Raw genomic sequence first — 144,179 nt, 5'->3', positions numbered from 1 at the left:
GGAGGGGCGGAACACGTCGAGAGGTGTGGAGGGTATTGGGGTGTTTGTACAATAGGGGAGTGAGGGTGTATTGTAACAGTAGTGCTACGGTGGCTGCTTGTTGAAGTGGTTGGGTTAGATCCGTGGTTGTATGTGCAGGGGGGGGGGGGGGGATATGAAGAGGGTTCGGCTTTTATATTAGCGGGAGGGGTTATGAAGAGGGCTTGGCGCATGCTTTTATTTATATGGATAGTCATAGGAACACTGTGGACATATTGGGTGATGTCATAGAGAGAAAGTTTACGGAAATATGTGGGACGTGTGTACGGAAATATGTGGGTAGGGTGTACGGAAATATGTGGGTAGTCTGTACGGAAATATTTGGGTAGGGTGTACGGAAATATGTGGGTAGGGTTACGGAAATATGTGGGTAGGGTTTACGGAAATATGTGGGTAGTGTGTACGGAAATATGTGGGTAGGGTGTACGGAAATATGTGGGTAGTCTGTACGGAAATATTTGGGTAGGGTGTACGGAAATATGTGGGTAGGGTTACGGAAATATGTGGGTAGGGTTTACGGAAATATTTGGGTGGGGTGTACAGAAAAGGTTGTAGGGAAGAGTGTGTTCATTTTTGTGTGGGATACTTCGATAGCATAGCTGATACAGTTCACATGGTACAGTTCACATGGTACAGTTGACTTTGTACAGTGTTCTAGAGAAGTCGCAGCAGTTGTTTTGTACCCGGCACAATGCAGGCTGAGTAGATGTGACTGGTACAGTTGTTGTTGACGTCTAGTTCAAGTTAAAACTGGTACAGTTGTTGTTGACGTCTAGTTCAGGTTACAACGTTAGCACAGCTGCTGGTTACATATGTTGAGAAAATTTAGCCTCTGTTAAAACTGAACACACACACGGTGTAAGCTTAGAGTGGTATTGTATTTCCATTTATTCAAATTACAATCCATATTCCACCCTCCCCTCCCCCCCTCGTAATTTGGATGTGCCTACCAATATTACAGATGTAATCAGCTGTTGCGGCCTCAACGGTCGGGGCGTTGTTGATCCAGCACCTGTGGATTAAGTCTATTGATCCGTTTTGGTAAAGGCAGTTACAAGCCACTGGCTACATTCATATTTAGCTAATGTAAACGTGTGTAATTCCTGTATTGATGGTGCTACATTCATATTTAGCTAGTTTATACGCGTGTAATTCTTGTATTGATGGTGCTACATTCATATTTAGCTAGTTTATACGCGTGTAATTCTTGTATTGATGGTGCTACATTCATATTTAGCTAGTGTATACGTGTGTAATTCTGGTATAGATGGTGCTACATTCATACTTAGCTAGTGTAAATGTGTGTATATTGATGGTGCTACATTCATACTTAGCTAGTGTACATGTGTGTATATTGATGGTGCTACATTCATACTTAGCTAGTGTAAATGTGTGTATATTGATGGTGCTACATTCATACTTAGCTAGTGTAAATGTGTGTATATTGATGGTGCTACATTCATGTAAACATGTGTGGTTCTTATATTGTCGGAAGCGTACTACGACAATAGTCGGTTCACAATGTTACGGGTTTTTGACAATGTTACAGGTTTTTTTTGACAATGTTACAGGTTTTTTTTGACAATGTTACGGGTTTTTAACAACAGAAGCCGTTGTAGTAAGTTTTTAAAAATGTGTTTAAAAGTCAGTTAAAATAGATACCATCTTGATCTACTGGGTTCAGATATCGTTAAGATAATGAATGCATAGATCAATACTACACGCATCGATAGCTTAGAGTAATTAGCACTCATATTTTTTTCCAATAGCTTAGAGTAATTAGCACTCGTATTTTTTCCCAAAGATTTGTTTTTTAGCTTTATAATTAACATTTTAAAAAAGTAAAAAATATTTGTTACATGGGTGTAAAAGTTGTCTGTTTATAACATTGGATGTATAACGAAAACGATGTGGTTGTGGTTTCATGGTGATGTTGTAGCGAGATGCTTGCTACGTGATCTCAGTGAGGTACCATACACCTACACGTCGTATTGGCACTTTTTGTCGTGGCTACTGTGTCACCATCGCCAGTCTACTGGATCAGTAGTGGCTACTTGGTCACCAAGACGTGTCTACTGTGTCACCGTGTCTACTGTGTCACCAAGACGTGTCTACTGTGTCACCAAGACGTGTCTACTGTGTCACCAGCAGCATCATCACCACCACCAGCCACATGCTGCAAGTACTTGTACCGTATGCACCGCACTGCAGCAACCAGTGGTTGCACTAGTTGTGGCTAAACTAGCCAGTAGTTTTGTACCCCACACCCAACATACCCCCACACCCCCACACCAACCATACACCCCCACACCCTACATACACTCCACACACCACCCCCACACCAACCATACACCCCCACACACCACCCCCACACAACCTACCCGTGTGTATTGCGTGTTGTTTGTCTACACGCGTCACTTTGTTGACGCGGTCACGTGGGCTGTCAATGAATTATTCTGGTTCTAGTCCGGCCATCAAAGGCTCTCTAAGCTACTTATGTGCCCTGGCGAAAACCGACATCACGATGCTCTCCCCTTTCGTTACATGTGTGTTTCTCTCCCCTTTTATTACATGTTGTGTTTCTCGCCCCTTTCATTACATGTGTCTTTCCCTTTCATTACATGTGTTTCTCTCTCCTTTTATTACATGTTGTGTTTCTCGCCCCTTTCATTACATGTGTGATTCTCTCCCCTTTCGTTACATGTGTGATTCTCTCCCCTTTCGTTACATGTGTATTTCTCTCCCCTTACATCACATGTGTGTTGGTCTCCACTTTTGTTATAAATGTGTTACTCTCCCCTTGTGCTCATAAGCACATGTGCATGTTCACGGTGCTTGTTTTCATGACTCCTGCATTGACTCCTGTTTCGTGACGCGCGACTCGCACAGTGCTAATCATGTCGTAGGGGATAAGAAAAGGAAATTGAAGAATTTTACTTCAACAAAAAGTTCCGTGAAAAGCTACGCAATTCTCTGGAATTTAAAACTTCAGGAAATGCTGGTGTAAGACCTCACCCCTCCCATCCTTACCATGCCCATTTTGAAATTGTTGAAATACAAATTTGAAAATAAAATCCATTTTGAAAGCGAAATAAAACCGCCACGGAATTTTGAGTAGCACTAAAAAATGTTAAACTACCATTCTCTACTGGGTCGCTGTTTAGTTTTAACCTATGAAAACACATTTACGGCTATTTATAGAACTTGTATAATGTGTTCGCCGGCAATTTAGTATTGCCTGCCGTTCTTGTTACATTCATTACATTTCATCCGGTTGTAGCAAATTTGTAGCGCATGTATAGCACAGTTGTAGTACAGTTAAACCCGCGTCTGTATGTAGGCATATTATTCGCTATGTAAACAATACATCTTTACATTTTAGATTTTGGTTTTCAATTTTGTTGCACAATCTTGCAACGTGGGGTTAGATGTTTTTTAACTAACTAGTGCAACATGAAGAAGACGTGCATACATGTACAACATGACGATCACGGACGTTGTTGTACATAAAGATCACGGGCATATGTGTACAACAGGAAGATCACGAACGTGACACCACAAATGCCCCATAGATCAAACACCACTGTTGTTGACGTCAGACGATGATGACGAGCAAACAATCATTAATGAACTATGGGCGCTCCAACTGCCATCGTGACATACGGTGATGACATACATCGCTAGATGACATATGGGCATGCTATGACATATGGACATGATGTGACATATGCCCATACGTTAGGAGACTGGGGTCACACCGAGGTAATGAAGATCAAAAATAAATGAAGGCCAGTTTGTTTTGGACGGCATCGTAAGGGCGTCGGGTGAAACTGAGAGGGGGGGGGGGGAGGTGGTGGAGTACAGGGGGCAATGCGGGGGGGGGGGGGGGAGGTTGGAACTATTGCTTTGGTCGGGGTGGTGTGTAAAAAGCTAAACGTTCTTTTAGTGAGCATTATTCAAGGACGTCTAAGAAATGTAATCCCGAGTTGAGTCTGATGAGTAAAATTGTGAGTTGTTCCATTGGGGTAGCAGAGCTGTGAAATCATAAACCACATGGTGAGCAGACGTAACCGTATAGCTGGATTTAGAATCAATTATCTGCTCGTGAATTAATCATTCGATACAGTCAACAAGCCGGGTGGGATAGAAGACGACTATTATTTGTTGACCGGACAACATGAAGCTAAAAATAAACGTTGTCCGGGAGATTACTGTATTGCTCAACTTTTGTCTCAGAGGCTGGCTTTATTCAGCTTGGAATTTTTGTTGACATAACGGTATCGAATCTGTTGACTCGTTATCGATTACTGTAAGTCGGTTGTATGGTTCGATGCTGTATTTTGCCTTAAAGCGTGAGTCCCCATTGCTGTTGTCTTTATTTTATCCTAGCTACGGGTCTTTAAACTCGGGTATATTTTCTCCATTAGTCTTACAACGCGGGTATACTTCATACACGGGTCGTCCAACCCGTGTAGAAGCTGGTTGTCAGACAACCCATGTAGAAGCTGGTTGTCAGACAACCCGTTTAGAAGCTGGTACCCTAGTCAGACAACCCGTGTATAAGCTGCTAGTCAGACAACCCATGTAGAAGCAGGTTGTCAGACAACCATGCCACGGTTCCAATCAGCCAATAATTTGTGTGAGCCGACATGTGGCCTGTCAGATACGTCACACTGCTAGTGTTGTGGATTAAACGATGTCACGTGATAGGGGTAGTTACGTCAGAGCGGCGACACTAGGCTTAGAATGATAGAAAGGCACAAAGCTGTAGCGCTACTATGTGATATTATAGTAATACAGTGGTGAATGGACGTAGTGCTACTATGTGATATTAGAGTAATACAGTGGTAAATGGACGTAGCGCTACTACTTAACTCCCAGACTACGGTCTGTGATGTAAACATACGACGGTACAACTGTAGTGTGCTACATATAATCGGTGCTACCTAGTGTGCTACATGTAGGTGGTGCTACCTAGCTACAGAGCTACATTCTGTTCTAGATGCCTCTAGCACACCTATTAACCTTGGTTAGATACCTATTAGCACACCTTTTCACCTTGGCTAGGTTCCTCTATTAACACACCTATTCACCTTGGCTAGGTGCCTCTATTAGCACACCTTTTCACCTTGGCTAGGTTCCTCTATTAACACACCTATTCACCTTGGCTAGGTGCCTCTATTAGCACACCTTTTCACCTTGGCTAGGTGCCTCTATTAGCACACCTATTCACCTTGGCTAGGTGCCTCTATTAGCACACCTTTTCACCTTGGCTAGGTTCCTCTATTAACACACCTATTCACCTTGGCTAGGTGCCTCTATTAGCACACCTATTCACCTTGGCTAGGTGCCTCTATTAGCACACCTTTTCACCTTGGCTAGGTTCCTCTATTAACACACCTATTCACCTTGGCTAGGTGCCTCTATTAGCACACCTTTTCACCTTGGCTAGGAGCCTCTATTAGCACACCTTTTCACCTTGGCTAGGAGCCTCTATTAGCACACCTTTTCACCTTGGCTAGGAGCCTCTATTAGCACACCTTTTCACCTTGGCTAGGTTCCTCTATTAACACACCTATTCACCTTTGCTATACATCTATTAACACACCTTTTCTTCTTTGCTAGACGCCTCTATTAACACACCTATTCACCTTTGCTTGACACCTATTAGCACACATATTTACCTTGGCTAGGTGCCTCTATTAGCACCAGTTAGATTAAAAGTGAAACTTGAAACGACCACTGTGTTCTCGCTAGTTGTCTATGTGTGTGTGTGTCTGTGTGTGTCTATGTGAATGTGATGTGTGTGTGTGTGTGTGACTATGTGAATGTGTGTGTCTGTGTCTGTGTGTGTCTGTGTGTGTCTATGTGAATGTGTGTGTGTGTGTGTGTGTACACTCTCGCCTATCATATTTCCCTTTGAATATTAATATTTTCATTAACCCCCTCGCGCTATACATATGACGGACAGCCCTGTATCAACCGACAGCCCTGTATCAGCCAACACCGTAATACACCTGCATTCAACGACAGAACTGAATGCACCTTTCAGAACCAGCGAAGCGTCACCATAGAACAAAAAAACATCTCTAGAATCTGAAACACATGAGCCAAACGCCCGTACCTTACTGTAGCATTTCTTGACATACTGAGGCGGATATGTTTTCCTTGCCGTAAGTTTTGTAGCGAGCCACCGAGTGTATGTTGATTCTGCTATTTTTGTACATACATTTTTTTTATTATATCGCTTCACCTAACATAGCCAACAGTTTAAATAAAAAAAATGTTTCACCTGTCGATACACCTGTGTACGGTTAGTGTACCTATGTACCTATGTCAGTGTATATATACACGTCCATCAAACGACCAAACCCACCCCCACTTTGGGCGACCTGTGGACTGTATGTTGTTGTCGATATTGATCACGGTACATATTGGTATGTCGTAATTTGCCATATGAGATTTAGTGACTGTAAAGCTGATGTATCAGTCAAGTAATTTTAACGTTATTATAACATGGACACCTGTGACATTACAGATAAATAATTATATATATTTATTTATTCAATAACAGTAACAATAGTAGGCACGGATGTTTTTTTTTCACATTGGCCGTTTTAAAAAAACAACCAAAACAACAGCGTATAATATATATATATATATATATATATATATATATATATATATATATATATATATATATATATATATATATATATATGCAATGTAACAGTATCCGTTGTTTTAAGCCTCGCGGGGTTTAATATATATATATATATATATATATATATATATATATATATATATATATATATATATATATATATATATATATATATATATATATATATATATATATATATGCCGGAATTAAAACTGCAATTAAGCCTAGTGACCCCCCCCCTAGTCCCACCACACCCATTTAACCTGAGCACCCCACGCCCTTGCCCCTGTACACCCATAAAGTAGCATGACCCCGGGGACAGATGTAAGATTGGCTGTAATGTGCCAGTTACCGTTATCGTGATGAGCCCGTGGGTGACTGTACCCATCTGATGCCATCTTAATGTCTCCCTACAGGTAGGGCCGTGATACCCCCCACCCCCCACCCCCACGACTACCCTCGGGACAGACGCCATTTGAACTTTGGTTTCGCTGTGTGAAATACAATATTTGAAAACCTTGTGATAGGGATCGATTTTTTAAAAAGTTCAGCATCACGTGGTTCGGTCACGTTATGTCCAGGTAAAGTGACGTCACTGGGCAGACGTCACATCATTACAAATGATATCTATATCACGTGACATGTTTGTCCAATTGAATCACTGCTGGACAATTTTGTCTTTGACATTTTGATCCGCCATCTTGATAACAAACATGATCGATTTTATTCTTACATGCCAATATTCCTACCTACCAAATATTCCTACCTACCAAATATTCCTACCTGCCAAATACTCTTACCTGCCAAATATTCCTACCTGTCAAATATTCCTACCTGCCAAATATTTCTACCTGTCAAATGTTTTCAGACCTCAATGCCGTAAAAATGATAAATTAAGTTCGATCGTTCAATGCTTTGCTAATGCATGCAGAATGTTTATAAAATCTTTAATTAATCCTTAAAAAATTAATTAATTAATTAAATATTAACCATTTTATTTCAATTGTTGGATACAAAAGTTTTATTTTATTCGATGAAAGAATTAGATTTCTTGGTTCATTAATGTTTTAACAGCTCCTTACCCACCCCTGCCCATCTTACCCACCCCTGCCCACCTTTGCCAGCCCTATTCACACGATGTTTATACTAAACTGCAGCCGTCAAATAGCCAGGCTAAAGTGTTAAGGTTCCACGGGTAAAATAGCCAGGATAAAGTCACGGTCAAAGTTCAGGCTGTCAAATAGCCAGGCTAAAGTCACGGTCAAAGTTCAGACCGTCAAATAGCCAGGATAAAGTCACGACTGAAGCTATTGTTCGAAGTTCCAAACCCTACCCCACGTCCTCATCACATCAGCGGGTAGCCAGCACTGTAGGAGAGGGCTGGCAAAGGAGGGGTTCACCTGGTAATTAAGGGGGGGGGGTGAGTGGTGGGGTTCACCTGGTCGTTAAGATACAAAGGAACTGACATCACCTGAAGTAAAAGACAGCAAGGAGTAATTAGGTCAAGAAACCAACAATCCAATCAATAGGACTGTTTGAGTAATAAGATAAATACATCAATCACCCAATCAACATACTTGTTTGTTTGACTAATTAGACCAAGACACCAACCAACCAATCAAGAGACCTGACACATCCTACCAAGACACCAACCAACCAATCAAAAGACCTGACACATCAGACCAAGACACCAACCAACCAATCAACACACCTGGCACATCAGATCAAGAGACCAACCATCCAATCAATAGACCTGACACATCAGACCAAGACACCAAGACACCAACCAATCAACACACCTGTATGTTGGCCTCTGTAGTTTCCCGTTTGACCTTTACCTGTGTCAGGCCCGGGGATGACCTGCCACTCACGTGAGGGGTCAAGCCTCTGTGTGTCACGTGACGGGTAAACCATGGAGCTGTCGCGTGAAGTTTGTCGCGACACAAACCCTGGCGCGTGCTTGTCTGTTGGAGGCAGAGGGGGGGGGGGGTGCGGGTGGGGGTGGGGGTTCGGCATAATAACGATAATGGATTGGAATAAAATGCATTGCGTATCAATTTCCATGTATCAAAAGTACTAAACAACATCACACCAACTATAGCTCGTCGCTGTTTTTTAAAACAAACCACCAATATTTAAGCATTTGCTTGACCCAATTAGTTTTAAACTAATGTTAATATTAAGTAGGCCACTTGGAGCTTCAATTTATCCAAATAACGTTGAACTCTTGGGTTCTTGTTTTAAAAATTGTGATCACCTACTTTAAAAAAAACCGAAACGAATAGGTAATACAACCATGATCTGTGCACCATAAAATACCACTCGTCTTATTCACACATCGTCATTACACTTTTTATAACTGGTGTATTGTTTACCACATTCGTAACTCATCTTCAGTTACATAGTAGTCAAGTAACTATGTAATGGTTATCTGAATTTTATAACTGTTATAATTCTGTAAGGGTTACAGATGGGTGAGTTTTATAACTGTTATAGAACAAATATCCAGATGCTAGTCACCTAGTGTAGTTTGATACACTCAGCTTTAATCAGTACCTTGCATATGTTAGCACATGTAACCGTATTCCCAACACTCAACCGTTTCATATTCTCTCATTGAGATCTACTGTCACACAGCATATCGTCGGGTTCATTTAACACATATCAACCGTCGGGTACATTTAACACACATAAACCGTCGAGAACATTTAACACACATAAACCGTTGGGTTCATTTCACACACATAAACCGTCGGGTTCATAGAACACACATAAACCTTCGCTACACACATTCAAAAACCGATTTGCCCTTCCACCACACTCTACCTCCGCCCCCCCCCCCCCCCTCAAAAGAAGCTTTACCCCGGCCGCCGCCAGTAATTCACTGAGTCTGATGTTTATGAACAGGCCGACACTTAGGGCCGCGTGAAGTACCATCGTGTCAAGGATTCATCTAGACATTGGCACCTTCTCTTTATCTACTCTCTACAGCTGAATACCACCATCTTTATTTGGTCTCTACAGCTGAATACCACCATCTTTTTTATCTGCTCTCTACAGCTGAATACCACCTTTTTTTTATCCGGTCTCTACAGCTGAATACAGCTCTCACACAATGCGTGTGTATGTGTAAGTGTGTGTGTGTGTGCGTGTGTGTGTGTGTTTACAGGGAAGTTTGTTGATATGATGGAGGGGGGGGGGGGGGGCGAGACACGTGACATGTCTGCACCAAGACAGTCTTGAGAAACTCTAACCGCTGTTTTCGAACTGAGACCTTCACCCCTGTGAATGCAAGTAAGTCCCGTCCCGTTTAGTCTATAAAGGTTAGACCTTTGATATACGTACTCAACACAGGTCACATAATCGAACAGCTTTCATCGTCAATTTCCTCACCCACCGTTCTTTTATTACCAGCCACAGTAGGGAGGGAGGGAGGGAGGGAGGAGGCGGTGTGACAGAAATATCAGACTTCAGGTTATTCCAACGCCCGAACGAAACATGAGTGCCGTCGTACTCACGTTCAAGACAGAACAATGTCATTATCTCTCTGTCTTTGATTGCTAATGTCATTTAATGCTGACAATGTTTTTGTTATTAGGCTTTTTAAAAAAATCTCGGATCAAATACTTTAAGACATTTTGTCTGCCTTTTATTTTTAAGGGCAACATTTTTCTTAAAATCATTTTTTTTTTACAATTCACTGTCTTCTTCCTTATTGATTGTAATTGTAATATTGGAGGGGATTTCCCCACCACAGTAAAACAATGTATGCCAACAAAAACAATTTGCAAGCCCGTGGATGTTTGATTTTGGAGGTTTTAAAACAAATCTCAAATCGGTTGCTGTCCATGTAGGCTCAGTTGTCCGGGGATCCAAACTTGAAACTTTTGGAGTCAGAAATCATACGCTACCCCCCCTCCCCCCCCCCTTACCGATCACGTGGTTTCCTGTCCATCTATATATTAAGACATTTAGTCAGTCATTAAAGTTTACGGTCAAATGTTTCTTACAATCAAGTTTTTAACAACTGTGACGGCATTCAAAGACCGACGTTTAATATTGCAAATCCTAATATGTTTTTTTCTCTTCTGGTCAAGATCGCGTGCGCTGCTTGTGTTTTCACTTGCAGGTATAAATCACGTCCAGAATAATCTAAGACAAATCATTAGCCCGCCATCTTCCGTGTGTCAAAGCACGAGCGCCTTTTTTTGCAGGATAGATCTTCATAACTCTCCGTAGGAAGCCGACAGGATAGATCTTCATAACTCTCCCGTAGGAAGCCGACAGGATAGATCTTCATAACTCTCCCGTAGGAAGCCGACAGGATAGATCTTCATAACTCTCCCGTAGGAAGCCGACAGGATAGATCTTCATAACTCTCCTGTAGGAAGCCGACAGGATAGATCTTCATAACTCTCCTGTAGGAAGCCGACAGGATAGATCTTCATAACTCTCCTGTAGGAAGCCGACAGGATAGATCTTCATAACTCTCCCGTAGGAAGCCGACAGGATAGATCTTCATAACTCTCCCGTAGGAAGCCGACAGGATAGATCTTCTTAACTCTCCCGTAGGAAGCCGACAGGATAGATCTTCATAACTCTCTCGTAGGAAGCCTACACGACACTGATGGTCCGGTAATTAAAATGGCCGCCCGACCCAGGAGGGGGTCATAAAACCCGGGTGTCGTGTTTTACAGGGGTCAGAAGGAGGCTGGAGAGGTTGATACACAAGTCACGTCCGTGGTCATCAGGCTGACCTGGTTAGATTACGGAGCACGTCCCCGTGTAATCTATCACCCTGCGCATATTTGGACAGGGTCTCAATAGCTCTGTCAATATGCTCAGTCTAATGCTGGGGGATCGCCGTACAAGGGCGATAAGAGAAACTTTATAGTAGGATCACCGTGAACCGACAAAAGCTTGAGTTGTCTACACTTGACTACAAAGTTGCGGGGGCTAAGGGGAGATAATAAAAACGGAAACATTTGGCGGACGGCGGTTGCTACCGCTGCTCCCCCCCTTTTTGAAAAGGGCACGGAGTAACCAAATACCTTGAACTTGAAGCAGGATCTCCCAAGGATTTTACTCGCATTAGAACAAGATTAAATTACACGTCTGTTCGAAAATACGGGAGTGAATTCGACCTTTATGTCAAAGCAAGGTCACGGGAAGAAAAGAGTTTGTGGCCTTTGGAAGACGGGTACCTTCTGCGACTGGCTGGGTCTTGTTTGACCTGTCAACTCATGAACTCTGACCTCTCAGTCAGTTGACACGTGCCCTACTTTCAACGTATGATGAGTAATGAAGTAAGTCTTGTTGACTCACTGGTACATCATATGAAATATCTAAAATGTTAAAGATTGCGATGACCTCCCCCCCCCCCCCAGTGAGCTAGAGATGACGTAACTTGCCGCGAGAAAAAGCAGGTGAAGTAGAGTCAACGTGTTTCGTTATCGGCCTGAAAAAGCCTAACACAACAGCTACCAAAAGCCGGCATTCCGTGGCGAACAGCGACCCGTCACTGCTGCGCTGTGATTCGGACGTTTGAGACGGACGTTAAACTTTGGGTGCGTGACACTGGCTAGAGAGTCGGGTACTTGAGGTGAGACACTCATCCGGAAGTTGGGCAGTGACTCGGAACTGTAAACCGGAAGTTGACCAGGGACTCGGAACTGTAAACCGGAAGTTGGCCAGGGACTCGGAACTGTAAACCGGAAGTTGGGCAGTGACGCGGAACTGTAAACCGGAAGTTGGGCAGTGACGCGGAACTGTAAACCGGAAGTTGGGCAGTGACGCGGATCTGTAAACCGGAAGTTGAGCAGTGACTTGAAAGTGTGAAACGGAAGTGTGAGTGTGACTAGAAACGATGACACACTGAAGTTGAAGAGTGACTCAAACAAAAGGAAACAAACTTTAAGAATGTCTCAGAACTGTAAAACAGAATTCGGGCAATGACTCATAACTGTGACCCGGATGTTAGATCTCTGGCAGATATCTGTTCCCCGAAGATCTGTGACATTCCTCCCGTTGCCCAGACCCCCACCATTTCTTGTGTGTTCCCTCTTACGTCCGTGATCCGCCCCGACAGCCAGATCCCCACCCTAAGACAAAGCACCTGTACCCTCCATCTCCACCAAGAGAATTAGTGTCACTATTTTTTCCCCGACGTTCCGTCTTGTTTAGCCAGATAAAAACAATTCGATCACAACAAAAACATTCGGCAAGATATTCCAAGACATGCCATCATCAAATATCTCCCGGCTAAATTTTTATTAGGTTCATTTTTTTTTTCATTCACTGCGTGGAAAACTTTAAATTACTCAGCACAATAAATCACTGTCTTTAAAACCTCATTAACAGACTGAGATAATGAAGTGAGTTTTAAGTAATTCAAATCGGATCAAGTACCAAAGATAATCCAACGTTTTTATGAAAAATAATTATACAAGTCATTAAGATGCGATATATGACGTCATAACGTAAAGACCAATATGAGACGTCATAAAGATGTAGCAAACATACACGTCATAAAATGTTGCAGCAAACATACACGTCATAAAATGTTGCAGAACAGACGTCATAAAATGTTGCAGCAAATAACACACGCCCTAAACATCCGGTCCGACCGGCCATCGTATTTGTAAAACTCGATGGAAACGTCAATTATGTCTGGCCATTCCTCGCCCTCCCCCCCTCTCCCCCACCCCTTCCTCCTCTGCTAACCACCGCCGTCCGCTCAAAAGTCGATATCCTTTTTCACTTATCGCTCGTTCTACTTCCAGAAACCGGCATCCCGGAAAAGTGCCGGCCTCGTAGAAAAGTGCCGGCCTCGTAGAAAAGTGCCGGCTAGGAATTGACCTAAAAAGATACATAGAATTACGGAACCTAGCGATTCTTAGCTTCACTTATAATGTGGGGTGGGGAATGTGTGGTTGTGGTGTTAGTGGGTCAAATTGTGGCCCCGGTTGTCGGAGGGGGGGGGGGGTCACGGTATTGATAAACATCTCCCCGTGTTGTGTTCTCTCGCGACCAACCGATCGTTAATTATTAATTGCTTGACTTAAGCAAAAGTCGGGGGCAGGGAGTGATGTTTTATTTATGTACGCCATCGCCGACACAAAGGTCAGATTCCACTCACCCCGGGGACGGTTAATAGAATTGATCACAGGCCAGATGGGCATGTGGGTCGGGAGAGATATACGTTATGTTTTGTTGGGGGTGGGGGCGATAGTACTGACACATATCCGTGTGATTCATTACAAGTGTACAACTGATATCTTATACATAATTACATAGTTATATTTTTCAGCGCTTGACTTATGTGCAGGAAAGCGTATAGGGCGTGTGGAATATATATATATATATATATATATATATATATATATATATATATATATATATATATACATGTATAATATATTACATATCTATACCTATATATAAAGGTCTACTTCACGAATTCAAGTCGTTCGTGTCATTTTATGACCCCTCCCACCCCCTCCCCACCCAATTTGCCGTCATTAAGCAGTCATCATCTACCAGACTGTAGTAATAAAGCTAATCATACATCAGGGCGACCCCGCCATTAGGGGGACGATACCAGTTCGAGTTGGGTTACCTCACTCTACTACCCTGCACTGTACGCATCTCTTTCATTGATCAGATTTTTTTTACTGCTTCTGTCTGCACTCCTCATATTTGGTTCCCCTCGATATGTTCCCGGGTTCCCTTCGATATGTTCCCGGGTTCCCCTCGATATGTTCCCGGGTTCCCCTCGATATGTTCCCGGGTTCCCCTCGATATGTTCCTGGGTTCCCAGCGATATGTTCCCGGGTTCCCCTCGATATGTTCCCGGGTTCCCCTCGATATGTTCCCGGGATCCCCTCGATATGTTCCCGGGTTCCCCTCGATATGTTCCCGGGTTCCCCTCGATATGTTCCCGGGTTCCCCTCGATATGTTCCCGGGTTCCCAGCGATATGTTCCCGGGTTCCCCTCGATATGTTCCCGGGTTCCCAGCGATATGTTCCAAGCAACCAGCCGGCGATATATGGGATCTTGTCATGCCTTCATTAGCCTGGATAAAAATAGCTAATCGAATAAGGCCCACATTTTTTCCTTGCCTATGGTTTTAAAAAGTGCATCATCATTTCGAGATTTCATTTGCTGTTGGCAAATATCTTGGACGGGCGCGGGAAGATGTTGAAGACTTGGGCAGACGATGAGGGCTGGGCGTTAGGAATAAATGTAAACTTTGAGTAGGCGGAGTGGTAACACTCAGACTTAACTTATCGACTGTGTCAAACTTCACAGTCAGATCAGGCTGGGTTCTCAGTTTTCTGGTTTAAATATACTGGCTGCTTCAGTAAATGGTGCACTCTATATGTTGACTTGGGTTGCGAGTACACTTGCTTGAACTTTGACTATATGTTGATGTTAATCAGACCGCATTAGACTGGCACAATGGCTCGTTTCACAACAAGTTGGGAACCGTTAAAGGGCCGCTGAAATTAGTTTTGGAACCAAAGTTAAATGGCTAGTTAAAATATCGGAGACGTCAACTCAATGACACACAAACTTGGAATTAGAAACTCTGTACCCGCACGGGATTACAGAAGGCCTTGCAATTTGTACCAGAGATAGTTTTCACATCTCCACGGTTTTAGGTTCACTCTAGCGCTAGTGTCGTGAATACCAAGTGGCTAGTGAAACATCTGATATTGTAGTCGGTAGAATGACATTTAACAATAGTCAAATATTTTAACACTGCTGATATTGAAGTCAATGTGATCAAATTTAAAAGCTGGCACGATATTTTAACACTGCTGATATTAAGGAAGAATCATTTTTGTACCGTGTTATGTGTCGCTAGTAAACTAAAATGTCAATCGTATCAGATTCTGGATCAAATTTTGTATTTCTTTGAGGAAGGAATATTTTAGTGGATTGTGCTCGGGATAGTTCGCCTTGTAAGATAGATATCTGGGATAGGTTGGCTGTTGGGATAGAGATCTGGGATAGATTGACACTGTCAAGTCGATTACCTAACAGACGCACGCACGCATCACACACACGCACGCACGCACACTCATTTTCGCACATACACACACACACACACGCTATTCCCCGTTAATTTATGTACTTTGGCGTTTAATTTTTATTCATGAACTGGGGATTAAAGACCAGTTCACACCCCGCCCCTCCTCAGCGAAGTGTCTCCCTGTCATCAGTGTTGCCCAATCCTCTGTGAATTCCTTCAAGAAATTATTTAACACCGCGACCATCACCGAATCCCTAGAGATCGAATCGCGTGTTAAATACTGGTACATCAAGGGGAGCAATTACACAGCAATCATAGTTCTCGCCGGTTATCTCCCCGCATTCAAAACCATTGTTTTCACGAGTGTTCTTCCCTTTTTCACATGAACATTATTTGGACGCAGTAAGAAAAAAAACGGGAAAACTAAAGCTTGGACTCAACGTGTTTATATTGGATGGTGGCCCTTGATTGTTTAAACTAGATGGTGTCCTTTTACTCATGTTTAGACGGGATTACTTCCCTTTTGTTCATGTTGTTTTTTAATGACCCGGACGGTAAAACAAATCTTTATGGGCATTTTGTAGTGGCCTGTCTTGGTCGAGTCATGTAAATCTGATGTTCTATGCCGGGGCTAGAGAATTTGATGTTCTATGCCGGGGCTAGAGAATTTGATGTTCTATGCCGGGGCTAGAGAATTTGATGTTCTATGTCGGTCATGAGAATTTGATGTTCTATGCCGGGGCTAGAGAATTTGATGTTCTATGTCGGGCCAAGAGAATTTGATGTTCTGTGCCGACTCGAAGTCCTCGGTCGATAATTTGATTTCTATCAGGTTATTTAAACAGCACCATAAATGGAGCGGCTTGATCTTTAGATGACCGCATTCTGATGACCATTACTTGAGGTGGGGGTGGGGACAAGCAAGTGGGTAGCGGCTGGGGGTGAGGCGAGATGGGTGGGGGGGGTGTGGGAGGTAGTGGGGTGGGGAGGTTAGTTGGGTAGGGGGAGATTAGTGGGGTGTGTGGTTGATAATTACTGAAGGGAAGGGATGGTCCGTTGACATTGTGTTGTAATCACTTTTTCCCTCTATCACATGTTGCTGTAGTCACATGTTCCCTATAGTCATATGTTCCCTATAGTCACATGTTCCCTATAGTTACATGTTCCCTGTAGTCACATGTTCCCTGTAACCACATGTTCCCTGTAACCACATGTTCCCTGTAACCACATGTCCCCTGTAGTTACAGGTTCCCTGTAACCACATGTTCCATATAGTCACATGTTCCCTGTAACCACATTCCCTGTAGTCACATGTTCCCTGTAACCACATGTTCCCATTACCTGTTTAGCATTCAACCCACACGAAAACAATAACACCAAAGTCAACACCGGAGCCGTATACAATTATGTTGTAAAATCATATCGAGTCAGTTCCACCATTGGTCAAGTGAACAAAGGCCCATTGTCCGGGACATCCACTCCACCCCATGGACATCCAATATTCATGTTTCTAGAACAAAACACGTGCCCCCGGGGTTTAGGGAGGCCGTCTCACAATCTTGCCATCTTTGTTTACCCTGTGAATACCCTGCCATGGATAGTGTTCAAAACCCAACGACACTAACATACGCAAACACAGAAAACGCATTACAACCCCCATTTAGCCCCTCCCCCTCCCACCCCCAACCCGATAGAACTTTGACTTGAAGTACTCGTGTCCTATTCTCAAGTAGGAAGCCATTTTTTTTGTTCAACTTTAACGTCTCATCTCGAATTTGGTCGATTTTTTGTTCCCCACACGGCGACTTAACCAGGTTCTGGGGGAAAATAAAGTCATCGATTTCTTTCAAGGCCCGACTTTAAACTTAAGTCAGCTTGACTTCAAATTTCCATTTTAACTCTGAAATGTTTTCTACTTAAGAAACCGCCGGTAATGTTGTTTTAGGGCGAGAAATTACTCGTCGTTTGCTAAGGAGCTCAGTCCATGGACTGCAACACTACTTTCATAGTCGTAGAGCTTAAACATCAATTCTAAGGAGTCTTGGAGCTTAAACATTAATTGTATGGAATCTCAGAGCTTAAACAATCGATTTTATTTTGTCTGAGAGCTTAAGACTTTCATTTGGTTTTAAATAGTCTGGAAGCTTATAATATATTATTTTAGTGTATGAACGTAAAACATGGATTCTCTTCGTGAGCTTAAAACATCTCTAGAATACGGAAAGCTCTGAGAGTAGAGAAGTACTAAAGTGAGTGAACGAAAAGACGGCAGTAAGTTCCAGAAAAGAATTGTCTTAACCACAACATGTACGGTGGATACGGGAACAGGGCATTAGCCCCCACCCCCACCCCCACCGTCAATTACCCACCCCCACCGGACTACTAGACCCGTCCATACACATACTGAAGTTTATTAAAATAACATTGCAGTTCCAGGATAAAAAAAAATTCCCTTGTGATGTATTGATCTATAAATAAAAACACGACTGATAAGTCACGAGGATGAAAACAGTGATGCTTTTATTTGAAAAAAAAAAACATTTTTTGTTCATTTCATTTGTACTGTTCATTTCGCAATATGTTTAAAAGTGTGCTATAACCGTTTGAAAAGATTTACAACTACATTTAACATTTCCAAACATTTTAGAAAAAAAAATGTTCACAAAAAATAATTTTGTTAAACCAATTTCTAGACACACATTGAGTTTGAACACAGACTATAACTATATTATAATCGTTATATTCAGACCATACCTTTACTACTAACGATATATTCAGACCATACCTGTACTACTAACGATATATTCAGACCATACCTGTAGTACAAACGTTATATTCAGACCATACCTGTACTACAAACGTTATATTCAGATCATACCTTTACTACAAACGTTATATTCAGACCATACCTGTAGTACAAACGTTATATTCAAATCATACCTTTACTACAAACGTTATATTCAGATCATACCTTTACTACAAACGTTATATTCAGATCATACCTTTACTACAAACGTTATATTCCAATCATACCTTTACTAAAAACGTTATATTAAAATCATACCTGTACTATAAACATTATATTCAAATCATACCTTTACTACAAACGTTATATTCAAATCATACCTGTACTATAAACATTATATTCAAATCTTGCACGTAATGAAGAACTCCCGCAAGCGACTGCCAATCATTTGATTAAACGTCCACGACCCATCTCATTTGAACGCGCTCAGCCTGATTGGCATTTAATAGAACCTTTTTATTTCTGCTGTAGTGGCGACGTCCGCCCACTGCGATGCTGTGGTTTGTTGTCTAAAAAAATCAACATGCTATTTCGTGCTCACAGATGACATGAGGAATAAATTGCCGGGATTAAAAGAAAAAAAAAATCAGCTGGTTGAGAATAGTTTCAGCGTGTGTTGTGGGTTTATTGTTAGGTTATCGATCGGACAATGTCCACCCCCACAACCCCACACCCCCACACCCTCACACTCTACTTTCTTTGTTCCGACCCCTATCCCGACTATCTACATTTCGACCCCTATCTGTGTTCATTACAACCCCTGAAACGTTCCTTTCCTAACTGTATAGTCTGACCCCCTCCACCCCCATTCAGACTCTCTCATAATTTATTTCGAAAATTAATTTCTTAATTTCGGCCCCCTCCCCATCTTCCCACACCACCCTCCCCCATTTTACTACACCCTTTCTAGGAATACCCCCCCCCCTCCCCCACACCACAAATGATCAAATCATTTTTGATAAAGAAACTTTTTTAGCAACCATAACGCCACATTTTATATTGCACGTCGCTCGTGCTCTCCGCGCGTGGTCAACATCACGTGACTCAGACAGATCACGTGGGTTTTGTCCACAGACATTATCTGCAAACATCTGTCTCCCCTCAAGTCACGCCCTCCCCCGGGGGTCGGTTCCAGCCATTTACAATAGCCGGCCAAGGTGACGACCAGTTTTATTGGAGGTAGAGGAGAAACTGTGGGGGTGGGAGTGGGGGGTGGGGGGGGGGGGTCGTGATTATTAAAATAGTTAATGTTCCTGCAGACAGGGGTGGGGGTGGGGGTGTATGAAGAAACTCATTTCCCATTTCCCATGAGATATGAGTCAGGCGAGAATTGGGACTTGAAGGCACGACCTCGTGGTTGTGGTGACAGCGACAGAGTGACATGGTGACAGTAAGGCACGAAGTCCTATTGTGTTGTCAGTAACTTGTCAGTGACAGATAAAGACAGTCTGTGGTCAGCAAGATGACCATCCTGTCCTACTGCGCTACGTGTACGTACACCGCTCCTGACCAAACCTTCCAGGCCAGAACTCTCCCAGTCCAGCAACTGACCACTTCATCAGTCACGTGACCATATGTCCAATCTTGGACCCATACATCGACCACTCTAACCAATACACCACCACTAGGTCCCAACCACTAGTACACTACCACAACTTCTCACATCCCTATTTATTTTATTCGCGATAAAAAAAGACAGAAAAAGCAATCCACTGTCTAAACATGCAAGAGAACCGTCCAGTCGTTAATCTCTCTATCAGAGCTTAAATAGCCTCCAAGAAACCCCTGGAATCTAGCACGTGACCGTCATTACAGGGGGAGGGGGTGGGGGCCACAAGATGGCCAAAACAAACGGCTATTGATTAATTCATTATCACTGTGGTCTGTTGGTTCTGGCCACGACGGCCGGATCAGAAGGTCAGTTCAGGTGTCCAGTTGGCCGGCTAGTTGTGTTTATCGATCTCTACATCCGGGGATTTGGCTGGAGAAGACGGTAGGTTCTTCTGTAAGCTGGCGTTCTTGTGAAATACTATAGAAAACAAGTATATGAGATTTTCCAGTACCTGATTTAATGTTTAATTTTTGCACTACGAGCAAACTCGGGTTCGAAAGTTGGTCAATTGTAAGTAGTTTCCCTTTGAGTGATTTTAAGGTTAATGTCATGAACTATTTAAAAATTCCATTTACCGAAAATTAATGCTTATATAATTGAAAAAGGTTTCTATTGATTAAGGTTAAGATTTTGTTAATTAAAAATGTATTTTTATCACATGTTATGTAATTAAAATAATTAAATAATTACTTAAATACGTCTTGAAGAGTCTTCGCCCCTATTAGAAACTAGTGGACGTAGAATGTGCCATGAGGAACTGGTAGTGTAAGTTTTTGTTTTTTTGTGTGGTGGTCCCGATCTATCAATAATATGTGTGTTTGTGTGTGTGTGTGGGGAGGGGGGGGGGGGTGGGGGGTGGGGGAGGTAGGAACACCTTTATGGGGTGACGATAACGGTGTAGCGAAGCAAGGCACCAAATCAAGGGCGCATAACCGTTTGGGTGTAAACATTTATTACCTCCCTTCTGCCACTTGACCCCAAGGCGTGTGTTGCTGTGAAACGAGAGAGCAATCACAGGTCAAGTACTCAATATAGATGTCTATCTTGTCTAGATCTGCCCTTTGTTTAACATGAGATGCGTCTCTTGAGTATCTTCTTGATGACAACCTTATGATGGTTATTGTAGGGGGTGGCATGCAATGAGTTGTTGGGGTGATAGGCAGCACAATACCACCCCACCCCCACACTGCCTCACCCTACCTCACTCTACCCTACAAACCCCAGTCTACACCACTCTACCCCACATCAACTCACTCTACTCCACACTATGTCAACCTCAATGTACCCAACCTACCCCTCTCTACCTCACCCACTCTACCCCACACCACCTCACTCTACTCAACCCACCCCAACATTCCCCAGTCTACACCACCCCACCCCACACCACCTCACTCTACCCAACCCACCCCAACATTCCCCAGTCTACACCACCCCACCCCACACCACCTCACTCTACCCAACCCACCCCAACATTCCCCAGTCTACACCACCCCACCCCACACCACCTCACTCTACCCAACCCACCCGAACATTCCCCAGTCTACACCACTCTACCCCACACTGCCAAATTCCACCCCAATATACCCAACCTACCCCCACACTACTTCACACTTTTCCACACAACCACTAATCCACCTACACCGCACACCCCACACTAATCTTCCCCACATTTACCCACACTACTCCTGACAACAGCAACATACCCCACCCTACCACTTCCTCCTTTACATAAGATAACCAACAAAGCACAGCTAAAAATGTACTGATCCAGTTGCCGAACAAAATTACCTCCCCTTATATTACTTCTCTTTAAATTACCTCCCCATAACGCATTACAATTTTAATCTATACCAGCAGGTTTAATCCGGACACCCAACCCACAATGCAAGCCATTAGTAGTTTAAGCCTCTAATTAATCCGTCTTCCGCCGCCGCCTATTTTATTATCCTCCTTAATCCTCCGCCTGTAGACGTTTTATTGAATTAAAATGTCCGGCGAGTTTATTAACTTACATTATTTTCTAGTCTCTGCTTTCTTTTCATGTCATCCTTTCTCTCTATCCAATCAAACGATGAAAATAACGACCAACGCCGACATAAAAAGACACCAAAGCATTTCAAGTGCTTCCTCCGTTTTTTTGTCTTCTCAGTGCCCAGAGGCGAAGTTCACAAATCATGAACATTCTGGCTACTGGAGCTGAACACTTTCATGAACACAGAACATCATTTTATTTTTGTGTAATAGGCTAAAATAGTACGCTAGAAAATATGCTAGAATAATGTTAAAATAAAATACTGACACAATCTTTAAAAATATGTTAAATAAAATGTTAAATATTGTAAATTAATACGTATGCTAGAAAATATGCTTAAATAATGTTAAAATAATTTAATAACATTATTTTTAAAAATATGTTAAAATATTATACCGAATTTTTTTTCTAAAATGTGTTAAATATAATGTAAAATATTATAAAATAATTCGTCAAAAACCAATTTGCTATAACAATATAGTAATATAATATGCTAAAATAATATGCTAAAATAATATGCTAAAATAGTACTAAATAATGTTAAAATAATATGCCAACATATATATTATAATTTAATTCTTATAAAATAATGAGAGTGTGTGCATCTATATTCTTACTTTTACAAGAAAATTTTGTATTTCTTTGAGGAAGGAATATTTTAGTGGATTGTGCTCGGGATAGTTCGCCTTGTAAGATAGATATCTGGGATAGGTTGGCTGTTGGGATAGAGATCTGGGATAGATTGACACTGTCAAGTCGATTACCTAACAGACGCACGCACGCATCACACACACGCACGCACGCACACTCATTTTCGCACATACACACACACACACACGCTATTCCCCGTTAATTTATGTACTTTGGCGTTTAATTTTTATTCATGAACTGGGGATTAAAGACCAGTTCACACCCCGCCCCTCCTCAGCGAAGTGTCTCCCTGTCATCAGTGTTGCCCAATCCTCTGTGAATTCCTTCAAGAAATTATTTAACACCGCGACCATCACCGAATCCCTAGAGATCGAATCGCGTGTTAAATACTGGTACATCAAGGGGAGCAATTACACAGCAATCATAGTTCTCGCCGGTTATCTCCCCGCATTCAAAACCATTGTTTTCACGAGTGTTCTTCCCTTTTTCACATGAACATTATTTGGACGCAGTAAGAAAAAAAACGGGAAAACTAAAGCTTGGACTCAACGTGTTTATATTGGATGGTGGCCCTTGATTGTTTAAACTAGATGGTGTCCTTTTACTCATGTTTAGACGGGATTACTTCCCTTTTGTTCATGTTGTTTTTTAATGACCCGGACGGTAAAACAAATCTTTATGGGCATTTTGTAGTGGCCTGTCTTGGTCGAGTCATGTAAATCTGATGTTCTATGCCGGGGCTAGAGAATTTGATGTTCTATGCCGGGGCTAGAGAATTTGATGTTCTATGCCGGGGCTAGAGAATTTGATGTTCTATGTCGGTCATGAGAATTTGATGTTCTATGCCGGGGCTAGAGAATTTGATGTTCTATGTCGGGCCAAGAGAATTTGATGTTCTGTGCCGACTCGAAGTCCTCGGTCGATAATTTGATTTCTATCAGGTTATTTAAACAGCACCATAAATGGAGCGGCTTGATCTTTAGATGACCGCATTCTGATGACCATTACTTGAGGTGGGGGTGGGGACAAGCAAGTGGGTAGCGGCTGGGGGTGAGGCGAGATGGGTGGGGGGGGTGTGGGAGGTAGTGGGGTGGGGAGGTTAGTTGGGTAGGGGGAGATTAGTGGGGTGTGTGGTTGATAATTACTGAAGGGAAGGGATGGTCCGTTGACATTGTGTTGTAATCACTTTTTCCCTCTATCACATGTTGCTGTAGTCACATGTTCCCTATAGTCATATGTTCCCTATAGTCACATGTTCCCTATAGTTACATGTTCCCTGTAGTCACATGTTCCCTGTAACCACATGTTCCCTGTAACCACATGTTCCCTGTAACCACATGTCCCCTGTAGTTACAGGTTCCCTGTAACCACATGTTCCATATAGTCACATGTTCCCTGTAACCACATTCCCTGTAGTCACATGTTCCCTGTAACCACATGTTCCCATTACCTGTTTAGCATTCAACCCACACGAAAACAATAACACCAAAGTCAACACCGGAGCCGTATACAATTATGTTGTAAAATCATATCGAGTCAGTTCCACCATTGGTCAAGTGAACAAAGGCCCATTGTCCGGGACATCCACTCCACCCCATGGACATCCAATATTCATGTTTCTAGAACAAAACACGTGCCCCCGGGGTTTAGGGAGGCCGTCTCACAATCTTGCCATCTTTGTTTACCCTGTGAATACCCTGCCATGGATAGTGTTCAAAACCCAACGACACTAACATACGCAAACACAGAAAACGCATTACAACCCCCATTTAGCCCCTCCCCCTCCCACCCCCAACCCGATAGAACTTTGACTTGAAGTACTCGTGTCCTATTCTCAAGTAGGAAGCCATTTTTTTTGTTCAACTTTAACGTCTCATCTCGAATTTGGTCGATTTTTTGTTCCCCACACGGCGACTTAACCAGGTTCTGGGGGAAAATAAAGTCATCGATTTCTTTCAAGGCCCGACTTTAAACTTAAGTCAGCTTGACTTCAAATTTCCATTTTAACTCTGAAATGTTTTCTACTTAAGAAACCGCCGGTAATGTTGTTTTAGGGCGAGAAATTACTCGTCGTTTGCTAAGGAGCTCAGTCCATGGACTGCAACACTACTTTCATAGTCGTAGAGCTTAAACATCAATTCTAAGGAGTCTTGGAGCTTAAACATTAATTGTATGGAATCTCAGAGCTTAAACAATCGATTTTATTTTGTCTGAGAGCTTAAGACTTTCATTTGGTTTTAAATAGTCTGGAAGCTTATAATATATTATTTTAGTGTATGAACGTAAAACATGGATTCTCTTCGTGAGCTTAAAACATCTCTAGAATACGGAAAGCTCTGAGAGTAGAGAAGTACTAAAGTGAGTGAACGAAAAGACGGCAGTAAGTTCCAGAAAAGAATTGTCTTAACCACAACATGTACGGTGGATACGGGAACAGGGCATTAGCCCCCACCCCCACCCCCACCGTCAATTACCCACCCCCACCGGACTACTAGACCCGTCCATACACATACTGAAGTTTATTAAAATAACATTGCAGTTCCAGGATAAAAAAAAATTCCCTTGTGATGTATTGATCTATAAATAAAAACACGACTGATAAGTCACGAGGATGAAAACAGTGATGCTTTTATTTGAAAAAAAAAAACATTTTTTGTTCATTTCATTTGTACTGTTCATTTCGCAATATGTTTAAAAGTGTGCTATAACCGTTTGAAAAGATTTACAACTACATTTAACATTTCCAAACATTTTAGAAAAAAAAATGTTCACAAAAAATAATTTTGTTAAACCAATTTCTAGACACACATTGAGTTTGAACACAGACTATAACTATATTATAATCGTTATATTCAGACCATACCTTTACTACTAACGATATATTCAGACCATACCTGTACTACTAACGATATATTCAGACCATACCTGTAGTACAAACGTTATATTCAGACCATACCTGTACTACAAACGTTATATTCAGATCATACCTTTACTACAAACGTTATATTCAGACCATACCTGTAGTACAAACGTTATATTCAAATCATACCTTTACTACAAACGTTATATTCAGATCATACCTTTACTACAAACGTTATATTCAGATCATACCTTTACTACAAACGTTATATTCCAATCATACCTTTACTAAAAACGTTATATTAAAATCATACCTGTACTATAAACATTATATTCAAATCATACCTTTACTACAAACGTTATATTCAAATCATACCTGTACTATAAACATTATATTCAAATCTTGCACGTAATGAAGAACTCCCGCAAGCGACTGCCAATCATTTGATTAAACGTCCACGACCCATCTCATTTGAACGCGCTCAGCCTGATTGGCATTTAATAGAACCTTTTTATTTCTGCTGTAGTGGCGACGTCCGCCCACTGCGATGCTGTGGTTTGTTGTCTAAAAAAATCAACATGCTATTTCGTGCTCACAGATGACATGAGGAATAAATTGCCGGGATTAAAAGAAAAAAAAAATCAGCTGGTTGAGAATAGTTTCAGCGTGTGTTGTGGGTTTATTGTTAGGTTATCGATCGGACAATGTCCACCCCCACAACCCCACACCCCCACACCCTCACACTCTACTTTCTTTGTTCCGACCCCTATCCCGACTATCTACATTTCGACCCCTATCTGTGTTCATTACAACCCCTGAAACGTTCCTTTCCTAACTGTATAGTCTGACCCCCTCCACCCCCATTCAGACTCTCTCATAATTTATTTCGAAAATTAATTTCTTAATTTCGGCCCCCTCCCCATCTTCCCACACCACCCTCCCCCATTTTACTACACCCTTTCTAGGAATACCCCCCCCCCCTCCCCCACACCACAAATGATCAAATCATTTTTGATAAAGAAACTTTTTTAGCAACCATAACGCCACATTTTATATTGCACGTCGCTCGTGCTCTCCGCGCGTGGTCAACATCACGTGACTCAGACAGATCACGTGGGTTTTGTCCACAGACATTATCTGCAAACATCTGTCTCTCCTCAAGTCACGCCCTCCCCCGGGGGTCGGTTCCAGCCATTTACAATAGCCGGCCAAGGTGACGACCAGTTTTATTGGAGGTAGAGGAGAAACTGTGGGGGTGGGAGTGGGGGGTGGGGGGGGGGGGTCGTGATTATTAAAATAGTTAATGTTCCTGCAGACAGGGGTGGGGGTGGGGGTGTATGAAGAAACTCATTTCCCATTTCCCATGAGATATGAGTCAGGCGAGAATTGGGACTTGAAGGCACGACCTCGTGGTTGTGGTGACAGCGACAGAGTGACATGGTGACAGTAAGGCACGAAGTCCTATTGTGTTGTCAGTAACTTGTCAGTGACAGATAAAGACAGTCTGTGGTCAGCAAGATGACCATCCTGTCCTACTGCGCTACGTGTACGTACACCGCTCCTGACCAAACCTTCCAGGCCAGAACTCTCCCAGTCCAGCAACTGACCACTTCATCAGTCACGTGACCATATGTCCAATCTTGGACCCATACATCGACCACTCTAACCAATACACCACCACTAGGTCCCAACCACTAGTACACTACCACAACTTCTCACATCCCTATTTATTTTATTCGCGATAAAAAAAGACAGAAAAAGCAATCCACTGTCTAAACATGCAAGAGAACCGTCCAGTCGTTAATCTCTCTATCAGAGCTTAAATAGCCTCCAAGAAACCCCTGGAATCTAGCACGTGACCGTCATTACAGGGGGAGGGGGTGGGGGCCACAAGATGGCCAAAACAAACGGCTATTGATTAATTCATTATCACTGTGGTCTGTTGGTTCTGGCCACGACGGCCGGATCAGAAGGTCAGTTCAGGTGTCCAGTTGGCCGGCTAGTTGTGTTTATCGATCTCTACATCCGGGGATTTGGCTGGAGAAGACGGTAGGTTCTTCTGTAAGCTGGCGTTCTTGTGAAATACTATAGAAAACAAGTATATGAGATTTTCCAGTACCTGATTTAATGTTTAATTTTTGCACTACGAGCAAACTCGGGTTCGAAAGTTGGTCAATTGTAAGTAGTTTCCCTTTGAGTGATTTTAAGGTTAATGTCATGAACTATTTAAAAATTCCATTTACCGAAAATTAATGCTTATATAATTGAAAAAGGTTTCTATTGATTAAGGTTAAGATTTTGTTAATTAAAAATGTATTTTTATCACATGTTATGTAATTAAAATAATTAAATAATTACTTAAATACGTCTTGAAGAGTCTTCGCCCCTATTAGAAACTAGTGGACGTAGAATGTGCCATGAGGAACTGGTAGTGTAAGTTTTTGTTTTTTTGTGTGGTGGTCCCGATCTATCAATAATATGTGTGTTTGTGTGTGTGTGTGGGGAGGGGGGGGGGGGTGGGGGGTGGGGGAGGTAGGAACACCTTTATGGGGTGACGATAACGGTGTAGCGAAGCAAGGCACCAAATCAAGGGCGCATAACCGTTTGGGTGTAAACATTTATTACCTCCCTTCTGCCACTTGACCCCAAGGCGTGTGTTGCTGTGAAACGAGAGAGCAATCACAGGTCAAGTACTCAATATAGATGTCTATCTTGTCTAGATCTGCCCTTTGTTTAACATGAGATGCGTCTCTTGAGTATCTTCTTGATGACAACCTTATGATGGTTATTGTAGGGGGTGGCATGCAATGAGTTGTTGGGGTGATAGGCAGCACAATACCACCCCACCCCCACACTGCCTCACCCTACCTCACTCTACCCTACAAACCCCAGTCTACACCACTCTACCCCACATCAACTCACTCTACTCCACACTATGTCAACCTCAATGTACCCAACCTACCCCTCTCTACCTCACCCACTCTACCCCACACCACCTCACTCTACTCAACCCACCCCAACATTCCCCAGTCTACACCACCCCACCCCACACCACCTCACTCTACCCAACCCACCCCAACATTCCCCAGTCTACACCACCCCACCCCACACCACCTCACTCTACCCAACCCACCCGAACATTCCCCAGTCTACACCACTCTACCCCACACTGCCAAATTCCACCCCAATATACCCAACCTACCCCCACACTACTTCACACTTTTCCACACAACCACTAATCCACCTACACCGCACACCCCACACTAATCTTCCCCACATTTACCCACACTACTCCTGACAACAGCAACATACCCCACCCTACCACTTCCTCCTTTACATAAGATAACCAACAAAGCACAGCTAAAAATGTACTGATCCAGTTGCCGAACAAAATTACCTCCCCTTATATTACTTCTCTTTAAATTACCTCCCCATAACGCATTACAATTTTAATCTATACCAGCAGGTTTAATCCGGACACCCAACCCACAATGCAAGCCATTAGTAGTTTAAGCCTCTAATTAATCCGTCTTCCGCCGCCGCCTATTTTATTATCCTCCTTAATCCTCCGCCTGTAGACGTTTTATTGAATTAAAATGTCCGGCGAGTTTATTAACTTACATTATTTTCTAGTCTCTGCTTTCTTTTCATGTCATCCTTTCTCTCTATCCAATCAAACGATGAAAATAACGACCAACGCCGACATAAAAAGACACCAAAGCATTTCAAGTGCTTCCTCCGTTTTTTTGTCTTCTCAGTGCCCAGAGGCGAAGTTCACAAATCATGAACATTCTGGCTACTGGAGCTGAACACTTTCATGAACACAGAACATCATTTTATTTTTGTGTAATAGGCTAAAATAGTACGCTAGAAAATATGCTAGAATAATGTTAAAATAAAATACTGACACAATCTTTAAAAATATGTTAAATAAAATGTTAAATATTGTAAATTAATACGTATGCTAGAAAATATGCTTAAATAATGTTAAAATAATTTAATAACATTATTTTTAAAAATATGTTAAAATATTATACCGAATTTTTTTCTAAAATGTGTTAAATATAATGTAAAATATTATAAAATAATTCGTCAAAAACCAATTTGCTATAACAATATAGTAATATAATATGCTAAAATAATATGCTAAAATAATATGCTAAAATAGTACTAAATAATGTTAAAATAATATGCCAACATATATATTATAATTTAATTCTTATAAAATAATGAGAGTGTGTGCATCTATATTCTTACTTTTACAAGAAACCACCACCCAACCTAAGCTGTAGCTTACAGCATTAAAAAAGAAACAAAGTATAATTTTGTTGTGATATTTGTCGGACCTGTCACATTGTGATATTTTGTCACAATTCGCGGGTACAGCCAGACACACATCCTTCAGTATGTGATGAATTGCAGAATTCTTACTTTCGGTTGCTAAGACCACGCCCCCTCCCCTTATGTGACGCAGTAGCTAATGTGTTCATTAAAGATTGAAGGGTTTTGCGTTGGTTTATTTTCGGCACCCTACTACGTCACATATGTTTTTTATCCTAGGCGTCAGGAAACCCTTCGACTTCTATTTTTGTAAAGGCCGCAGGAAACCCTACTACGTCACATGTTCTATTTTTATCCAGTGCCCCACGAAACCCCTGTGTCGGCAGCTCTACTGTTTCAGACAGTCTCAGAGCTTCTGTTGATCACGTGACCTTTCAAGGACAGGACAGTCGCATTGCATTACGTAACGCCTGAGGAAGCGCGCCTGTTGCGTGGCGGTTAACAGCTAGGATTCGAACCCATAACTTTAAATTTCAGAGTACACGCACTTAAAAATAAAAATGTTTTCTTCTTATTTTTGTGTGTGTTAATTTTCGCACTCTATCTGAAAAACAAAATCACCTCAAACTTGAACCTTCTGTACCTTAATTTGATTTTTTAATTACAATATAAGCTAACACGAATTCGATGCCTTCACACCTCCCAATCTCCCCCACCCCCCGACCTCCACTGCTAGACCCCTGGACATGAAATAATAATTAACAAATCTTCCTTATTGTCTAATTAACGAGCAGACGACGCTTACCTCTTTCACACCTCCTCCCTCCCCACCTCCGTGGGAGAGGGTGTTCCTCAGGAGAGGGTGTTCCCCAGGAGAGGGTTTTCCGATTTTCCCCCAGAGAGTGACGAACGTGTTAAATCCATTAAGAAATCCAGATCCAATCCAGATCCAATCCAACCAGGTCCCGGATGATAATGCTTTTCGCGTCTGCGTGTTTTTATTTCCCGCAGACGCGAGACATACGTTTCGCGGGTGCGATAATTCTCTCCCCTTTATAATACACCAGAAACATAGAACCGACATTTTCTTTTAATTAACACTTAGAATTTTGGAATCAATTTTTTTTTATTTTAAAAAAAATGTGTTCAGATTTTGAATGTGATGTTTGTTGAAATAATTCGGGTTTAATAATTGAAAGGGGCTGAAGTGTAAACATTGGGTGGCGCGGTTTGGAGTTCGTTTCCATGGCAACAGAATATAGCGTAACGAAGCGTGTGTGTTGTCTACAGTGTGTGCGTGTGTGTGTTGGTGTATCTGTTTGTTGGGCTCGCGAGTAAATAAATTCGTTAATTACCCTCACCGAGGAGGATTAATAAGGGCGAAAATGTGAAAGGAGTCTTCCATTAATGACGTCACAATTCTGGAGTGTGGGGAGGTGGGAGTTGACATCTTTAAAAAAAGGATGTGACGTCACGTATGGACGGCCCAGAAGATGTACACGTTTGTCTATAACATGTTTCTTAGAACGATTTCTGAAACATTGATCGTTCTTTGCATTTTAAAATCAGCAGAGAAAACATAACCATTTCTTCTTCTATTTTAGGTACCTGAGTGATTCAGCACAATTCAGAACGAGGTTGTCCGGATGTCGAGAACATTGTGGATATCTAGTAGCGTAGTGTGGATATCTAGTAGCGTACACGATACCAAGGTCATACCGACATGCCTGTACCGGAAGTGCTTTGAGTGACTTGTGATTCTTGTCTGCATCTTGGAATAGTTTACATACGTGTGGTGGTAGGGAGACCATTCAGGATGGGGTACAGTTGCCACGGGCTGCTCACACAGCAGTCTGCCGTGCTGTTTGTCGCAGCGGTTCTCACGTTGTTGTCTGGGACCGACGCCCAGTCTCTGAAGATCACCCTCGGGCCGCTGAAGGAGGAGCAGAAGACCGGCACGTTCGTGGGCAACATTGCCGGCGAGACGGCAATTGCCAAGCAGGTGTCGCCGGCCGAGTTCAGCACGCTCCGGTTCGAGTTTCTCGACCCCTCCAACCGTGGCACGCACCTCTTCTCCATCAACGGTCGCTCGGGGACGCTCTACACCCAGACGACCATCGACCGGGAGTACATCTGTGACGATATGGTTGAGTGCCAGATCAAGTTTGACGTCACGGTCAACTCTGACGTCACGGACTTCCTGCGTCTGGTGGAGGTGACCATCAACATCATGGACATCAACGACAACACGCCCGCCTTCGAGAAGGAGGAGATCGTCCTTGACATTCCGGAGAACAACCCGGAAGGGCTGACCAAGCCCCTGCCGTCCGCCATTGACCGAGACATGGGCGAGAACTCCGTGCAACATTACACACTGCTGAACCCCACGGAACTGTAAGTAGTGATCTTTCTTTGTGTCATTGATTGCACAACCACTACAATAACATACTTAATGCTTTAAGTAGCCATACTTGATGTTGTAGTTCAATGAATGATATACTCGCTACATCATCAAAGTTAGTAGCTTGTATATCATGGATCTCTGATCCGTGTTTACCGTTATGTTTTTGTTTAGCTCAGTCGTTGTACAATCGTTAGACATGGCTATCTAAATACCCGGACCATCCGTGGATCTGATCAGAGACAGACATAGCAGTGTTGGTCTGTCATACTCAACTGTCATAGCAGTCTTGGTCTGTCATAATTAATTGACTGTAAAAATCTCTGAGTTAGCTAGTCAAATTTAACCCCTCCCTCCCCCTCCCCCACACACTTATAATCCAACAACGACACATTGAAATCACGTTCAATACTATGTCACTCACTTTAAAAACTTCTAGGTAGACTCAATCATTTTCTGCAACAAAAGTACCCAACTACACACATCAGTCGTGATGTGTAGCCTACAAAAACATAATGAGAAAATTGAAAACAGTGAAAACAGTAATTTCTCTCATCAAAATATTCCAGACAATTCAACCATTTAGGCTAATGGACGACATGTCGACATAATTACCGTGACAAAACAAATTGCTCCAGAAAAGGCACCGACCCTCTCAGTATTTTTAACCTGGTTTCAGTGCAACAAAAACGACGACCTTGACCTTCGACCTGTTACCTAGCTCTCTGTATAATCCAAGCCCTGAATAAATGACACATAAACAAACAAAACTCACGTAAAAAATCGCCTGGGGTAACTTCCTTCATACCTTAGATACGTGAGGTTAATCATAGTTCTGTCTATAGCCTTCTCATAGATCTTACAGCACACCCTAGATATAGAACGCTAATCACAGTTTACATCAGGCAGTCGTCTGACTATAGCATACCCTAGAAATGAGAAGCTAATCACAGTTTATATTAGACAGTTCTCTGTCAATAGCTTGCTCATAGATCTCACAAATTTCTACCTCGCTGATTATAAATTAGGTGTAGACACAAATAGCAACATTTGTTTTTCAGTGTATATCATCATGCTATTTATAACTCTAGGCAATATCGACCTTTGACCTACGGCGACTCTAGTCTTTCATCCCGTGAGCGGAGTGGCGTGTAGTGGGATTTCAGAAAAAAAATGGTTTTCCAATTGGCGGTTATTCTCGTTGTGTTGATCTCCATCGAGATGAATCTTCCAGTATTCGCCCTTTGTTTTTCATTATGAGTTACTTCCCTGTCTCAGATTCAGCAGTTCACAGTTTAAAACAACGTTTCGCAACTACATGGGGAAGTCATGTTTTTGTGAATATGGAATTTTGTGAACATGGGATTTTGTAAACATTGGATTTTGTGAATATGGAATTTTTGTAAACATGGAATTTTTGTGAACATGAAATGTTTTCGCAGGCTATAAACCTTTAGCTATGAATCAACTCGATGTTTCAAGCATGTGGTCATTTTTGGAGATTTTCTCCAAATCTCCTGTAATAAATCATTTTGCAGTTTTATAAATCTATTTTGATTTTTGCAGGTTTTCTGTAAACGTCCTGATGACTCAACTCAAAACTTTTATGCAATTGTAATTTATGCAGGTTTTCATTGAACCTCCATCACTCACCACACCTATAAACCTACCCCAAACTTTGCAGGTTTTCATAGAACCTCCATCACTCACCCCATCTATAAACCTACCCTAACTTTGCAGGTTTTCATTGAACCTCCACCTCTGACCCAACCTATAAACATACCCTAACTTTGCAGGTTTTCATTGAACCTCCATCACTCACCCCACCTATAAACCTACCCTAACTTTGCAGGTTTTCATTGAACCTCCGCCTCTGACCCAACCTATAAACCTACCCTAACTTTGCAGGTTTTCATTGAACCTCCATCACTTACCCCACCTATAAACCTACCCTAACTTTGCAGGTTTTCATTGAACCTCCATCACTCACCCCACCTATAAACCTACCCTAACTTTGCAGGTTTTCATTGAACCTCCGCCTCTGACCCAACCTATAAACCTACCCTAACTTTGCAGGTTTTCATTGAACCTCCATCACTCACCACACCTATAAACCTACCCCAAACTTTGCAGGTTTTCATAGAACCTCCATCACTCACCCCATCTATAAACCTACCCTAACTTTGCAGGTTTTCATTGAACCTCCACCTCTGACCCAACCTATAAACATACCCTAACTTTGCAGGTTTTCATTGAACCTCCATCACTCACCCCACCTATAAACCTACCCTAACTTTGCAGGTTTTCATTGAACCTCCGCCTCTGACCCAACCTATAAACCTACCCTAACTTTGCAGGTTTTCATTGAACCTCCATCACTTACCCCACCTATAAACCTACCCTAACTTTGCAGGTTTTCATTGAACCTCCATCACTCACCCCACCTATAAACCTACCCTAACTTTGCAGGTTTTCATTGAACCTCCGCCTCTGACCCAACCTATAAACCTACCCTAACTTTGCAGGTTTTCATTGAACCTCCATCACTTACCCCACCTATAAACCTACCCTAACTTTGCAGGTTTTCATTGAACCTCCATCACTGACCCAACCTATAAACCTACCCTAACTTTGCAGGTTTTCATTGAACCTCCATCACTGACCCAACCTATAAACCTACCCTAACTTTGCAGGTTTTCATTGAACCTCCATCACTGACCCAACCTATAAACCTACCCTAACTTTGCAGGTTTTCATTGAACCTCCATCACTGACCCAACCTATAAACCTACCCTAACTTTGCAGGTTTTCATTGAACCTATAGGTCTGATCCAACCTATAAACCTACTCTATCTTTCAGGTTTTTATTGAACCTCCATCGCTGACCCAACCTATAAATCTACCCTAACTTTGCAGGTTTTAATTAAACCTCCATCGCTGACCCAACCTATAAATCTACCCTAACTTTGCAGGTTTTAATTAAACCTCCATCACTGACCCAACCTATAAACCTACTCTAACGTTGCAGGTTTTCATTGAACCTCCATCACTGACCCAACCTATAAACCTACTCTAACTTTTCAAGGTTTCATTGAACCTCCATCACTGACCCAACCTATAAACCTACCCTAACTTAGCAGGTTTTCATTGAACCTCCATCACTGACCCAACCTATAAACCTACCCTTTGCAGGTTTTCCCTGAACGTAGAGCGCCGGCTCAACTCCAAGTTCCGTGTGTCGCTGGTGGTGAATGGCGTGCTGGACCGTGAGAAGATGGACCGTTACACCCTGTTGGTCGCCGCCACTGACGGGGGACCCCAGCCCATGACAGGTGAGTGACCTGATTCAACATGGCCGCCGTGGCGAAGGTCACGATGACCTCACAGTCGTTACGTCCCACGCAGCTTAGCCTAATGTTATTTAAATTGTTGGCTTTTTGTTTTTTCCAGACCTGTTGGCCATTTAAAAGTTTGATGCTTGACTTAATTAATTCGTGTTTCAATTAATCAAATCGAGCCCACGCTCTCGGGGCGAGTAAGGTGGTATCGTTATTTCGATATACAAACGATACCAGATAAAGTATTGTACATTTAAAACAACAGATGGAACTCAAATCTCTTTTATTAAACACGTGTTTAAACTTTCAGCTATCAAGTTAGGTAAAGGAAAAATACATTTCAGCAATGAAGTCTGTTTCTGGCAGAGCAAGTAGAGTTCATCTCTTCTTAAATATCGATTTTATGCTCAGCACATGACACCAAAGCTAGGTGGACTGTTGGTTATGACATCACAGTTAGGTGGATTGTGGGACATGACATCAGAGATATGTGGATTCTGGGAAATGACATCAGCTAAGGCTCATGTCATACCATAAGAATGGGAGGACTCTAAGACTTATATCGGTACCAATCGCGAGACAAACGGATTATCAACCGCGTGCTTTAGATATCGGCTATGTCATCGTACAGATATAACTTACATACACTAACATACACAATGAACATACTTCACAGAAATGTAGTGAAAATATTGTTCAATACGATTCTGTTTGGAAATTGTTTTGAATATCTCGATCAACAATTCCTTAACGAACCGCTTTTGGCATATCTACTGGGAATGTTGACATCATGGAGCGAATGCTGAGATGAATTCATGTGTGGATAAACTGACATGTATGGGCAGACATTTAAAAAACATAAATGGATTGATTTTTGTTGAATACAAAGCGTGGACATGAATACACTTGTCAAAGGATTTGTTAAGACAACCGTCTTATGTTAGCTGTCGCAAATACGTGAAAGATGTTTTGCTCTTAACCTGAATCTGTTTCCTTCCGATCGTTTCCGATTGGCTGAGTTGTTTTCCAGTCTTGTAGCGTTTCTTTTCTTGACGTGTTTTGTATAACGTTTGTGATACATTTCCTTGTTGCTTGTGACGTCTTGTTGTCGTGTTCCTGCTGCTATTTACAGTCATGTAGACATCTCACATTTAAGTGACCCCATTTGGAAGTCTCACATTAAAGTGACCGCATGTAGACATCTCACATTGAAGTGACCCCATTTAGAAGTCTCACATTGAAGTGACCCCATTTAGAAGTCTCACATTTAAGTGACTCCATTTAGAAGTCTCACATTGAAGTGACCCGATTTAGAAGTCTCACATTGAAGTGACTCCATTTAGAAGTCTCACATTTAAGTGACCCCACGTAGACATTTCACATTGAAGTGACCCCCATGTAGACGTCAAATATTAGTCTAACCCTTTCAAAAAAAAGTCACGCATTTATCAGTCTGAATGATGACAACACATAAGTCATTGACCCCCACCATGATGACGTCACGTATGTCTATGACCCCCCATGATTACATCACACATGTCTCTGCCCCCCCCCCCCCCCATTATTAAATGACCCATGTCCTTGGCCCCCAGGTACCCTGACCGTCCACATCAACGTGACCGACGTCAACGACAACACGCCCGTCTTCACCCAACAAGACTACTCCTACAGCGTCGTGGAGACCGCCGGCGTCGGCGACGTCGTGGGGAAGGTCACGGCCACCGATAAGGATTATGGGAAAAACAGCGAAATAAGGTACGTACTCACGAGCTGCCTGTTTGACGTACTCACATGGTAGGTGCTAACACACGTCTCTCACGTGATAGGTGCTAAAACACGTCTCTCACGTGTACGGTGCTAACACACGTCTCTCACGTGTACGGTGCTAACACACGTCTCTCACGTGTACGGTGCTAACACACGTCTCTCACGTGTAAGGTGAGCAGGCCTTGGCTGTTCGAACCAGTTGTCTGTCAACTACACGTCTAAAAAAAAATAGAAAGAAAAAAAACACAACCATAGAAATAGCACCATTAAAAACATGTCTGCTGCCATATTTGTTATCAATGTTTTGGCCACTAATGAACCCGGCGTCCATTAACCAATTTTGAACACATCATCACCGGACGAGAACACAAACAAACAAATGGAAACGGTTACAGCCGTTGGTGGGAACAGGTGTAAATATTTGCTCACACTTTTTAAAACCGTTTCCAGGTACACGATGATATTGGCCGCACGCGACTCACGCGCGCGTGAACTGTTCACCATCGACCCATTCACAGGTGAAATCACCATCAAGTCACCACTACAGGTAAGGTATTATGTCATCAGTTTTAGAGCAAGATTAGTTTGGTTCGTTTTGCCGTCAGTGAATAGAAAAAAAATCTGACAATTTTTTATAAATCGATAGTTCGATCGCTAAATGCTAATCTTCTTATCTGCTTTGTAGTCGTGTGCTTATCTGCTCCTATTCTAGTGCTAATCTGGTGTTAGTCTGGTGCTAGTCTGGTGTTAATTTGTCCTAATCTGGTCTTAATCTGGTGTTAATCTGGCGTTAATCTGGCGTTAATATGGTCCTAATCTAATCTGGTCCTAATCTAATATAAACTTGGTATTAATCTTGCGTTAATCTGATATTAATCTGGCGTTACTGTGGTCCTAGTCTGGTGTTAATCTGTCCTAATCTTTCATTAATCTGATGTTAATCTGGCGTTAATCTAATATTAATCTGGCGTTAATCTGGCGTTAATCTGGCGTTAACCTAGTGTTAATCTATCGTTAATATGTCCTAATGTAGTGTTAATATTTCATTAATCTTTCCTTAATCTGGCGTTAATCTGTCCTAATCTGATGTTGCCAGTATGACGCGGGTAAGACATTCGAGGCCGTGGTGGAGGCCCGGGACAGGGGCGACAACCCCCGGATAGCTGAGGCCAAGCTGACCTTGACCATCGTGAACGTGGGCAACAACGCCCCCCGCCTGGAGATCAAGCTACAGAAGACGCTGGACGAGGAGACGGTCATCATCTCGGAGGGCGCCAAGAACAGCACCTTCGTCGGCAAGTTGACCGTGAGTGGCGCCCGGCAGACCGGTAGTCCGGCAGTCCGGCTTCTTAACGTTTAGCTTCTGGCAAACATACAATAACTTTTATAATTAGACACGCTTTAACACAATAAGTAAACACAAACTTACACAAACACACAGCAGTACACAAAAATACACACATATACAAGAGCATACGTTTACATAATATTCTCACAAACGTACATATAAACATTCGCTCAAGCAAAAAAACACACCATGAGTATCACTCACCGCGTTGTGTAGCCTACTTGTTCGTTTTCCACTTCACTTTTTTATCATACATTAAAAACACTTGTCACTTGGAAATCAATTTGAGATATTTCATACACGTACAATACCGATTTGTTGAATAGCCTTCACAAATATTTGTTTGATACACATTTAATTTCTAGCAGCGTCAAGCCAGTGTTATAAGTGTTTCAGCCATTTTAGTATTTGTTTTATACCTGATCGATTAATGCCTTTTAAAAAAAACTGCATAATACCCGATCAATATCAGCTGTTTTGTTTGAATGTCAAGGCCACGGACAACGACCCTGGCGCCAGTGGTGAGGTCGTCTGTAGGTCAGCTCACCCCTGCTTCAAGACGGAGAATTTCGGCGACTACTACGCTATCATCATGAATGGCTCCCTCGACCGCGAGCAGGCGGACAAAATTGACGTCAAGCTCGTCTGCAACGACAAGGGGTCGCCGCCCAAGACGTCATCCATCACGTTCAAGGTCGTCATCTCAGACATCAACGACAACCCGCCGTCCTTCAGCCAGACGACATACGTCGTCAACATCACGGAGGAGAACGTCATCGGCAAGCAGATTTTAAAGGTAAGACTTTTGGCAGGCAGACTTTACAGGTAAGACTTTTGGTAAGATTTTAAAGGTAAGACTTTTGGTAAGACTTTTGGTAAGACTTTTGGTTAGACTTTTGTTGGCAGGCAGATTTTAAAAGTTTAGACTTTTGGTAAGACTTTTGGTAAGACTTTTGTTGGCAGGCAGATTTTAAAGGTAAGACTTTTGGCAGGCAGATTTTAAAGGTAAGACTTTTGGCGGGCAGACTTTAAAGGTAAGACTTTTGGCAGGCAGATTTATACGTAAGACTTTTGTTGACAGATTTTAAAGGTAAGACTTTTGACAGGCAGGATTGTGTTGTTCACGAGCTAAGTTCAGTGACACCCGGGCTAGGGGGGGGGGGGGGGGGGGGGCGATGTAGAAATACCACACCACGAGCTCCAGAATGTGGACAAAAGTAATATCTCAAACATCACCGGATCGAAACTCAACAAACAGACTCATACGAGTGCAGATAGTTAACAATGAAAAACATTCTTTACTTGAAACAATTGCATAGATAATGTGAAACTAATTGAGCAGGCTCCAAGATGTGGTTGTAGTTGCGTGACTCGACTCTATTGGCGTTCTGGTCATTTTCGTGTCATTACCTGTCGACAGAACAGCCTCGAGATCTGATGAATAATTTCCTTTAGAAACCCACTGGAGTCACGTCCTTTTATCAATTTTTAAAACCACTGTATTACAGATATTTCTTAGTGCGTGTATCAGCCTGTATCACGTCCTTTATCAATTTTGAAACCACTGTATTGCAGATATTTCTTAGTGCGTGTATCTCACGTCCATTATCAATTTTAAAACCACTGTATTACAGATATTTCTTAGTGCGTGTATCAGCCTGTATCACGTCCTTTATCAATTTTAAACCCACTGTATTGTAGATATTTCTTAGTGCGTGTATCTCACGTCCATTATCAATTTTAAAACCACTGTATTGCAGATATTTCTTAGTGCGTGTTTCAACTTGTTTCGTTTTGTTAAAATTCTGCTCCATGTTTTAACTTTCTCAGCTGACGGCTGACGACCCGGATGCTGGCATCAACAAAGTCTTCACGTACTCCCTCTTCCCCAAGGAGAACACCGTCTTCTCCATCGACAGGGAGAGCGGGATCCTCAAGGCCAGGACCACGTTTGACCACGAGGTGGAGAAGCGGCTCAACGTCATCGTCATAGCTACAGACGAGGGTCAGCCAGCGCTGGTCAGCACGGCAACGGTGGTGGTCAATATATTGGTGAGTAGACCGTTTAGTGGGGGGGGGGGGGAGGGTCAACATACTGGTGAGTACACCGTTTAGTTGGGAGGGGGGTGGTCAATATACTGATGAGTACAACTTTATGTTGGGGGGGGGTCAACATACTGCATACTGGTGAGTACTAGGTTAAGTTATGGGTGGTGGTGGTCAACATATATTAAGTTGGGGGAGGTTAACATACTAGTCAGTGGAGGTATAAGTTGGGGTCAATATATTTGTTAGTACAACGTGTAATGGGGGTCAACAATTTCATGAGTAGACAGTTAAGTACGGGTCAGCATATTGGTGAGTATAACATTTAATTGTGGTCAACATATTGGTCAGTATAACATTGTGTTGTGGTCAACATATTTGAGAGTAGAGCGTTAAGTTGTTGTTAAATATATTGATGAGTAGAGATTTTAGTTGCGGTCGTCATATGCGTTAGTAGAGGTTTTAGTTTTGGTCAGTTTTCGTATCATAAGTAATTTTCATAAGCAGCATTCATTTAAAGATTTCTTGTCCATATTCTGTGGATGTTAATATTTATCTTCTACTAATGTTAAAGTTTTCCTGAGTCATCTAATGAATATTGAATAGATAATTAGTATCCGACACAATAAAGTCAATATCTGGAAGAAGGAAATCTCCACTGAATTAATTCTGAATGTATCAAGGCTGAAAGTACAGGGTTAACATGAGGGGTGGCTAATGACATCACCAGACATGAAAGTACAGGGTAAACATTAGGGGCAGCTAATGAAATCTCCAGACATGCGCTTGACGTATCATCGGTCAAGCACAACTGACCTGTTTTCTTGTAATGGTTAAACCGGTTTTTTTTTATGATTCATCCAACGCCTTCGGAATTCTGTTTTTTATTTAAAAAATATACACCATTTAAAATTTAAAATTGCGTAAAAGCGAATCGCCTACAGATCAGTCGATAGGCATTGGCTGATTAGTTCTGAGTTATGAATATTTTAAGAATGTAACTTGCATTTAAATTTTACAGAAAAAATGTTGTTGAATAATATAGATACGTGTTATAGATTGACTATGAAGTTATTATACCCTAAGGATAATTGTGTTCTTGATTGGGTTAAAGTTTGGTGACGACTGTTTTATACCCTGAAATGATTGTGATATAGGCCCTACCTGTTTATGATTATATTTTACCTGCCTATGATTACGTTATACCTGATAATGATTGTGTTACATCTGTTTAAGTTTATATTTGACCTGCTAATGACTATATTCGACCTACTAATCATTATATTTGACCTGCTAATGACTATGTGTTCTTTGACCAACAGGACATCAACGACAACTACCCCGAGATCACCACACGCGAGCTGCGAGTGCCCGAGGGGGGCGGGACGATGAAGCGGATCGGCAAGCTGGACGGCTCAGACAAGGACTCTGGTCTCAACTCCAAGCTGGTCTTCTCCATGCCGCCCACCGATGACGTCAGCGGCCAGACTTTCCGTGTGGACCCTGACGGCACCGTCTTCGCCATTCCGGAACTGGACCGTGAGAAACGGGACCGGTACACCCTGCACCTCGAGGTCAGGGACCGGGGGGTGGAGCCCAAGAAAAAGTCTGGAATCGTCACTGTCATCGTAGAGGACGTCAACGACCACGCCCCCGTGTTCCACTTCCCCACCCAGAAAAACCAGACCGTCTCGTTTTTGTGGTCACTCCCGCCGAATCGCGAGATCACGCGGGTTAACGCGACGGACGAGGATCTCGGCGAGAACCGGACCATCTCCTACTTCATCTACTCCGGCAACAAGGGCGACCTGTTCGCCATAGAGGAGCAGTCCGGCATCCTGTACCTCCAGCGGCGGGTCAAGTCGTCGGACGACCACGTCCACAGGCTGATGGTGGCGGCACACGACCGGGGGGTGGAGCACAGGGAGAGTCAGGCCTACCTAGAGGTCATCATCGACTTGACCAACGCCACCTTCGCCGCGCTAAACGACAAGGCCGTGGAGGATAAGTACATCCTTATTGCCGGCATCGTCGCGGGCGCCACTCTGCTGTTCTCTATCGTCATTCTCGTCATCATTTTCATCATCCGCCGGGGTAACAACCGCCGCCCGTCCCCTCCCCCGGAGAAACACCCCGACTGGCAGGTGGTGAAGACGGGGATCCAGGAGGAGGGAGGGAAGGGGGAGGTGGAGAAGGTGATCGCCTGGAGGGGTTCGGACATTGACATGGACATGAAGGAGGAGGAGGAGAGGGGGCTAGGGGGGAGCTACACGCCAGACACGCAACCGGATGTTACTAAAACCGGAAATGACGGGACTTTTAAAAAACAATTGGCCAGCGGTGGCTCCCCCTGGCATGATGATGGGATCCTGCACGGGCAGACGATTGGGATCGGGCTCGACCCCTACAGGAAGCAGGATTTTTACACCTTCTGTAAGGTAAGTAGCGCCATTGTTACTGCAGCTTTACACGGTAGTTACTCATTCATTTCATAGCATTGCTTTTATTACAATACAACTCCCACACAATCACCACACAATCATGACACAATCATCACGCAATCGTGTCCAAATCTTCCTATGCCAATATAGCTCTATTTATACGGTGTAAGCCCCCCCCCCCACGACAGTTGAATGAGATACACAAAAAGATGATATGTAAGACCAGGTACCCCTGCGTTAGATCTACTAGCAGTCAACTCGACTTGTTTAGAAACACATTAAAACAGAAATCCTATGATCTCCTATAACACTGCTAAGCAAATCGTTCAACCAGAATTCAATTTCAAAAAGAGAATATATCTTGTGGGCTTTGATCTGTTAATCATGTAGATTTCACATCCAGCATGTTACTAGTTACCTGCCCTTGAATAAACTCGCGGTACATTAGTTTTACATTGGCCAGCAAAGTAGGTTAGTTTCCCCATCAACATCATCCTAACCATTATCGTACTCATTATCCTACAATGGTAGGTGATCGTACTTTCAACACACTTTGGTCTTTAACAAATAGTTTCTCCCTGAAACTATTTCCCTGATTTCTACCTGAAACTATTTCCCTGATTTCTCCACTGGTATCAGCGTGTCGACGCTCTCTATTGAGCCTGATCTGTGCTTCTCACATACGAATTTTCTCAAAACTTTTTATAGTCTCCACCGTTTTCCATTCACTACCCCAGTCTTCCATCCTAGCGCTACTCATCGAAATATACAAGCACCAAAAGTCCCCAATACGATAAACTCAAAGGTGGGGGTTGGGGGGGGGGATGGCCGTTTGCACCAGCAGTTTGATATAACGGCGGTTCCTGCTTTCGTCTGTTGTAAAGTTGGAAATGAACAGAAATTGATATGCCTGAAACATGTTGTGTCGAAACGTCTCATTAATGACGTTCATAATTAAGCAAATGACACTAATTAGAAGCGCTCTTCAAAACTCGCTGTACATGATTTGACATACGTAAACAAAGGGCAAGAGTTGTAATTGTATGTGATTATGTGGTTGGTGTGCGTGGTCCGTTATGTTATTAATAGATGCAACAACCACATGTTTGTTGTCTTAGAAAGAACAAGAACTATAACGTAGGGTTTAATTCCTGGGTTGTTGATACAATGTAAAAATAATGCGTTCTTAGCTTGAGCTAATATTATACAAACATATGACCCACCTACACGCCTTTACCTCAGTCCACACATCTCCACACACCTTTACATACATCTTAACAACCCACAACTTTATACACACCTTTACACCCCAACCACCCCCCCACCCCCCCTCACTACACCCTTAGGAAAACACAAAAAACGCCTATGTAGGACCCACTAACACACACCCAGAATATGAGCCCCCCCTACCCCCACACACACCCAGAATATGTCATCCCCCGCTACCCCCCCCCCCCCCCGCACCCACGTCAGCCCCCTACCCCACCACACCTAGAATATTAGTCAGCCCCTCCCCCCACCACCCACACCCAACATACTGTACTACCTCCCCAACCCCAGCAATCCCCTAGGATCAAACGTGTGTAGATTTAAAACTACTTATTTCATCTCACAGCACTAACTGACGGTTCGAATTCTTCTAGGTCCAGCAAAACAATTTAATCATTTAACATTAGCAGTGGGGGAGGGGGAGGGACGGTTTAAGAGAGTAACACATCGTTCAGCGATTGGCTGAAAGTTTTTGTAAATATCTTTGTTTACATTTCAAGACAGCTGTAAACAGGATAGTAGACACGAATTGAGAGAAACGAACAAGACAATATACAGGATGGATTAACCATTAAACGTTTTAAATACAAGCAGTAGCCCGTAGTTTGGGAGCGTCGTCTAATTTCTTCATGCTGACCAGTCTTATAGCTAACATCTTTAAGTCTCTGTAGGATTCTTCTCTAGAACGTAATCCATCTTATGTGGAATGTCCTGGTTAATCTGACGGTTAGGGTAAGCCACTGGGAATACCAATAGATCTTGCTTTAGATAGGTTTTCAATTGTCCATTTGAATAAAAGGTCGAAAATTGATAGTGGGATACGGGATAGATCTAGACATTAGTGTACTGAGGTCAGTGACCTTTTCATGTCACGTGGTCACGATTCAGGTACGACTCAGCATCGTGGCAAGTTCCATGTTCTAAAATCAGATGGAACTAGTACCTCAGTGTTTGAAAACGAAGATACAAAATACTTTAATTCTTGTGTGTAATGTAGTAATTTGTAGTACAGGAGTTGTCGTTCTTGTGGCACTAGTCCCCTGAGATATTTCCCCTGATATTGAATGTTCATAAACTCAAAACGTAGTCGGGACACAACTCCAACTATTGACATCACTAATGTTTAGACTTGATGATTCCTTCCCGTCATACACCTCTTTACATTCTACATCCTGCTAGACACCTACATGTATACTTCATTTTGTGGCTTCAAATTTTTTTTCCGCAGTTTTAAAAAACAAAATCTCATTTTTATGAAGCTTCTCCAATATCCATAAAATTAGGCCACGCAAGACATTTTCATTTTGAAATTCTTTACTTCTACGTCATCGTGAACTTTGAACTCTGGTGTATGAAGAAACCTGCCAAAAACGTGTCCGACATTTATTTCAAAACGTGGAACTCTCCAGATAAAAAAAAAACGACATTTAACACCAACCAATCCAAGCCGGGAGACAAGACACGGAAGTTCGACCTAAGACTTTTAAATGAGCATTTATCGTTACCAATGACGGTATCCGGGTCGTACTTTTTCTTCCTCCCCCCTCCCACACATTTTCCCAGCAGCCATTGCTACAAACACCAGCAAACACCAAACACCACCAAACACCACCAAACACCACCCAACACCATTGGATCTCCGGGGATACCTTAAAAAACTACTTTCACGGAGGAGTAGCTTTTGCAATGCCGGCGTCGTTCGATGTGTCTGAGACAAATGAAGGCAACAGGACCGCCAAATTAAACGTGGGCCTTCGCGCGGCCGTCATATTTCCAGCCCGCAGTCGAGTAATTGTAAACTCCTGTTAGATTCCTGGCTTCCAGATCGTCTTCCCCAGCTGGGGCGCGGGTGGTGGGGGGGGGGGGGCGACAGTCATTACCGACCAGAAGGGACTTTACCCGGGATATCATTCGCATGCAAATGAGGGGCAATTATGCAAATGTTGCTAATACCCCAGACATTTTTTTAGTTTTTCGTGTGAGCTTATGACCAGGATACAAGCTGTTGACTGGGATGTCGCTGATGTATGCGCTGGTGCTTTGACTAAATAGCCGTGGAGCGATGTCGACTGTAAGAGTTGGTGCTTTGACTAAATAGCTACGGGGCGATGTTGACTGCAAGACTTGGTGCTTTGACTGTTTGATCGTGATGACTGATGATATGGCCGTGATGACTTTGACTTATGGCCGTGATGACTTTGACTTATGGCCGTGATGACTTTGACTTATGGCCGTGATGACTTTGACTTATGGCCGTGATGACTGACTTATAGTTGTGATGAATTTGACTTATGGCCGTGATGACTTTGACTTATGGCCGTGATGACTTTGACTTATGGCCGTGATGACTTTGACTTATGGCCGTGATGACTTTGACTTATGGCCGTGATGACTTTGACTTATGGCCGTGATGACTGACTTATAGTTGTGATGAATTTGACTTATGGTTGTGATTACTTTGACTGTATGACCGTAATAACTTTGACTGTATGGCCGTTATGACTTGACTACATGGCTTTGTACTGTCTATATTGTCAGGAATGTATGACCCCAGTACCACACCATCACGACCCTAGTACCACACCATCACGACCCTAGTACCACACCATCACGACCCCAGTACCACACCATCACGACCCCAGTACCACACCATCACGACCCCAGTACCACACCATCACGACCCCAGTACCACACCATCATGACCCCAGTACCACACCATCACGACCCCAGTACCACACCATCACGACCCTAGTACCACAACATCACGACCCCAGTACCACAACATCACGACCCCAGTACCACACCATCACGACCCCAGTACCACACCATCACGACCCCAGTACCACAACATCACACACGAGAGTAGCCGGGTGCCGGCCTATACACATCAGCGATGTTCTCTAAAACAAGAGACACGCCCACCATATGTTCCCGAGGTGGTTGTCATGGGGGTAGGGCGTCAAGGGAGAGCATCAACATTGGCTTGCCGTTCTTGATATTCATGAGAAAAAGTGTTGTAGCTTCATATTCTCGTGGGAAGGACACAGCGTTTTGTACCGTTGTGTTTTTGTGTTTGTACCGTTGTGTTCTGGTGTTCAATGAACACATAATCGTTTCCATATCCACAACATTTAGATGTCCTACAATAAACACTAACAATAATACAAAACAAAAACTTACCCCCAAAACTCATTTTATTCATAGCTCTGGTGACGTCAGTTGGAGGCATTAGTTCTTAGAACTCTCTAGTTGTTTAAGCCACTACAGTCAATACAAATTGAGTTCATTATTCCGTGTTCGAAATAATAAAAAAAAATATTTTTGAAAGGAAACTACTCAAAAAATCAACATAGCATCCCATTCATCAATATACCCACATCAACATACTATCCCAACAATCAACATACCATCCAACCCATCCAACCCATCCAAACCATCCAACCCATCAACACTTCACCCCATCCATCGTAGTGCCACCCCATCAACACACCAACCCACCTATCATTATACCATTCCGCCCATCAACATACCAACCCACCTAACCATCCTACACATCCACCTACAACATCTTCACGTTCATGTCGTGTATGGCTGAAATAAAAAAAAATATCTATTCGAAAGCTCTTGTTCCATCGAATGCATGTTTCGAATATTGCTGTAGTTATGACGTAAAAAAACACCTAAAAATTCAGTAACTAATTATCTGAATACTTTCGAAAAGAAACAATCCCGCGAGTTTTGTTATCGATTTTTCAAAATGTCAATACCATGAGAGAAACTGGTTAGTGACGACAGCACTACATCGCCCTTCAATAGATAAACGATATTTAACGGTTAATGAAATGTTTTATTTTAAAATCAACAACTCTTAAAAAACGATATTTGGACAATAAAAATGAAAAAGTCTTTGAAAACAGCAACATTGAAAGGAAATCGTGATCTAGCTGGAAGCTTTTGACGAGGGTAATCGTGTGGTCGATAGCTGGAGACTTGGGCAAGGTCAGTGAAGACTTTGAGATTGGATTCATTACCATCTCAGTCGCTTAACCATAATTTATCTTAATGCTACTTTCGACAATTAGTGATTTGGCAACCCATGGCAACCCAATTAAAAGCTCATTATTGTACCTACAGGGGTTGTTGAGAAGACGGCAGTGATGCACATTTTGTGGTGCACATTTTTTTGATGCATATTTAGTGTGCAAAAATTGCCGCAGTTTCTCCCGCTCCAAAACATCGAGGGCTTTGTCGCAGCGACCTAATCGTCGCGTCATTACCGAATCACACAAGATTGGTCGCGTGAGGGTTCTTGGCTCAGGATGCCATGGAAGGTTCCAGAACACGTTTACAGAAATCTCATTTTTGACCTAAGACACGCCCTCTTCCATTATCTGTACAAGTGGGTTAAACGTACAATCAATATGCCCTATTACCGTATGACAGACTCACACACAGACGCACACACAGACAGACACACACACAGACAGACACACACACACACAGACACACACACACACAGACACACACACACAGACACACACACACAGACACACAGACACATATATATGTATATATATGTATATATATATATATATATATATATATATATATATATATATATATATATATATATATGATATGTATATATATATGTATATATATATTGTAAGCAATGAACGTACCATTGAAAGGATTCTGAGCTCCTTATGATGAAACTTTGATTCCCTTGTCGAAAAAACATCTCACAGATTTATTTGTCGAGATATTAATTTCTGGAATGTGCTGGAATGTTCCATTAAATGTGGAGGGAAAAGATGAATGTAGCTGATGTATGTGGCTCTGGCGTGCAGTGATGTCAACGACTACATTAGTCACGTCACTCAATTGTTGCAACTCACACAACGACTGTCAACACATAGTATCGTCACTCGATTATCGCGATTTATCGGACTCCATTCGAACGGCCTCTGTTGTCAGAAAACCTGCTCTACACATTTCACGTCACATTTAAACTTACATTTTTATAACATATATGATGTCACTTTGATGTCACACTAAATATCAAATTTAGTGTCACAGTTGTTGTCACAGGTGTGTGATATTACATTCGATGTGACATTTAGAGTCACAATTGATGCTACACCTTGTAGCCTGACCAGCAGTATGACACACTGTCACAGCAAATCTTTAGTCACCCCCATGTGTTGATACCCCCCTCCCCTGCCCATTTGTTGATACACCCCCCCCCAATCGCATCACAAAATCTGCCTGCACCAGCATCAGACACCAAGATCACATTATTGGCCCCTCCACTGGTGTGGTTTCCCATTCTTCTGCCCGTGATTCCCTCTAATTCGATTTGCCGCCGATACGGTGCCACCCCGTTCTGTTTGTATTTCCTCAGGAAACGGTTAGTGATCCAGGAACTGGAACACACTTCATTAGGTTTTGGGTTGAAAATGTGAGAACAAGCAGGGTTGACAACCCCCCCCCCCCTCCACCTCCAACCCTCTCTTTAATGTTTCAAACAATCTGTCATTCAACATGTAAAAACGAAAAATCTTAAAATGGATTAAATTTCCATTTTTTGTGTCTTTTCCTTACGTTTAGAAAGAAAGACGGACCTTAAAAATCTGGCCAAACGTTCTGTTTATCATGCCGAGTGATGACGTCAGAGAAAGTGCAATGGGATCCCTGATGTCCGCCATCTTGGCGTCTAGAACGTCACCGTGATTTCTCTCCCCTACCCCAGCGACAGTGGCAGGACGAAACAACGCGAGATTTGGTTTAATGGCGTTATTACAGCGAGATATGGCGGGCTCTAAGATACCAGTGACAACCCGTCATTAAAGTGAACTCTCAAAACTTGATGTATTTAGAAACAACAGTATTTTTAGGGCCTTTGGGGGGGGGGGGGGGGGGGAGAGAGAAGGGAGAGTATAGTTTTTAAGGAGGCCGGGTCGACGTAACAAAGATTTATGACATAGGATGTTGTTTTTTAGGGTTTCGTCATCAAACATTAGCCTTGGATTCAGTGAGTGACCGGTCCTGTCTTATGTATATCTTGATGATCATTGAGTCTGAATTTAAAAGTTAGTTCATACACATGCACGAGCTTGCGTCAAAAAATATTACAACGTCTTGAGAAAGAAAAATATTTTGTCGCGAGATTAACGATCTACTAATCCAGGATTATAAAATCCTAATGAGACAGATTCTGCCTCACCTGCCCGTGCTAATCACCTTGTAAGATGACCTGAAACTTGACCTCCAGTCACGTGATTTCTTGCTGCTTAGTATTCAGACAAAGGTCACAGCACGCATGCGCGGATTAAGATATGCGCATAATTCCTGTAACGTGCCGGAAGATTAAAAAGAACCGGAAGTCCTGATTTTCCCTAATTCTTTTCCCTTTCTCTCCCTAGATTTTTACATTCAATCGTTGGGGTTAAAGAATAGAACGTGCTAGCAGAGAGTTATAAAGGTGCCACCGTGTTCTAGATTGTTCTTTACAAAGTTACGCTGCGGATAAGAATGTGGATATTGCAGAGGAAGTAGAGTGGCAAGATTTATTTGGAGTTCTTGATACATAACACGTCAAACATAACATAAACATTTAGTATGCAGTACCTCATACAGAACAACAAACTGTTCATCATCCGCTATCCCATAGTTCATCATCCGCTATCCCATAGTTCATCATCCGCTATCCCATAGTTCATCATCCGCTATCCCATAGTTCATCATCCGCTATCCCATTGTTCATCATCCGCTATCCCATAGCTCATCATCCGCTATCCCATAGCTCATCATCCGCTATCCCATAGTTCATCATGCTAATTATTCTTGTGTTGTTGCTTTAGGTCAGCAATACATAGATTACGTCATGTACCTCCTCCCGTCCCTAGTCCCACCAGTTCCTTCCGTTGTTCCCTAGTCCATTCGGTTTCCTCCGTTGTTCCCTAGTCCCATCAGTTCCCTAGTCTCACCAGTTCCCTTGTCTCTCCAGTTCCCTCCGTTGTTCCCTAGTCCCACCAGTTCCCTCCGTTGTTCCCTAGTCCCACCAGTTCCCTCCGTTGTTCCCTAGTCCCACCAGTTCCCTCCGTTGTTCCCTAGTCCCGCCAGTTCCCTCCGTTGTTCCCTAGTCCCACCAGTTCCCTCCATTGTTGCCTAGATCCATCAGTTCCCTCCGTTGTTCCCTGGTCCCATTAGGTTTCCCCTGTTATTCCCCGTCCCCAAACTAACACAAATAAGATCTAGCACTCTTGTTTGACACTTGACTGCTTTTGTATTGCCTCCCTTCATCGTTCCCCTCCCCACCCCACTCCCCACCCCTCTCCCCACCCCTCACCACTGTCACTACACTCCAGCCATTTTGTTTTCCCCCAAACAAAAAAAAAATCCTGGCCAATTTTTGGCCACTTATGCCCCCACCAGGGGCGCCCCTCCCCCTGCTAATAAATGCCGCGCGTGCACGAGGGTGACGTGCATTAATTGAGACCGACACGAACTAGGGGGGGGGGAGTGGTCGAGGTGACCAAGGGTCAGTCGGGCTCGGAGTATCCTCCAGCAGAAGTAGAAAAGAGTCACGTGATGCAGGTCCTGACATTTGGAGTCAGCACGCAGAGACAGGAAACAGATTTAGTGCATCTAACGTGAGCAGTTGTTTGGTGTATTGAGGCACGTGACAGTGTGAGCAGTTGTTTGGTGTAGTGAAATAGTTGAAATGAACAAAGTACATGAAATGTTAAGGACAACGAACCAAATTTTCCGGGGGTGGGGGGGGGGGGGGTAGACTTTCTTTGTGGGGGGGGGGGGGGGGGCAAGATAATTGAAATCTATTGATGTCTAATCTTACAGGCCAAACATGCTTTTTCTTTAATAAAACTTTTTTGGTAGTGTTACTGGGATATTTGGTGGTCTGTTATTTGAGTCAGACTTTTTTGGCTTACACAATTTCTAAAAAGTTTGTACCTGGCCAGCTTCTCGTACAGATTCTACCAAATGCCTTGAGTTTTGACTGGCTTATGAAAATGTCAGGATTCGTGGGCTAATAGCCTCACGTGCCCTACTACCACGGTTTATCCCCCAACCCCCTCCCCCCCCCCCCCCACTACCACTGTTTATCCCCCCCCCCCGGCCGGTAGAATGGGATCCTGGGAATGAATCTGTCTGTAGCACCAACATGGCAGCATGCGTCAAGATGGGCTGGAGAAGTTTTAATCACAAAATTAGCGCCCCCTATTGTTAAGTGGTCCACGCGGGGCCCACACAGCCCGCAAGTGGCGACAGGGGACCCGTGGGTTGATTGTTGACCCAGGAGCCTGGTCACGTGACGGGATGGCAGCTTCCTCCACACTTGTCCGGTGTCCCACGGCCTGAGTGCTAATCATGGGCGGGGGGGGGGGGCATTAGGACCACGTCCGCTCACACTTTTTAGTCACTCTATTTTAGAACAAATTTAGTCACCAATTTATGTCAAAATTGTAGTCACTCGTTTCTGTAATAAAAGTAGTCACTCATAATTTTTTTTACAATTCTAGTCACCAATTTTCGTCACAATTTCGGGCTACTTAGTCAAAAATTTAGACCACCATTTTTTTATCATCATTTTAGTAACCATTTTAAGTGACAGCCTCTATCACTATCTATATTTTGAAATCACGAAACGAGACAGACGCAGGGTGTTTGTCAGCACCATCAGACCAAGTGTGTGTGGGCAGCTAGCACCATCAGAGGTCTCTAACACCAGCCACATCACCGCTACCTTAACCCAAACACTAACCACATCACCGCTACCTTAACCCAAACACCAGTCACATCACCGCTACCTTAACCCAAACACTAACCACATCACCGCTACCTTAACCCAAACACCAGTCACATCACCGCTACCTTAACCCAAACACCAGTCACATCACCGCTACCTTAACCCAAACACCAACCACATCACCGCTACCTTAACCCAAACACCAGTCACATCACCGCTACCTTAACCCAAACACTAACCACATCACCGCTACCTTAACCCAAACACTAACCACATCACCGCTACCTTAACCCAAACACCAACCACATCACCGCTACCTTAACCCAAACACCAACCACATCACCGCTACCTTAACCCAAACACTAACCACATCACCGCTACCTTAACCCAAACACTAACCACATCACCGCTACCTTAACCCAAACACCAACCACATCACCGCTACCTTAACCCAAACACCAACCACATCACCGCTACCTTAACCCAAACACTAACCACATCACCGCTACCTTAACCCAAACACTAACCACATCACCGCTACCTTAACCCAAACACCAACCACATCACCGCTACCTTAACCCAAACACCAACCACATCAGCGCTACCTTAACCCAAACACTAACCACATCACCGCTACCTTAACCCAAACACCAACCACATCACCGCTACCTTAACCCAAACACCATCCACATCACCGCTACCTTAACTTAAACACCAACCCAAAAGCTGCGATCATACTCACCTTTCAGAAAACCAACGGCTATCATGTGACTGCGACTTGCCAAATGTCGCGCTTCTAACGGGCAAGACATCGCCAATTTTAATTCGCTAATTAATAATTTTAAATGTAAAACATCGCATGTGCCATCAGCGTTTCTTTCATCACAGACCTCGGTAGAAAATTTTCCCCTCGCGTCCCGTGTTTGTCTTCACAGCTTAAATTGCTGGTAAATTGTTTTTATTCCAGCTAAATGTTTCTCACTTGTGTAATAGCACGGCTATTATTATTTGATTCCACTCTCAGCCTCGTGTAAACCTTCACACTTGACGTAATTGTCCAAAGTTTCATCGCCAGGTATGTGGTCGTCATTGCGTAATCGCACATTACATAATCGCCCATCATGTAATCGCCCATCATTTAATCGCCCAATGTGTTATCAATTACGTTATCGCCGCTCACGTAATCGTCATTCGTGTAATCGTCCGACACACAAACACGAATACACACCGTTGACCTTGATGGTTGTGACCAGTGGTCAGCAACAGACGGGCTATTAACAGACTCCCCCCTCCCCGCCTGGGTCATACAACCATCATTAAGTCATAACTTAGGCTCTGACTAGACTAGAAGTGACCGCCTCTATGTTGAAATGCTACAACTTGTCTCGATGATTTTGTCATTTTGTTCCCTATTGGCGCTAACAAAATATCCTCACAGTTCTAAATAGACAAGAAAAAAAATCCCCACCCCCGGGATGACTCTACCTTTATCACCCCCTCCCCCAGCACACAACCCCCCTCCCCTCCCCACCTCCATTTATCTATCCCAACCCATGCCCCTCGCGCTGAGATGGAACCGGAAGTGGTTTTCATAAAGAGATAACGAGATTTTCTCTGCAAACGTAAAACGCATTGTCCAGCAGACAAAAGATGAGCTACACACTGGCAGACGACAGGCAGACGACAGGCAGACGAAAGCTTCTCACGTGCTGCCAGACCTGCTGGTTCCAGATGAGAATTTTACTTTTAATTTTTCTACCATTTCCTCAAGGTATATGGACGAAATCTTTACATTGCTCACTATAGAAAAAAATGAATTATCTCCCTGGAAAGTAGAGGCATTGTCAGCTTTATTCCTCAGTAGGAAATAATCCTCAGTAACAAACCAGGGGAGATAATGTTATAAGTATTGATCTAGAGTGACTAGACTTTGTTGTAGAGTGACTAGACTTTGTTCGGACCAACGGCTGATGGCTGATTCAAGTCATGCCGAGTATATTTGTGCTGGTGAGCTAACCACTGACTGCCTAGAGGGACAAACTTTTTTTTATCTGTTGGGTTGAAAGGGACGTGTATTTGTTGTTAGAGGGACACTTTTTTGTTGCTGTTGTTGTTAGATGGTCAAGTTTTTGTTGCTGTTGTTGTCAGATGGTCAAGTTTTTGTTGCTGTTGTTGTCAGATGGTCAAGTTTTTGTTGCTGTTGTTGTCAGAGGGTCAAGTTTGTGTTGCTGTTGTTGTCAGATGGTCAAGTTTTTGTTGCTGTTGTTGTCAGATGGTCAAGTTTTTGTTGCTGTTGTTGTCAGAGGGTCAAGTTTGTGTTGCTGTTGTTGTCAGATGGTCAAGTTTTTGTTGCTGTTGTTGTCAGAGGGTCAAGTTGGTGTTACTGTTGTTGTCAGATGGTCAAGTTGGTGTTACTGTTGTTGTCAGATGGTCAAGTTGGTGTTACTGTTGTTGTCAGATGGTCAAGTTGGTGTTACTGTTGTTGTCAGAGGGTCAAGTTTGTGTTGCTGTTGTTGTCAGAGGGTCAAGTTTGTGTTGCTGTTGTTGTCAGATGGTCAAGTTTTTGTTGCTGTTGTTGTCAGATGGTCAAGTTTTTGTTGCTGTTGTTGTCAGAGGGTCAAGTTTGTGTTGCTGTTGTTGTCAGATGGTCAAGTTTTTGTTGCTGTTGTTGTCAGATGGTCAAGTTTTTGTTGCTGTTGTTGTCAGAGGGTCAAGTTTGTGTTGCTGTTGTTGTCAGAAGGTCAAGTTTTTGTTGCTGTTGTTGTCAGAGGGTCAAGTTGGTGTTACTGTTGTTGTCAGATGGTCAAGTTGGTGTTACTGTTGTTGTCAGATGGTCAAGTTGGTGTTACTGTTGTTGTCAGATGGTCAAGTTGGTGTTACTGTTGTTGTCAGAGGGTCAAGTTTGTGTTGCTGTTGTTGTCAGAGGGTCAAGTTTGTGTTGCTGTTGTTGTCAGATGGTCAAGTTTTTGTTGCTGTTGTTGTCAGATGGTCAAGTTTTTGTTGCTGTTGTTGTCAGAGGGTCAAGTTTGTGTTGCTGTTGTTGTCAGATGGTCAAGTTTTTGTTGCTGTTGTTGTCAGATGGTCAAGTTTTTGTTGCTGTTGTTGTCAGAGGGTCAAGTTTGTGTTGCTGTTGTTGTCAGAAGGTCAAGTTTTTGTTGCTGTTGTTGTCAGAGGGTCAAGTTGGTGTTACTGTTGTTGTCAGATGGTCAAGTTTGTGTTACTGTCGTTGTCAGATGGTCAAGTTTGTGTTGCTGTTGCAACATTTGCTAAACCGTTAAAGCAGAGTGTTCCCATGTTTTTATAACATCCTCTGTGTACAACATACTTGCCCGTCATCCTCTGGGTACAACACACTACTCCCCCACACACTACTCCCCCACACACTACTCCCCCACACACTACCCCCCCCCCTAAAGACAGTCTTACATCATAGCTGACACTTTTCACTGTCCAGTGAATTCAAGAAGAAAAAGGGGAGATAAAGCAGGGATAAACAGGGGAGGTTATTGATTCTTTTTAGGCTGAACAAAGGGAGAGAAGAACATGTGTTGTAATGGATGGAGAGAAGGGGTAATTGTAAACCTAGCTAGATGGTAAATGGTGGAGGGATCTAGGCGGTAAGCGTATGGGATGTAGGGTATAGGTGGTAACATTGTGGTTTGTGATAGAGTGATTAAGATGGTAAATGTGGTGTGTGGTGGAGTAATTTAGGTGGTAAATGTGGTGTGTGGTAGAGTAATTTAGGTGGTAAATGTGGTGTGTGGTAGAGTAATTTAGGTGGTAATTGTGGATAATCTAAGCGGTAAATACAAAATGTGTATGGCGGAAGGATTTATGTGGTAAAAATAAATGTGTGGATTTATGTGATTAATGTGTGGCGTGTAGTGTGTGACACATATGTGGTAAATGTGTAGTATGGATTGACTAGTTGGTGAATGTGTAATCAATGGTTTGATGTGAAATGTAGTGAAGTAGTGAACATGAGAGACAGCTGTGGTGTGGGGAGGGGGGGAGTTTCAGAAGGAGGCAGGGGGACACAAGGTGAATACAAATCTGGGGGTGGGGATGAAGGGAAAAAAAAGCAACAGCATAAATGACTGAGAAAAAGTTATAGCGGGTATAACATTTGAGAGATGTGAGACGAGTGAGGAGAAACCTAGAGAAAGTTGTGGAGTAATGAATAGTTCTCTTACAGCCTCAGGTTTCACCTTCTATATCTGTCATGTCCCCGGGTAGTTCTATTGGTGTTATTAATAGCTTTTACTCTCTGTACATTTCATACTCAACGAGTTTTGCACTACCAAATATTTGGTACTAAGTAGAATTTTAGTCTACGCCTAGTACCAACTTCCGCTCGCCGCCATCTTGAAAATTCCCAAGTCTGGACAGTACTCATTCAACAAAGAGATGATTTTTTTTTCATCCAACCGCTCAAAACTCAAACACGGGCTGAAAAAAAACATCAGGACAACTAGAGTACTCACGTGTCCCCAGACCCCCCACCCCCACCCCCAGCTCACTGCGCGTGCCACCAGACCAAAGTTTGTCCTGTCTCTTGTTTTTCGTTCTGTTTGTCTTTGAGAGGGTTGCGGACAGATGTCTTCGTTGGAGCGTCAATAGGGAGTCAGTGACGTCAATAGGGAGTCAGTGACGTCAATAGGGAGTCAGTGACAACAATAAAAAAGATGGGATGGAAAGGGTTAACAGAACCATCTGCCTGTGTATTAGCATGTGAAACTCACCACCATGTAGGGGTTAAGGTGCTGAGAACAGAATGCGAGGAGTTTAATCCTGCTGTATAATCCGGTAGATAATCTATGAGTACCTGCTATATAGTCCTACACCACTGTAGATAAATACATAGTATAAATAACGGAAGATCGTATAGAAACAACTGTAGTTTAAGTAGTTCAGTTTTAACGTCTAGGTTTGAAAAAAAAAAAGCTTTGAAAACAGTTTTAAGAAATATAAGTTTTATGGGGTAAACCACACTTTAATATGATTAACCGTAGGTCACACTTTAATGTGGTTTTGTGTTTATAACATCATTTAATGACGTTTACCGAATGCCACCTTTTAATGTGATTTACCGCATATCACCCTTGAATGTGGCTTTTGTGTGTATAACACCCTTGAATGTGGTTTTGTGTCACCTTTAAAGCGGCGACATACTGTAAATCAACAGACCTTCCGGCAACCTTGACCTTTGGTTTTGTCACGACTCGACCATTGTAGAATTTTTAACTCCGAGTAAACGCACATCAAGCTTGAGCTAATCTCGCAACCAACCATCAAACTCAAGTTGCGAAAGTCTCCGTCGATGCTTTTATGGTTTATCCATGCCTTTATATCTTTTAATTATAATTTTCTTTCCCATTACAATGCGACTCCTGGAAAGGGAAAACTTAATGTGGAGTTTGTTATTGGAATCTGGTCTCTGAATGTTAGAGGTTTGCCGGCTAATTTTCTGCTATACAGTCGAGGTGGTTGCAGGATGCCTTAGAGTATTTTAAAATCAGCGGATCACACATTGGAGTTTAGATGTAGGGGTGGGTGGGTGGGGGGGGGGGTATTTGCGAGTTTAATGTGAAAGTGAGATTGGAAGGATGTTCACATCACATTGGGGTGGTGAGGTGGTTTGGGGTGTTTGGGCTGGATTGGGGTGTTTGAGGTGGATTGGGGTGTTTGAGGTGGATTGAGGTGATTGAGGTGGATTCGGGTGATTGAAGTGGATTGGGGTTGGTGAGGTAGGTTGGGATGGATTGAGGTGGATTGGGGGGGGGGGGAAGGTTGAGATGGTTTGGGGTGGGGCGGATTGGGGTGGTTGCGGTGGATTGGGGTGTTTGAGGTGGATTGGGGGAGTTATGTTTTGATGTTGTGTGGCGGTGTGGCCGAATTACAAACTTGACACGTTATATTTTGATCCTCGAGCTCTATTACTGTTTCGCAATGACAAAAACAAAACAATTTTTTTAATCATCGAAAAACTAATTTAGGCAAAGTACATTTTTTATCGACAATTTTTTAAAGTGCTGCAATGTGGCTGAACTGTTCAATCTTATATTTGAATTTAAAACTGTAGAATGTTTCAGTGCTTGCAGCTGTGGAACATTTCAGGTTCTTGCTGCTGTAGACTGTTGCCGTTATGTCATTATGTTTGTTGGAGTAATGTGTCCGGCTTGATGGGGCGGGTGGAGGAGACGGGGGGGGGGGGGAATAAGAGGGGGGGGGGGCTTGGAGGAAATTGAAAAAGCCGAATAGTTGTAATCTAATATTAACTAGAATATTTTTATAAGCCAGTTCAAAACTTAAAAAAAAATTTAAAGTGATGACTTAACAAAAAGTCAGCTTTAAAAATTTTGAACTTTCCATTTTCTGTCAATTGAGCTTGGTATTTCTTTAAAAAAAAATCTGTCACTTAATTAAAAGCCATTTCATTTGGTGGTCGTTTAATTTGGTTTAGTCCTGTTCAAATGGTAATTGCTTTCCTGGCTTATCTCCCTTGCTGGCGTGCCTAAATGAGTTGTCTCCCCAGTCTGTGGTACCAGGGGCGACAAGCAACGCCGGCGGGTCACAGAATGGTGGGGGGGGGGGGGGGCTGAGGGCACTCTGGACAAGAGGTCTGGACTGTCGACTTACGTAACTTTTTTTTTTAACCGTCTCCTGTGAATTGGCCGCTAAATGAAGAGATTAATGTTGGCTAGTTGTAAGACAACGCTGAAACATTGGCTTGCTTATTTTGTTGGCTGATGTTGGCTGAAGTTGGTTGATGTTGGTTAATGTTGGTTAATGTTGGCTGATGTTGGCTGATGTTGGTTGATGTTGGTTAATGTTGGTTAATGTTGGCTGAAGTTGGTTAATGTTGGCTGATGTTGGCTGATGTTGGCTGATGTTGGCTGATGTTGGTTAATGCTGGCTGATGTTGGTTAATGTTGGCTGATGATGGTTGATGTTGGCTGATGTTGGTTGATGTTGGTTAATGTAGGATGATGTTGGCTAATGTTGGCTGATGTTGGCTGATGTTGGTTGATGTTGGTTGATGTTGGTTGATGTTGGTTGATGTTGGTTGTTGTTGGCTGATGTTGGCTGATGTTGGTTAATGTTGGCTGATGTTGGTTGATGTTGGCTGTTGTTGGCTGATGTTCGCTGATGTTGGTTGATGTTGGCTGATGTTGGCTGAAGTTGGTTAATGTTGGCTGATGTTGGCTGATGTTGGGTGATGTTGGTTGATGTTGGTTGATGTTGGTTGATGTTGGCTGATGTTGGTTGATGTTGGCTGATGTTGGTTGATGTTGGCTGATGTTGGTTGATGTTGGTTGATGTTGGGTGATGTTGGTTGATGTTGGTTGATGCTGGTTGATGTTGGTTGATGTTGGCTGATGTTGGCTGATGTTGGTTGATGTTGGTTGATGTTGGCTGATGTTGGCTGATGTTGGTTGATGTTGGCTAATGTTGGTTGATGTTGGCTGATGTTGGCTGAAGTTGGTTAATGTTGGCTGATGTTGGCTGATGTTGGGTGATGTTGGTTGATGTTGGTTAATGTTGGCTGAAGTTGGTTAATGTTGGCTGATGTTGGCTGATGTTGGCTGATGTTGGCTGATGTTGGTTAATGCTGGCTGATGTTGGTTGATGTTGGCTGATGATGGTTGATGTTGGCTGATGTTGGTTGATGTTGGTTAATGTAGGATGATGTTGGCTAATGTTGGCTGATGTTGGCTGATGTTGGTTGATGTTGGTTGATGTTGGTTGATGTTGGTTGATGTTGGTTGTTGTTGGCTGATGTTGGCTGATGTTGGTTAATGTTGGCTGATGTTGGTTGATGTTGGCTGTTGTTGGCTGATGTTGGCTGATGTTGGTTGATGTTGGCTGATGTTGGCTGAAGTTGGTTAATGTTGGCTGATGTTGGCTGATGTTGGGTGATGTTGGTTGATGTTGGTTGATGTTGGTTGATGTTGGCTGATGTTGGTTGATGTTGGCTGATGTTGGTTGATGTTGGCTGATGTTGGTTGATGTTGGTTGATGTTGGGTGATGTTGGTTGATGTTGGTTGATGTTGGTTGATGTTGGTTGATGTTGGCTGATGTTGGCTGATGTTGGTTGATGTTGGTTGATGTTGGCTGATGTTGGCTGATGTTGGTTGATGTTGGCTAATGTTGGCTGATGTTGGGTTATTATGGAAACTTACTTCGTAGTTTAATATGCCTATTTGAAAAGTCTTTGCTATCGTAGAATTATGCGGTCAAGAATTAGATCTAAGAAATCAAAATGTTCAGTTTTTGCACATAAAGTCGCCACAATCAGTATATTGTCACAAATGACAAACTCTGTTACTGTAGTTCTGGAGTCTTCTACTTCAGCTGTTACACACACACTGGTGTGCATGCAGACAAACACATGCACGCAGACACATACCATTTCACAGACGCACGTGCACACATGCCCAGGCACATACACACACATACAGTATCTAAACCCTAGTTTTTACCTCCTCAGGTACGCAGCAATCCCCATGACGACGGCAACAGCGTCACTTCCGGTGAGACAACGACCAGTGACAGTGGGCGTGGCGGAAGTGAGGACGATATTCCGCTGCCACCTATAGCCGAATGTTCGCCAGAGCTCAACAGTGAGTACCTAAAGCGAGTGTCCTTTTGTCCACAGCCTACACTAAATACCGAGACTCAGAATCTCTAGATCTACTGCCGATAAGTAGCTCAGTATGTAAGAAGTAATTAGTCAAATACGAGCGGCTGAAAGTCCCCTGGGGCTATGTTCTCTTTGCCTTTCCTGCTGTTCTATACAGAAATTAAGATAAAAATGTTTTCATGGAAGTTCAAAGAAACTAAAGTACTGCTTTGATTTTTTTCCATTATTTCATATGGTATAGAAATAGTCTTACAAGATTACATTTTAAAATTACTTCTCATTTAATAATTTAAAAAATGCCATTACAGGACTTAGAATATATGTAGGCTGTTAATATTGAAGTAGTGTTTACCTTTTCGTCGAACTAAAAGTCAATTTATTGACTGGACAAACATTTTATTTTTACTACTTAACCATATATGTAATTAATTAGCTTTTTTTCTGTTTATAGAATCTGTTTAATAGAATTTAAAATATTTAGTTGCATTTTTAATGGATAGCTAGACTTGTATTTGCAAGCCGCTCTTTTTTTCAAAATTTAACCCCAGTCTAACAATAAACTAATTTCAAAAGTAAATCAGATTTTTTGACCATAGAAAAATTTAGGTCACCTAAAGCACGTTTACGTTTTTTGTGGTATTTGATGTGATTATGGTTAGTTAGGAGCTTGTATAGCCTATTACAGTTGCATGGCTAGAGGTGATTAGAAGATTTCTATCCTTGTGATTATTGTTGGTTATTATTCTAGACCTGGTTAGTGCTATGGTAGGATATAGTTAGGAAGTGTTAGGCTGGCCTAGGATAGTCCCGTTGTGACGTAACTACGGATGTGACGTAACTGACTGTGTGCATCACGTGAACCTCACCAACCTATTGCTGGCAAAACTTGACAGCTACACGGGGACAGGTTGTACTCATCAAAAAACCGTTAGAAACCAATTACTTCAAGCCTTGTCTTAAATGATCGAAAGCCACCCCAGCCCTCCCCCGCTCTGTTATTTAAGATGGAGCTGTCAGGGACACCATTGTTCACGCGGTGGGGTGGGGGTGGGGGTGGGGGACGCTGGGACACTTTGTCACGGTTCGCGGGCTTTTTATTCTTTTAATAATCCTGCCAATCAGGAAATATTCTCCTTCAGGGGAAATAATCAACACTCGATTAATAGGTCGCCGTTTGCGTGTCACGTGAGCCAATCAAAACCTTGCATTCATTACTGATGATATCAAACATACGGTCTGCAAGATTTGAAACATCCAAACATTTTAGCCCCTTATTTTTAGCGTGACGATTTCTTCCCCCTGAGCGAAGCCTGACCAGGTATTGGAGTTATTGTTTTAAAAAAAAAGATGATGACCATTTTTTCCAAGCAGTCTATAGGAAATCAGTCGGATGTATTGATCTCATTCTTGCCAAGCCACGGCTGAACAAAGGACTTCACACTCCAGTCGTTCCGCTCCAAGTTTGCGTTAAATTATTGATCGTCTGCTCAAAGTAATTCTTTTGGGAGAGTTTGTTTCTGATACATGGGCAGAGAGCGTGGCAAAAATGGGAGATCATTCTCTAGATCTGCAAACTGTTTTCTGCAGTTTAGGATACATTTTAACAGAACATAGGAATAATACAGCAGTTTTTGGATTAACCATTTTGGGGAAGATCGTTTTTAAACTTAAAACAAAATTATTAAAACGGTTATTGTAATGACCATTTGAGAAAGATAATTATAAAAATGTTTACCGTATCTCGATAAGCCAGCATATTGAAAATCTAAAGGGGATGAGCTGGTAATTTAAACATTGTATTAATAGAAATCTTAATTCTTATAATTTCAATAGCTTTTTATAATTGTGGAGCTTTTAAAAAAGATTTTTTTTTGGTCTTTTAATTATTTTTCTAGTATGACATTAAAATACAGATTTTTTTTTACAATTTTCAACTCTTGTAAAAGTAGCGTACGGTGCAGTGATGAAGTTTGACGTAATGACAAGGGGCTTGTAAAATATGGTAACGATCTTGTCGTAATGGGGCCCATATTTCAGGTCACGCTGGTGGCAAAAAATTGAATGTTCACAAAAGAAGATGAAGTGAATATCAATACAATCTCAGTGAATCATCGGGTTCTCTGTGGTAAAGGTTAGGATTTACATACACTTGAATAGTAATTTGAAGGCTGGATATAGTTAAGATACATTTAAAGTTGAAAAAAATCGATGTAGGCAAAAAACGTTGGGTGAAAATTACTTTCCATTATATGTTTGAAGGTCTCTGCTGTGTCTTAATTTATTATTCATAATGAGGTTTTCCCTAAGACAATGTCAGATTCTTCCTCCGGGGCTTTCAGCTGTGTAGAACATCAAGATAAGCTTTTCAGGAATATTTTCTTTGCTCTTTTGTCTGGGTAATTACAGTTTAGAGTTGCTTTTACTAAGTAAAGGTTTTATTTTTGTTTACTTTGGTGTAGAGGCGGGATTGTATTTACTAAGTAAAGGTTTTATTTTTGTTTACTTTGGTGTAGAGGCGGGATTGTATTTACTAAGTAAAGGTTTTATTTTTGTTCACTTTGGTGTAGAGGCGGGATTGTATTTACTAAGTAAAGGTTTTATTTTTGTTTACTTTGGTGTAGAGCAGGGAGTTGTGTTCTTTGGTATAGAGACAGTGCCGGCACCAGGTTATTTAGCGCCCTAGGCTAAACTTATTAAAACGCCCCCTTTCACACAAATTAATTACTAAAACATACGTATAAGAAAACAATTGTTTAAAAGTGACATATTAATTTATTATAAATTGCATAAGTAGACATCAAAATTAAATTTTACCTGCATCCTTTGTCTAAAAAGTTCGTACTAATTCCTTCAATTCCAGTTCGCAAGCGTAATTACATTTTATTGAAATTGCGAAGTCCACGAGTCTACTTTGTACTTTACGACATAGCCCCCTCCCCCACCCCCTTAGGAAATTTTAAGTGTTTCCTTCCCCCCCCCCCCTCCCGAGAGAAAAAAGTCTGGAAAAAAAAAACACTGAAAAAAAAGTGCTTGTATTGTTGGGCTCTCTGCAGTCCTCCCAAGGTGAGTTCCAAAACGGAACTTACCTGTTTTAATCTTGGCTGTCTTTAGTTATAATTGTCTATACTGTGTGATTATGTAACGATTTTTTTCTTTTTGAAAAATAAAAGGTTATACATGTTATAGATTCAAGCCTAAAATTGTTATACATGAATCCTTTAGGAGAGGGTGAAAATATGAAAGACAATTTAGTAGATGTTTAATTTACGACTAAGACTGTATGTCTACTAACATAAGAATTGCAATCTACAACGGCTACTGATGTATTTGTTTTTTGATAATGCTAAAAATACATACCAAACTATTTTGTTTAGAACTTAAGCTCTATATAATTTTTACATTAGCAAATAATAACTTAAAGTTGTATTTATATGTAAGCGGTCAACATAAGATGCAAGAATTGGAAAGTAATGTAAAGTTAAGCGACAAATTATCTCCCATTTGAAAATCTAAATAACAAAATTTTATTCAAGGAAGATAACTCACAAGAATAGCTAAATTAACCAAGTGTAACTAAGACATGTTTAAAAAACACAATAAAACGCTCTAAATTTAATTACATAATAATAATAACAAATCTTTTATATTATCTATGTAATCTTGTGAAAACAATATATTTTACTTATTGAATACTTAACTATAAGTTTTGTTTGAAAGTGTAAAAACTGTAGCTTTATTATAACATACTTCTATTCAATATAGATGACATTCATATAATTTCGTTCCACAGTAGTTCAAATACATAAATGAAATTTTGGATCCCCTAACCGGGGACGTATTTCAAAATATCAAACATGGGTAACTGGTTTAGACATTGCTAGAATTATTGATTAAATAAAAAAAAAACTATAATTTGACAAAATAAAGTTTATGTTAAGAGTGGTAATATAGATTCCTAAAAAACGTAAGTATATTTTTCAACTAGAGAACGCCTGCCTTTCCTTGTAGTATGTTCGGTACTGAATTGAAATAATCTAACTTACGATAAACTAGACTACTCGATATACTCTACTACATTCACAACACATATCAAACTTTTGTACCTAAAGATAACTAGACTCGATGCTCCAGAACTACGACACTGACTCGTTTAACACGCTCTACAAACGGTACTCCCAATCAACAACGATTTCACTGGACCTATAACTACACTTTCAGTCAATGCAATTCGATACCTTAATACCACAAGAATCAAAGCTCCCGAACTCCAGAACTACGATACTTCGTCACCTGCATTCTCATTTCTCTATTAGCAATCAAATTCCATTACACCTTCAACTACAAAATAGCCGAATAAAAATTATGACACTTAAACACTTCGATATTTTATACCTATGAAACCATATCAGCAGCAGCCTTCCGTCGTTACTCCCAAATCTAAACAATTCATTAAAACTTACCAAATAAGTGACAATACTTTGAACACCCCGACATTACAAAACTCTGTACACCAGGACAGATTTCTAATTCAAAGCCAGAGAAAACGAGACTTACAAACCCTATTAAAATTTTACGAACTTATTTAATCGTTTTCTACATCAATTATTTGACACCAAATTAAAAAGGCAAAGTGACTGGTAAAAAGCGCCCCAACCTTTCCATATTAGGGAGGAAGGGTTGCATTTTCACCACCGCGAATAAATATAGGCCTATATAGACCTAATTTTGGGGTTGGGGTGCAAAATTGATAGTTTGACCTGGGTGCCGAAATAGATCGCTACCCCTTTAAAAAAGTTATTAATTATTAGATAATTTTTGATAATAGTGATTAAACATTTTGCGCCCCCCCCCCCCCCCCCAGTGATGGCGCCCTAGACGACCGCCTAGTTCGCCTTATAGGTAGCGCCGGCCCTGTATAGAGGCGGGATTATGTTTACTAAGTAAAGATTTTATTTGTGTTTACTAAGTAAAGGTTTTATTTGTGTTTACTAAGTAAAGGTTTTATTTGTGTTTACTAAGTAAAGGTTTTATTTGTGTTTACTAAGTAAAGGTTTTATTTATGTGTACTAAGTAAAGGTTTTATTTGTGTTTATCAAGTAAAGGTTTTATTTGTGTTTACTAAGTAAAGGTTTTATTTGTGTTTATTAAGTAAAGGTTTTATTTGTGTGTACTAAGTAAAGGTTTTATATGTGTTTACTAAGTAAAGGTTTTATTTGTGTTTACTAAGTAAAGGTTTTATTTGTGTTTACTAAGTAAAGGTTTTATTTGTGTGTACTTTGGTGTAGAGGCGGTCATTATTTAATTAGGTCTTGCGGAGAGTGCAGCGTACCGCCTCCTCCTTAATGGTGGGTAAAGACTTAAAAAAAAATGATAGATGCAGTAATTAGGACTTGTACCATTCCGTAGAGAAGGCTTTTTTTTTTCAGAATATCTTTAATCAGACAGAACCTTTACCCAAGATCTCGTTATCTTCTTTTAGCGCTAGATACATATAATCATAGAGGACCTTTAAGGGTTAGATGCCTCTAACTAGAGGACCTTTAAGGGTTAGATGCCTCTAACTAGAGGACCTTTAAGCTAGAGGACCTTTAAGAGCTAGATGCCTCTAACTAGAGGACCTTTAAGGACTAGATACTTCTAACTAGAGGACCTTTATGAGCAAGATGCCTCTAACTAGAGGACCTTTAAGGACTAGATACTTCTAACTAGAGGACCTTTATGAGCAAGATGCCACTAACTAGAGGACCTTTAAGGACTAGATACTTCTAACTAGAGGACCTTTATGAGCAAGATGCCACTAACTAGAGGACCTTTAAGGACTAGATACTTCTAACTAGAGGACCTTTAAGCTAGAGGACCTTTAAGAGCTAGATGCCTCTAACTAGAGGACCTTTAAGAGCTAGATGTCTCTAACTAGAGGACCTTTAAGGGTTAGATGCCTCTAACTAGAGGTCCTTTAAGTAGTAGATGGCTCTAACTAGAGGACCTTTAAGGGTTAGATGCCTCTAACTAGAGGACCTTTAAGAGCTAGATGCCTCTAACTAGAGGACCTTTAAGAGCTAGATGCCTCTAACTAGAGGACCTTTAAGAGCTAGATGCCACTAACTAGAGGACCTTTCAGCTTGTACTTTTCTCCGACCGACACCACCAGAGGGCGCCAGGGAACCTCCCTGCATAAGACGCTCCTAATGAGCGCCCCCCGGGGGTGTTAGAGATCCAAGGGGTATCGGGGTGAGAGAGGGCCCGCGGCCAGACGTTTAGTTGTTTGGTATCCTGTTGGCGGGCTAATGACCGCTGCTAACGACCGTGTTAATTTCATGCCAGACCAGCGGGGTGGGTAGGGCGAGGGGGGGGGGGGGGGGACAGTCGGGCGTTAGGGGGGAGTTCCAAATAGAAATAACCAGAGCGGAAGTGACGAAAAGATTGTTCTTTAGAAATATCCCGAGGTTATGGCTGCTAAGATAATTAAACACAGAATGTCATAATCCTACCCGTCGTGTGGGCAAACTTTTGAAGGTCTCCATAGCCTAAAACCATGGGCTTATGGACCAACAAGACAATTAGCAAAATAATTTCATCAGATACCCTCAAGTAAAAACGTGAAGAAATTAAGGGCAAATAATTATATATAATTACATATATATATATATATATATATATATATATATATATATATATATATATATATATATATATATATATATATATATATATATATATATATATATATATATATATGCTTCCATTGTATTTACCGTGGTATGAATCATTTAATGCTGGAGTCTGTTAAGTTATGTAATTTTTTTTAAGATTGAAGAAAATCTCCACAGCCAGACAGGCTGAGTGCAAGCAATTAGTTTTAATGAAGAGTAATTAAATTTTAAAAAGCTGCTCAACGTATCATCTACAGCCTTAATTAAAACATTACGTCGGCTAATGAGTTGATCTGTTGATGAGGCTAGGCATTAAATCTGATGGTGGTGGTGTTGTCGGCGAGGGTTTCTGTCGCCTTAAGGTGGTTATAGTGGCGTCGTTAGCTGACTCCTGTGGTTATAGTGGCGTCACTGACTCTACCGTGGTTATAGTGGTGTCGCTGACTCTACTGCGGTTCTAGTGGCGTCGCTGACTCTACTGTATTTATAGTGGTGTCACTGACTCCTGTGGGGTAATAAGTAAGTTGACGTCACAATCATTTTTCTGACGAACACTTGTTGAACCTTCCGATGACCTCTACGATGTCTGATGACCTCTAAAGACCCAGACCATTCTTCAAGAAATAAATTTAAAATTTTGAATTACAATAAAATAAAATAAAATTCAGCCTGAAAGCTTTCTCTGCTAAAATGATTTTTAATTGTTTTTACGTTGATTTTTTTATTTTTTAAAGAGACCGTAAAACATCTGCATTAGAAAATTGTCTTCAAATCATGTCAAGACGTTTTTCTGTCTGGTCAGGCTTCCATTCCCCCCCCCCCCTGCCGTAGTGTAGCTGTCTCCCCCCCCCATCCTGCCGTAGTGTAGCTGTCTCCCCCCCCCCCCCATCCTGCCGTAGTGTAGCTGTCTCCCCCCCCCCATCCTGCCGTAGTGTAGCTGTCTCCCCCCCCCATCCTGCCGTAGTGTAGCTGTCTCCCCCCCCCCATCTTGCCGTAGTGTAGCTGTCTCCCCCCCCCCCCATCCTGCCGTAGTGTAGCTGTCTCCCCCCCCCCATCCTGCCGTAGTGTAGCTGTCTCCCCCCCCCCCATCCTGCCGTAGTGTAGCTGTCTCCCCCCCCCATCCTGCCGTAGTGTAGCTGTCTCCCCCCCCCCCCATCCTGCCGTAGTGTAGCTGTCTCCCCCCCCCCCCATCCTGCCGTAGTGTAGCTGTCTCCCCCCCCCCCCATCCTGCCGTAGTGTAGCTGTCTCCCCCCCCCCCATCCTGCCGTAGTGTAGCTGTCTCCCCCCCCCCCCCATCCTGCCGTAGTGTAGCTGTCTCCCCCCCCCCCCATCCTGCCGTAGTGTAGCTGTCTCCCCCCCCCCATCCTGCCGTAGTGTAGCTGTCTTCCCCCCCCCATCCTGCCGTAGTGTAGCTGTCTCCCCCCCCCCCCCATCCTGCCGTAGTGTAGCTGTCTTCCCCCCCCCCCATACTGCCGTAGTGTAGCTGTCTCCCCCCCCCCCCATCCTGCCGTAGTGTAGCTGTCTCCCCCCCCCCCATCCTGCCGTAGTGTAGCTGTCTCCCCCCCCATCCTGCCGTAGTGTAGCTGTCTCCCCCCCCCATCCTGCCGTAGTGTAGCTGTCTCCCCCCCCCCATCCTGCCGTAGTGTAGCTGTCTCCCCCCCCCCATCCTGCCGTAGTGTAGCTGTCTTCCCCCCCCATACTGCCGTAGTGTAGCTGTCTCCCCCCCCCCATCATGCCGTAGTGTAGCTGTCTCCCCCCCCCCCATCCTGCCGTAGTGTAGCTGTCTCCCCCCCCCCCCCATCCTGCCGTAGTGTAGCTGTCTCCCCCCCCCATCCTGCCGTAGTGTAGCTGTCTCCCCCCCCCCCCATCCTGCCGTAGTGTAGCTGTCTCCCCCCCCCCCATCCTGCCGTAGTGTAGCTGTCTCCCCCCCCCCAATCCTGCCGTAGTGTAGCTGTCTTCCCCCCCCCCATCCTGCCGTAGTGTAGCTGTCTCCCCCCCCCCCCATCCTGCCGTAGTGTAGCTGTCTCCCCCCCCCCCATCCTGCCGTAGTGTAGCTGTCTCCCCCCCCCCCCCATCCTGCCGTAGTGTAGCTGTCTCCCCCCCCCCCATCCTGCCGTAGTGTAGCTGTCTTCCCCCCCCCCCCATCCTGCCGTAGTGTAGCTGTCTCCCCCCCCCCCCATCCTGCCGTAGTGTAGCTGTCTTCCCCCCCCCCCATACTGCCGTAGTGTAGCTGTCTCCCCCCCCCCATCCTGCCGTAGTGTAGCTGTCTCCCCCCCCCCCCCATCCTGCCGTAGTGTAGCTGTCTCCCCCCCCCATCCTGCCGTAGTGTAGCTGTCTCCCCCCCCCCCATCCTGCCGTAGTGTAGCTGTCTCCCCCCCCCCATCCTGCCGTAGTGTAGCTGTCTCCCCCCCCCCCCCCCCATCCTGCCGTAGTGTAGCTGTCTCCCCCCCCCATCCTGCCGTAGTGTAGCTGTCTCCCCCCCCCATCCTGCCGTAGTGTAGCTGTCTCCCCCCCCTGCCGTAGTGAAGCTGTCCTTATTCCCCCCCCCTTCCGTTGTGTAGCTGTCCTTATTCCCCCCCCCCTCCCTGCCGTAGTGAAGCTGTCCCTATCCCCACCCTGCCGTAGTGTAGCTGTCCTTATTCCCCCCCCCACCCTGCCGTAGTGAAGCTGTCCTTATTCCCCCCCCCCCCCCCTTCCGTAGTGTAGCTGTCCTTATCCCCCCCCACCCTGCCGTAGTGAAGCTGTCGTTATTTCCCCCCCCCCCCCTTCCGTAGTGTAGCTGTCTTTATTCCCGTCCACCCTGCCGTAGTGAAGCTGTCGTTATTCCCCCCCCCCCCCCCCTGCCGTAGTGTAGCTGTCCTTATTCCCCCTCCCCCCTGCCGTAGTGTAGCTGTCCTTATTCCCCCCCCCCCACCCTGCCGTAGTGAAGCTGTCCTTATTCCCCCCCCCCCCCTTCCGTAGTGTAGCTGTCCTTATCCCCCCCCCCCCCCACCCTGCCGTAGTGAAGCTGTCGTTATTTCCCCCCCCCCCCCCCTTCCGTAGTGTAGCTGTCTTTATTCCCGTCCACCCTGCCGTAGTGAAGCTGTCGTTATTCCCCCCCTTGCCGTAGTGAAGCTGTCATTATTTCCCCCCCCCCCCCTGCCGTAGTGAAGCTGTCGTGTTTTGATCGGGTTATGCCGTCGTCCTCCTAAATTTGTTGTCACGGAATCCTTTGTTTGTCAAAAACTTCTGGTAATAAAATTATTTTCTTAAACTTTATTGACATGAAAACGTTGTCATCCAATTGTTTTCATCAAGTTGGTAACATGGCAAAACTATTATCATGAAGTTGTTGTGATACTAAATATTGGATACAATTGTCGTCAGAACATAAGTTAAGTTTTATTTGAAAAAATTACCATGATGCGAAACCTCCTAAACATATATATTTATGCGCGTGTGTATGCATGTAAATTCAATTTAAATATGTCAGTGACAATATAATAAATGTACCCGGTGTTTATTATATACTGTCTATATATTGATACAATTCTGTATTTGGGATATTGATACAGTTCAACATGTGTGATATTGATACAGTTCAACATGTGTGATATTGATACAGTTCAACATGTGTGATATTGATACAGTTCAACATGTGTGATATTGATACAGTTCAACATGTGTGATATTGATACAGTTCAACATGTGTGATATTGATACAGTTCAACATGTGTGATATTGATACAGTTCAACATGTGTGATATTGATACAGTTCAACATGTGTGATATTGATACAGTCATGTTTGGTTGATACAATGTCTGTGTGATATTGATACAACAATGTCTGTGTAATATTGATACAACAATGTCTGTGTGATATTGATACTACAATGTCTGTGTGATATTGATACAACAATGTCTGTGTGATATTGATACAACAATGTGTGATATTGATACAACAATGTCTGTGTCACATTAATACAACAATGTCTGTGTGATATTGATACAACAATGTCTCTCTGTTGTGTTTCTTGTCACTGTGTTGACAGCCTGACCAAGACAACAATTGTCTACAACAATGGTCCAGAAAACACTCGTCATTATTGTGTGTTGTCGAGTTGTTGCCCATTTGCATGCATAGTACGTTTCTCCTCAGACAAAGGGCTGTAACCGCAGCGCTTCGTCTACACCCCCATCCTCCCCTTTATTGACCTGGATAACGAGCCATCCGTGACTATTAGAGGAAGAAAAAAATTACATGATTTTTGTCTTTAAATAATTTTTTTTAATTTTTCGGTTTGGTAAAGTACCTAATTTTTTATGTAGGATAACTGGATGACTGCGGTACAACGCATTTGTTAACATTGATAACCAACACGATGCATCAAGAAATTTGTTAACATTAGACAACTATAGCCGTCTCGGTGCAAGAAATTTGTTAACATTTGACCACTCTCGCCGTAACCAACCAAACCCACCAAGCACGTAAAATTAGCTTTTATTCTCCCTTTTCACAAGTCTTAAAATTTTCAATTTCTTGATCTACAGTTAAAAAAAAAACATTTCTCGATCTAATATTCTTGCAAGCGCTTATTTCATCTTCTGGCGTAGATAGCAATCAAGAATTAGAGCAAATTATCATAATTGTATTCATTAAGGGCCTGGCCAGTCATATTCCCATACCCTACACATTATAATTACTGGATTATTCATACGATACAATAATTACCATACCTAATTGCGTATATTTGTAATTCGTTATAAAAATTATGTTACCGCCTGTTGTGACGAATAGCCTCCGTGTCGTCTGTGCCGGCATTATCCGGCATTATCGTCTACAACCGGCTATGTCGTATGTAGCCGGCATTATCCGGCATAATCGTCTACAACCGGCTATATCGTATGTAACCGATATTTCCATCTGAAACCGGCATTTCGCCTGTAGCCGGCATTATCCGGCAATATCGCCTGTAGCCTGTGTTATCATGTTTAACCTGCCCAGCAGTGTTTACTTCCTACATCTACCACAAAACATCTACCACTAAACATCTACCACAAAACATCTACCACAAAACATCTACCACAAAACATCTACCACTAAACATCTACCACAAAACATCTACCACTAAACATCTACCACAAAACATCTACCACAAAACATCTACCACAAAACATCTACCACTAAACATCTACCACAAAACATCTACCACTAAACATCTACCACAAAACATCTACCACAAAACATCTACCACTAAACATCTACCACAAAACATCTACCACTAAACATCTACCACAAAACATCTACCACTAAACATCTACCACAAAACATCTACCACAAAACATCTACCACAAAACATCTACCACAAAACATCTACCACAAAACATCTACCACAAAACATCTACCACAAAACATCTACCACAAAACATCTACCACAAAACATCTACCACAAAACATCTACCACAAAACATCTACCACAAAACATCTACCACTAAACATCTGGCCGGCCGAGTCACCGGGTATAGCCACCATTAGTACACTGTAATTTAATTAGGATTACTCACACCAATTATAACAAATTACAGCACACACCGAGGCAGCCACGGAGACGGTACGCCCACGACGATTTATATTTTGGTTTGTTTTTACCCAGGCTAACCAATGTAGTAAAAAAAATGTGCATTTATTCGCATATCTTTAGCGCAGCATGGCAGCGGGTAATGTAATTATTTCATTGTTATGTCCCCTGTTTTGTGACGCTGTTCGACCCGATACAGGACGTGAAACGATGACACTGATCTTAATTAATTTTAATTTAATGGCCGGCGCCAGGACATCGATGTGAGAGATGGGAGCCATTTGTTATGTTAAGATAATGTGGGCTGTAAATGGGATGGGAGCCATTTGTTATGTTAAGATAATGTGGGCTGTAAATGGGATGGGAGCCATTTGTTATGTTAAGATAATGTGGGCTGTAAATGGGATGGGAGCCATTTGTTATGTTAAGATAATGTGGGCTGTAAATGGGATGGGAGCCATTTGTTATGTTAAGATAATGTGGGCTGTAAATAGGATGGGAGCCATTTGTTATGTTAGGATAATGTGGGCTGTAAATGGGATGGGAGCCATTTGTTATGTTAAGATAATGTGGGCTGTAAATAGGATGGGAGCCATTTGTTATGTTAAGATAATGTGGGCTGTAAATGGGATGGCGGTGGGCCAGTGGTCCTCACGCGATAAAAATGTACCCCGTGTTGGGGAACTTAGTGTTCTGTGGGCCATATAGTGGGCCAGTATAGTGGGCTAGTACAGTGGGCCGGTACAGTGGTCCATGGGCAGCCCATAGCTGGTTTGTTCTTGTGTTGTGTGTTATGACAATAAAGTGTTAAATGACAGCAGCAACACCAGTAACAAAAGACAGCCACTAAGTTGTGAGGAACGTTGAAAGGAAAGATGAAGAAGATATGATTGTAAAAGTGCAAGGTTTGAAATGAAATACGTGATATTGAAAGAAAAGATAAAGAGGATATGTTGGTAAAAGTGCAAGGTTTGTACGCTGGCAATGACGTAGCAAAAGCTCATTTGCTCATGTGGGTCATGATGGCGGGTCACAATGTCGGTTTGTCATCCACCCCCTCCCCCGTCCCGACCTGTTACCCCCCCCCCCCCCCCCCACTAATGAAGATCTATTGACGTGTCACGCGCCCCAGTTCAACACTTGATTTGAATACTAATTGTTTAACGTCCACATTATTGCATCGTCCACCGGTCATTATTCACAACACAAGAAAAAAAAAACAGCCATCAAATTAACATTAAAATAGGCTCAGGCTAACGGCAGGAGCAGCTTTGGGTGGGGCAGGGGATGGACCCCGGGTGTGGGGGGGGGGGGTGGGGAGTAGAGATTAATGCCCGCAAGACGTACGACAGCTTTCTATTGAAATGAATGACTGTTAAGTGGATTTTTGGTTTAAAAATAAATCAAGTTCAGGACTTTTAAAAGAACGAAACGTTGGGTCAGTTGTTTGGTGAAATCAAGTGGGAGGGACTCAACAGTGAACAACAAAAAGATAGATCAGCTTGGACTCTGCCGTCTAACATTTGGGATAGTGTCTTGTTATTAATACACGTATTGAGAATAGCATCTAGTAGGTCAATTGTATCTAGACATTATGACGTCATCCTTTAAAGAAAGTTATTTCTATGAAACAATTGGTCTATTGACTGAGCTACCTACAAATGTAGAGATGTGGTTTCAGCTTAACTGTGTTGTGAGGTCACTTTTTCTTAGCTGGGATAAAACAAACAATGTGCATACATCATAATTATACAGATTTCTAGCAAATCACAGCATACCTTATATGCATATTCTAGCGATGTTCACCAAAAAACCTCTCTTAAATACAGAATTCTAGACATATATCTGGAAGAAAACGCCAGATTAATGTCCAACTGTTTGTAAAAAAATTTTAAGGCGGGATATTTTTCCCAACGGAAGCAGACGTGTTAAAATTGACACCGGATTGACCTTCGATGCCGGCAGTCCGGCCCACAGCATGGGGACGATATGCCGGCAACGTGCCGGTTTGCTGACGGCTTGATTATATACCGTGTCAGTGTGTCACGTCAATGTCATGGATTATGTTGACAGCTGACAGGGGGGAGGGTGGGGCGGGGTAGAGTGCCCTCCTCAGAAGACGACTAAGACATAGCCCACAATCAAAGGTGACAAAGACAGGGAAAAATTCATTTAGGGCTTAGCATAATTATAGTATTAGCCCTTTGACATGGAAATGAGGTATGCACAAAGCGAGCAGGGCGTGGCACAGATAGAAGCGTTAATGAAAGGCTGGCTCTAATTTCATTTAATTACTTGCCTCTAATTAGTCTTATTAGTTCGTGGAAAATAATAAAACATTTTCCTGACCATATTCTTAACGTCGGTGGTGGTGTCGATGCAGTAATTATGCAAAACCTGAATCACGTGATATCCAGGACGGAGCACATCTTGGAGACGTCTTGCAAAAATTCATTAGCTGGTCCCGACATTTCTTTATTAATAAACTTTGAACTTTGCATACGCTGTTTTTATATTGATTTCCTTGTTATCTGAAGTCTACTGCTAGATGAGACCGAGTAAATTATGATTGATTGTAAACAGATTTCTGATATATATATATATATATATATTTATATATATTTATATATATATATATATATATATATATATATATATATATTTATTTATATATATATATATATATTACGATTTTTAGAGCAAAGGAATATATTTATGGGTAAGGTTGAGGGGGAGGGGGAAACGAGGGGGGGGGGTAATGATATGATGGCAAACAGCTGACCAAGAGAATGAAAACCTGGAACATAAACAACACGACAGCAGCCAGCATTTAACGCGGCCGGACGTACACCAACCACCCTCCCACCCCCTCCACGGTCTTCCGGCACGCGACCGCTCTCTCCGGCTTTGACATGTTGATGCCGGCCCGCCGGAGCGGCTCGCGGTAGACCGGACGCTTGGGTTACTTCCGGGTGTGGCCGCTGGTCAGCTGTTTATGGGCCGCTGTGCCAGGTTTATGGTCGAGCCCCATTGACTTCCTGCACTCCCCCTTAGCGTCTTTACCAAAGGCGAGTTCTCCCCCTTGATCTAAGACGTGTTTTATTATCTGCCCCTTGATCGTTTTATACATCGTCGTATAAAAAGCCCCGCCGTATCAAGTGGCTTGTATATCAAGTCAAGTTTGAACCCGTCTCGCCAATAGCGATTATCTTCTAATTCTTGTCTAGGGGGATAAGCCAAATAAAATATTGTATTATCGCTGAACTGAAATGTAAACACAGTTTATGCTAGACATTTTGTGGATCTAACTTCACATTTCAACAGAAACAAATGTTAACACAATTTAGACTACACATTTTGTGGATCTAACTATATTTGAACAGAAACCCGCAGTAAATTGTCACATATATGATACCATAGCTCGCTATTCAGTGAACACATAATCAATACTAAAAAAACGAACAAATAAAAAGCTGTTAAAAATATTTTCAGCATGACTATCTTGTGTCGAAGGAAACGGAAATAATCGATTTTGATTAATGTTAATTGTTTTATGTTTACTAATCATCTTTATTTTGTGTGTGTGCGTGTGGTGGTGGGGGGGGGGGGGGGGGAGAGAATAAGAGGTTAGTACAAAATGTCAAGTACACATATTTACATTAGAACCGGTTTCATGACGCAATCAGTGACATATTGAAGAATTAGCCAATAGTCTTGAATCAACCACGTGACTACAATCAGCGCCCCCTGTCGGGCTAGTCGATAGCGATTCGTCTTGAACTTTAATGTTGCACTTGTGTAGGGGGCACCGCACCGCGCGGCACCCTCAGGCGCCGGGGGGCACAGCAGATCCATCTTTTAGTGGTGCTAGGGCGCTGTAGTTGGATCCATCACACCATGGAACCACTCTAGTGGGTCAGCCAGTTCCCGTCTGCTCTATTCATGTTTAGGGCCACCTCCCAGAACTTTATATGACGACCATCTGTTCTCATTAAATGCATCAACAAAGTCCAGTTCGGGTAAAAAAAAAGGTAAACTATATTTTACTTTTGATATTTAAAGGGGTGGTCCGACGGGATAGCGCCTGATTGTTAACTCCGATTTCTCGAGTTCGGACCCCGGGCAGGTGAGACTCGCTACCTAAAAACAACAACCTATCTAGGAGAGACAACTCCAAAATCTACTAACTGCTGCCCTTTTTTGGGGGGACAAATGCTATGGAAGCGTCCAGAAAGAAAAACGGACTGACATCGGCGTCACATAACATGTTGATACATCAATCTAATGTTGGAGGAAATCTCCCCCACCCCTCCCCCCCCCCTCCCCACTTTACAATCAAAACGTAGAAGCTTTGACCACTCTAAGAAAATAACCGAACCTTATGTATGCGCAGGTAACCGGCTAATGTAACCTTAGGGCGGTTATGGATTGCCACGACTAGAGACCTTTTAACGTTAAACAAGCTGAATACATCACTACCATTTACAGTCTTTTGTAATTAACGACTTAGAGCTAATTAGTGAAACAAAATAAAATCGGCGACCATAAAGATGTTTTCTGATTAAATACAAAGCTAAAAAAACGTACGCTAAAATTGCCAATCAATTCAGTGTACAGTAGGACGGTGTAGGGACTTTAATCCACTCACGGCCATCTATTTTTAATGGCACGCGCTGCTGCCGACCTGAAGACGTCTGTTGCTTCTGGCACCAAACAAACTAACAAGTATTTGATGAAGAGTTCCAGTCTGCTCCAGGACCCGCGGTCAATACAGTCCAAGGTCAAACTAGGGAACCGTGACCTTGAGGGGATTTACTAACCCTCGGCACGAACTCCTTGAAACAGCGCGCGGGTTGCTGGTCAAATCGAGGCCGCCTTGTGCACGTGAATGTCCTCCAGCCTACTACTTGATCTGCTAACGTTTAGCCAGTTTTTGCTGCGGTCCTCACCCAGTCACTACTCACCCCGAGCCTGCATGCCGCACGTGATTAGCCGTCCACGGACAATGGGAAGTAACTACGTACCCCACTTGCTGGAAAATTGCAAGAAATAAAAATAAAGCAGAGTGATTAGCCCTTGGTGAATTTCTCAGCCGATGAAAGGAGCAATTTTCATCCAGCGATTCAACCCCGGGTGACTCACAGCGAGCGTGTGCATGCTGACACTTCATGCCGACGCTCGTGGAGACTCCCAGTGACTCGCGTCATGCGTCAGTTGTCTTTACGAGCCCGGGGGTGTAAGTGGGCTGAGTTTATAGAAGGGGACTACATACGACATGGCAGTAAATCTTGGGGGAGGGGCATTGGGGTCTGTGGTATCTATCTTCAGGGTGAGTATCACGTGTACCAGATCACGTGGTTTATTGAAGTGTAGCAATAAGCTAGAGGTGAATGACCTCCAGCTACGGTTTCTATAGATACAGACGTGTCGTTTTTTGTCTAATCCTAAAATAGATTCATTTCGTCTATGTCAACAATGTAATTAGTTCTAGAAAAAACAGTCTGTCTGCCGTAACAAACATACTCAAATAAAAGACAACAGCAGAGATAAAATAGCAAATATATATATTCTTTGTCTAACTGTAAAAAAGTATTTTGTCAAAACTCATATTTATATAAGCTTGCTATAAACTGGCTGATTCTGTTCTGAGAATTGGAGGTACAGACATAAAAGACATTTAGAGGGTTTTTAATTAAAACTTGATCATTAGGATATGGTACAGTAAATTACGAACTAACCCCAAGGTATTGTATAATGTAGAGATTACCACCCCACCTTATTTACAAGAAACCACGAAAGGAACATAAAAAATACACCCCCCCCCCGACGTGTGGATGTACTCACCATGACCCGAGGCCATTAAACCAGTCCGTCAACTTTGGAAAACCCACCCACTAAAGTTGACAAAGACAGATCGAATTTTAGTTTCGCTTTAGGTTAAAGTTAGCCGATCGATAATTTTAATTCAAGTCATCGATAAATCGATGGTTTAAATTTAAATATTTGAACGACTTGCTCGGGTTGAAGTGTTTTGAAACATTTTTGCACATTTTTCAACTGTTTGTTGCATGTTGATCGGGTTAGTTTTTGTATTCTAGGCTAGGAGATTTGAAAAGTTGGACGCAGTGCCGGGAAATGCCGGCAGATTGGGTAACGTTCGATAACTCTTGCAAGTTGCTAACGTTGGTTGGTGTATCGTCAATGGTTCGGTCGTGTATTCATACAAGCTGGAAGAGTTGTCTGGATGGTGTCCCTTTAGTTGGGGTCACTAGGGTCATGGGACAACATGATGCCACACGGATGACCCTTAACTTTGACATCATGGTGACCTTTTAGTAAGATAAGATGACGTTTCTATTGCGCATTTTAGATTCCTTTTTTTAATTCTGGCTAGAATTCAAGTATTTTTTTTTATCTTCGATGGCAATTAACAAATTCAGCTGTGAGTAATCGCGAAATACAAAATATGACTCCATAAGTTATGCAATAATTTGCAATAAAGGACCTATAAATAAAAAACACCCCTCATGTACACAAAAAAGCACCCCCACCCCTCACCCCTTTCTCCCCTTCTCTTACACCCCCACACATCATTCCTGTGTTCCATATCACCTCCCTCCCTTTCCCCCACCATTTACACAAGTGGTGGGGAAATTATTATTCACTTGTGGTTCTGAGATTTAGCTAAAGAAAATTATTCACTTGCTTTTTTAAAAAAGTAATTGTCCAGTGATGGTGGTGTCCTTTAAACGGAAATGATGGGGATAAATGTCAAATTGTTTCGTGTGATATACGTGTCGAAACAATAGCTCGACTAAGTTCGAATTTCAGTTAATTTCATCACCACTAATAAGGTTGTCTTTTAATTTCATCGACACTAATTAGGTTATCCTTCTTGAAATCAATTTCTTCATCAACACCTAGTTCACGTTTCACGGCTATTATTGTTAGGCTGGGGCGTGGCAATCTTTGTGTCGATTGTCAGTGTTGGGTGTCACATATCTTTGAAATATCAGGGCTAGGTGTCATACATCTTTGTGTGACAGCAGGGGTGGATGTCACACATCTTTGAAATGTCAGGGGTGGATGTCACACATCTTTATGTGAAATGTCAGGGGTAGATTTCAAACATCTTTGTGTGAAATGTCAGGGCGTTATGTCACACATCTTTGTGTGAAATGTCAGGGGTAGATTTCAAACATCTTTGTGTGAAATGTCAGGCTAGATGTCACACATCTCTGTGTGAAATGTCAGAAGTGTGTCTATGTCCATAAGCAGTCTAGGGGATTTATGTGGTATATCTAGACTAATCTAGACTGATATCAATGTATGATTCCACTCTTCACACATGTGCTAATTCTCGTTCACTTCTCGCGAGACAGGTCATCATCACGGGGACTCTGTTAATTTAATTCCATAATTATTTCAAAATCAATTTTTAGTTTTGATGAAGCTTTAGTTTGACTCTTTTTATCGGGGCTTCCTTCTTCAAAAATCAATGCAGATTGTAAAATTATAATGGCATTTTCTTGATGCTTTGTTGAAGAGATAAAAAAAAAATTGCAAATCACATATCGATTTGCTCTAAAAAAAAAAGGTTACAAATTTTGGACAGAAATCATAAATCTTATTACAATTTCATGGTCATGACCTGCATTATTTCATTACCGACATTTTTATCACAAAAACACTTTTTTACGAAACTAAAATTTAGACAAATCTCCGCGGTAACAGCTTCGTTCTAAACGATGTGGTTAATCAACATCCGGTTCGAGGCTTCCATTTTTCTCTACTTCCGGTTTAAATGTAATTACGAAACCTTTCGCGAGTTTTTATTACATTTTTTTTAAAGGAACTTCGCCTTCATCATGATCGCCCAATCAGGTCATCTCTGGAAGATGATTTTTTCTGCAGACCTGATATGCGCGACTCTTGGGTGATTAAATGAGCGCACGGGACGCGCGGCATTAGCACTCAGTGAGCCGGATTATGAGCCACGGCTCCGGCATTACGTGTAACAGTGGGCCGTCAGTGGGCCGTCAGTGAGCCGCAAGCTGTTTGTTCAGGTGTTAGATCATCAGCATCATTGACACATCTAAGAGCATCAACATCACTGACACATCAAAGCGAATGACAAGATGAAATAGTGTCAGCCGTCATTAGTTCCAAATCTTCTGGCTCATTACGAGAGATTAATGCAGACAAGGATTAACGCAGACAAGGATTAATGCAGACAATGGAACTCTGGTGCTGATAGAACTCTCCAATGTGCAGAGAAAAACACTGGCGACACAAAGAACTTTAAACAAGGCGAAACGTGGTGTACTCACGGTGTGGCTGATTAAAACCTCTAGGCTCAGGTTGTAGTTTTAGTTGTCAGATCTAAGGGTACAACTGCTAGCTACATCTACACTGAGGTTGCTGTTACTTGGACTGAAATTTAAGATCCACGCCATAGGTACATTGAGCAGATGCAGTAAAGTTTATAGGTAACTTGGACTTCACTTTCGTATCATCAGACCAGAAAACGCCTGATTACCGGACAGCCGGATAGCTGTATCGCTTGACAGCCGGACCGCTTGACAGCCGGACCACTTGACAGCCGGACCACTTGACAGCCGGACCGACCGCTTGACACCCGGACCGACCGCTTGGCAGCCGGACCGCTTGACAGCCGGACCGCTTGACAGCCGGATAGCTGTATCGCTTGACAGCCGGACCGCTTGACAGCCGGATAGCTGTATCGCTTGACAGCCGGACCGCTTGACAGCCGGATAGCTGTATCGCTTGGCAGCCGGACCGCTTGACAGCGGGACAGTCCTCCAGCAAACGACCAGCCACCCCAACCCCTCAGAGGCCAAGCCTGGGGAGTTGACGTATTAAATTCTCATTTCATTAAACTTTTTTTTTTCCCCGCTGCGCCAGTGTCTACAAGCGAGGGAGAAAAACTAAGACAAAGGTGAAGGCCCACGAGACGTCTACGTCACATGCGCTGACCTCTGACCCCCAACGCATAGATCACTGGTCAATCTAGAAACCGCAGTGCAGAAATCAATGCGCGATCTCAAGGTCAAGGATGTCTGTTCGAACTAAACTTCCTGGATTATGTTGATTAAAAGTCAGCATGATTTTATTATGATTGCACACAATCGTAAACATAGCCTACGGATGCAAGTAGCGTTAGTGCAGTCGAATCTCCGAGCTATATGGACGAAGTAGTCGAGTCTTCTATCAATGACGTCGTCGTTTGGAAGTTTCTGGAATAGATAAAGGTCCGGAGGGTAATGACTATGTCGTGTTTTCCTTACAGAAGATGGATGGGTGCTCTCTGGTGCAGTACACTGCACCGCGAGAGTCTCGAGTCTTTGCCACGAGAGGCTGTTTCTCCAAGATCCATTTAAAGTTCTAGAGGTTTCTATGTTAGGACGCGGCGAGTGTGTGGGAGTGGGGGTGAAGTGTGGTGGAAGTGTGGTGGAAGTGGGTCGAACAAGGGTTTGGTTTTCTCCATTTTAGACCGTCTGATAAATCGCGTTCAGTCAGATTGTCTGAGGCACCGTCTTGGCGAAATGGAAAGAATCTTTCATTCTGTTTTAACGTGATACTTTATCCTAATGTTAGTACAGCTTTAATCTAACTTTGGTACACCTTTTTTACCTACATTTGTAATATTTCTACGGGACTGCTACAACTATGACTATACCAACGCTACACCACGCTACTGCCTACATTACACCACTCCAACACTAAATTACTACCTACACTACACCAGAGGCGTAGCGAGGGGGGGACATATGTCCCCGGGCGCCGACCTTAGGGGGGGGGGGCGCCAAATTGAAAGTTTGAGGAGGGGGTGCTAATGAAAAGTTCGAGTGGGGGGGGGGTGCAAATTGATATTTTGAGGGGGGGGGGTGCAAATGAAAAGTTCGAGAGGGGGGTGCAAATCGAAAGTTTGTCCCCGGGCGCCGGGAAGGGTCGCTACGCCTCTGCACTACACCATTTCCAACAGTACACTACTGCCTATATCACGCCACTGCCAACGCTACACCACTGCCAACACTACACCACTAAACCACTACCAACACTACACGACTGCCAACACTACACAAATGCCAACACTAAACCACTGCCAACACTACAATACTGTCAATACAACGTCACTGCCTAAGCTATGCTACCGCCAGTACCTCTCTACCCCTAAGATGAAAGTAGCCATGACAATTTTGTTTAATGAATTGTCTACCACGTCAAAGAGCTTGTTGTGCTTGCCTTTAGCCCGTTGTTTAAATAACTGTGCAGCTATGCTTTTGTCCTCAAGGCAAATTTTCTAATTATTTACCCCTCATTAATTTCTCATTAAGTCTTACCCAGCTCTATTGACGTGCTTTCTTCAAGAAAAGTAATTACAATTATTTTTGTCGTACTGAATTCAACTCAATTTTTTTGACATTCTAAAGTAAAAAAGAAATAATGATACAATGCACTTTCAATCAATAACTCCTGACGTCTTGATTTCTTAGCTCCCTTAGATGTAATTTCATTCTTCTATCGACCCCACAATGCTCCGCTACAACGCGCCGCTCCCCCCCCCCCCCTTCCTTCCACCGTAACGAGCGCGCGCTACTCATTTGCATGTGCTCGTGCAAGCCGTAACGTCACCCCCAGCAAGCCGGTCATTATTTCACTCATTACGGCTCCAGGAGCCGTGCGCCAATTACTCCGGCCCATTGTTGTACGCGTCACGGCTGACTTTATTGCCGGTCACGGCTGACTTTATTGCCGGCTCCTGGTCCAGTTTTACGAGCTCGTCTGTCAGCGGCCGGTAGACCAGCGGAACCCTGCCCCGACCCCCGGGCCCATCGAACCCCGACCCCCGGGCCCATCGAACCCCGACCCCCGGGCCCATCGAACCCTGCCTATATCGCCGACACCGGCCGTCTTCGCGCCATATTTACTAAAATCTAATAACGCATGCGCGCTCTGGTTCACTCACGGCGTGGCCCTGTTTCCGGTTTCTAATATTTATGAACGTGTGTGAAGATGTATGGTCCTCATTGTGTGTGTTTGTGTGTGTGGGGAGGGGGGTAAGATGGGAGGGCGGGGACTGCAGAATTTCTGTGATATACGATAAGTGTACGATCCTTGTGCTATGAGAGTTTGGATTGGAAATGACCAGGGAACTTCTCAATGATTAAAAAATGGTAACCCGCTGAGAACTAGGTAGGTTGTCAAATTAAAGTTGAAGGCTATAGTCCAGGGGTCTCCAAACTACGGCCCGCGGGCCGGATGCGGCCCGCGAGGTCCTCTCATCCGGTCCGCGAAGATCTTTTTGTCCAACTTTGTTGGTGATGGCTGAGGAACTTTGTCCAGAAAAATCAAAGACATTTCTGGAACTAACTGCCCCCCGAACTGAAACTTGATAGTTAATGCGGCCCTCGGACTGAAAAGTTTGGAGACCCCTGCTATAGTCTATATTCGTCCTTTCTTGTAACATTATGTAAGCCACCTGCCTCGTCTGTAGCATACATACATAGCTACATCTCTCTCATTGACAGCAACAGTATGACAATCTCATAGCTACATCGACATTAGCCGTCAACAATCTATATATATAATTCTCTTCTGGGAGCCGCTAGAAAACAAGCTGCAAACGCGCCTAGAAAACAAGCTGTAAACGCGCTCCCTACCTCCCCACCCCTACATGGTTTTAGTGAGCTGTGTTCACTCTAAATGTTAGAGCCAACGATTTTAAACGTAGGGGGGGGGGGGGGGGAGGAAGGGGGGGGGGGTTATGGTCCTTAACGAGCTACTTATAGTGTTTTAAAGAAATATTTTCAGTGGCAGCGTTGGTACTGTCGAATTCACAAATTTTGAATTACTGAAAAGTAGAAAAAACAACAACTAAATAGCGGCGTATGTTATGCCGCGGGCCGGCTCGTTTTAACTAAATTCGTTGAACACATTTGATTAACATTAAATTTAAGATTTTTTTTTCATTCTTAATTTTATTAAAACACTTATAGAAAAAAAAGAATTCGTATTATCAGATCTATGAAAATGATTTCAATTTCTTATCACTTTAGAAAATAAATGAGATATTTCCTCTTGCCGTTAATGGGAGCAGCATCTATTTAATAACATAAAGCCCTAGATGCATCATAGGGTGTCTTTTTCTCACGGCGCCTTCAAGCATGCAGTGTTTAAAGACGCGAAAGTAAATTATTGAATTTAATTAAAATCCTGGCTCGGCCTGACCTTGGGTCCTAAAGTAGGCGAGGGTGGGTGGAAGTGAGTGAGGGGGGGTGGGGGGGGGGGGTGCCAGATTAGTTAGTCAACATCTGCTGCAGACATTACAGTCTTTACCAGCACACTAAACGGAAACAATAGGCATTAAGTTGTACAGGTAATAGGCCGATGTTATTAACCTGTACAAGTAATAGGCCGATGTTACTGACCTGTATAAATAACAGGCCGATGTTGTTGACCTGTAAAAATAAAAGGCCAACGACTTCTAACAGCGACAGTAATGGAAAAACTAAAAAGAAAAACCTGCAAAACAAAAGTGAACGAAACAAAGCACACAAGGAACCGAATGTAGCAGAAATAAAAACAATGAAAAAATTTTCATTTTCTTTTTCGTTCTGTCGTGAATAATCCTATAACAGATTTCAAAGGTGTTGGAAACAGAATAAATGGGAATTCGCTATGGGATCGGGGGTCGTGATGGAGAGAGAGGGGGAGAGGGGGTGGGTGGTTGGTTTGAGAGAGACGGAGAGAAAGCAAGTAATGAAACCAAAATTATGGGATGTGCACAGATGCATGGGACAGTGGCTTGCTGATGATTGTGATTTATGGCGTCAGCACGGAGTCAAAATTTTATGGCGTCACGGTGGTTGTGTGGTGTCACGGTGTCTCCGAGTTGAGTGTTCGCCTGACTCTAGATCAAATGTTGATACACTGGGCCATAACGGGTCACACTATGTTATTATAGTGCCCAATACCCGTGCGATGCCCACACTATTTCCAGAAAACAATAACACGTGACTGTCCTTAATAATTAAAGCTAAAACAACATGGAAGTGACGTCACTGGCCAGACGCCATGTTCCGACCGATATTTTATCGCCGGCCAGTTGTTTCACGTGACTAACACGCCCACCAACAACAGGGGGCGGGGCGTTACCAACCCACCACGTGACACCACTAATGGCGGCTAAATATTTCATGCCCTCTCACCTGTGAGGTAACAATTATCCAACGTGTCCAGCGGAGCGTGACTGTACTGTGTAATCGACTGTCCGGATCTCATTGCAGGATCGTTGACAAAGCCGGTGGTTGTCAGGTGGGGGTGGGATCAGGACGTTACATGGGCAGAGGAAGTAGAGTAGGACTATGGCGCCGCATGTTGTGATAAGCTAAGGGGGCGTGCTGTGTGTCTAAATAAAAGTTTACGTTAAGGTAGCTTGCTAGTCATACCCCTAACCCGACAAGGTGAAACGGTTGTAATATTTGCTGTTATATTCAAGTTGATGAGCTAATGAGTGGTTAAACAAACAGTTAAACTCAGCTAAATTCAGGTTTTATCTTTAGTCGGTAACCGGTATATTCCAATGTCTTTTGGATAAAGGACTTTATAACCAGTTAAAACAAAGAATTACACAAAGAGTTAAAGTTTAAATAACAAAGTTGAATAATCTAAACAATGCTACACAGAGCATGTTGGTAATCTCTAGATCTGGAAATGATTCAGAGTGCGAACAACGAAGTGACTCAGAGAACGAACAAAAGGGTCGTGGATTGAAGACAGTGTCACGTGGTTTCTGTGACGTGTGTTTAACCTGGGTCATTGAGGCGAGGGATCCCGGCGTGATCCCGGCGTGATCCCAACGTGATCCTCATTCAATATTTAGGAGGCGGGGAAAGCGTTGGGTGTATGGGGGAGGGTGGGGGCGCAATCGCCGATAATATTTAATGACTTTTTTATTGATACGTTTTGCTGTTTGTTTTCTGTTTTCTATTGTCTGTTTGTTGTCTATTTTTTTTTTTTTTGCCTTCAGTTTGCTCCATCACTCCCAGTTCGCCCACCACCCTTACACCATTCATACAACCACACCCTCCCTTCTCTCCCCTCCTCCCTACCATACCATATCGCCCATTCCATTTTTCCTCTATAGTCCATGTCTCGCACCACAACCCCCTCCCACCTCAAGAATATACCCTCCCTCCCCCACCCCTCCCCCACCCCAACCCCCTCCCCCGCACCAACCCATCTGACTTACTGCCCTACCCTCCACCCATCTATTGTCCCCCACCCTCAACCTATCACGTCCCACTTCACCCTCCCCACCCCGAGTTTTCCACCGTCGTAGTTGATCGTCCGCTAATGGCCAGATAATGACCAACTAGATTGAGATGGCTTTCTTTTTTTTTAATTTAGGTCAAGTGACGCCACCGCCCATTGGTGGTGAGTGTATGCTATTTATAGAACACGTGCTCTGATGAAGTATGAAGAAGATAATGGCGACGATTAAGAAAAAAAAAAACGTTTTCTGAAAGACGATGATCGCGATTATGTTTCAATTACTTCCGGTCATTTTGTGTCCGCCCTAACTAGCTTGAGAGCCAGTGGTGTTTGCTGAGAAAAATTATCCGGATAAACGCCCCCACCCCCACCCACCCCGTCCCACTCTATAGGCACGATAACGAACATTGAACGGACATTGAACGGACATTAGAGGACCAAGCGGTGAAAAAAAAAATAATGTTATTGTAAAGCAACGGAACACATTCATCGGCCGTGTAGGGGACAGAACTCCGATGGGAAATCAAACGCTCGCTATCCGAAACTTAACATGAATTTGTCTCCCCTGGATAGCCACAGTACAACTAGGACGGGTGTATATTAATACTTAAAAAACTCAAAACAATAGCCCACACATTCGCTGGGGCGGAGCAAATGAATGATGTCACATAGCGACAGAAAGGGGAGGTAATAACAGTTTATTTCGCGTGAGTTGTGTCCCTTCTCGGAACATGATACCCACAGAGGGATTAGAAGATTGGGACATGCTTAATCAATGCATCAATTATCATTAACGTTTGGCTTGTTTTTCCGCGGGGTATCAGTTATGCCCCGCTTGGCTGAACAGTGGGTTTAAAAACACTGGTCAACTTTATTGCATTTTCAGGTGGTTTTTTTTTTTTTACACGAAGCACTGAATCAACTCAATTGTGAAAATAATTATCAGAACGTTACTGAATAACACAAGATATTGAAACGCTAATCTCTGAATTATTTTAATCGTCCTTGGTGATAATTATATTTAGTTTCACTCCACACTACTAACCAAGTCATAGATAAGAAACTTGCTTAGCTCTAAACCTAGCTCTAAACCTAGCTCTAAACCTAGCTCTAAACCTAGCTCTAAACCTAGCTCTAAACCTAGCTCTCAACCTAGCTCTAAACCTAGTTCCAAACCTAGTTCCAAACCTAGTTCCAAACCTAGCTCTAAACCTAGCTCTAAACCTAGCTCTAAACCTAGCTCTAAACCTAGCTCTAAACAAACCTAGCTCTAAACCTAGTTCCAAACCTAGCTCTAAACCTATCTCTAAACCTATCTCTAAACCTAGCTCTAAACCTAGCTCTAAACCTAGCTCTAAACCTAGCTCTAAACCTAGTTCCAAACCTAGCTCTAAACCTAGCTCTAAACCTAGCTCTAAACCTAACCACCTGTGCTGCTCTTTCCGTAAAAAAAAATAGATTAATAAAAACACAGCTAAGTATCTTCTTACTGTTAGCATCTAATGACATAATGACGTAACAACACGGACGTCATCATATGACGTCACCACGAGTCAATGACGCCACTGTGATATTCCACGTCCAGGCAGATCCCCAAACGTCATGACGTCACTCGTATCTGCCCTGATCTCTGGCGACATCTCTAAACCTGTCCCCACGTCCTCCCCACGTCCTCCCCACATCCCCTCCCCGCGTCCCCTCCCCCGTCAACTTTATGCCCTATCGCAATCAATCACGTGACCACAAAAAATCTGCATCTCCCCTTCCCGCTTCATAAGACATAAAAAGTAATTTCTACACCCCCCCCCCCCCCCTTTCCACTCCACAAACAGAAAAACCGGCATAATCTATCCTATCTCACTTTTACACTTTCATTTACATTCCACCTCCTCTAATATCGTTCTCCTTCAAGCATCCTCACTCCTTTCTCTCTCCCCTCCCTCCCCTCCCTCCCCTCCCTTCTCACTCTCCTCCCTCCCATCCCTTCTCCCCACCCTCCCTTTTCTCCTTCCCTCCCTCTATACCTCTATAAAAAAAACAATTTCATCCCTAAAATATCTTGGGCAAATAATGACAAAAAATGTGGCGATAACGACAAGAGAGAATGACGAGGGCTTTTGTTATGGACAAATGAATGAGACGTGGACAATGCTACACCCCCACCCCACCCCCACCGCACCCCACCCCTCACGTTCTGCGTGGTAACGGTCTTCACAATCACGCAGACTTTTTCTCTTCAATTTGTTTCCCATTTTCTTCATAATGGGAAGGAGGGGGGGGGGGGGCAGGCACAATATACCACGAGAATTATTTTCATCTACTGAATTGTGATGCAACAGAAGTCTAGTAAACATACCCCCCACACACACCCTCACTATAAAGTCATGTCATTGAGTCAACGGGTCCACACACACATGTATTTCTGTCGCAGTTGAAAGGAAACATCAACCAGTTCCTGTTTAAAGAGATGGACAGTAGTATATTAGGTCCCTTTTGGGTCGGTTTTTTGGCGCAGGTGGTGGTGGGGATGTACAATGACATATAGCAAAATACTCGGGAGCAGGATGGTGAGGCGGGACAATGACATATAGCAAAATACTCCCAGCCTGGCGCATCGGGATGGTGAGGTGGTGGTGGTGGCGGGACAACGACATATAGTAAAATACTACGCCAAGGGGGGTTGGCGCAGGTGGTGGGGAAGTAGGTCACCTTTTTTGTGACCTTGTGACGTAATCATTGACCTTGTGACGTAATCATTGACCTTGTGACGTCATCATTGACCTAGGTACGTAATTTTAATGCGTTTTTTAATGAGTTTTAATGAGTTTTTAAATTTTTAATTAATTTTTATTATCGAGTTACGTAATTTAATTACTTTGATTGTATTTTTATTTTGTTTAATTTGTTTGTTTACTTGTTGTTTAATTTAATTACTTTGTTTATATTGTGTAATTTTTATTAACGAGTTACGTAATTTGATTATTTGTTTACTTTTTAATTATTTTTATTTTGTTTATTTTTAATTTAATTTTATTTTATAATTAGTTAAATTATTATTAACTAGTTACGTAATTTGATTTTAATTACTTTTGTTTATTTATTTATTTGATATATTTCTTTTCTTTGATGTATGGTATTTAAAATAAAAGACACTGTTTATTTGATTTTAAACGGATAGGGGTGTTGGTGGATGAGAGGGGGAGTAATGATGGGGTTTGAGGGTAGGGGTGCGTTAGCGTGTACTTTGTGAATAACATCCATTAACCAGACATGTAACACCTGTTACGTATCGATCTACTAGTGAGGTTTTCTCGCCGCTGCCCGTTTTAATGGGAATGTATTGATCGCACCCACGGGGCCATGAGAGCCTACCTAATTAAATTTGATCACGCATCAGCGATTTATGTGGGTTCACTGACAACAGCTGGTGCTGTAATTAGGCTGAACAAACGGGCTTTTTTACTACCTTGTTGTAACTATTGATTTTAATTAAGTTGATTTTAATTACTTTGTTTATGTTTTGTATGTTTATTTTTAATAAGTTTAATTAATTTGACGATCAGAGCGGTAAAGGGATATTTCCAACTCGGTATCCAGTATTTTAAATGGTTCATTTTGATTCCAGTCATACATCTTATAGGTAATTAAGGCGAGCCATTAAGCGCGTCTCCACGTTAACTGTGGTAACAGATGTTACGTATCGATTCACCAGCAAAGTTTTTTTAATATTGATCCCACCCACGGGCCATCACAGCATGATGTCCCCCCTAATTAAATTTTGTTACGCATCGTCGATTTTATGTGTTGTTCACGGAAGCGAACACCGTAGGGTCCGGTGTTTAATGAGGTCCATTAAGCGCGTCTCCGCGTTAAGTGTGGTAACAGCTGTACCACTTTAATTGATTTTTCCCCGCTCGGTTACTAGAGTGGGAAGCCATCACGTAACAGCTGGTGCTGTAATTACGCTGAGTAAGGACATTGGTTGTAACTATGCGCTTATAGCGAGGGTCAGCGAAAACAAAATATATATTTAAGGGTTGGAATTTTCTTTCAACCACCGTTAAATCAGGCTTGAGACGAAACAAAGTCTCGGTAGGTTCGTGTTTTTTAATTGGCGACAGGGCGACTTGGTGCGTTGGTACGTGAGGTATGCGGGGTAGACATGTTTTTTACAAGTCTGGAAAAGTAATTACGTTTTTGTATGACCGTTCCGATTTTCTTTTGATCTGACCACCATTTGACCACACTGAGCCAGATAAATTTAACAAATGTTCAATACATAGTCGCTTATAGTAACATGGGTGAGGGGTGTAAGCAGGCGGGTGGTGGTAAGGTGGTGGTGGTAAGGTGGTAGTGGTAAGGTGGTGGTAAGGTGGTGGTAAGGTGGTGGTGGTAAGGTGGTGGTGGTAAGGTGGTGGTGGTGGTAAGGTGGTGGTAAGGTGGTGGTAAGGTGGTGGTAAGGTGGTGGTAAGGTGGTGGTAAGGTGGTGGTAAGGTGGTGCTAAATTTGTTTGGAGTAAAGGATATATAGTAAAAGATTCCACCACCTAAGTGAGGTGGATTTTAATTTTAATTTTTTTATTTTATTTTTTTCATCATCTGTTAACTTTAAGGTTCTATAACTCTATATATTTTAATACGTTTTTTGATTCAAATGAGTTTACTCCCCCTAACGTAAGAACATGTAAAGAGGGATTTCCTATAGATCTGTAATGAATTAGGCCTTTTTGACTATGACTTGTTGCCCAGGTGTTGACATGATACACTTTTTTGAGATACATGTACACACACATACACACGTACACACACACACACACACATACACACACACACACACACACGCACGCGCGCGCGCGCGAAATTCATACTAGGTCGGTAAAGGCGGAGAGAACTTATAGGTATACATTATCATGGCGACAACAAAAGCGACCCTTATTTTATTTACATGAAAGCGTGTTTTCCAAAAAGTGTCACCATGCCATTGTCATTTTCGCAGCGGGGTTTATTTTAAATGCACCCGTGCACGGTTGTTTATATTTTAAAAGAAGTATCACGTGTCTTCCCCATAGGTCTTCCCTAATAGAGAAACGAGAGGAAAGACAACTGTTCTAAAATTAGAACAGCCTTGTCTACAGACACGAGTATCGTCCCTTGTGAAAAAAATTCGCGTCAGAATCCTTAACTAAACATTCAATTTCTTTAACAAGTTAAAAAATAATTTAGGAAGTCAAGGGTTAACAACATTAGACGCCACCGTTTTTTGTTTCCTGTGACGACAAGGCACAATACACTTTTGTATTTTATGTCTCAAGTAGAGGGGTGGGATATTTTTTCTTTGTAAGCGTGTTGTAAACAATAGGTAGAGGAAGCGATTACTTGGTAAGAGGGGAGAGAACGTGACGTACATCGCGATATTTGAAAACATGGCGATGTTTAACCTCAACCAAAAAAGGCAATGAACCTAGAAGGAAGACGAATATATATCTTAGTCTTCCAGCAGATTACCTTCCCATGTTCGCTTTAGTATTACAGTTTTCATCAAACTTCTTTTTGACTTGAACTTGTTTAATTTTTAAGAAAGTTTACTTATACATAATTCATTACGTCTAATGACAATTTATTATTTTTACCACTCAATGTATTTTGTTTTTCTATATCTTACATTGTCATCTTAATTTTTGATCACCTTAGTAAAAATTTGCTTAAGATTATAAACTTCAAGTTTTAAAAAACAACAACGTTATAGTACGTCGTGTCAAATGACACACCGTTTAAAATGTCTACATTTAAAGTTCACCAATATAATGACGTAAAAACTAAATATGATATGACGTTAGCATACATATCATACAATCTAATCACTCTAAAGTACAAATCAATAATTTTTATTGATTAAGGGGCTGGGTGAGTTATTTTTATCACTATTCGCCTTTCCCCTTCCCTTTGTCCGCAACCCCTTTCTCCTTCTCCCATCCCTAACCTCAATACCAACCGATAGATACACAGACCGTACCACTACCCATTCTATTCCATTTAAGAGACAAAGGATGTATGACAATCTTACATGTATCTACACTCAACTAATATCACAACCCCTAGACACTACTCCAACAGACTGGTCTATGTAACTTGTAGACACTACTCCTCGTTGAATATCTCTTGCACCCTAGCCACCTATGTCTGCCGCCCTCGCCCCCGTCCCTAAACACCCGCTAGATAAACAGACCGTACCTCTGTCTCACACTGGTCGTAATGGCGTTTAAAATAAAGTTGGTCAGTTGAGATTTTCGACGTTTTAATTAGTCGGTTATTTAATGAACACTGGCTGAAAAGTTAGGCCATCAATTGATTTAAAATATCTGTTGTACCGGTCATTGGTAGAAATTATTTCTATATTTAGCTGTGCCGGAAAAATCCGGCTATTTCCTACAGAAGCTCCTCCACAAGTAACTGATACACGACGGTCAAGGACTAATCGCTTGGTCAGCAGCGTCCATTTATACTTGGCGTAGTGTCAGAAAAGGTCAAAGGTTGCTGCAAGTTCGGGCACTTACACATCCAAACCATGCCTGGTATTTATTAAAGCTGAGTGCATAAAGCTCATATCTCAAGTTTGACCCGAACTGGACACATTAGCACCAGCCTGTAATTCACGTGTTTTAGCACGTCTGCCTCAATTGGTGAGCACATAACACATCATCTACAACATTCCAAACGTTTGACGTTTCGCTCTACGGTCATCACAAGGTTTAACTTCTTCTATCTTCGGTCATTACAAGGTTTAACTTCTCTCTAAGGTCATCACAAGGTTTAACTTCTTCTCTCTACCGTCATCACAAGGTTTAACTTCTTCTTTCTACGGTCATTACGAGGTTTAACTTCTTTTCTCTACGGTCATCACAAGGTTTAACTTCTTCTTTCTACGGTCATCACAAGGTTTAACTTCTTTTCTCTACGGTCATTACGAGGTTTAACTTCTTTTCTCTACCGTCATCACGAGGTTTAACTTCTTCTCTCTACGACTCTACGGTCGTCACAAAGTTTAACTTCTTCTCTCTGGGGTCATCACGAGGTTTAACTTCTTCTCTCTTCGGTCATCACAAGGTTTAACTTCTGCACATTTTGCCGGGTGTTTCTCTGCGAGCCACCGATTATGCTCTCAACTGACAATAAATTGTAACAGAGCTCCACAATGGCAAGGGAGTTAATTTGACACGAGGGGTTTTCTCCCTTGCTCGACTGGATTAGGACAAGGGTTAATATCATTACAACTCTATGGGGTTAATGACGTCATTATGCAGTGTATACAAACCTTGCCAGGCTTCTCCAGCCCGCTAATTAAATAGAATAAATAACCTGCATTAAAAATATCGCTGTTTTTTTTCCTTCTGCAAAGAGCAGTCGTGTCGCCCCCACCCCCGTATAGCTCCCCCCCCTACTCCCCCATATTCCCCACTATCCCAGTTTGACTTGTAAATAGAAGGTTGTTGGGAATCAAATTAAAAAAAAAAATCCCCAGATGAAAATGATCCGAGGGTGACTTAACAATGATTTGTGGTTATTGCAGTTGGGGGGCGGCCCCCTCGGAGGAAGTGACGTCATGTGGGCAGGGGCAGGTCATAAAGCTGAATTTTTAAACAGCGAGCAGGCAGTTATTACACGGTGCACTAAATGACTTGGTCATTTGGTTAAACATTTATTGCTGGAATCTTTGCTTGTCCCCCCCCCCCCCCCCACACACACACTGGTGACCCCCCTCCTCCCACCCCCCACACACACTGGTGACCCTTCCGTACTGCTGGGGATTCAACCAAGCCGAATTAAGTATAGATCGTCTGAGCTCGCTCAGTAATAAAGAGTACCAGACATAATTTGGGGGAAAATGAAAAATAAATAAATAGCAACAGTGTTTTGATAACGTTTACCTTTCGACAAAAGTACACGACTTTTCGAGTAAAATTGACAATTATAAGCACTAATTAAATATAGCATATGAATTAAAAATTAGTGAACATGACATATCCATACAACTTTAAAAACAAAGTCATATACATACACAATCAGCCCACATAAGTCATAGATATACAGAATTAGCCGGCATAAGTCACAGACATACAGAATTAGCCGGCATAAGTCACAGATATACAGAATTAGCCGGCATACTCACAGATATACATAATTAGCCGACATAACTCTCAGATACAAAATCAGCTCAAATTGTGGGCGTCATATGTGATACACTGATAAGATTTGAGTTCGCGAAAGCTAAAGCTCCACTTTTAGAGCCGGGTATGACAAATGCTGAGAACCGCTGATCTAGGACTGCTAGATTGCCTATCAGAAAAACAAAGATGACACAAAAAACTGATATAAAGGAAGTCAATTTTATTTTTTGAAAGACACAAACATTGTTGAGGCAAAGATCACAGGCTTCTATATCTGTCAAATTATAGGGTTTTTCCGTTCTTTGTGAACTAGATGACAACTAACAACCGAAAGTCACCGTTCCTACACTGAGCAACATCTACCTTCTTGTATGGGAAGAGTTCAGTGTATGACACCACTATTATTATCTATAACGAGACCAATTTTACATCTAAACTATACATTAGCTTCGTGTATTTACAGGCATCTACATGTAGATTTTTAAAAAAGTTAAGCTTCGGGCGAATTTCGCCGAGAAAATTAATCTCGTTAGTGGGATTCTCAGAGATAATTTTTTTTATCTATTTTTTATTACATAGGCTGTATTTTATATTTCAAAGCTACTCGTTTGGCGGTTTAAAAAATGAAATAGACTTGTTATTCTATGAGTATGCTAATTTTCTCTAACTGCATTTGATATTCATCGGAGCAGCGTCGTGATCAAAATATCGTCGTTGCTATCGTCAAACTATCGTCGTCACTATCATCGTCAAACTCTCGTCGTCAGTATCGTTGCAAGTTTTCTCTTCCGGTCTAGCTTTTGTCCCCACTCAACAAATATCCGCCCCTCAACCAGAACAACCCCCCTCCCCACTCTCAGCGAGATTACATCCCCCCTCCCGCCTACACTAGTAAAATATCCCGTCTCTCCCCGGGGAGTACAGTCACAGCCTCGTTTTGGATTATATCCCAATGATTGTGTAGCGGGCTACAAATGTAGCATGACACCAACACCAGGAAGCTTCTAGAAGCATTTTACGCCGAACTGAGTGCAGCTTTTGTTGGCCCTAAACTATTTACTGGGAGCCGTTGGCCGCGGGCTTCGTACGGAATCCATCACGTGATGGCCGTAAAGGTTGACAGGTGTAGGATTCAGTCATACCTACACCTAATTGTGTGGTGTACGATCCAGTCACATCTGCACATATTGGGATGTGCAGCATCAAGACATAAAATAAAAGTAAAGTTTCCCTTTCAAACCTGACGGTCTATGGGGCAAGTGAAGTAGAGTTCACTTGTTTCTGTGACCTCGGCATAAGAAGAGAGAGTGTGGTCAGCACTATGTCCAGCCGCCTTCACTTTCCCTAACTTGAGTTAGGTACCCATCAGAGTTGGGTGGACTCAGGGACGATCTACTGACTTGAACCCCGATTCGAACTCGAGACTTACGGGATAGCTGTCCAGCTCTCTACCGCTAGACCACTCCGTCCCCGCAACAAGACATACTTGCACATTATTGGGAGGTTTAGAGTCGTGATATCAGCACATTATCTCAGAGACTGACTCAAACAACTTTCACATTTCTCTGTTTTTAAAAAATAAAGAAAAAAAAATCAACCATAAAGCTAATCCACATTTGATCCAGACAATTGAAAATAAAATTGGATGCCCCAAGTCGTCACAGGTCATTATAAAGCAATTGCTCCAATCGCAGACAATTATTTCTCCGCTGTTTCGTTTTTTACATCTAGATCTAGCTACCTAGTCATCGCTAGCTGCCTCCATTAAATCATTTTCCACGCAGTCAGCTTTGCCGTTCTCGTGGTTTTAATAATTGCTTATCACGTGGTATTTACAATGCGAAGTAAACTTTAGATAATTTCGATACAGATTTATTTACATGATTGTGTTTTGAGTTATCTCCCTGTAATTATTGTTTTTGTAGTTATCTCCCTGCATTTGTGTGTGTTTATAATTATCTTTCTGCAGTTATTGTGTTTGGAGTTATCTCCTTGAAGTTGTTGTGTTTATAATTTTCTCCCTGAAGTAATTTTGTTTATGTTTATAATTATCTCCCTTCAGTTATTGTGTTTGGAGTTATCGCCCTGCGGTTATTTAAATAATTATTGTTTTATCTCCCCTTCAGGTAACCATAGCAGCCCGAAACACGCCGTAGAATACCGACCAATAACAACGCTGCCTTTAAACAACCTGAGTCGCCAGCCAATCAAATCAGACTACAGGACGATGCCATCTTTAACCAGCTTCCGCGGACCGGATATCAAGCTGTATCCCGTGGCCACGTCACATCCGCTCCACGGCGAGACGGCCTTGACCCAGACGTACCCCTACAACGGCGACAAGGTCCATCCGTCATCCCGGCCTGGACCCGCCTACACCAGCCTCACGCAGGTGCCATCCAGCAAAAACTCTGGCACCAACCGTCACGTGACATTCTCGACCAATCAGAGCCGGGGTCAGAGGGAGGAGGCGTCCACCTTCGGCAGGCGGTCACCCTTCGGGCCGGGGTACGAGAACCTCCTACCGGAAGTGGGGGGCTTGTACATCAGCCTGCCCAGGAGCGTGGACGATGACGACGGCAACACCACCACTTCTGGGAGCTACACCATTGACTCCGACAACCTCAATGACTCCATCACCTCCGCGTGAGTCGAAACACGCGCAACTGTGCTAATCGCCAAAAATACTGACTCTGACCATCGGATGCGACATCCGGTAAACTGTACTCGGAGAAAGGGGCGTGTCTGACGGCCACCCTCGCAATCTGTTATCTTGCAGAGATTTAGGTTAGTCTGACCTTTCGCTCTGATTCCACCAGTGCCTGGCACCATACACCCCAACAAGACGGACCCTGGGGCGTCACCCCAACAAGACACGGACCCTGGGGCGCCACCCCAACAAGAGGAACCCTGGGGCGCCGGCTTCAATACTGTAGCCCCCTACGTTGGGGTCCAACCCTATCAGAAACTAGATGTTCACTTCGGCCAAAACTCTTATGTCCTACTGTGGGTATGTCCTACTGGGAATAGATCCTATCTGGGTATGTCCTACTGTATTTCCTACTGGGTCCTATGTGGGTATGTCCTACTGTAGAATTCTTTAAATCACTGCAAATCTCTCTGGAATCAAACGATGCACACCAAATACAAACCAACAATCCCACCCCCCCCCCCCCCCCAAAACACAAAATCTAAGCAGTTGAATCATAAACAAGTCTAAAGCCAAAGGGACGTAACAGAGACACCCCACTCATTTCAAAATGTCGGCTGCACTGACAGCTTTATAGTATTTAACAAAAGTGAATTTCGCATGAAGTAAATGCTACATTAAAACATCACACACAGGAATTCAAACCTTAACAGTACACGCTGGAGAGAACAAACATTGCCAAATAACATTAACACAAATACAAGAATCGCGAGACCACTCCCAACTGTATTTAGCATCATTGTTTGTAATTTACATATGTTTTGATCGTTACAAAATGTATCCTAAATTGGCCTGATATTTTCAATTTTGTAATATCGAATTCGGCTATGAAGCAGTGAAGCTGTGGTTCCTTATATCAAGTAGATGTGTTAACATTTTATTTGACATTTTCAAATGGCATTCGGTTAACTTTGCATTATTAAACACTTATGGTATTTATAAAATGTGACTTGTCGTAGTTTTGTCTTCTTGAAATTAAAAACTCGATTTTTTGTGACGAAACTGACAATTAGCTACCAAAGTGTGTAGTGTTTGACTTAACTTTCTTGTGTTAAAACATTCTACTCAATGTCTTGCCTTTTTCAATCCATTAATGTGTTGGCTGACAAATAGGGAATTGTGGTTATTTAAGGGGGTCAGGGGTTGTATGGGTCAGGTGGGTCAGTGGTTGTGTGGGTCAGGGGTTGTGTGGTCACTCAGGTGGGTCAGGGGCTGTGTGGTCACTCAGGTGGGTCAGGGGCTGTGTGGGTCAGGTGGGTCAGGGGTTGTTTGTCAGACACCGGACAGGGGTTATTTGGTCAGGTAGGTCAGGGGTTGTGTGGTCACTCAGGTGGGTCAGGGGTTGTATGGGTCAGGTGGGTCAGGGGTTGTGTGGTCAGGTGGGTCAGGGGCTGTATCTCAGACATCAGACAGGGTTGTGTAGTTAGCTCACTGTTTATCACGTCAAGTGCTTATCTCAATGAAACAGCTTGACGAACATATCTAAACAAACACGGTGCCTGCTGACTGGAGTAACATGCATATATTTACATATATTTACATATGGTATCTCGTTCATTACTTTAATGATAGTTGGTCTTGTTGAATAAACCCAACTGTAATTTTTTTTTAATAGTTAAGTATTTTTTAAAATTAAACGTAATTAAAATTGTGTCACTTTGGATAGATGTAATATGTTTAAATCTCCACTGACTAATAATGTCATTTTTAAAACCAGCTCTTCAATAAATTCAATACATTTACAGCAAAAAGCTCCATTTCTTTCTTACTATGGGCCTAAGTAAGCAAAACAAAATGTATCCAATCGCTACTCTTGGCATGAGATTAGCACTGAAAAAATGGCTTTAGTTGTGCAACTTCATGTTAAAATTTTAATCATTTCAAGTCTTGATGGTGTATTGTTTATGTGTATATTATGCATGACTGTTTGCTTGTGGTCTATTTTCATCGTTCCACAATATTTGTAATGTGTGAATATTGGAATTTTCAGGTAATTCACTGTGAATTCGTAATCATCTATTTATTGTGTTTCTTCTGCATTCCCGTTGATTTGATTCCAAAAATTAATGTTTTATAATCTATATGTTTTAAAGCTATTTTTAATCGTTAACAAGTGGAGTTGAATAAAATGTAATTAATAATCTTTCCTGATTACTAATTAGTTACCACACAACAACAGATTAATTCTCTTGATTGGGTGGGCATTGTACATTTCAAATGGTGCTTATGTATGTGTAGGGGTGTTAGAATGTCGGGGTGTCGGGATGTCGTGGTGACAGAGTGTAGTGGTGTCAGTGTTGGGGTGTCAGGGTGTTAGGGTGTCAGAATGTTTGGGTATCAGGGTGTGGGGTGTCAAGGTGTTAGGGTGTCAGAGTGTTGGGGTGTCAGGATGTGGGGCGTCAAGGTGTTAGGGTGTCAGAGTGTTTGGGTATCAGGGTGTGGGGCGTCAAGGTGTTAGGGTGTCAGAGTGTTTGGGTATCAGGGTGTGGGGCGTCAAGTTGTTAGGGTGTCATGGTGTCGTGGTGGCAGAGTGTATTGGTGAGTGTCAGAGTGTTGGGGTGTCAGGATGTTAGGGTGTTTGGGTCTTAGGGTGTGGGGTGTCGGGGTGTCCTGGTGTCATTGTGTCAGAGTGTAGTGGTGAGTGTTGGAGTGTTGGGGTCTCGCGGTATCAGAAAGTTGAGGCCGTTGAATTAATTCAAGTGTGTATATGTACGGTGTATATATTGTATTTGCAATGGTGTATAAATTGTGTGTGCATGGTGTACATATTGTATGTGTAGTTTGGTCTGGTATTTGTGTAAAACGTATGTATGCTATCTTTAAAGGTGTATGTGTAGTCATTTCTTGTGTAAAATCAAATTTGTCAAGTATGTATGTTGGAAATAAAAGTTTTGCGATGTGTATAAACCTGATAACATAATTATTTAGAAGTAAATAACTTACTTTTAAATTCAATTGGTGTGATGTTTAAAGTTGTGTGTATGTGCGTTGATCTAAGATGGTCGTGCCTATGATCTGGTATGTGAATGTGTGCTGGTGTGTGTGTGTGTTTGACCATGATGTGTGGAGTGAAACAATGCTCAGAGAAACACAACCTCTTGTATAAAAAAAAAATAACCTGATAATCTCCCTTGTATTGCCCGCCTAACTGTGTTACTTCCCTTGGCTGTGCGAGGAGCTAATAAAAGTCGATCTAGGAAAAAAAAAAGTCATTTTCAAATTGTTTTCCGCTTGAATGATCTTCATTCAACGCTGGTAAACAATATCAGCAGTGTGATGAGGCACCATGCAGCCTCGAGCACAATGATATACCCCCCCCCCCCCCCCACCCCCTCTGTCAGCAACCTAATTCAACTTACAAGGCTGAGATGCAATTAGGGGCAAGTTACTGAGTATAAAAAAAAAATGACTTAGTAATTTTATTTTCATGCTTCATCTGTGTGCAGTTCTGTGCATCTATTTGTCATGATCGAATTATGAACATTACACTTATTTTCGGTGTCTATGTATTTCATTTTGTAATATAACGATTCTATTTTAAATAATCTTTGTACAGCTTTATATTTGTACCTACAGCTTTATGACATTTATTTACATCTTCATGACATGTATTACCGGCTGTATGACGTGTATTTACGGCTATATGACGTATTTACTTTCGCTTTCCAAGTATTTTCTCTAAAATTTTACTCTCCATTCCAATTTTTTTCCTAAAAATTAAATAAATTTCTGATAAAACAAACTGTTGGTGTTATTGTTTTACATTATATATATATATATATATACTATTTGAACGATTGAGAGTTTGTGGCTTGTTTTCTTGAGATGGACCCCCCTCCTCCCCGTGCTCAGAATAATGACTTGACTGTTCACCCCCCCCCCCCCCCCACACGGTCATCTGGTACACGTTGTTGCTGGAGTCATGCAGACGTCAGGAACAATTGGCGGGAAAAAGACGTCGTGTTGTCTTCACTCGTCTGATCGGAGGACGGCCAAGGGTACGCTGGCAATGAGGTAACCCCCCCCCCCCCCCCCACACACACCTCCACCCACCCGCCCCTGGGGAGTTGCGCCAAGAAAAGCTATTGTTCGGCATGCAGTGAGCAAGCCAGTCCCCAGTAAAACGGTATCGATTTGCCATTAGATGTTTGATTTGATTTGATTTAAACGAAAGGGTATTTGAAGGCGATCATTCATCGTCCTAGGGTGTTTACGTGTAGATTTCGCTTGTCTAAGTGCTGAGGTATACAGGAACTTTAAGCCCATTCAAGTGAGTCTGATGTAAACAGGAACTTTAAGCCCATTCAAGTGAGTCTGATGTAAACAGGAACTTTAAGCCCACTCAGGTGAGTCTGATGTAAACAGGAACTTTAAGCCCACTCAGGTGAGTCTGGGGTAAACAGGAACTTTAAGCCCACTCAGGTGAGTCTGGGGTAAACAGGAACTTTAAGCCCACTCAGGTGAGTCTGATGTAAACAGGAACTTTAAGCCCACTCAGGTGAGTCTGGGGTAAACAGGAACTTTAAGCCCACTCAGGTGAGTCTGGGGTAAACAGGAACTTTAAGCCCATTCAGGTGAGTCTGATGTAAACCTGAATCCACTCCCTAACACTGCAGGATATTGTGCAGGAGCGGCATAGGTTTCTGGGATGTCAACCCTAGAGAAATGACCCCCCCCCCTCAACCTAATTCCGTTTACGACAATGCTTAGGCACGCCTCTGTTTGAAGATTCTTCAGCATAGTAGCCTATTCAGGTTTGGGACTCCAGAACGTCTATTATGGAACTCAGTTATGGCAAACTCTACTTTACCTGTCTTATTGAACTTGAAGTCTACAAAAAGGATGTAGTTTAAAAAAAAACTCCAGACAAGAAAACCTCATTTTGATTCTCCTCACAGGGCTAGGTCTGACCCTAACCCTACTCTACTTGACCTACACCCCCAGCTTACCAGGGACAGACCCAATCTGCCTTTCACTCCCAACCCGTTAATTAAACTTGGAGGGAAAAGCTTTGGCTAACCAATTAGATTCACCCACAATGTGTCTACACTCAGGGGCAAGAACTCTGGATCAGTCGGTCTTAGGTGGGGGATTATCTCCCACAAATCTTCAGATTATATTAACTGGCCGCCGCCCATATCTGAAGGATCTCTCTATTATGTTAAGTGGCCGCCGTCCATATCTCGCCCGTCTTGATAAATCCTATCTTATCCCGTGCCTCGATTCACTGTCCCTCCATTTGGCCGTCTTCTGAAATTGTTCTGGCTGTCCTATTGGCCAGTCTCCTGAAAGTGACCTGACCGTCCATTTGGCCAGTCCTGAAAGTGACCTGCTGACCGTCCAATTGGCCAGTCTTTTGAAATTATCCTGGCCGTCCATTTGACCATTTGACCATTTGACCAGTGTCCTGAGTGACCTGACCGTCCAATGGCCAGTCTTCTGAAAGTGACCTGACCGTCCATTTGACCTGTCTCCTGAAAGTCACCTGACCGTATATAACCTATGACACGTCATTCCTGACGAAATCTAGTCAGTGTCCACGTCACTGACAGTCAATCTTCAGCTCAGAGAGCTAAGCCAACTGTGAGTTGAAATAAGAGCTAAACCTAATCAAGTCTTGTTAGCGCTATTAGCCACCACTGGGTGGTATTAAAACATTTCAGCTCAAGTCAAATCGATTGAAACATAGAACTATAGATAGTAAGTGATGCCAATAAATATGATAAAATCCTAATAAAGACTTTTAAAAATATATCAACCTATATTTAGAATTAAAAAAACAGTTTAAAGAATTTCGGAATATTGAAATTAATTAATTAAAAATGAACAATAATTAATTTGCAATAGTTATTGTGTGAATGTAGCTACATCATTCTTTGATTAAATCACATAAAACAATTTAATCGTCTGCATGTTGATTTGATGAAAGCTTGGATTTATTTAGTTTTAATTCGCAATTACATGAATCAAAAGGATTATGTATACGGGCTTAGTTTATGAAAGAAATCAGCAAAAATTCAACATTACAGATTTAGGTTCAAAAAATTAGATAAAAAGTCAATAAGCTGATGAGAAGAGGGTATTAATCAATTTAATATTTGTTGCGTTAATCTGGTTAAAGACTGCCTGAATGTAAAACCACAATCTAAAACAATCATACATAATATAGAGATGAAACAAAAATGGAATATAAAACAAAATAAAAATGTATTTATTATCGTCTGCCAAATGTCTTTCTACTGCAAATCTAGATGTCATCAGTTCTAATTAACCTTTCTTTTAATTAATTTGACGAACACAATATTCAGTATTTCAACTTGATCAATCTATCACAAACACATCAAAAAACGTCTCAGTCATAAACCCCTAGAGTTCTCTGGCCTTCCACAACACTACTTCCCCTGTGTCACCACTACTTCCCCTGTGTCACCAGTACTTCCCCTGTATTACCACTACTCCACTGTGTCACCACTCTTCCCCTGTGTCACCACTACTTCACTGTGTCACAAGTACTTCCCATGTGTCACCACTACTCCACTGTGTCACCACTACTTCCTCTGTGTCACCACTACTTCCCTTGTCACAATTACTTCCCCTATGTCACCACTACTTCCCCTATGTCACCACTACTTCCCCTGTGTCACCACTAATTCCCCTGTGTCACCACTACTTCCCCTGTGTCACCAGTACTTCCCCTGTGTAACCAGTACTTCCCCTGCCTCAACACTACTTCCCCTGTGTCACCAGTACTTCCCATGTGTCACCACTACTCCACTGTGTCACCACTACTTCCCCTGCCTCAACACTACTTCCCCTGTGTCACCAGTACTTCCCCTGTGTCACCACTACTCCACTGTGTCACCACTACTTCCCATGTGTCACCACTACTCCACTGTGTCACCAGTACTTCCCATGTGTCACCACTACTCCCCCTGTGTCACCAGTAGGCCTACTTCCACTGTTTCACCAGTACTTCCCCTGTTTTAATCACATTACTCTAATACCATTTTTGTATATAATGGTACTAATGCTGTTTCCCAACTAACTAACAACAGATTTGCTAATGTGTAGCTACACAATCGACTTTATAACCAGTACCGTCAAATTTATTTCCCTTAAAATCAGCTTCAATGAACTTGTAAGAACGGCTAGAGCGCACAAAGCCACGTGCAACTATAAACTTCCGCCCCGGGGCTGGCCCAGAATTCCCCAGGACGGGATCTGCGAGTTGGGTACCGTCTAACGACAGCATTAGCAAGGACGCTACCAGCATTCACATATCCCTTGCATTCTAATGTCGGACTTTCTGGTCGGTTCAAAAGAAATTCGATGATATTACCATGTTTTGAATTATTCAAATTCGCCAGGGGAGACACTCCATGAAATAGAAAGCAAGACTAGTGGCTTTCTGGATGCAGCGATCTATCAGTACAACAGACGGTCAGAGGCGGTTTATATAGCGTGGCCAATGTATCTGTGACTGGTCAAAGTATCTGTGAATGGCCAATGTATCTGTGAGTGGCCAATGTATCTGGGACTGGCCAATGTATCTGGGACTGGCCACTATATCTATGACTGACCAATGTATCTGTGAGTGGCCAATGTATCTGTGACTGGCCAATGTATCTGTAACTGGCCAATGTATCTGTGACTGGCCAATGTATTTGGGACTGGCCAATGTATTTGGGACTGGCCAATGTATCTGACTGGCCAATGTATTTGGGACTGGCCAATGTATCTGTGACTGGCCAATGTATCTGTGACTGGCCAAAATATCTGTGACTGGCCAATATATCTGTGATTTGCCACTATATCTATGACTGGCCACTATATCTATGACTGGCCACTATATCACTTGTCACCAGTTAGAGACCAAGTTAAAATGTAGATATTGTATTCGCAATCCCTTAGAAACGACACAAACTGACTACATAAACATTCAAGTTACTGGGGACATAATTATGGCATCCTACTGATCACGTTAAGACAGCCCTAGTCACGTGACGACGCACTGATTACGTGATAACACGAAGATAGCCTGTTCACGCTAAGACAGCCTGTTCACGCTAAGACATTCACGAGACAGTCTGAACCCTTCAAGCCTCGATACACCACTGGCTAAAGAGCTTCACATTTTCTCAGTCCTTGTCTTTATGCTACCGAAATCGTATGTTGTACTGTCCTTAGATTCAACTTTTGCACCATATCAACGATTGAGACAAGGTTAATAAACCGTCTTATTTTGTTTTCAAATGGCAACAGTTTGTTTTCAAATAGAGATAAAGTAAAAAAAAATAACACAGGACCGCTTTTAAAATATAAGAGTTTAAAATGGATAACTATTTAAATACGAACTCATTAAGTTCTGCTAATTGCAAAATAATACCCCTTGCCCGCCTCTATATAATACGGAAAAACGAACACATAAATATATACGAATTAGCATTAAAACATTTACACGGGTTTTAAAATAAGCCATGATTCCTATGGTTTTAGCCAATAGAACTAAAATCTTGGCTAGAAATTCAGCAATTTTGTTGTACGTAATCGCGGGGTGTCACGTGACGTAATGGTATTGAAGACATCACCAGAACTACTGATTGGTCACCAGAGTTCATCATTGTTCGCAACATCACCAAAATTCATGACTAGTCCCACCATCACCAGAACTACTGACTGATACCAACATCACCAGCAGTGTTTCTTCCAGACATTTTTCTCCGGGGGGCACTTGAAATCTCCGGGGGGGGGGGGGGGCGGTAAACTTTCTTCGGGGGGGGGCGGACACTGTTAAAAGTATATATTTTCTATATAAATTATATAAATTTCATTTCGTTCGGGGGGGGGGGGGCGGTAAAAAAATTTCGGGGGGGGGGGGGGGGCTTCGCCCCCCCGAAGAGATGCCTGGAAGAAACTCTGATCATCAGAATTCATGATTGGTCCCACCATCACGAACGTGGTGTCAACATGCGACCATTAGTTAGAGTAACCTCCCCTTCCCCCGTGGACTTGTCCGATGAAACGTCATTTCTCCCTAAATCCCGACTTTGTACTAAAAGGCCTTAACCTGTCGACCAGTCCTCGACCTTTGGTCCCTGGTCACATGACCACCCCACCCGTAGCTGGTAGTGATGTTTTAATCCCCTGCACCATCATTAATTTATCGGCGCTGGGGTCGGGCCGAGACCACATGGGTGGGGACAAACTTGGTATCGGACCACCGTGGGGACGCCACTGGACGCCAGTGGACGCACATCCGAAATTCAAATTCGAGCTGCGGCTTTTAGTGTAATTCAACACAACACCCCCGGGCGCTGGGGTTTATGTCTTCACGCCCGGGGGTGACTGTTGGCTGTGTTGTCTTAAACCGTGACGTCGCTCGAGTGGTCTCCCAGGGAGTGGGATGATTCCCCTTTGTTTTTGGAAGAACGTGAAGTGGGTATGGAGTTTCGGTGAGTAGATTGGGGTTTGGCCGTAGCTAGCGATGAGTGGATTGTAATTCCTGTAATGTAGGTGTTTTCAATTACAATAGATTGTTGTAGTGGGGTGGGGGGGGGGTGGAAATGGGAGTGGCGATGGGGCTACACTCTTGTGCTGTGGCCCTAAAGTACAAAGTGAATTTGAAAACAACTTTCAATTTATTTAACTATCAATATTTAAATGTAATCATTGTTAGATCGGTTTTATTTTATTGGAATAGATACATACTTTTAAAAATGGCATTAATAAATAACCTAACTTTAAGCAGATATTTTGATTTGAAAAATGGCATTAATAAATAACCTAACTTTAAGCAGATATTTTGATTAAAATCTTACTCTTAGTTTACATTGCATGCATGTGTGTGAGTGTTCGAGTTGGAAATCTCTAACTTCATCATGTGTGTAGGTAGACCAATGCGGCGATTTTGTTCAAACTTTGCAGGTAGATTTAAAGTGTTTTAAAGCGAATATTTTAGTATTCTTGATAATATAGGATTCTTGATAATGTATTTGATTTTCAAATTTGTTTATCTCCTTATTTTTTCTGTTCGCATTCCTAGTTACTCCACGGCAGTAAAGACAAGAAATATTTGTCAACAATTTATAACAAACGTTCTTTGCTTTTATTAATGAAAAACTTTATTTTCTTTTATTAATGAAACAAATAAGTTTTTATAAATTTTTGCCCTTGCTTTATCATTTATGTTTTTTATACATTTTTGCCCTTGCTTTATCATTTATGTTTTAATCTAGTTAAGGTGGTTAGCCAAAATGGAAATATTTTGTTCAACGTCATATTGATGGATTATTGTACAAGTGACGTTTAAGTAATCCCATATTTCAAAATCCTGCTTTCAAATCCAATAAAATTAATCCCATATTTCAGTTCCCACATTTCAACCTATACACCTATATCCCATATTCCAACCGCGTCATTTTTTCCCCGTGTGTGCACAAGACCTCGGAATTTGAAGGGATAGTGTGGTCAGCACTATGCCCGTGGTCGACTCGTGGACTGACTCGAACCCGGATTCGAACTAGAGACTTACGGTTTAGAAGTCTGGCTCTCTACTGCTAGTCCACGCCGTTCCATCAACCCACAGCTCCAATGTCAGATATTTCAAGCTCCCATATCCCATATGACCCCCTCCCATATCCCATATGACCCCCTCCCATATCCCATATGACCCCCTCCCATATCCCATATGACCCCCTCCCATATCCCATATGACCCCCTCCCATATCCCATATGAGCCCCTCCCATATCCCATATGAGCCCCTCCCATATCCCATATGACCCCCTCCCATATCCCATATGACCCCCTCCCATATCCCATATGACCCCCTCCCATATCCCATATGACCCCCTCCCATATCCCATATGAGCCCCTCCCATATCCCATATGACCCCCTCCCATATCCCATATGACCCCCTCCCATATCCCATATGAGCCCCTCCCATATCCCATATGACCCCCTCCCATATCCCATATGAGCCGCTCCCATGGTCCATGCCATCTTCCATATCATCTGCCCCGCTAGCCAGCAGGGCATGTTAGGGCAGAGAGAACCAAATGAAGTTTTCCTTCCAGCAGCCCCCACCCCTCGCCCTGGGGAGCGGCACCTACTCAGGCGTGTTAACCTATCGCCCCTTATTGTGTGGGGGTGGCGCGATTGGTCTACCCCTGGCCCGGAGCTAGGACTTCCGGTCCTACTCCGGCATGTCTGGGGCAGCCATCTTTGCTGTTTGGTGTCATTAGCTCCGTGAGTCACGTGCTCCAGTAATTAATGAATCACTGGCCTACATATGAGCTACTGTTCTATCGAAGAATCAATCTCCCAAATTTGTGATAGAATAATGATACACGTTATGAACCAAAAACCTCCAAGTTCTATCTTGGTCGAATAGTGAATGAAGAATTTGATTTCATTTGATGAAACAACCCCCAAAAAATTAGATATCGACATAAAGCGAAACCCTGATGTACAACTAGTACAAGTTAAAAAATAAATGTGTTATTGTTATTATACTGACCATAAAGATGGACGGAAGTATTCAATTTATTCAATAACGGTAACAACAGTAGGCACGGAGGCTTTTTTGTTTCCACACTGGTCAAATTGGTAAAAAATATAAAAAAAAATAAAAAAATAAACAGAATAACAACATTGTTAAAATTGTGGTCAGTTGTCCTAACATTAAGCCACGTCAGGTACACAACAAATGAACGCTAAAAATATACTTTTACGGTTGTTAAAAATTCAGCATAAAAGTAAAGTTTCCCTTTCAAACCTGACGGTCTATGGGGCAAGTGAAGTAGAGCTCACTTGTTTCTGCTAAAATGCTTGGTTAATTTTTTTCATAATTATAATAAACTGTAGTAATCCCTTTATAATTATAATCTACTGTAATAATCATTTACAGCCAAATAATCTTTCTACTTATTCCACGATAGACATAGTTTTAATGCTTTTAATTCATTTTTTAAACGCCAAGCTTCGACACATTGTTCCCACTGCTTCTTTAGACTCTGGTCAAACATTCCTGTTTCTCACCCCTGAACCCACCACTAAAAACCTGCTAATATTCCTATTACACCTCTCACAGCCCCAATCACAAGCCCTAACCTGAACCCAGCACTAAAAACCTGCTAATATTCCCATTACACCTCTCACAGCCCCAATCACAAGCCCTAACTAAACCACAATTAGCTTTCCACCAGATTACCTCCAAACGTTTTTACTCACGCAAGCACTCCTTCCCTAATCAAACTCCCTCGCGCATGCGCAGACCCTTATGGAAGCCGTAGATGGCGGTAGCAGAGCCCACTCGCCTGCCACTGGATATGCTGATCCCGGCTTAATGCTTCTTAAATTAGCTCGACGGGATCAAGGATTTGGGGTTAAAAATTGGAGAAGGGGTCACAAGGAGGGGTCACAAGGAGGGGTCGCAAGTGGGTTTAGTGGTTGGTTTGTACGCGGTGGTGCAGACAGAGGAACCACTTGAGAGAATAGGGGACCAAGTGAGCGGTTGTGATGTGGTGGTTTTTATAGCTCTCTGGGGTGCTGTTGTATGGTGGTACACTGGGGATGTTGTTGTTGATTGGTACACTGGGGATGTTGATGGTGGGTACCTGGAACTCATTGATATCCTTACATGTAATAAATGCTTGTTTCAGTCTGTGTTAGTGTGTCTATGTTAGTGTGTCTATATGGTGTGTCTATGTGGTGTGTCTATGTGCTGTGTCTATGTGCTGTGTCTATGTGCTGTGTCTATGTGCTGTGTCTATGTGCTGTGTCTTTGTGGTGTGTCTATGTGGTGTGTCTATGTGGTGTGTCTATGTGGCGTGTCTATGTTGGTGTGTCTATGTGCTGTGTCTATGTGCTGTGTCTATGTGCTGTGTCTATGTGGTGTGTCTATGTGCTGTGTCTATGTGCTGTGTCTATGTGCTGTGTCTATGTGGTGTGTTTATGTGGTGTGTCTATGTGCTGTGTCTAAATGGCGTGTCCCTTAAGTCCACTTATTTTTCTGCTCATTCGATTGATCATTACAACCAGAGTACTCACAAATCTTTAGTCTCAGTGTCGTGAAATCCTGACAAAAATTTTATCCCCAGGTTTACTGTAAATCCTACTAGTTCACACCTAATGTTATAACTAGACATTTTGTGAACAGTAGACGTTAGGGGCGGTTTTATGTACACTCAGAACATCAGACCAGAAAATTTTACAAATGTGGGGAACAAAAGTGTTCTAGAACCTACACACAACTCCTCTCATATTCGATCCAAAATGCCCTTGTTTGAAATCAATCACCAAGATTCCACAAGCTAGAATAATTTTAATTCATGTTTGACCTCGATAGTTTGACCTCTACACTACGCCACTACCAACAACAAGAGAAGACATGCGGTGCTATTGTCCTAAGACCAGCAATGACATGAAATTTTCGTTCAATATTTCAGGCTAATCCCATCACTAGCATGTTCTCGTGATTTCAATTTCAGATTTTTAAATAACCTAATCCGTCTCTTTAAGCAGATGAAACAGATTTTTCGTTTTTCGTTTCGTTTTTCGTTTTGTTGTTTTGTGATTTTAAAATCTCCTGACCAGATTCAGCTTTGAGTTGAATGAGGTCCAAAAGTAAGCAGAGAACGCTCTTTAATTTGTAGTGAAGGTGGAGTCATAGAGTCGTGAAGGTGGAGTCATGGAGTCGTGAAGGTGGAGTCATAGAGCCGTGAAGGTGGAGTCATAGAGCCGTGAAGGTGGAGTCATAGAGTCATGAAGGTGGAGTCATAGAGCTGTGAAGGTGGAGTCATAGAGTCATGAAGCTGGAGTCATAGAGTCATGAAGGTGGAGTCATAGAGTCATGAAGGTGGAGTCATAGAGTCGTGAAGGTGGAGTCATAGAGTCATGAAGGTGGAGTCATAGAGTCATGAAGGTGGAGTCATAGAGTCGTGAAGGTGGAGTCATAGAGTCATGAAGGTGGAGTCATAGAGTCATGAAGGTGGAGTCATAGAGTCATGAAGGTGGAGTCATAGAGTCATGAAGCTGGAGTCATAGAGTCATGAAGGTGGAGTCATAGAGTCATGAAGGTGGAGTCATAGAGTCGTGAAGGTGGAGTCATAGATCCGTGAAGGTGGAGTCATAGAGTCATGAAGCTGGAGTCATAGAGTCATGAAGGTGGAGTCATAGAGTCATGAAGGTGGAGTCATAGAGTCATGAAGGTGGAGTCATAGAGTCATGAAGGTGGAGTCATAGAGTCATGAAGCTGGAGTCATAGAGTCATGAAGGTGGAGTCATAGAGTCGTGAAGGTGGAGTCATAGAGCCGTGAAGGTGGAGTCATAGAGCCGTGAAGGTGGAGTCATAGAGTCATGAAGGTGGAGTCATAGAGTCATGAAGGTGGAGTCATAGAGCTGTGAAGGTGGAGTCATAGAGTCATGAAGGTGGAGTCATAGAGTCATGAAGGTGGAGTCATAGAGTTGTGGAGTCATAGAGTCGTGAAGGTGGAGTCATAGAGTCGTGGAGTCATAGAGTCATGAAGGTGGAGTCATAGAGTCGTGAAGATGGAGTCATAGAGTCATGAAGGTGGAGTCATAGAGTTGTGAAGGCGGAGTCATAGAGTCATGAAGGTGGAGTCATAGAGTCATGAAGGTGGAGTCATAGAGTCATGAAGGTGGAGTCATAGAGCCCTGAAGGTGGAGTCATAGAGTCGTGGAGTCATAGAGTCATGAAGGTGGACTCATAGAGTCGTGGTGGTGGAGTCACTGAGTTTAGTAGTCGTAATTTCCTTAGCTATATACCAATGCTGTCGCTGAACTCATGTACAGAACTTAGTGTTCCCTTACCTTGTTGTACCTGCGCCGTCTAAAGACCACTCACTGGTACCATTAGTAGAGGGGATGTCCTGAGAAAACTGACCGGGGAGCCAGACAGATCTGCTAGGTGATTTATTATTGGATCTTTAATATTACCCTTCCCCCCCTTCCTTAGAAAGTTTGGCCACTCTTCAAATATACCAGCCCTTCTAGTTTTTGTTGAACTGGGCCTAATTTTTGGCCAATCTACAAAACTGGACGAAGTTTAGATGTTTCAACCTTTCATGGGTATTAATAAGTTTATTAAATATACGGCGAACTACAGAGATGATTATTTTCCTTGCCTATGTTCGAATTTACGTTGCAAGGGACGCAATTCAATAAATACTAAGTATAGAAAGGGTTTTTGTATTAGCTCCCTTACACACAACAAAGTTATCCGGAGAAAAATTATCACAATTATTTATCATTTTAAAAAAAAGGTTATTTAATAAAGATTAGAAAGTATATTTAAAAATATACGATCTGTTCACTAATATGTTCTACAAAGGCTGTGTTCTAAAACGTACAGCAATCACAATATTAAAGAAAGGTAACCAAAGTTTAAAAAACAAAACATACTAATTACACGATTACCTCCCCTACTATATAAATATAAAGGTGAGGAAGCAAAAGAAAACATTTTTTACAGTCAGTTTTGGTACAGTCAGGGTCAGTTATTCACTCCAAAATGTCAGGTATGGCCTACTTCAATTGTCAGGTAGAAACCAAATATCAGGTAGACTCCAAATGTCAGGTAATTTTTCACTCCAAATGTCAGCTAGACTCTAAATGTCAGGAAAAGTTAAACTCTAAATGCCAAGTAAAGCTAGACTCCAAATGTAAGGTAAAGCTAGACTCCAAATGTCAGGTAAAGCTAGACTCCGAATTTCAGTTACAGATAAACTCAAAATGTTAGCTAGACTCCAAATGTCAGGTAAATTTAGACTCCAAATGTCAGCTAGACTCAAAATGTCAGGTAAAGCTAGACTCCAAATGTCAGGTAAAGCTAGACTCCAAATGTCAGGTAAAGCTAGACTCCAAATGTCAGGTAAAGCTAGACTCCAAATGTCAGGTAAAGCTAGACTCCAAACGTCAGCTAGACTCCAAATGTCAGGTACAGCTAGATTCCAAATGTCAGGTAAAGCTAGACTCCAAATGTCAGTTACAGAAAAACTCAAAATGTTAGCTAGACTCCAAATGTCAGGTAAGTTTAGATAGACTCCAAATGTCAGCTAGACTCCAAAAATCAGGTAATGTCTAACTGATAGTTGAAGTCTAACTGTACCTAGCATTTGGAGTTAGGTACATCTAAACTCAACAGTTTACACCACAATACACCAGAATGTGAGACAAAAATTTGCATTTGTAAAAACAAACCTTAGCAGATTTGAATTATGTATTAATTTCTGCTTTTGTTTCCAAACCTCACGAACTAACTAACTAACGAACCGTGAAAGGCTGAGCTAAATAGTGGTCACGCTCTGGTGAACACTGTACCGCACCACAGGTCAAGCGTGACACTGTTTACCTAGTTCCTACAGTAGATCACTGCATAAAATTTACATGATTCATTCATTAGCTGATTGCTGTTTTGCTTATTGCGCCATTTTAGTAGCGATGTAAATCTTTTTAACATCGGCTGTCTGTTTCTCTCAGCAAAGATCTGCACATTTGATATCTGCAAGACTATCTGCACATTTGGTATCTGCAAGATAGATTCTAAGTTCCACTATGACCAAGTTATTTTAACATCACAGATATCTCAACGGCTAAAACTCAATCGAAAAAATGTACTCCCCCCACCTCCACCCTCCCCCCTAAAACAAAAACTACCCGCAAATCAAAAATTAATAAATCGTGAGTCATGTTAGTGCAATTTTAAACTCTCCACATTTCCTAATTTCTCCTATTGCACTAAACTAACCATTTAAATAGACATGAAATATTCCACCCACAAAAAGTCAACATCTAGATGAACATGAAAGTTTACTTAAAGTATCACATCTAGACGGAAAGTTTCCTTAAAGCATCACATCTAGACGGAAAGTTTCCTTAAAGCATCACATCTAAATGGACATGAAAGTTTCCATAAAGTATCACATCAGAATGGACATGAAAGTTTACTTAAAGTATCACATTTAAATGGACATGAAAGTTTCCATAAAGTATCACATCAGAATGGACATGAAAGTTTACTTAAAGTATCACATCAGAATGGACATGAAAGTTTACTTAAAGTATCACATTTAAATGGACATGAAAGTTTCTTTAAAGTAAAGTATAACACCTAGATGGACATGCAAGTATGAAAGTATCTCCTCTATCTAGATGGACATGAAAGATTCCTTAAAGTATCACGTTGAACTGTCTCTTGTTTGACCTCTAATGTCAAAGAGTTCGTGTCGTTTATTTTAACATAGAAAAGAGCGTTCAGTTTAGTCAAACTTGGTGCGTTCAGTTTAGTCAAACTTGGTGCGTTCAGTTTAGTCAAACTTGGTGCGTTCAGTTTAGTCAAACTAGGTGCGTTCAGACCTAGTGTTAGCGATACTTGGGGCTATTTTTATCGTACTCGGGGGACTGTCAATATCGAGCCTCGCTAATTAGCGTAATCAATTAACGAGCCACGCATGAATATGTGCTAGATTATGATGTGCGAAGGGTGAGTGATGATTGGGGGTAGGTGAGTCTTTAGAGAATAAAAAAAATCAATGGTAGCCGGTCAAGTCATATAGCCGCTGGTAGCCGGTTAAGTCATGTAGCCACTGGTAGCCGGCAAAGTCATGTAGCCACTGGTAGCCGGCAAAGTCATGTAGCCACTGGTAGCCGGTTAAGTCATGTAGCCACTGGAAGCTGGTTAAGTCATGTAGCCACTGGTAGCCGGCCAAGTCATGTAGCCACTGGTAGCCGGTTAAGTCATGTAGCCATTGGAAGCTGGTTAAGTCATGTAGCCACTGGTAACCGTTGGATACGTACCATTAATATATATTTGACAAGTTTTGATTGACAGTTATATACAGTATTTCTTCCACACTTTTTTCTCCGGGGGGGGGGGGCGCTTGAAATTTTCGGGGGGGGCGGTAGACTTTCTTCGGGGGGGGGGGGGGCGGACACTGTTAAAAGTATATATTTTCTATATAAATTATATAAATTTCGTTTTGTTTGGTGGGGGGGGGGCGTTAGAATTTTTTCGGGGGTCTTAGCCCCCCCGAAAAGATGCCTGGAAGAAACTCTGGTTATATACCATATCTATCACCATCTTTGACACATTTTTCGATGTATTACGTCTCAGCTAAGAAAAAATTTCATTACAACCGATGACAAAACAAAAAGTTGGGTAAAAACGGCGGCCATTGCCCCACCTCTCTTTGCACAGTTTCAAAGACTCATCGAGAATCTAACCGAATTTCGCCAGAGTTACTCCACAGGTTATTTCCCTTGAGCTGTTTATTCAGTGATCTCTCGTCACATCAGTCGCCATTTTTTCCATTGAATTTAATTACATCCCTTAACGCTTCAACGTTCAATTGAAACAATCCCCAAAAAATCGATGACACATCTCAATGTCCCGTGGACGCTTCATTGACCCGACCCCAGGGCTGTTGACAGTTGGGTCGGGAAAACAAAAGACCCCCCGCCGATAGATTGGAGGGAGCACTTAGAATGCGGACACACGGTGAGGAGGTACTCATACCTCGGTAAACACACGTGACAGGGATGATATTGGCTGTGACAGGGAGATCACCCAGGGGTAAATAAAAGGCTGAAATTTTCAATTCCTCTGGAGTTATCTCCCACTGGCACCAATATGCAACACTTCCGGTTGGGACTAAGGACTGCAGACGTTACAAGAAAAACCTTCTGATACAAAACGTTGCTTTTTACGCTCTATGTAAAATAATTAATATAACATAACAAATTGATAACTATAGGTCATTTTATTGTCTTTAACGTAACGTAACGTGTTAGAACTAAATTTTATTTAAAAAGGTTTTTAAAAATATTTTTATCTGGTGATCACTTGATGGAAAGCTATAAATAGAACATATTGTGCACGCTTGTTTTAAGCAAGGGTAAATTGGAATGTGGAGGCGAGTTTGTGGTCATCAAATAAAGGTGAGTCTGTGGTCATGAAATGGAGGTGAGTGATCATGCACGTGTCGCCTTCACACCTCGGTGAGTCACAGAGAGAATTTTTCTTTCATCCACCTGGAGGATGCAGAAACATACGAGGTCTTCACGCGTGAGCAGAGAGCTGGAGTTTTAGTGCTCATGTCAGAATGTGTGTGTGTGGTGGGGGGGGGGACATTTATGTAACATCTGAGTGGGGGTGAGGATCTAGGTGATCGGGGTGTTTGGTTTAACTACAGCATCTGTGTGGTACTGAAGTGCAGACTAAGGTTTGGAATTCTGATGTATCATAAAAATTGATTTCTGCCGTGGAATTAATTGATTCTGATTGCCCTGAGGTTTGGTGTAGTGTTTGTTGCAATCTGTTTGAGAAATACATTATAGTTATCTAGACTAATCAAAACTTTCAGTCTTGATAATCAAACCTGAACTAATTGCACGTGCTATTTACACGTTCAAGATATATATTTATTTATTTATTTATTTATATATATATACATATATATATATATATATATATATATATATATATATATATATATATATATATACTGAATATATGGCATACCATTTAAAACATCATTTGAATTTAGATATAGGAAGTTTAAGTAGCTGTTAGCAAAGAGAGGCAATCATTACTTACTGTGGAGACACATCACATATAGGGGAGACACACATCACATATAGAAGAGACAGACATCACATATAGAGGAGACAGACATCACATATAGAGGAGACACACATCACATATAGGGGAGACACACATCACATAAAGAGGAGACAGACATCACATATAGGGGAGACACACATCACATATACAACACACACATCACATATAGGGGAGACAGACATAACATATAGGGGAGACACACATCACATATAGAACACACACATCACATATGGGGGAGACACACATTACTTATCTACCCCAGGGTAATTTGTTTTCTCAACGCAGGCAAAGAAAACGAAAAATTAGACAAAGCTTTTATCGTTGAGTGGAGGATGGATGAAAGGGGAATTAACCACTGATAATGTAAGGAATGCACTCTGTTTGGTTTCTCCACAACAGGATTAATGTTCGTGGCACGATCAAATATAATTTGTCTAAAGAAACAGACCAATCAATTGTACTTTAAATTCATCATCAGCAAAAATACACGAACACACAGACAAGTGTATGATATATATATATATATATATATATATATATATATATATATATATATATATATATATATATATATATATATATATATATGTATATGTATATGTATATATATGTATATATATGTATATATATTAATCACCAATGTAAAAATAGAATTTATGAAAGTTGATCAACAGGTATGTTAATGTCCTTGCAACATATGTGTATCGATATGCCATACAACTGTGTGTGTGTGTCGATATGCCATACAACTGTGTGTGTGTGTCGATATGCCATACAACTGTATGTGTGTGTTGATATCCCATACAACTGTACGTGAGTGTGTGTGTGTGTCGATATGCCATACAGCTGTATGTGTGTGTCAATATGCCTTACAGAGTGTCTTCATTAACTCCCCCCCCCCCCCAGCAGGCGGGGGTGGATGAAGTGGGCCAGCAGACGACTCCCTGACAATGACCCGGGGCCATATCGAGCACGTCACAGAAGGTCACGTCTGGAACCCGGGCCAGCAGACGTCAGGAACACACTTCACGCGGGATGAACGAATTCTTGTGTACCAACTGGTCATTCATCAAACCAATTAGCCAGTATACAGGCCCATAGTTTAATGAAGAAGAAAAAAATTGAAAATATTGTCAAATTATTTACTCCGATAATAACAGAATCCAACCAGGTTACTTGAATCTAAACAACATTCAAGGGAGATCACCAGCAAAGGGAAATCCCTGGAGATCAACGAAAAACGCACATAATTCAGTTCCCGCTTTTTTACCCTAAATAAATCCTGGCATATTAAATGTCTGAACACAAAAAAAATATCTGATCGCACAAAATCTCTCTGGGCAGATGCTTATGATGCTTTCATCAAATTAAATACAAATTAATCTGTAATTTTCCATTGTCAATTGGTTTTCTATTGGTTTAACGATGCACAATCATCGTTTCATTTTTTATTTCATATGAACATTTCATCTCCCCGGGAGCTATTGCTTTATATCTAGCTTTCTTACAAACATGAAATGTAAAAAAATAAAAAAATAAAAATAAAACATCAAAGCGAAAAAAAATCATTTTCGTTTCCTATATTTTATTATTAGCTATTGATTTTCAAAAACATATTTCTATGAATTATTATGCTTCTAAATTGAAAGCGAAAAAATGTCGATTATCGAATGATTTCTTTGTTATGGCGCAGAAACAATACATTTATACCTAGCAAATGTAATTTTCTCTCATGTGGTACTTGTCTAGTTACCCCCCTTTCTCGTGTCGCCTCCCCTTGTCGTGTTGTCTCCCCCTAACAAAGGCAGCGCGCATGCGTGGTTTGTGCGCGCGCTGCTGGCAGCATGAGGTTAAATACGAATGGGAGTCTGCCATGGAGGTCCTCACGTTTGATTTTATTCCTGCACGTGCGCGCGCTGGATACAGCGATTTCACGGAATGGATGTGTGGATTGGATGAGTGAGTAGCCGATCTGTTTGCCGGCTAGCGTCTTTTGTTGTGACCGGTTTGCCGGCTAAGGTGTTTTGTTGTGACCGCTTTTCCGGCTAAGGTGTTTTGTTATGACCGCTTTGCCGGCTAGCGTCTTTTATTGTGACCGGTTAGCCGGATACGTCTTCATTGTGAACGGTTTGGACGATGTGGTCCCTTTTTGGTAACGGTTTGCCGGCTAGAGTCTTTTGATGTAACCGGTTAACCGGCTAGGGTCATTTGATGTGACCTGTTAATCGGTCAACGACAGTGATTTGACAGATTTATCTGCCAACGTCCAGTGGTTTGACCAGCTCACCGGTTAGTGTCTAGGGATTTTTCCCGATTTATCTGTAAGCGTTCGGCAGTATGACCGGCTTATTGGCTAGTGTCCGGCAGTTTGACCGGTTTATCGGCAAGTGTCCGGTAGTTTGACCGGCTTATCGGCTAGTGTCCGGTAGTTTGACCGGCTTATCGGCTAGTGTCCGGTAGTTTGACCGGCTTCTCGGCTAGTGTCCGGTAGTTTCACCGGCTTATCGGCTAGTGTCCAGTAGTATGACCGGCTTCTCAGCTAGTGTCCGGTAGTTTGGCCGGCTTATCGGCTAGTGTCCGGTAGTTTGACCGGCTTATCGGCTAGTGTCCGGTAGTATGACCGGTTTATTGGCTAGTGTCCGGTAGTATGACCGGCTTATCGGCTAGTGTCCGGTAGTTTGACCGGCTTATCAGCTAGTGTCCGGTAGTATGACCGGTTTATTGGCTAGTGTCTGGTAGTTTGACCGGCTTATCGGCTAGTGTCCGGTAGTTTGACCGGCTTATAGGCTAGTGTCCGGTAGTATGACCGGCTTATCGGCTAGTGTCCGGTAGTTTGACCGGCTTATCGGCTAGTGTCCGGTAGTTGACCGGCTTATCGGCTAGTGTCCGGTAGTTTGACCGGCTTATCGGCTAGGGTCCGGTAGTTTGACGTATTAACCCACAACATTGCCTGCATGGAGTAAAACAACTCAACAATTGTCTGTCAGAAAACTTACAACATAGTCTTCTAGGTGGTTCACTTTGCGAGATTAACTGTTGTATTTTCAAACAACCTTGACAAGATTATCTGTCGTATGGTAGAACACCTTACCACATTATCTGCCCTTGACCACAGTATGCGTGACGTCAGAAATCACAGAGTGTGAAAACAAATCACACTTTTAGTTCATTCAATTTAAAATTTGAAGAACAAAGTATTAATCTAACCTGTGGTCAAAGCGAGGCATTAAGTTTGAACGGATTGATTAAAGTTTTAACTACTGTTTTTTCGTTGGCAAAACTTTAATTTGTTTAATAATTTCTTCGCGCACTTTAAATTAATTGTAGATTTCATTTAAAATTGAATCTTTATTTATCAGATGAAACGTTAATTAGTGACTACTGAACAAATCTGCTGCATCAATATGTGTAGCAAATGATGCTTCAAGGTCGTGACCTTCAGCTTAATGACATGATGGCCAAGTTTTCTCAGGAATAATGAAGTGTTTCTAAAAAATACGGAGTTTTCAATTATAAGGTAAGAATCAATAACTGTTTCTTTTCTGCTTCACATTTTCACGTATTCTCTTTTTCCTTCGTTTTAAACATACATAGATCTAAGTATGGAAGTATTTTCTACATTTCTTTGTATGAATTTATTTTGAAAAAAAAATTTAGTTTTTGTTGTATTTCTTCTGAAGAGTTATTATGCACAATGTTTTAGTATTTTTTTCTTCAAACTGTGCATACACTTTTCTTAAAGTCTTCTTAAATGTGTATGGGAAAAAAAAAACTTTTTTTCTTCTAAAGTTGTGTATGAGGTATAGGCCTACACATAATTTTGTCTGTTAAAAATGTTAATGGAAATTTTTTAAAATTTTCCAAAAAATTAATGGATTTATTTTCTTTCCTCCAAATATGTGTATGAGACAAATGTTTTCTTTCCAAAAATGTGTATGAAAATATTATTCCGTCTTTAAAAAAAATATTATGACAACATTTAGAACCCAAGCTCTAGATTGTTTTCTCGGTGTATTACTGTGCGCGGTTTACTGTTTTCATTGCAAGTTTATTTTCATTTGACTTGAACTAATCAGACTAGATAATCTGTCATGAAATACAAACACTAAAGATTGTGATTTTTTCAGTTTATTGTAATATATTGTAATGTAACAAAGAAAATAATTTACCCTCCCCCACCCCCTTCGTCCGGTTCCCTCTCACAAAAATCTTAGATAGTAAGTTGTGATGTTAGGGGTTAGACCTAGGCCAACTTGACCCCCCCCCCCCCCATTAGTCCACAATGAGAGCCGTTCAAATACTCATCAAGAAAAATTATCCCTGTTATATAACTACAGGTACATCAACGGCAGTAATTCGGTAGTTTAACCCCCCGTCAATCAAGGGAAATAATTCAGTGGCTTAACCCAGCGCCAATAAAGGGCGGTAATTCAGTAGCTTAACCCATAGTTAATCAAGGGAAGTAATTCAGTAGCTTAACCCATAGTTAATAAAGGGAAGTAATTCAGTAGCTTAACCCATAGTCAATAAAGGGCAGTAATACAGTAGCTTAACCCGTAGTTAATCAAGGGCAGTAATTCAGTAGCTTAACCCAGCGTCACTCAAGGGAAGTAAATTACCAGTTACCTAACTTTAATCAATCTTCGATTTCTGCTGATCGAAGTCGCAACCCAGAATCATCCACCCCACAGTTGGCAACCTATAGACAACCTGCAGACAACCTACAGACAACCTACAGACAACGTACAGACAACCTACAGACAACCTACAGACAACATACAGACAACCTACAGACAACTATACAGACAACCTACAGACAACCTACAGACAACCTGCAGACAACCTACAGACAACTATACAGACAACCTACAGACAACCTACAGACAACCTTCAGACAACCTACAGACAACATACAGACAACCTACAGACAACCATACAGACAACCTACAGACAACCTAGACAACCTACAGACAACCTAGACAACCTACAGACAACCTACAGACAACCTACAGAAAACCTTCAGACAACCTACAGACAACCTACAGACAACCATACAGACAACCATACAGACAACCATACAGACAACCATACAGACAACCATACAGACAACCTTCAGACAACCATACAGACAACCTTCAGACAACCTGTAGACAACCTACAGACAACCTGTAGACAACCTACAGACAACCTACAGACAACCTACAGACAACCTACAGACAACCTACAGACAACCATACAGACAACATACTGACAACCTACAGACAACCTACAGACAACCATACAGACAACCATACAGACAACCATACTGTCAACCTACTGACAACCTACAGACAACCTACAGACAACCTACAGACAACCATACACACAACCTACAGAAAACCTACAGACGAACACGAGCAACTGCTACAGCTGACACGTCAATATTTATTAAACAATGTGACGTTATCGGGGTCACTATGAAGGTTGTCTCGATGGTTGTCACAAGAGTTGTCACCTGGGTTGTCAAGAGGGTTGCCATCAGGGTTTTAACGAGGAGTTTCACGAGGTTTGTCACCAAAGTTGTCAAAAAGGTGGTCACCAGTTGTCACGAGGGTTGTCTTAAGAGTTCTTAGGGTGGTTGTCACATTGGTTGTCACATTGGTTGTCACATTGGTTGTCAGATTGGTTGTCACATTAGTTGTCACATTGGTTGTCACGTTGGTTGTCACATTGGTTGTCTGGTTGTCACATTGGTTGTCACATTGGTTGTCACATTGGTTGTCACATTGGTTGTCACATTGGTTGTCACATTGGTTGTCTGGTTGTCACATTGGTTGTCACATTGGTTGTCACATTGGTTGTCACATTGGTTGTCACATTGGTTGTCTGGTTGTCACATTGGTTGTCACACTGGTTGTCACATTGGTTGTCACATTGGTTGTCTGGTTGTCACATTGGTTGTCACACTGGTTGTCACAATGTTTAATCCGAGTTTTATTACGACGGTTGTAGCGAGAGTTGTGTTGAGGGTAGTCATGAGCTTTATCTCGAGGGTTGTCACCGGGTTGTCCTGAGGGTTGTCACGAGGCAGACTGGAGCTGTCAGTTGGATGTCTCGGTCTATTGATTCGGTGTGGGTGTTGGTACAGGCATCGGTCGTGTTGTGTAGGGAGGGGGTGGGACGGCAGGTCGTGTTGTGGGAGGGAGGGGGTGGGACGGCAGGTCGTTTGTGTAGTGGATGGTAGGTTCTGTTCTGGCTGTAGTGGATGGTTATGTTGTGTGGTTATGTTGTGTTGTTATGTTGTGTGGTTATGTTGTGTGGTTATGTTGTGTGGTTATGTTGTGTGGTTATGTTGTGTTGTTATGTTGTGTTGTTATGTTGTGTGGTTATGTTGTGTGGTTATGTTGTGTTGTTATGTTGTGTGGTTATGTTGTGTGGTTATGTTGTGTTGTTATGTTGTGTTGTTATGTTGTGTGGTTATGTTGTGTTGTTATGTTGTGTGGTTATGTTGTGTGGTTATGTTGTGTTATGTTGTGTGGTTATGTTGTGTTGTTATGTTGTGTTGTTATGTTGTGTGGTTATGTTGTGTTGTTATGTTGTGTGGTTATGTTGTGTGGTTATGTTGTGTGGTTATGTTGTGTTTTTATGTTGTGTGGTTATGTTATGTGGTTGTTGTGTGGTTATGTTATGTGGTTGTTGTGTGGTTATGTTATGTGGTTGTTGTGTGGTTATGTTGTGTGGTTATGTTATGTGGTTGTTGTTGTAATGGTTGTGTTATGTGGTTATGTTATGTGGTTGTTGTGTGGTTATGCTATGTGGCTGTTGTGTGGTTATGTTATGTGGTTGTTGTGTGGTTATGTTGTGTGGTTATGTTGGACGGTTATGTTGTGTGGTTATGTTATGTGGTTGTTGTGTGGTTATGTTGTGTGGTTATGTTGTGTGGTTATGTTGTGTGGTTATGTTGTGTGGTTATGTTGTGTGGTTATGTTGTGTGGTTATGTTGTGTGGTTATGTTGTGTGGTTATGTTGGGTGGTTATGTTGGGTGGTTATGTTGGGTGGTTATGTTGGGTGGTTTTGATGGGTGGTTATGTTGGGTGGTTATGTTAAGCAGTAATGTGGTGAGGCTGTGTTACGTGGTTATGTTGTGTGATTATGTTGTATGGTTATATTGTATGGCTACAATGTGTGGTTATATTCTGTGGTTATGTGGTGTGGTTGTGTGGTTATGTTGTGTGGTTATGTTGTGTATGTTATTTGGCTATGTTAAGCGTATGTGTGGCCATCTTCCCACACTGAGTATCGACACCCAGCCGCCCATCAATCAACAAGCGCGCTATCGACTCGACCAGCCGTCGTCCACATGGCTATCCAATCACCAGAGATGCGATGATGACGATAATAAGCACGACGTCACACGGTAATGAATACGACGGGGAGGTTTTAATTAAGTTGGACATCTCAGACTTGATTGTTTACCTTAATTAACAGGTCACGAGGTAGGATAATATGGTCTGGGTAATAGTACAAGCTAGAGGAGCTATTTTTAGTCACGTGCAAGTCATAGACTGGTCAATTACTGTCCATTCCCTGAGCAAGTCATAGACTGGTCAATTACTGTCCATTTACTGTCATCTGGTTCTTTAACCAACGGTCAACTACAGCCAAAACTATCAGTCAAATGTCAATAACTAGTCAATAAATGGTCAATTATTGATGAACTAGGCTTCAATTAGACATTTTCCCGACAATATTTGGACATAATAAGCTAGAAGTGCAACCAACAACATCACCACCACAAACAACAACAACATCACCACCAACAACAACTATAACAACTATAGCAACAACTATAACAACAACTATAACAGCAATAACAACAAAAACACAAGCATCATCACCACCACCACCATCAACAACACCACTACCAACATAGTGGAGAGTGAGGGGTTGCTATCCCTGAGTGCTTCTAACATTAGTTTGCTACTAGAGTGTATCGTAATGTCTCGTTTACAATTCTCTCTAGTTCTGCCACCATAGGTCTGTCGCAATGTTTTCTTTACTGCTTAAGCAGATTGTGTGGAGGTGAATGTGTGTGGGTGACTCTGTATGGACGACTGTGTGTGGGTGACTGTGTGTGGGTGACTGTGTGTGGGTGACTGTGTGTGGGTGACTGTGTGTTAGTGTCTGTGTGGGGGTGTGCAGTTTGATGTGAGAAAGGTGTGGTTGCAATTCGTATTTGTGTTTGTATGCAGCTGTGGGGGTCGGTGGTGTCTGTGCATTGTATGTTTGTGGGTGCATACGTCTGTGTGTCGTCTGTGTTTCTGGGTGTAGTGTGTCTATGTGTGTCGTGTGTGTTTTGTGTGTCGTGATTGTATTGTGTGTAGTGTGTCTATGTCTGTGTTTTTGTATGCCGTGAGTGTCGTCTGTGTGTGTCTCTGTCGTGTGTGTCTGTCGTGTGTGTCTGTTGTCTGTGTGTCTGTATGTCTTCTGTATCGTGTGTCTGCTCGTCGTGTGTGTCTAGTACATCATGTGTCTTTGTGTGTGTTTGTGTGTCTGTGTGTTTGTGTATTAATGTGCCCGTACGAATGTAGGGGTGTGAAAATCGCAAAAAAAAACAACAATTCTCGGCAACCCTGAAAATAGACATTTGATAAGATACTGTATTATGCAACTATCTCGTCATGCAGGGTTAGGGTTTCTGATTCTGTTAGTTAATTTTCTGATTTCAATAAAGCGGGAGTAATCTCCCATAAACTTTCTTGAATATACTTGTATAACGGGGGGGGGGGGGGGGGGGGATGGCAACTCGGGATAATGACATGATTTTTACCGCCTTGTTCTTTTTCTGCATTCTTAATTTTAGTGTTGGAAGGGATCCCCCCCCTCCAATAAAGTGTACGTGTTAACTGGCCATAGACTCCGATTTCAGCCTGCTTTTCTTTTGATTTCATAGCCTTTGTCCATCCAAGAACAAACTACAAGGCAGCAGTTGTTTGATTTTGGAGTTGTCTCTCCTAGAAGAGTGGCTGTCCCCAGCTAACGAGCCTCATCTGCCCGGGGGTTCGAACTAACACGCCTGTAGCCCTCGTGTACTGGTAGCCTGATACTACGTGTGTCTCACCATCTTTGTTTCAATAGCTACCTGCAATAGTCGGCTACCTGTAGCACGCTGCTACCTGCACCCTACCGCTAGCTACATGAAGCCCACCACTACCTGTAACACGCGGCTACCTGTAGCACGCTGCTACCTTACCCTAACAGTACATGCATGACGTAATAATCCCCAACCACCGTCAGATCTAAACTGCTCACAAGACAAAAATAAAATCTCCCACAACAAAAATAAAATCTCCCACAACAAAAATATTTGAGCAACGAACCAGCATTTATGGCAGCAAATTTTCCCCTAATTACCACTCCAATTTTTCTTATAGCGCAGTTCCGTAGACCCAGGTTCCGATAACAAGCTGTATCAAATGTCCTCCCCACCCCCCACCCCCACCCCCACGGGTCTGATGATTTTTCCCGGGGTGATTATGTGCTCAATACACATCCTCTCAGCTATGTTCCGACCTGACTTAAAATCTCTGTGACGTGATGTTTCTATTTTTAGACCGTATCATTTTGACACGTAAGAGCTAGTATTAGAACCGACGTCATGACATATCATTTGTTGTTGTGCCACTTAAAATACCACACTGTTGTTGTTATTTCAAGAGAGTTATCGAAACTAGATTATCGCGAGGAACGGAGGGGAAAGATTAGGAAAATAACAAAATGAACGTTTAATTGATTAATCATTGGCTAATAGTCCCAGCATGTGGAAAGCAGGTTTAAAACCGGTGCCACACGCACTGATATAATTAAGCTCCAGTTTAATTTAGCCCGAGCTTAGGAGGTAAATACCATGACGGCTATTCTTTCATTGAAAGAAAACAATTATTTCTTAATTATTTTTTTAACGCTGACCAAAACATTAATAACCCTGAACATTAAATATGACGTCATGTTTTAAATGTCTTAAATTAATCTAAAAATAATGTGCCCGAATTTTGAAATGTTGTTTATCTTAGAATTAAAGAAATGGACTGGTATCGAGAGTATGTTGTATAGGCGGTCACATCAGGCTCTTGTCAAGGGGAGATTAAATCAAAGGTCCAGGGTTCGAATCCCAGCTGGTCGGGTAGGAAATATAGCTATCGGGAGTAATGTCTTTACCAAGATGCCTTCTAGATCCTTCTCGTTACCCCCCCCCCCTCCCCCCACCAAACTCACACACATTCGATTCCCTCCTCACACATTTAATACCCCACACACACACATATTAGATGCGACCCAACACACACACATTCGATGCGCACCCACACCCACATTCAATTCCCCCCACCACCACACACATGGTGATTATTTCAAAACAATTGTTTAAACAGGTCAACCAGATAAATGCTTCTTAAGTAGGGCATGGTAATGTAGACACTATTGATTCATCAGCCGGCAATTTTAGGATCATTCAACTGTGACTGATTAGCGACATCTTCTCATTGAAACGTTGATTAGCATAATTACTGTAATCATAGTAATGTCAAATTTGATAAGTTTTTTTATTATTATCGGATTCTACTCTACCACATTCCTCATTCCCTGTCCAGTATTGTGAAACATTCCCCATTCGCTTACCAGTATTGTGAAACATTCCCCATTCGCTTCTTCATATTGTGAAACATTCCCCATTCGCTGCCTTATATTGTGAAACATTCCCCATTCGCTTCTTCATATTGTGAAACATTCCCCATTCCCTGCCTTATATTGTGAAACATTCCCCATTCGCTTCTTCATATTGTGAAACATTCCCCATTCCCTGCCTTATATTGTGAAACATTCCCCATTCGCATCTTCATATTGTGAAACATTCCCCATTCCCTGCCTTATATTGTGAAACATTACCCATTCGCTGCCTCATATTGTGAAATATTCCCCATTCCTTGCCTTATATTGTGAAACATTCCCCATTCCCTGCCTTATATTGTCAAACATTCCTCATTCCCTGTCTCGAATTGTGAAACATTCCCCATTCCCTGCCTTATATTGTGAAACATTCCCCATTCCCTGCCTTATATTGTCAAACATTCCTCATTCCCTGTCTCGAATTGTGAAACATTCCCCATTCCCTGCCTTATATTGTGAAACATTCCCCATTCCCTGCCTCATAATGTGAAACATTCCCCATTCCCTGCCTTATATTGTGAAACATTCCCCATTCGCTTCTTCATATTGTGAAACATTCCCCATTCCCTGCCTTATATTGTGAAACATTCCCCATTCGCATCTTCATATTGTGAAACATTCCCCATTCCCTGCCTTATATTGTGAAACATTCCCCATTCGCTGCCTCATATTGTGAAATATTCCCCATTCCCTGCCTTATATTGTGAAACATTCCCCATTCGCTGCCTCATATTGTGAAATATTCCCCATTCCCTGCCTTATATTGTGAAACATTCCCCATTCCCTGCCTTATATTGTCAAACATTCCTCATTCCCTGTCTCGAATTGTGAAACATTCACCATTCCCTGCCTCATAATGTGAAACATTCCCCATTCCCTGCCTTATATTGTGAAACATTCCCCATTCGCTTCTTCATATTGTGAAACATTCCCCATTCCCTGCCTTATATTGTGAAATATTCCCCATTCGCATCTTCATATTGTGAAACATTCCCCATTCCCTGCCTTATATTGTGAAACATTCCCCATTCGCTGCCTCATATTGTGAAATATTCCCCATTCCCTGCCTTATATTGTGAAACATTCCCCATTCCCTGCCTTATATTGTCAAATATTCCCCATTCCCTGTCTCGTATTGTGAAACATTCCCCATTCTCTGCCTCATATTTTCAAACACTCCCTACCATCGGTTGTCAACCATTCCCTACCATCGGTTGTCAAACATCCCTGTCACAAATCAAGCCTCAACAACCCGTCTTTCAGCAGACGACACGAAAAAAAAAAAAAAGCCGGCGTCTGGTGGGTAAAATAATGGCGGCACTGAGCCCGTAATTTGATTTGACCAGCCGAAGACGAATGTAATAATAGCATGTGTTGGCGCCCAGACTCGCCTAGTCCATCAATTGAAGTGCTCGCTTTGAAGGCTACTCTCAGACACGGGAAAACGGTCGTCAGTCGACTTTAGGAAATGGTCGTCAGTCGACTTTAGGGCCACGATTTTGTATTTTGTACAGCTTTGGCAGACGATCAGAAATGACTCGTCAAGATGTCACGTAAAACAACAACATCACCCTTTATACCATGTTGCTACAGCTACCGTTGTAAAAACATAAACAGATCAATCTCTTTAGTGAACGAAATCCGTCAATAATTTGAAATGACGTATGGGAATATTTTGTGTGAGCTCTCAGACTTGATCAAAGCTAAAAGTTTTACTTTTTACGGTGGGTGCGTGGTACGTGTGACTGGTGAACAAACGGGATTGTAGATTGGAACTGCTCACACACTGATCGCTTAACCTAAACCTAAACCTGAACCTGAACCTGAACCTGAACCTGAACCTGAACCTTTGGAATCCAACTCAACCCTAATTTAGATAAGGACTTAATTACATGAATTATTTGAGCATTCTTTTCTTTTAATGCATCATAATAGTAACCCTCAAACGATGTTTGACAGGAACCCGATAATAGGACGAAATGTAAGCTCATGTCAAAATATCTTTAAATGGTTCAAACGACAGTAGCGCTTAGCAAAGTTGTGCAAGAAGCCCCAGACTAACTCAGATGTTTAGCCTTTATCAGCTGTTGTGATGTCTAGACAGGTATTGATGTTTGGCCCATACCAACTGTTGTGATGTCTAGACAGGTATTGATGTTTGGCCCATACCAACTGTTGGGATGTCTAGACACGTATTGATGTTTGGCCCATACCAACTGTTGGGATGTCTAGACACGTATTGATGTTTGTACCATACCAACTGTAGTGATGTCTAGACAGGTATTGATGTTTGTACCATACCAACTGTTGTGATGTCTAGACAGGTATTGATGTTTGTACCATACCAACTGTTGTGATGTCTAGACACGTATTGATGTTTGTACCATACCAATTGTTGTGATGTCTAGACAGGTATTGATGTTTGTACCATACCAATTGTTGTGATGTCTAGACAGGTATTGATGTGGCCCATACCAACTGTTGTGATGTCTAGACACGTATTGATGTGGCCCATACCAACTGTTGTGATGTCTAGACAGGTATTGATGTGGCCCATACCAACTGTTGGGATGTCTAGACAGGTATTGATGTCAGCACCAGACACATTCGGATGATGACCACAGACAAATTATGCATTGGTTGAAATTGCATTTCCCTTCACATCTGATGCTAGACACTACAAGTACAAATCCTTCTCCATTACACGAGCTATTTTAGTACTCTAATCAACCTGGCAGACGAGACTGTCGTCTGCTGATTTCAACTCATCACAACTCTGAGGGTGAGTGATGTTACAGCAACCGTTTGTTTTTGTGTGTTGCCATCCAAACTTTGAAAAAAAAATGTTTCGGCTTGTTGTGTTCAGAGATCGTTAAGCCAACGTGTAGATAATGCTGGACATTGTAGACCTGGAATTTATACAGAAAAAAATATTTTTTTTAACCAGTGTCCGCCCCCATCGGAAAAATTTCCGCCCCCATCCGCCCCCATCCGCCCCCCCCCCCCCGCTCGAGATAAAAGTCTGGAAGAAACACAGATTGCATCTGTCCGTGTAAAACTGCCCGTATTGAATCTGTCTATATTGAAGCTGTGTAAAATTGTGCCGTTTTGTTATTCAAATCATGTTCTACTTCCTGCACCTCACAAGAGAGTTGTACGCAGTCGAAACTTTTAAGTCGTGTTTTATTTTTTTTTCAATCAGAGGCTATTGACTGTCTGACAGGTCTGATAGAAATAGCTGAATCACGTGATCACGTGATCATAGTGAACTAATCTCACGTGATCATAGTAAACTAATCCCACGTCATCATAGTGAACTAATCCCACGTGATCATAGTGAACTAATTCAACGTGATCATAGTGAACTAATTCCACGTGATCATAGTGAACTAATTCAACGTGATCATAGTGAACTAATCCCTCGTGATCATAGTGAACTAATTCAACGTGATCATAGTGAACTAATCCCACGTGAGCATAGTGAACTAATCCCACGTGAGCATAGTGAACTAACCCCACGTGATCATAGTGAACTAATCGCACGTGATCCGACAAACTACAGATTTTGAAATCTAGTAGAAACGAATAAATTGAGTGATTTGATTGTAAAATCCCCCCCCCCCCACACACAGCATCCCGCCCCGCCCCACACCATGTGCCCGTGAGTCCAGTGTGATGATAAGACATACAGTCAGTCCGGCTAAGATTTGGATCGTTAACACACCCCGCGCCCTCCCCTAGGGGTGCGGCCGGGGGAAGGGTCTACAGGAAGTTAAGATGGTGCCGCTGACAAACCAATTAAATTAATTTAATTAGGATTCTCGCCAAACACGTTAATTAATGTTAGCGCGTGATCAGTAATCAATAACAAGACGTGATGTGTGTTATGGAGATACTGCCCCAGTGTGTGGCCAGCTTTACGTGTCAAAAACTGAAAGTTGTTTTTTTATATCTGATTGGTTGACACAATCCGTGAGGTCAGCGTCCAATAAACACACATACACACACAGACACACACACATACACACACACACATACACATACACACGCACACACACACACGCACATACACACACACGCACACACACAGACACACACACATACACATACACACACATACACACACACGCACACACACAGACACACAGAGATCTTAACAACTCACAATCGTTCAGTCCCCCCACACATCCACCCACCCACAAAACATAAATCTCGTTCTATCCCCACGTCCCACACAAACTGTTCAGCCTCCCCCTCACACACATAACACACCGACATCGGCTAATTAACCGACCGCGGACACCATCAGAAAAAACAGCCCACCAACACATCGCTAATCTTTGAATCCAAAAGCTCCAAGCCTAACAAAGTACACAACATTAGCCATACCTGCTACTGTCGTAGTTCACAAAACTGTATTCGTTAACCTGCTACAGTCGTAGTTCACAAAACTGTAGTCGGTAACCTGCCTACTGTCGTAGTTCACAAAACTGTAGTCGTTAACCTGCTGCAGTCGTAGTTCACAAAACTGTAGTCGTTAACCTGCCTAAAGTCGTAGTTCACAAAACTGTAGTCGTTAACCTGCCTAAAGTCGTAGTTCACAAAACTGTAGTCGTTAACCTGCCTAAAGTCGTAGTTCACAAAACTGTAGTCGTTAACCTGCCTACTGTCGTAGTTCACAAAACTGTAGTCGTTAACCTGCCTACTGTCGTAGTTCACAAAACTGTAGTCGTTAACCTGCCTACTGTCCCAGAATTGTCAGACTTTCAGACGGAACAAAAACAAATGCCACTCGCTTACAAAAACAAACAATTAGTTTTCACCTGATCAACACAATTAGAACTAATTGAATGAAATAATCCCTCGCCCTTTAGCCGACATATCCCAACAGTACTGAGTGCATGAGGGCCATCCTGTGGGCCAACATGCGAGCCATCCTTTGGGCCAACATGAGGGCCATCCTGTGGGCCAACATGAGGGCCATCCTGTGGGCCAACATGTACCTGTGGGCCAACATGACCGAGTCCTGTGGGCCAACATGAGGGCCATCCTGTGGGCCAACATGCACCTGTGGGCCAACATGCACCTGTGGGCCAACATGAGGGCCATCCTGTGGGCCAACATGACCGAGTCCTGTGGGCCAACATGACCGAGTCCTGTGGGCCAACATAGCCGAGTTATTAATATAATCCATGTCACTGTTATCAAACTCATTTGTTGTCATTAAATTATGTCATGCCATGGGTGGTGTCATTAAATTATTTGATCAAATTATCAGCGTCAACAAACTGTGTCACGCAGTTGGTGGTATGTTGATACCACGTGATGATGGTCTGTTTATACCACGTGATGATGGTATGTTTATACCACGTGATGATGGTATGTTGATACCACGTGATGATGGTATGATGATGGTTTGTTGATACCACGTGATGATGGTATGTTGATACCACGTGATAATGGTTTGTTTATACCACGTGATGATGTTATGTTGACACCCCATGATGATGGTTTGTTGACACCACGTGATAATGGTTTGTTGATAATATGTGACTCGGGGAACAGAAATCACATCGACCGGGTATGTTGATAATGCGCGGTAGTTAACTTGAGTGACGGTAACAAACTAGCTTTCGTCAACACGTGTTAATTAACCGTTCAGTTACGATGAGCAAAAATCAAATCTGAAATTATCAAGTTTGTGTTTGAGGTCACGTGATCTCATCAAACTGTTTCTGGTTAAAATCGTTAAAGGGTTAAACTTTAGCCAGCCTCTATCAATAAGACAACCAATATATTACTAAAATCACCAATATATCACAGACCACCAATATAACCCTGTGATGAGGGGTGGTTTAATTAATTATGTATGAATAGAATTAGAACCCTAATTTACATACCTTCTTCGTCCTGTAGAATTCCTCCAATTGAAACACAACGACACAATACCGATGTCAAATAACATTACCGTTTATTTAAATACACATATCATTTTATTCCCAATTCCAATCTAATTCCACCTTCCTACACTTTGTCTTAACTACACCATAGCTAATCTTCGCGCTAAGTCCAACAAAACAATCTCCTAACAATATCTAGAATCTGTATCCAACTGTTTTCTAACACTCGACTACCTCTAACACGCTAGACTTTCTTGTGACTCTAGACTGACCAACTGTATCCTAACACTCGACCACCTCCTACACGGTCAACTGACCAACTGACCGCTACACGTGTCTGATGCCCACCACCCTAACGCTTGAGCTGATCAGTCAACCATCACACTTGACAGGTCATTGGTTCCACGGCAATTGTATCGGTTCTGTTTGGCCAATGTCTAGTTGATGACCAACACTATTCTACCTCTCTCCTATTTGACCAATGTCTAGTTGATGACCAACACTATTCTACCTCTCTCATGTGTTCGACCTATTTTTAAATATTGCCTAAATAGTTACCATCTATAAATCCAGATATATCACAGACCATCAATATATTACTAACACCACCTATATATCACCAAGCATCTATATATCCATATACATCACAAAGACCATCAATATATCCCTAACACCACCTATATAACCCTAACACCACCTATATAACCCTAACACCACCTATATATCGCTCCCCTAAGCAGATGTTTATCAGTTATTGCTTACAGAGTCGCTGCTATAGATTTCAATCAAAGCTCTCCCCCCCCCCCTATCTAGTAGACTACTATTGACCAGCAGCGAATCATCGATTCATCCCAGCACATCATGACGTGCTTTATGCTAACCTTCACACCTTTACCTTATGGACGTTATGTTCTTGGTCATTCAGTAGCTGGCTGCTTTTTTGTGTGGTCAAGATCGGTCCTGGATGGGGAGCCTCACACCATATCCCCCCATTCCCCCCCCCCCCACATCACAATCCCATCCGAACCCCACTCTGTTTCCCATTGTAAAGTACCCTGATTAGTAAGGCCGAGCACGGAGCATAACTCTTCTCAGGAAAGATTGTAAGAGTTAAGGGGACTGTAAACAGAAGTAAGGATCGATCACTGCCTGGGGTGACTTCACAGTGGCATTTCAGTGGGGCGGTGGGGGTGGGGGTGAGGGTGGGATAGCCCCTGGGGTGGATGGATAAATTTGGGCCAGTCTAGTGTGTGGGTTCAGCTAAGTTAATGTCAGAAACATATGTCATGATGTGACAAACATATGTCATGATGTGACAAACATATGTCATGATGTGACAAACATATGTCTTTTTGTGATAAACATATGTCATGATGTGACAAACATATGTCATGATGTGACAAACATATGTCATGATGTGACAAACATATGTTCTTATGTGACAAACGTATGTCTTTTTGTGATAAACATATGTCATGATGTGACAAACATATGTCATGATGTGACAAACATATGTTCTTATGTGACAAACGTATGTCTTTTTGTGATAAACATATGTCTTTATATGACAAACATATGTCTTTTTGGGACAAACATATGTCCTTATGTGACAAATATATGTCCTTATGTTGCAAACATATGTCTTTATGTGACAAACATGTCTTTATGAGACAAACATATGTCCTTATGTGACAAATATATGTCCCTATGTGACATACGTATGTCCTTATGTCACAAACATATGTCCTTATGTCACAAACATATATGTCGATGTCGCAAACGTGTGTCGCTATGTCACAAATGTCAGGCAGCAAACATGTCATGTCATTCATGTCAGAGACTTCTTTACAGGAGCTTTCATGTATGGTACATTCTCTGCTCTACACCCCCAACTACACACTTGAGCTAAACCCGTGTGTCACACAACTACACACTCGGGGAAAGGCCGTGTGTCACACAACTACACACTCGGGGAAAAGTCGCGTATATATATATATATATATATATATATATATATATATATATATATATATATATATATATATATATATATATATATATATATATATATATATATATATATATATATATATCTGTGTGTGAGTGTGTGTGGGGGTGGGTGGGTGGAACAATTTACAATTCTCGCCAAGCAGCAGCATGATATAAAAATTGATCATTAAAAATTCTGGGAACTCGAGCTTTATAAAGTAACGGGTAAAAAAATCTTCCTAGTGTTGTGTAGGATTATACATCGTGATGTTGCCATCACACGGTTGACATTTTACTGCACCAAATGTGATATCTTCACATCAAGAGGACGTGTAATAGATACGTATGTTTTTTTATTATTGTCAAAGATTTCAGAATTGAATCGTAAATTTTCTCTTCTTCAACAAATACAATGATGGAAAGAAACTGAGTACTAGCTGAGGGAGGGGGGGATGGTGAGAGGAGATGGTGAGGGGAGGAAGTGGGGGAGGGGAGAGAGATATCGAGGGGAGATGGAATCTTTACTATGTGAGTTAGTGGCGTAGGGGCTTCAGAAATCTCTTACCCTAACGATAAAACCCTATCTCAGAGAGCTAATAATATAACTTAAATGATATAACGCAAACTTTTTTGACACCAACGTTAATTTAGTCAGTCAGATGACGTGTAGATTTGCTGTTGTCCGATGTGTTATTGGTGAAAGGTGAAAGTTCATCCGAGGTCAACATTACGATGAACGAGATGTTAAAGGAAGAACGAGAGTCGACGAGAATTCCGGCTAAATGTGAGGGTCCGCCATGAGCGTCAAATAAAAAGGTTAATGACAATGGAACGTTGTTAACAGGTTAAAAACTAGCCCACAATTTTAACTCACGCCGTAAAATTAATGCCTGATCGCGTGCCAGGATGTGACCCGAACGGGATGTGACCCGTATGTGACCCGTACTGTTCTAGGGTCACATCAGGTCAGACCTGCTCACAACGGCCGTGTCATAGTTGCTCCTGTCATATAATTGTCAGGTCATATTTGCTTTCTGTCGTCAATGGGTTAAATAGCGTACCCGTCCCGCGTGTTGTTGAGGTCTAGGAAGAAATGCTGACACAAAAAAAATTTCGTGGATTTCATCAATGCGTTACCACTAGTCCACTTTTAGACACGAGAGCTTGTTTTCTAAAATAGAGTTCTTTACTTGTACACAGCACCGGCGCTATATTGTATCTTAGATGTAGGGGCGCGAGTTCGTTCACTCTCCCACCCCGACGTTATTACACGTGCTATATGAACGCGGTGACATCCCCTGGTTTAGTGTAGTCATCGAATGACGCGGCCTACCGTGTTCCTCTTGTAGAGCGCTCTTTAAAACTACTGTATGTGCCGTAGTGCATAAATGGGAGCCGTGGTGGTCTGGATCACCCGAAATCGAGTCTTGTTTGTTTTAGCCAATAATTAGAGTAGCCCTCCGTATCTAAATTGTATGGCACTCTTTAAAACGAACGCAGTTGCTATAGTGTTCACAGAGGATCCGGGGTGCCACATTGCCCTCTGCCGGATTGCTCTGAGCCGCCGGCGGATGTACCTTGTGCAGTTTTACCATTGAATCAAATGGTAACCCCTGACCTCTTACACACGACGCCCCGCCCAATCATCGGCTACCAAGTGCTAAGTAAACTGCCCGGGAACTATGGGTGCTGAACCGCAACCGCCCATCCGGATTATATCTTTTTCCACAGAAACCCCACACGGCCTACCTATACTCAACAACTTCCTAAAGTTTCATTGCGATTAGATGACAGATGTATTACCATTGCTGATTGCTACAAGCATTTGCTCCTAATTCCCAAATCCTCTACTGTGTAACGCGGACCGAACTGTCGCAGACCTACACCCATCTAGCACATGTCCGTATTTGCAGCTTTAATCCCCGCTAACTCTCAGCTCTGGCACCAAGAACTCTATTTCCCCTCAGCGGCTCCAAATGAAAGCTCGACTAACATGCTTCATCCCCCGGGATTAGCACACGCCTAGCGGGCGAGTAGTCCGCGCCAGACGGGCGAAACGTAGTCGGCGAGTCCCTAGCCAGACAAGCTGAGAGAAGCCTACGGCTAGGTGTGAAGATCAGGACAGACGTCGGCATGAGCAAGTTCTGACGGTGGAGGCGTCGTCTGCTGAGTGTATGTGGTAGGGAGGTTAAGGTCGTATGTAGGCTAATATCGCGGCTCTATGGGGGGGGGGGGGAGACAACACACCAAGACTCTAAATATTTGAGGGAAAGAAAACCTTGTTTATTTTGTGGACATGTACAAGTAAAGGCTTGTTGTATTTGAAGTATTTAGGATGTTTTTTCTTGATACATTCACAAAACGGAAATGGGAGTTTATTCGTCATTGGTTTGGTTGTTCGTATGTTACCACAATGAATGTCCAGTCAAACGTCCACCGTCCTACCACCGCTACGACTGCGACAGAAACCAGTGGACAAATTAGGTAAACATCATCCCACGCGTTAAGCAGGCAGTGACGTCACACACTGCTAACGAACTCTGGTGATTATCTTTAATCATTAATCAAATCTGTCATTACATATCTGGACGCCCTAATTAGTTGAATTAATTAAATTCGAACAGTATTCTCGCCGGGGGTGGGGTTGGTTGTGGCGGGCATCATGTGATCTTGTTTATTATCCTGAGAGTGGCAAGAACTGTCCGACTGACTTCACAAATATCCGTCACCTTTTTGTTTTCATCAACTTAATTACACCAGGCAGCAATTAGATAGCCATTAGCCGGCTAAATCAACCAGACACAACACATTTCGTAATGTATTTAAAAGGATTTACACTTTGTGCCAATTAAGGTTATTTTAATGAAAGGCTTTTAATGGCCAGCCTTGCTTTACTTATTGAACAGATTTGTACTAAACAGTTAGAGATAAGAGCCATCTACACAACACAATTGTCAAGTCACGTGACATTTATGTCGTAAATATAGCATCAGCCAAGTTGGCTGTGAGATACCGGGTCATTTTAGTCTAGAAGTCAAGTTGGCTTGATGTCTTCTTTTCAACTGGTCCAGAGGCGTAGCGACCAATTCCGGCGCCCGGGGCGAACTTTCAACTGTCGCCTACCTTCTATTTCTATATGTAGTTGCTCCTGTTTGTGAAAAGGCGACCTCTCCCCCCCTCCCCCCTCTCCAGTTGGAAAAGTTTGTGAAGCTTCTTGCCAGTTACTATCTCCCACAGTTTCTATTTAGGTACCACAAAAACAGTTAAATCAGTGTGTAAAGCCTTCTAGGCTCTTTTTTCGTAACTAAGATTGTGTATAATTTAATACTTCAGCTAAAAATGAGCTTTTTAATTTTTTAAAACTCTCTTTGGCGCCCCCTTAGGGTCGGCGCCCGGGGCCGCTGCCCCACACGCCCTCCCCTAGCTACGCCACTGCACTGGTCTAGAAGTTGACTTGATGTCTTCTTGTCTTTTGGTCTAACTGTAGATAGTTCACATGTTGATGTCCTCTTGATGTCGTTTTCACTTAGATTAAAAATTGAATGATTTTAGAATGAATGAGAGTTTGCTGATCTAAATTAATTGATGTTAGAATGAATGCGAGTTCGCGGGCTAAATTGATTTTAGTTAGGATTAACGTGTTCGCTGGTCTAACTTTAGGATTGATTCCAACGGATATCCAGAGAAAAGCCCGCAAGATTTGTACGACATAAAAAACGATTTGATTTCTGTAGCCTAGTTAGGCTTAAGTCAATCCATTTGATGGGAGGGGAATGTCGTCATCTACTGACTCAGTTATGTGTTGCTTTGGGGAGAGATGACGTCATTAGTGTTACATGTGACGGTAGGTGTAATTAGGTGACGGCGGGAGTGTGGGGTGGGAAGTGTGGGGTGGGGAGTGTGGGGTCGGGAGTGTGGGGTGGGGAGTGTGGGGTGGGGAGTGTGGGGTGGGGAGTGTGGGGTCGGGAGTGTGGGGTGGGGAGTGTGACATGGCGCTACTCTCATGTATTATTGTTTGTGTGGGGGAACGTGGGGTGGGGTGGTGGGGAAGGGGTTGAATGGAGACTTGGCATTCTGTCAAGCTTCGCTCCTGTAAAATTGTGTGGGATGTGTGGGAGGGAGGCCTATAGTTGTGTGGGATGTGTGGGAGGGAGGCTTATAGTTGTGTGGGATGTGTGGGAGGGAGGCCTATAGTTGTGTGGGATGTGTGGGAGGGAGGGAGGCCTATAGTTGTGTGGGATGTGTGGGAGGGAGGGAGGCCTATAGTTGTGTGGGATGTGTGGGAGGGAGGCCTATAGTTGTGTGGGATGTGTGGGAGGGAGGGAGGCCTATAGTTGTGTGGGATGTGTGGGAGGGAGGGAGGCTTGTAGTTGTGTGGGATGTGTGGGAGGGAGGCCTATAGTTGTGTGTGATGTGTGGGAGGGAGGCCTATAGTTGTGTGGGATGTGTGGGAGGGAGGCCTATAGTTGTGTGGGATGTGTGGGAGGGAGGCCTATAGTTGTGTGGGATGTGTGGGAGGGAGGCCTATAGTTGTGTGGAATGAGTGGGATGTGTGGGAGGGAGGCCTATAGTTGTGTGGGATGTGTGGGAGGGAGGGAGGCCTATAGTTGTGTGGAATGAGTGGGATGTGTGGGAGGGAGGCCTATAGTTGTGTGGGATGTGTGGGAGGGAGGGAGGCCTATAGTTGTGTGGAATGAGTGGGATGTGTGGGAGGGAGGCTTGTAGTTGTGTGGGATGTGTGGGAGGGAGGGAGGCCTATAGTTGTGTGGAATGAGTGGGATGTGTGGGAGGGAGGCCTATAGTTGTGTGGGATGTGTGGGAGGGAGGGAGGCCTATAGTTGTGTGGAATGAGTGGGATGTGTGGGAGGGAGGCTTGTAGTTGTGTGGGATGTGTGGGAGGGAGGCCTATAGTTGTGTGGGATGTGTGGGAGGGAGGCCTATAGTTGTGTGGAATGAGTGGGATGTGTGGGAGGGAGGCTTGTAGTTGTGTGGGATGTGTGGGAGGGAGGCCTATAGTTGTGTGGGATGTGTGGGAGGGAGGGAGGCCTGTAGTTGTGTGGGATGTGTGGGAGGGAGGCCTATAGTTGTGTGGGGTGTGTGGGAGGGAGGCCTATAGTTGTGTGGGGTGTGTGGGAGGGAGGCCTATAGTTGTGTGGGATGTGTGGGAGGGAGGCCTATAGTTGTGTGGGATGTGTGGGAGGGAGGGAGGCCTGTAGTTGTGTGGGATGTGTGGGAGGGAGGCCTATAGTTGTGTGGGATGTGTGGGAGGGAGGGAGGCCTATAGATGTGTGGGATGTGTGGGAGGGAGGGAGGCCTATAGTTGTGTGGAATGAGTGGGATGTGTGGGAGGGAGGCCTATAGTTGTGTGGGATGTGTGGGAGGGAGGCCTATAGTTGTGTGGAATGAGTGGGATGTGTGGGAGGGAGGCTTGTAGTTGTGTGGGATGTGTGGGATGTGTGGGATGTGTGGGAGGGAGGCCTATAGTTGTGTGGGATGTGTGGGAGGGAGGCCTATAGTTGTGTGGGATGTGTGGGAGGGAGGCCTATAGTTGTGTGGGATGTGTGGGATGTGTGGGATGTGTGGGATGTGTGGGAGGGAGGCCTGTAGTTGTGTGGGATGTGTGGGATGTGTGGGAGGGAGGCCTGTAGTTGTGTGGAATGAGTGGGATGTGTGGGAGGGAGGCTTGTAGTTGTGTGGGATGTGTGGGAGGGAGGCCTATAGTTGTGTGGGATGTGTGGGATGTGTGGGAGGGAGGCTTGTAGTTGTGTGGGATGTGTGGGAGGAAGGCTTATAGTTGTGTGGGATGTGTGGGAGGGAGGCTTGTAGTTGTGTGGGATGAGTGGGAGGAAGGCCTATAGTTGTGTGGGATGTGTGGGAGGGAGGCCTATAGTTGTGTGGGATGTGTGGGAGGGAGAGAGGCTTGTAGTTGTGTGGGATGTGTGGGAGGGAGGGAGGCTTGTAGTTGTGTGGGATGTGTGGGAGGGAGAGAGGCTTGTAGTTGTGTGGGATGTGTGGGAGGGAGGGAGGCTTGTAGTTGTGTGGGATGTGTGGGAGGGAGGCCTATAGTTGTGTGGGATGTGTGGGAGGGAGGTCTATAAGTGTGGGATGTGTGGGATGTGTGGGATGTGTGGGATGTGTGGGAGGGAGGCCTGTAGTTGTGTGGGATGTGTGGGATGTGTGGAATGTGTGGAATGTGTGGGAGGAAGTCCTATATCTGCAACAAGCTACTCTCCCGTACAACGCTGGGCCATAAATTTCCCGAGCTATAAAGTCTAAAGACATTAAGTGGCGCTCATTACGTCGTCCGACTATTGGTTTGATGAAATGTAATTAGAGTGATTTAGCCAGCCTGAGATTGTCTCCGCCTGTATTAGATTTGCCCTAGTTCTTCAGCTAAACGCTGTCTCAGTTTATCCGAATTACGGATTTAAAAATATTCTCAGCGGAGTTTATTATTGGAGGAAAGCTGGGTGCTACGATTGTTGATAGTACACTTGCCCGAACTAAGAATGGATCTCACATTGTAAGAATGTCAAACTTTCCTGAAAGCTAA

At 42.6% G+C, this 144,179-nt stretch overlaps 1 protein-coding gene across 1 annotated transcript; it reads left to right on the top strand.

The window, feature by feature from the left end:
• The first annotated feature begins 31,622 nt into the window (after positions 1-31,622).
• LOC131937245 (protocadherin gamma-A10) lies at positions 31,623-99,622 on the top strand. Its single transcript, XM_059294520.1, has 10 exons — positions 31,623-32,377; positions 35,577-35,716; positions 37,315-37,477; positions 37,940-38,036; positions 38,586-38,795; positions 39,331-39,633; positions 40,668-40,889; positions 42,206-43,321; positions 61,856-61,988; positions 98,808-99,622. The coding sequence occupies exons 1-10, from the start codon at positions 31,800-31,802 to the stop codon at positions 99,329-99,331; spliced, it is 3,486 nt and encodes a 1,161-aa protein (XP_059150503.1). The 5' UTR covers positions 31,623-31,799; the 3' UTR covers positions 99,332-99,622.
• The last annotated feature ends 44,557 nt before the right edge of the window (positions 99,623-144,179 follow it).

The sequence above is a fragment of the Physella acuta genome, unplaced genomic scaffold (assembly GCF_028476545.2).
Source record: "Physella acuta isolate Inbredline_101_S28 unplaced genomic scaffold, ASM2847654v3 ptg000017l, whole genome shotgun sequence".
NCBI classification, from domain to species: domain Eukaryota; kingdom Metazoa; phylum Mollusca; class Gastropoda; family Physidae; genus Physella; species Physella acuta.
This window is presented reverse-complemented; position numbering and strand designations above follow the sequence as displayed.

Bases quoted from the DNA above. Each gene is read 5' to 3' on its own strand.
- LOC131937245 (XM_059294520.1), top strand. From the start codon at position 31,800: ATGGGGTACAGTTGCCACGGGCTGCTCACACAGCAGTCTGCCGTGCTG. The intron at 32,378-35,576 runs GTAAGTAGTGAT...TACCCTTTGCAG, and splicing joins CTGCTGAACCCCACGGAACT to GTTTTCCCTGAACGTAGAGC. The intron at 35,717-37,314 runs GTGAGTGACCTG...CTTGGCCCCCAG, and splicing joins GGGACCCCAGCCCATGACAG to GTACCCTGACCGTCCACATC.